Here is a 125,979-nt window from a genome sequence, read left to right on the forward strand (position 1 = left end):
TGATTTATCCAAGTAAAATATTCATCTCAAATTACGACATTACAATCCATATCATTAAGTAACGATGGACAATGGACATGCGAATGCCCTAATTTTTCTTTTCCTTTTTAAAATCAGATGGATAAAAATATGGACATATTGACTCGTCATTTTAAAAAAATCCAACTTATCATGTAATAATCTACGTTATCAAATATGTCTGATTTGTCACGTTTCTCAATAGTTTAGAGGCAATTTTCAAAAAATTAAAAATTTTATAGATCAAATTATATATTATTCAAAGTTAAGGGACAATTTATGTCGTTATAATTTTTTTTTTTTTTGTAATGGCCTAGGGCCATGGGAGCTGAGGTCCAATCACCTAAAGGTCCATAAAACATGCGGCATGCCCCAGGCCTTTGATCCATTTAAGTGATTTCGATTTAGAGCAGTTTGCACACCATTTGCAGGATTTAGATAGGCATGTCCATCGATATTAGATTGCTCACAATTTGGAGTAAAGCACTATGTTCACTCAGGAACAATCATTTTGTTAGAATGACACGCTGCATGAAATGTATGCGACTAATAAATTATAATCTTCAGGCTATATTTGCTTCGAGAAAATAAATGATTTGAAGCATATTTTCCTAAAACTATTGCTTGAAACATAAGTCGTGCATATATACTCTAAAGTTTAGTCTCGTGTGAGAATTATACACGATCTACAAAATACCAATAGGATAGCTTTAATTTCAAAATTCCAATGTATAATGTTATAGCCAGGATTGAACCGCCTATTTTTTCTTTCGATCGAAAGAGTACTTCCATTCATACTTATATCAAATTTGTATGTTTTGTACTTCTATTGTCACTAGGCATGTGGCCCTAATAGTAAAAGGATTGGAGGATAGAGACGCTAATATTATAGGTGCGGGATTCGACATAAGCAAAACTAAAGTCAGAGAGAAGAGAATTAGAAATAGAACGGATAAAAAATAGTACTTTTGTCATCCTTCGGCCAAAAACAAAAAAAGTACTTCTCTTAAACAACATTCACGTGAAGTGATTCCCATATAAATTAAAAACAAAGCTGGTGTCAATATAGCTATGATAAGCAAAACTATCATTAATCTCTCATCCAAAACAAAATGTGAGATTAATCAGTTGCGCACTTAATTTGACAAAAATAAGAAGAAACAACGCCATGTTGATTAAAATTAACAGAAAAAAACCGAGAAAAGAGGACAAAAACATCTCATGTCACCTTCTAATACGCTGCATGAATGCCAAATAAACGTAGCTCGTCCAATGAATAGATCTGGTACAATACAAGTACGCAAAATTCATCACTCCCTATTTTTCACCTTCCAAAATTTGGCTCAACTAATACAACACATGTTCCGAGGCCAGCATACAAGATATAATTGAACAAGAAATAACAAGCCCCACACGAGAATGCGAGACTTACAAATGTGAGGGCTCAAAAGGGTGCAATCTGAATACCGAACCCTTTCGGACGATAATACGCTGTCTAAGTATCTTTTTCACTAAGTTTTTTGTCGGAGCCTCTCGCGTTGAGATTAAACCATTTCTTTTTGGAGGGTTTATCTTTCCCATCAGCGGTTCCGTCTTGCCCTGGACTTCCAGCCTTCGAGTCTTCGCTCGAAACCTTCTCGGCGGTGCTTCCGTTATTCATGTGACCAGCACTCCCGCTACTACTAGCTGACCCCCTCAATATGGTGAAAGAAGAATGGACGCAATCTCGCTGCTTCAACAGCTCATCTACCTGCAATGATTAATCAAATTGACCGGGCCGGTCAGAGACACCAGTCATAAATCCTTTTAATGTTCACTATCAAAACTCGAAGGAAAAAGAAAGGATTAGAAAAGCAGCATCACAGGTGCACCGAGCCCACTGATCTTACTATAAAGGAGGGTTTTAAAGTTCCGATTTCTTGATACGATCAAGTTTGGTAGGGTAAAAGGTTGATTTATTTATTTCTCTTCTTTTCCTTTCCTCTCCCTTTATTTAATAAAAATATTTCTGTTCTCTCTAAAAAACATACTGCACAATCGTCCCGGCATAATGCCCTTTTGTGCCTTGAATCACTTGACAAACCTCACTAATTAGAGAAAATTTCATGATTTATGTTTTCATAAAATTTGGTATTCTATCTACTATGAAAAGGCATGAAGCAAAATTGTTTTGTTAAGTAACTGGTCTTAATTTAATCATTAGTACGTGTCATTTACCTTCTTCAAAAATCAATTTAGCATCCTAAGAGTATTGGATAAAGGAAAAGATTTATCTTCTTGATATAGTTCAAAAGCAATTCTCATACTTGGTTTAATATAATTTGCTCGTATCGAAACAATAAGTCTTCTTAACATCAATAGTCAAGTGAAAATTAATAATGAATAAGGCAAGTTGATCTGTTGCTCTTAAAACGATACCACCATGAAGTTCACTAGTTTTTTAAACTAACACAATGGAAAGATGAATCACGGTGACTGACGGTAGATCTCTTGACCAGTGAATAAACAAAAACTTGAGTTAGAGAGTTGGACCAGTATGCGCAGACAAGCCCAGGCCCATGACCTGAATGATCCTCCTCTCACACTATATGTAAGGAGGACCACATTGCATAAATGAATGCGAGAAACCAGTTTCAAAGTGCTGCATGAGCTTAATTGCACAATGATGCAAATTGAGCCCCATGCGGCCAACCATAGACATGAAAAAATTTGATCATGGTGAGACAAAGATGTCTCAAGACTCCAAACGGGAATCAAGGAGTACGACTGTATAATGGGCTAAAGGAGCTTACAGACTGCTTCTCTTGACTGTATCTGTTGGTCACTTCTTGGTAGCGTGCCAATGCCTACAAAAGCATGGTCTCAGTAAAAGACAAGATCTTTATAGCCAAGCTCCTAAGACAAGAGTGGAGATAAAGGCAACAAGTGATACCGCTCTGTATTCAGTCTCAAATTGTCGTAACTCACTTCTTTTCCGCAAAATTTGAGACTCAACTTCCTTGAGCTTCTGCGTGGTATCCTCGTATGTCTTGGCACAAAGAGCCTCAATTGTATAGGCAGCTGTCTTAAAGAAATTGTCTCCTGGAAAATTCAGGGTGGGTCAGTAAGATAGGTCCACAAAAAATTGCTTTATAATGTTTTCCCCTTAGAGAGAGAGATAGATAATGGGATAAATCCGTGAATTACTGAAGTCATTGAAACAAAGGAAAAACTAAAATTAATCTGACCATAAACAGCAAATATATGGGTTCCAGCTTTGAGTTGTGAAATTTCACAAGGTTGAAGTCCTTCCAACCTTTTAAAGAAAGCAGCTTCAGGGTCCTTTGCCATTGCCAACTGCACAATGATATTGATAACGATTTATTCAGCGATGACAGAAAGACAAGTGTATGTTCAAAACAAAAAGAAGAGGACAGGTAAAGGTAACAAAGCTAACATACCGCATTCACAGTCGAATCCATTCGGTACACTTGAAAATGTAAGAAATACATTCCTGCAGATGTGACCTTGCCCGTTTTCTCAGAGTCTTCCTATATTTGAAGAAACAAGCGTGTTACTAGAACCATCAGTAACCTTATGAATCATGTAGAGCTGACAAGGTACAAAGGAGTGATAATCCTTACTACAGTTTTCTACACGGACCCGTGGTGATGTAATCTATATCTCTCTTTAACGATTTTCATGTAGTCTAATTTCAAGGACGTAATTCCATTTTAAGATTGCTGAAGACTGCAACAAATATTGTGCCAAAATGCTAGGGGCAGTTCTCTATGTAATGACAGCAGCAGATTTGACAAGAGGCACATCAAGGATTAAGTTACCTGTAAGGCCAACCCATAACCACCAGTGGCATCTTGTTCAAAGTAAAGTAGCTGGATATATACAGAAGAATGCGGCATTAATTTTTCCCCCAACTATACAGGAAAGGAAGACGTTTGCAATGGTTAATGAAAATCTAGGACATCCTTGGAGACATTTTAAGTACCTTAAATTTGCTCTGAGCTGTGGATGTAACTCTGACCACTAATCCTGCCTCAGCCTGTTGCTCATTGATTGTTACACCAAAAAAGTGGGCACACTGCTTTTCAACCTGAAAATAGAGAATACATTTGTTTTTGTGTTTTGAGTCGACGACTATGCAATTGACATATGAGAAAGTTTTCCCATGGGGACAGGACAAGCACCTTTCCACTAACTGATGTCCCAATTGGAAGGGGTCGAACTGTCACTGTACCATTCATAGCTTCTTCAAGAACAGTGGCGGAGATCGATGTTTTGATGGGCACGCCAAGCTTGCTATAAAATAATAGTGAGACAGGAGATATTACTTAACTGAAGAAGTAACGTTCAAGTGAAACTTTACCTGAATAATGCTGCAAACACTGTATTGACAGTTCCCAGGTTAGACAAGTCGATTTCCACATCCAAAGCATCCGTATCAAGTGCCTGATGCAATTATTTGGAAAAAGCAACAAAGTCATACCGATGCATTGTAGCACTAAAACAGCAAAATCAGAACAAGAGTGATGAAGGACCTGACACAAGCAAGTCCATTGATAAAAATGATATCAGATGAAAATGTGAAAATTAGAGAGAAGATATTTTAGATATCTTAACATTGACATGCATCAGCAAGATAAAAACTCTTAAATTCCAACTGACAGATGGTCATCCATAAGGATGCAGTGCGGTTTCATCAAACAATTGAACGGGCAAAGTTGTCCTCGACAGTTCCAGTATCAGATTCAGGTGATCACCTGTCAGAGCTGGATTGTATCCAGTACACCACATAATAAAGAAAATAAGACCTGAAGTTTCTAAAGTGCCTCTAAAGCTAGATTTGCAGCATTGAAGGGATCAGCCAACAGTAACTAACATGTTTGAATCAATCTTTGACCACACCAACACAAATTAACAAATTTATTTCCATTTCACTCTCAAACATACAAGTAAAAGATCTCACTCCCCAAAAGTCATACATTTCATCCACATGATATTACTTTGGCATTATATTATACATGCACAGGCAGAGTTCTAAATCTCACGATAAGGCATATAGTAAGTTAGAAGAACACACCTCAAATCCTGCACTGTCGTATTGCCTTCTTTTCTCTGGATCAGACAAGATACTATAAGAATATGCAACCTCCTTAAAAAGCTCCGCAGCTTCAGGATTATTGGTGTTCTTGTCAGGATGATACCTGCCCATAAGAAATTGTAATCACTAACACTGCATTGAGATCACTCACGGCTACCATAATAACACAATCAACACGACAACCAAGAATGTGCACATTTATATGTTGAAATCCTACTCGTCATAGGGAATTACTTCAAACAACCGTGAACCAGGACGACTCCATCACCACTAATTCACTGGAATAATATCTGTGGCAGGTCAAATACTTCAAAGCAAGATCGACAGAAAATCATTCGTTGCCAGACCTTACTAGAAAGATAGTTTCTCTCACAAGTGCACAGAGCTTCCTCATAAACTCCAAAAAACAATAAGAGCAGCATCCACTTTCAAAGATCCCATACCCGACGCAATCACGATACCCATTCAGCATTCACACGCCTAATCTTGCTCAACAAGCCCTAAAATACTTGCTGAACTCAAATGGACATGATAGATTTCAAGAACCAGATACGCACATTAACCGAGCAACATAGCAGATTGCAAGCAGAAATTAAAGTTCTTGCAGACACCCACAAACGTTCAACGACAAAGCTTATAAATTTGGCAGGAAAATTTAAGAGGGGAAAAAAAAAGAGAAGAAGGAAAAGCAAGGAAGCGACATACTTGAGGGCAAGCTTTCTATAAGCAGATTTGATCTCTTGGTCAGTGGAATCTCTCGATACGCACAAGACCTCGTATGGGTCTCGCCTGATTGCGGGTGCAGATGCACCTTCGACCTTCGACCCCATCTCTGTGTCTGTGTCTGTGTCTGTCTAGAAGGACGATGTCCACAACGCCTATATGAATCTGCAGTTTCTTGGGATAATTCAACGATCCCTAATCTTCAAGTCGAGCTATTCAGGGTCAACAAACTCCCCACCACAAAATAAAATGAGAAATTAGTGCCTTCCCGGAACGAAGTATGACAAAGGCCGAGAAAACAAGAACCGTTCTTTTCTAATGAAAGGCATGAAATTGACGGCGAAATGCGCCAAATCAGCGAAAACGGATGAAGACTTTTCTCGTGCGGGGTGGAAATCAATAGTTTTGTCAGTTGAGGATTGCAAGTGGAAAAGAAAAAAAAGATAAAAGAGTGTTTATTTCGGTTTTGGCTTTCTTACCGTGCGGATGAGAAATGCGACAATCACTTTGGTACGAGATTGAAGTCTTTCCTTCTTTCGGCCAAGGATATTGAAGCCTTTCTTTTTCTTTGGGCCAAGGATAGTCCTTTACAAGCATTTTCATTCTGCCTTTTTCTATTGGAAAATTATGGTCAATATGATTTATATTTTTTTTCTATTATTTTTATATTGTCAATGATACTAACCACCCCATAATTGCAGGGCCTTTCCGAAATTAATTGTCCAAGTCTAATGAGAGCTATAAACGAAGAGAGTTTGTTAGGGTCGGATATTTCCATTATGACATTTTGTACGCCAATATAAGAGGAAAATAAGTGGTATGACACAAGTTAAGTCTTCAGATTCCTAAGGAGATTTTGGTTACACCATAGATAATGACTTGATTGAAAGTAAAATCACAGTTGGTTGATCTATACGTTAATATTAAAAGTGGAAGGGCCAATATGAAAGGAAATTAAAGGTTGAGTAGCCACAGGTGTGATTTTCCCTGCTTTTTTTCTTCATAATGGAGTTGCTTAGGTGTAATTTGATCCATTAATATTCAAGATTCTCATTAGTGAATTTTCATTTTCGGAGACCTCTTAAAGATTCGAAAAGTGCAATGGAGCATGACAATTTGTGGAGCACAAATTTGTTTGGTAACGCAACTTCATTTTTCTACTTCTAGAGCAAAGTAGTTTTGGAACCACTTGAAAAAGTAAAAAATATTTACTTCTCTTTAGGAGTAGAAAAATCAATTTCTACTTAGAAACATAAGTAAAAAATCAGCTTCTTGCTAGAAGTTAACTTTTAGAGTAGAAATGTTGCCATGGATGAGACGGGAGAGAAGCTTGCGAAATTATTTTCTTGTATACAGTTTCTTGACTTTCGGATGGCTAACCCTAGTTGATGGATGAGATCCTTCATAACCATCCTGGAGAAGCTTCCTTGACAAACACTTCATCTGCTTGGATTGACTAGAAGTCAAGTAGAAATTCTGATCTGGGGCCGTGATCCAGCGAAGAATATAGGCTCGAACAATGTTTCAAATAAGCCAAAGCTTGACTCGACTCAAATCGATGCACTTCATTTTTTACGGTAAGTTTCTCAGTCTAAGCAAGAGTTAAAATGCCTCAAGTGGCTCGGAGTAGCCTAACTCTCTCCTATTCTTATTCGATCATGCCTCAAGTAGTAGATCCGGAGATGAATTCATATCCTAGATGAACTCATACTTTATTAAGGAGAGTAATCAATCGTCTAATGTCTCCGAATCTTACGCAGTAAGAGCGAATCACCGAGTAGTTCCATCTTCTTAAGGCGAGGGCCGCGGCAGGGTCCCTCAATATTTCTCAGAACCAAACACAGAGAATGTCCTTTTCTTGAGGTTTCTGGTGTGGCTCATACAAACCTCACTTTCTTCTCTGCAACTTCCTTCAATCCTTCCTTTTCTATCCTATGTTGACGCCTATATTCGCATTTGAGTATTAAGGTTGATGCTATCATATGCCATTTTCAAATGTGCTTTGGCAGAGAGATAAATCACTCTGTTGATCAGCTACATTTCTTGACTATCCAGTGTGAGGGGTACAATGCTAGCGTCTGCATCTGTGGAGGAACTTCCAGGCTCGACCTGTGCGCGAGGAGGAGAAAAGAACTGCGGCTTCGGAGGCATTGGAATGCTTGTCGAGCTACCCATCAACATTTCCAGCACTTGCGTCATCGAGGGTCGATCCTTCGGATTTATCTGAATACACCACAAACCTACCATAACCATCTTTCTTGACACGGCAACTTCTTCTTCTTCCACGAGATCGCCGAATTCCTGTGCTCTTTCTTCACTAATTTCGTCGTAAATCCGGCCCGGAAAATACGATTCACTCGATGCGGTTCCCTTCATGTCTTCATGTTTCCTCCCGCCAACCATCTCGAGCAACAGCATTCCAAAGCTGTAGACATCGGACTTATGAGAAGGATTTCCCAGATTTCTCATGAATATTTCAGGAGCAATGAATCCAATCGTCCCCCTAGCACCTGTCATGGTTATGAAACTTTTATTCCTGGAGTACATTTTCGCCAACCCAAAATCAGAGATTTTCGGGTTGAGGTTCTGGTCGAGCAAAACATTATGGGGCTTTATGTCGAGATGCAATATCCGCGAGCTACAACCCTTGTGCAAGTACTCAATTCCAAGGGCAACGCCTATAGCAATTTCGAGCAGCTTTTCTGTCGCCAAAGAGAGGTTCGGCCCTTCTTTATGCAGCAAATCTCCTAGAGACCCGTTGGGCATGTACTCATAGATTAGACCTCGTTTTGAACCTTCTAAACAGAAACCGAGCAAACGGATGATATTAACATGGTGAATCGTGCCTATGGTTGCAACTTCGTTGATGAACTCCTGGCTGTTGTTGCTGGACTTGTCGAGCATTTTGACGGCGATGGGTCGCCCGTCCGGCAGCCTCCCTTTGTAGACAGTACCATATCCACCTTCACCCAATCGCTCCTTCAAGGCGTTAGTCATCTTCTTTATGTCCTTGTATGAGTACTTGGTCAATAAGGTTGACTGATAATTTCTTATGAATTGATCTGCATTTGCCCTCTCTTCTGCAGTTTCATCTTTGCCAAAACAGGATGTCTCCTGGACTGACGGAATTCTTTTCTTAAAAACGTATAGTAAGGTCATAAGGAGGACAAGAGAAGCGCTTCCCAATGCACAACCTGCAAATCATGCACTGAACAGGTTAGCTTACTGGACAACCAGTAATCTTTTTGCAAAGTAATAAAGACGATTAATTTACAGAAGAAATTCAGCAATTTCGGGTTCTTACAAGCGGACAATTAAGACAGAATTCAGTGCCAGTGCTCTTTGAGAACCCCTATGAACAAGCATGGTCTCTACCTTTTCAACAGGCACAGCCGAAACCAAACCACCCAACATAAATAGTAAAACATCAGAATTCAATGCAATTGCTGATATACAAGTCCAGCTTCCAAAATCTCCTTTTATCATCGACTTTGTATAGTCTGCCAGTGAAAACTGAAAAGAACAAAGAAAAATCATGCATTCTAATACGAAATACCTCAAGCAACAACATGGTTATTAGAGATCATATCGATTATTAAGTTAATGCTCCTTCCATGTCCGACTTGACTCTAGAGTGTATACTTCAGGAGCGATGCATACCGATAATGAGGTTGGTCTTGTCTGGCTTCCTGCAAAGGTTAGGTAAAGAAAATGAGCACCACAGAAGATTTCATTAGGAGAGAAGTGATAAAATTCAACTCCCACTAGCATATTAAGAAGCGGTAGCAATGGCTATCATGTCGTGGGTGAGCGGTTCAAGATTCCTTCGTCTGTCGGAATCGGTTTCTCAGTTTTTGGAATCTGAAATCTACCATACATACCCTAAAATCCACCCCGTCACAGGTTTCATGGTCAATTCCAGGATTTATCCAGGTTCCACCTGTATTCTTAATTGAGCTATTGCAGTAAATTATCAAGTCAAATGACCACCATTTGCTATTACAATCTTCTAACCATAACTCATATTTAAACACCCCAAGAATATAAAACATTAACAAACTAAAAGTTTTAGTCATAAATACCACCGGAAATGGAAACTCGGACTAACGGTTCCCGATTACACATTCATCATCGGACACCATGGAATATCGCAAAATCACGCAAAGACATAAAACAAGAAATACACGAAGGCTGTTTCCAGGTTGGTGGAATTTGAAATCTACCTATCGAAACCGGTTTCTCAATTTTTGACACCTGAAACCGTACCTGCATACTCTAGACATGGAGCCTACCCTGTTTCCACTGGCTCGATCCTCCAGTTCCTGATTTTACCTAGAACCATGCTCACCCCAATATCCTGTGTCATGAGTCGAAGGTTTTCAATGAGTTGAAAAGGTGGCCAAGATGACCCAACAAGCCTTGAAGCGAGTGCAGGGTTTTCATGGATACTCTAGAATACCTATGAGAATTTTGGAAATGCTTGTATTGTAGAGGATTCATGTAACTAATAAGGTAATTGGTAGATAGAAAATTGAATTTTCATAGTTAGATCCAGAGAAGCTCTTTGATAGTATTCGAAGGGGCTTATACATAGGGATCTCCTTTCTCTCTATTGTATCATAGCAAAAGTCAACACAAGAAACCCAAGAAAAGACCAAGACTTAGTGACAATAGATCTAAGCTTAAGTGACTCTAGTAAAAGGTGAAAGGGAATTTAAATGTCAGCCGCAATATACAAATAATAGCTTGTACCGTTCCAAATAATTAACCAATGAAAAATATTTTTATCTTCAATAATAATTTATATTTAAATATGTTTTTGTAGAAGATAAAAATATTTTTTATTCATTCATTTTCTGTAGGAGATAAAAGCAGCTATTTTAGAAAAAAAAAATTCACGTCATTTATTTACTGCGAGATAAACGGACAACCGCTGCTATTGGATCATTAAAAACACGTCAGACCACCTTATTCAAAATGTTAATGTGTGATTATGATAATTTTCCGGATCTTGAATTCTTATTTTCATTTTTTAATTTCTGGGAAAGTTTTCACTGTCAAAATTTGGGAAACTTGTATTTGTTCCAACTACGTTAATCAAGTGATGAACTTACTTACAGCCGCCGCCGCAAAAGCAGACGACTTTTCCCGAACCGGCGGCGTCGAATCCGCACCGACCGCCTCTCAGTTCGCAGCCGTCGCAATCCGGGATCGCGGACCACACCAGAGGAAATCCTTCCCTCATCAGATCCAGAACGTCGCTCCACCTAGCGTCATTGCTTTTGTTCATAAATCCACTGCTCCGTAAACCGAGGACATCGGACACAGGCACCTCCACGAGCCTACACCCAAGGGGCGTCTTTCCAGCGTACGAGTAATCGGAATCGATCGACGGATCGCTCGATCGGTTCATCCACAGATAAAGCTCCGAGGCTTCGCAGCTCGACTTCACCACCGTCCAGTCGGCGAGCTCGCGGGAGAGCGCGATGCCCGAGGCGCACACGAAGAAGGTGAGGTAGAAGCGCCACTGAGGGGGGAGGCTGAGGTTGGCGATCTTGACTCCGGAGCTCGGGACGGTCAGGTTCTGGAGCGAATCGCAGGAGCTGGCGTTCAGGTCCTTGATGAGCTGGGTGTTGACGACGGTGAGGGCGCGCTCATCGTGGCCCGGGTAGAGAGTTCGTACCTGGTAGCGAGTGCCGGGGAGGTCGAGGACGGGGTGGCCGGAGGAGTCGCAGGAGACTTGGAAGTGGGGGAGGCCGCAGTCGAGGCGGCCGGTGCCGAAGGTTTCGGCGTCCGAGAAGGGGAACGAGAAGTTGATGCCTCCGCAGGCGAAGGGCCGGCATCGGTCGTAGTACGACGCGTCGTCGTCTTTGGGTTGGGCGGCGACGACGACGGTGACGAGGCAGATGAGCGTGGAGAAAAGCGGGGGAGCCATGTTTGATTGGCCTAATTTTAGAGAGAAAAACAAATAATGTGCTGCGTGGATGATTTTTGACCGGCAGTGGTGCAATCTCCTCGTCAACTCAAAGTCGCAAGATATTTGTTGCTGCTTTTTTTTTTGGGGTCAGAATATCTGTTGCTATTTTTTTTTTTTTTTGGAAAATTTCAAATAAAAATTTAAAATGATCTCATTTTCTCAATTAAAGATTGAAAGTGCCCTCATTCTTTCAAATAAGGGTCTCACCGATGATATTTTAGTCATTTTACGCTTTTCGTGTTTTTTATTTTATTCTTTCCATTTTTTCTTGCTATTCTTTTTTCTCCGTTGGGCCCGACGACTTGCCGGTAGCTGGGCCGCGGGAGAGGCTTGCGATGGCCTCAATCGCTAGAGGCAAAGTCGATCCTTGAAGATGATGCACGAATCATGAGGGTGGGTCCTCGAGCTCCTTCGCTCTCTCCTTCACGCGATGCTCGAAACTCGCCATCATTGTGCTCCTTGTGTGAGACCCCAAAGAAAAATTTGGAGATGGAGACACCTAGTGAAATCCCTAGCCATCAAGGGTCGGCCTAGCCTCTAGTGGGCCAGCCACATTTGGGCTAGACGAGTCCTCACCGGGTGCAGGTGAGGCCACCCTCTCCGGATCTAGGTGAGGGTCGCCGAGGCCCTTGCCGGCCCCAACAGAGGAAAAAAAAGAAATAGCAAAAATGAAAAGCAAAAAATCCAAAAAAATTAAAATGACGAAAATATTCCTGGTGAGAAGATCATTCTTTGAAATAATGAATACACTTCAGGCTATTCTTTGAAATAAGATTCACTTTAAGTCTTTATTTGGTATACTTACTTTTATGTCAGCTTAACTTGGTATACTCATTCCCTTAAACAACAATGTATTTATTTTAGCTTTTAGAAGCTCGTGTGGTCATGTCGAGTCCCTATTTGCCATGCCATTTGATGAATTTTAAATGGTTTTTGGTTACTATACAACTCGTAAAATTAAAGTTTTCCGTGCTCTTTTTTCTTTAAGCCGAATGTTAAACTCATTTTCCTACGCTTTTTTAAGCAATTTTTTGTTTTCCGGTCAAAATTTTTAAAACATAAGATTTTAAGTTATAAATGAGTCTCAAATTTCCAAAAACTAAAAATGACCTAAAAGGCCAAAAATAGATTAATCAATTGTCACTGTCGACGGTGCCAACATATTCATTTAATTGATAGAAAACTCCCTCTGTAGTTCTTTTTAACGGAGGTAAAAAAAAAAATTTCACAGATTTACCGTAAAAATCACATGCTTGTTTGAAGTTAGTTTTGTAATTGAATTCTTCTCATGTCAACAACCACACGATGAACGTCTAAATTATTTCTTACACCCGCAATGGACCTAATAAATATCCGTTGAGTGATTTCTAAACTCGATCTATCGAATAAAGTCAACTAAAATTAATATATTGCGAAATCTATGTCGTGTCCTAACTAGAAAACCAGAATTCCTTAAGATTGTAATTTGCTTTATCCATCTTGTCCAACTTAACATTCTTCACGAGATTGAGAAATCATTTCGCGAAACAATAATAAAGCCTAAACACTCAGAGTTATTGAATGAAATTGGGAGCGGCAAACGTCAAAAGTGTTTTGAGTGGAATCTCATACCGTTCCATGTGTGGAATAGTCGCATCGATTGAATCGCGTGGACTCGATGTCTGATTTATTTACGCGTCTTATTTATTTTATTGAAATGTAATGTGATAATGGTTAATTGTTGCGATTATATCAGGATCGTTAGTTATTAAAAAAAAAAAGGAAAGAAAGAGAAAAAAATCTTCGCCGCCGACGCTCTGCGCCGTTGGGAAGGCGGAGGAAAGAGACGAGTCAAAAGGACAATTTTTGGCGGGGGTTGGGGTTGGGTTAGGTACAACCGAACTTACATTTAATACATTCAATTCTTCGCCTGTCGAAACAGTGGACGCGTCACTATATAGCCAATCCAACCGCTGCTGCTGCTTCCCAAATTCGCTCTCACTCACTCTCTCCTCCTCCTCCTCCTCCTCGAATGGCCACCCACACCCTCGCGGTGGTCCTCCGGAGCTCGACCGCCGGCCCCCAATTCCTCCTCGCGAAGCAGCGCCGGCCTCCGAAGTTCGGCGACGAGGAGTACGATGCCTACGTCGATTCCGATCTCTGGGACTTGCCCTCTGCTCCGCTGCGCCCCCTCGCGGGACGGCCGGGCGAGCTCCATGCTCGCATCGGAGACGCGGCTGCGTGCTCTGAGAAGGTCGATTTGGGACGATTCGATGTGGATTCTGCCATCGTGGAGGTACTTGGCGAACTGGTAACACTCGGGCTGGAATTATTATTGTTATTTTGGTAATGTGGAGCTGAATTGCTGCGCTTTGTGGTCGGATAGGGTCTGGGGTTTGTTGGGCTGGAGGTTTCTGATGTGGGTGAGTGGAGGTTCTTCAAGTATGTCGAAGAAGCAGAGTTCGGACCGGGATTACCTGTTAATACGGTCTTCATTGAGGGCAAATTGATCTCCGGGGACTGTAATTTACCAGGTTTTGGTACCACTTACTTTGCGTTTTTTCTGCAACTTCTGGAGCATTTTGAGGTGTGTATGCATGGGTGTTGTCTGTAAATGACAGGAATATTTATGTACTGTGTGCTAGTGATGAGGTCGCATTGCATCTTTTCGTAATTCTGACCATTTGAAAGTTGCAAGGATGAGCATAAGCACGTGGATTTCATTGCTATTGTTTTGTCCCATTGGATGTGAATAACGCGTTAGGATTACATTTGCAGAGTCATGTAAATGGATGTCCGTTGGAAGTTGCCTAGGCTGGCTTGTGGACGTGAAACCAAGTAGTGACCGTGTTGGACCTTTAACGGTTCTCGGTCTAATTAATGACTCTATGCCCCAGTCCAAATTTAAGGTCCCGTCAACCTTAATTTATCAGGTTTGTTCTTCCTTCAGTCAACTTCTCTGTTTAATGAATGTGATAATGAGCGGAATACTTCAAACCATTCCATTAATAGCAAGACTTTTTTTGTTGGGCACATGCCAATAGCTAGACTTCACGAAGCACTTTTTTGGCTGGCTTTCATGCCTGTCCTTATAATAGAATTCCACATTGGTGGGTGACATGAGATACTTGAGCCAAATCTCTGAAAACTTTAACAAAAAGAAACTGAATCTCCAATCGCGTCTTCTTACTCCAGGAGTATCCTCCAGGTGTTGTAATTGTTCCTATGGGAAGTAGGACAGCAAAGCCTTTTCGCACCACCAATTTAGTGGTGTTTGCACCTGCGAGTGGTTCAGATGAATGTGGGGAAGGTAGTTTTATTATGTCAGGAGATGCGCTCATAGTTGATCCAGGATGCCGATCCCAACACCATGAAGAGGTAAGATGTGAGTTCGGTTTGTTTAATGCATGCATAAGTTAGACACTTTGATCCATCAAGTGCATCCTAAGCCTCTAAATTTTATAGACACGATGAATAGAAGCCCCTAATTCCTAAATGTTGGGTCAGTCCATGAGCTCCAAGTGATCTTAACAGATTTGGTCATTCTTTAGAGTTCCTACACATTGTTAACTCACTCTTATGACGACCCTCTTCTCTGAAGGCATGTCTTCGCACTTTGAGTCAAAATTTTCACTTGCCTAAACCAATTATAAAGGAGTTTCTTTCATCTTCGTCTTGAATGGTTGTAAAACCCTCTCCCATGTCATTCATTTCTCATTTTACTTGTTCATTCAGTCAATCATCATAGCATAAAATCTTGGCTAGACTCATTATCTTCCCATTCTGAACTTAGCTGTCTATATTCATGCCAGGATGCGTAATTGGCATAGTTTCAGTCCAGTAGATTTTCCATTGAACTAAGTGGCATTCGGCAGTTGCACATATTCATGAAACAAGGATGTTATAGCTCCCTCAGTCTAAAATATGTGTGAATGACATGATAGTGCATGGGAAGCTTAATAAAGCAAAGAAATTTCCATCAAAAAAAGGAAAAAGAAAGTGGGTCAAAAAGTCGTTCTCGTCCAACAATTCTATGAGTACACATTCCAAATTTTAGGTATTTTTACTTGTTGACAGATTACATGTTATTAAATGTTGCAAGTCAATAACTGTCCATGTAGCCAATCTAGATTTGCATCTCCCTTTGTTTTTGTTTACAAATTTTTTTGCAAGTTTGTTGATTTCTATTCTCCTATTTACTAGCTTGAGAAAATTGTTGCTGCCTTGCCAAGAAAGTTGATTGTGTTTGTCACCCATCATCACCATGATCACATTGAAGGTGAGTTCTCACCCAAAGCTTCAATACAGTACTGAAAGCTACTTCATTTCCGAAGGGTCTCTAAGACTAAAATTCAGTCAGTCAAAACTGTACCGACATTTATGTATAGAGAATCGTTGGTCTTGTCATTTTTTATTCCCACTAAAATGAACATTTGCAACTTGGATTGCGAATTGGAAGGGAAAGAACTCCTAATCTATAGAAAGGCCTTCTCTTGCCTAGACTCAGTCCTCCATGCATCCAATGGTCTTATCTTGGGTTCCACAAGGGGCCCACACGTGTGTTGACTGAGATAACTCTCCACAGGGAGAATTTCACCTGAAGAATAGTCATCTGTATTGGTGAAGAAATCTTGGTTTGGAGAATGTTGATTTTCCCTGAGAGCCTCATGCTCCTTAATTTCCTGGTCTAACGGCGCATCCATTTCCTTGTGACCCTAAATTTTGAGTGGAGGTTCATGTTTAAAATATTAGGACCACTGCCTCAACTTCTCTTATGTCATTTGATAGTTCATAAGGATGAATATAGAACTACAGTTGGGGAGCATGAGATGGACTGGTCAGTTGGTCAATGCATGAGCTGCTATTGACTTTAGAGTCTTACAATTCTGGTTATAGCAGAAAATGTACTCTCTCTCTCTCTCTCTCTCTCTCTCTCTCTCTCATGTGTGGATGCACACATCAACAAAATCGCATAATGTCGCATGCAGCCTTGTGCTTTATGGCACGGATGTGCCTTCTTGCATTCTCCAAATACAGATGTGAACACCATGGACAGATTTAGAAACATCCCCCCCAAAAGAAAAAAAACTTTTTGGAAATTTTTTCTAACTCCAAAACCTGAGGATCAATATTATTAACTTTTGTGTCAAAAAATTCTCAAGTTGGGATTAATAGCTTTGAATAATGATCCTTGTCATAAATATGAGGTGATATTAAGTATTTATTTATAGTTTGAGAAATGACATAAACTGGTATTGGATCTATTACTACTTGGATGATACTTTTTGCCGACATACTCTGGTAAAACAATTGCTATAAAAGCTTTCATTTTGATCTTAAGGAGACACTTAAAGGAAGGTGTTGGAGTGTGTTTATAGTCTTAACTTGGTTGATACAATTCTAGAAAGCATCTTTGTAACATGTTCTACTATTTTTAGACCCAAATATTTATTTGGGTCTAAAAGAGTTATTAATTTTATAAAAGAATTCTCCATCATACATCCACTGTAACAAAAGTTTTTAATCATTAATGAATTGATTGCTATGGCACTGCATGGCTTATGATATTTTGCACTAAATTTTTTTCAGGTCTCTCAGTCATTCAGAGATGCAACAGTGATGCCACCTTATTAGCTCATAAAAATACCATCTCTCGCATTCAGAAAGGTGATGATAATGCCTACTTTTTCCCCGATTGATGCTTTTCTGAATTTGTCTGTCCTCTGTAATTATTCCACCTCATATCAGTAATTACACGCATCATATCTGAGGACAGATATGAGACTACATATAAGCAAACCCATAAATTCATTTATATGCACATAAATGTATATGCAATCATGCAAGTGCACCTGGGTGTTGAAAGCATAGCTGATTTACTTTTTGGGCAGATGTTTGGTCTCTTGGTTCTACTCCGGTTTCGGGAGCAGAAGACATTTGGATTGGGGGTGAGAGGTTAACTATAATTTTTGCACCGGTAACTTTCCTTTATATGAACAACTTTTCTTAGTATGGTTTATGGATCATAAATTGAAATTAAGTTCAAAAGGTCATTGCCAACGAGACAAAAGAGACTTTTATTGTATGCAAGATGCGTTAAGAATTCCCATTCTCATTTACTAATTTGGTGAAGTACTCATGACTTCTCAGTCTTCTCTAAATATGCCAAATGGAATGCTAGAGCTGAGCTTTTCTTCAGATTTCTTCATGGTCAAGTTTTAGGAAAAATCTATGGTCCAGTGGCTGTTTTGTTGGACTGGTACCATATAGAATATGGGCAATTGGATGTAAAGCCAACAAATCTTGTTCATCGGATCAATTTCAACAAATGTAATGGTTCGCTATTAAAGCGGTAAGTTACTGATATTTATGGAATTTTACTGAAGTAAAATTATAAACTGTACAGTTAATGAAGGAAACTTGCGACAATCAATGACATTACTTACAGATAGGCTGCATTGATCTTCAAACTTGAAAGAAATGTCACGATCATTTCGGTGAGTTTACTAAGAATAGGGAAAGAGAAAGTTACAATAATTTTAGGTTGCTTACTATTTCCCAAGAGAACTTACAATCATTAAAGACTTTCAAGCTTACGAGAACTTAATTTACTATCTCTAAAGGTAAATTACTGACCATCATTTACATAGACTTATGGGTAATTTACGATTATTTAGGCCTATTACTAAAAGTTCGGTCTCCTACAACAATTTGGGATACATTATTATGCTATTGATTAATTACTAAGTTATACGATATGAAATCTATAGCTAAATTACTATGTGAAAAGGTAAAGCATTGCCTACATGTCCAAGCGAGATTACAAGGATTTTTAGGCCAATTACAATCATTGGAGGTATGATTATTAAGAACGGGAACTATAAATTATGACCGATTGAGGAAAGTTACAATATGGTAGGATAATCACTAAGTGATTCTATTGTTGAGTTCCGACATATAAAGGGTAGTTGAATTAGTAACCACAATGATCTACCAATTACTAATATTTGAGGGAAATTGTGATATTTATTGGATAATTACTAGTGACAACGTCCTCTAGGTACGAGGTGAAATGATGGATGTTGCAAGGTCTAGAGATTTCAAATCATCTTATTTGCTTGTATTTGTGTTCATTTTGATTTTTAGGTCTTCACATAGTCGTATGTTTACTAAGGTAGTAAATTACTTCTAGATCTAATGATATATGTAAGTTATATTTTGTGTTTGTAAGATAAGATTTAGCAGCGTAAATGTTAACGCAAAAAGTTTCTCAGATGTCATAAATTATCTTTCGGGTTCATAAATCAACTCTAGCCAGTCATTTTTGCATATGGGATGGGGTCCCGTTTTCCTCATACGGGACCCTAGAAGCTCCTCGAGTTTTAAGATTGCCGAGAACTTCTGTTATAGTTATGTCCACCAAGTCTAAAAATGTGCACAAGTTTGGGTTGGATAGCTCTGAATATGGTTGGAACCTCCATTTGGTTTGAAACTTCCAGTTTCCTCAAACTATGTCATATAACTTGGTAAGCTACTTGTTCAGCTGCTTCTCAAGGTAGTTACCATGGATAGCAGTTTAGGTGCAACCATGTTTAATTCAATATGTTTTGCTCCGGTCATGGTATGATTGGGGAGATGGACTGGACCAGAAAACTATGTACATAGTGTGCAGGTGTTGGCTTACTTTTTTCTTCTCAGGTCACTAGTAGTGATTGCCTTGAAAGATTGAGTTTTTTTGGCATCAGCAATGTACTATACTTTTTCGGATTTTGCTGAAATGTATTTGGATCTTAAACCCTCAGCTGAGACTCTGGGCTTAAAATACTGCATGCACATAAATTACAGCAGAAGACTATTAGTAGTGAAATGTACATATAAGAATTTACCCTTTTGTTCTTTATTAGTCTGCTCCTTTATTTGTTTTGTTATGATTTTGGTTGGTGAAAGTAAATAATGAAGTCTTGTTCGTTTCTGCACGATACATGTCACCACATATCTACTTGTGCTTCAATCCGTCTAGAGATCATACCCAAAAGTACTATCTATTGTAGTTTGTTTCACTGTAGATGTTTAGTAGACAAACAAAGCTGCCAGGTCAGATGCTTTGAACAAAATTTGTTTTGGCATATCAACACAGTTGATTAATTTCTCTCTGTTTTTACCTGTCTAACTAGTGGTAGGAGGTTTAAGAAATAGTATGTCCATCTATTTGTTTTTTATTTTTTGTTTATGGAGGATTATTTTGACTCAGGGGCATACAGATGGACATATGGCACTATTGCACAGCAGTACTCACTCACTTATAGTAGGTGATCATTGTTTGGGGTAAGTTTCTTGGGAGACTCTAGCTTATCGACAGGTCATTTTAAAATTGGATAAGGATGTAAGCTTATAGAATTTGAGGTCCTAAATTCGGGGGAATATTCGTATTTGTGGCAGTCAGCTTTCATGGAGAGCCTACTCGAATTATAAATGGTCTATATGGAGTACTCTGTTTTATATATACGATGAAGTAAGTAATTTTGTGCAATCTGACAGAGAATGACATGGTGTCATCACTTGAGTAGCGAAGTTATGCAAAAGTAGGTTGATCAGGGACTGTACTTGTATATATTGGTATTTTTTACCTTGGATGGAAATTGTAAAGGTCATGGAGATATAAAGCGTGGCTACTTTAGAATAGTCTAATGTTTTGGAGTTTATCTGGTAAAACAACAGATAGGTAAAGTGTAGCTTTTCTATCTCATGTTTTTTTTTATTCTGGCTCTATGAGGTATGAGCATGTACCCTTGAGTTCGAATCATTTGCAAAAATGATCCACAATCTGGGCATGGGAATCGATATATCAATTATATGAAGATAAGGGAGAAAATAGCAGCAGAGATGATTTCAATTGACGTGTCAAATGCAGATAAATTGTCCTATTTCTCTCTCGTCATTTTATTCATGAACTGCTTACCCCTAATCTTTGGTTTGTCACCCCTGAGTGGGGGCCTTGATGTATCAAATGATCTCTTCAGCCAAGGAAGTTCGATACTGGATGTTGATTCTGGTGGAAATATAATTGTAAGTCAATGACAAATTCTCATCATGCTTTACTTTGTTATTTTAGCATGTATTGATTGCACCAGTTTCTCTATAATCTTTACCAATGATCACAATTGGAAATCCTATGAGAGAATCCAATTTCAACTCTTGGGAGAATAAGCGTGCTCTATCCAAGCATCATAAGTGTGAAGTGTTATTATGTGAAGGAAGTAAAAATGAAAATTTGACTCAACCAATATTAAGTTTGCCAGAAAGAGGAAAATTTTCATTTCACATTTTCTGGCTTGGGTACACTCAGTCAGTCAATCCCAATTTTCTGTCTCAGATGTTCATGTGCACATTTTTGAGAAAGGAAAAGTTCAACTATAGAGCACTTAAAGGTGTGAACCCGTATACAAAAAGAGCCCAAAAAACTAAAGCCATATAGAAACAGCTCTCAAAATTAAAAGGGAGCTCAAATACAGGATAAATCATCGACTATATCAACCAAGGCAATTACATTCATAGGCAAGTTTTCAGTATACCAAAAGTTTATAACTTCAAGCCAGTTTTCAATAACAATAGAAATGAAAGATTCCTCTCGTTCAAAAGCTCTCTTGTTCCGCTCCTTCTTAATCAACCCAAAAACGGAGAGAGGAATTGACGTAATCCTCCTGTTCTTGCTGCGGTGGTAACAAATGCCCTACCAAGCCCAAAGTTCTTGCTTGAGGTACCTCCAATAACCCAAGGTAAAACCATAGGAAAACTGTCCGAACCATTGGAAAACTGTCCGAACCATTTTTCTCCAAGAACAAGGATGGAAGATCTGCTAAATCTGCCTCTTTTTTGCAGAGGAGACACCTAGTACAAGTACTTGGCCTTTTAGTTGTAGGTTATCTAAAGTAAGGATTCATCACCAAGTTGCTTCCCCATTAAAAAAGAAACTCTAGTCGGAACCCTTACTTGCCAAATTGCTTTAAAGACAAATTGTCTCCCCCTTGATACCCTTTGATGATTACTTCCCGCACTCAGTATTTGACTCTTTTTCATAAAAAGGTCATTTTCATTTGCCGTTTTCTGGCTCGGGCACACTCAGTCAGTCATTCCCCTTCTTTTGTCTCAGATGTTCATCTGCACATTTCTTTGTCTGAGAAAAGAATCGTCTCCCCCTTGATAACTTTCATGATAACTTCCCACTCTCATTGACTTAGGGTTTCCTAGTTTCTTCCTAATTCAGATTATCTATGAATGGTGTTCACTCATGCTTATGAGATCATTCCATATAATGTATGTATGTATGTACGTATAAATTTAAGGAATTAAGAATACTTGGCTATATAGGCAAGATTCAAACAAAATCAAACTAAGTTAAGTATACGTATTCATATATGTGATGACGTATAAATACTGGACCTCTGAAAGTCGAGGAAAATGAACGAGAGAGAGAAATTGAGATTTAATGGTTGGGATTTTCTTTGTACACCTAATGAATTTACAATAGACACTGTATGACTATTTACTAGTATACCATTGGAACCACTGAACAATTGTTCCTCAAACTCCGCCTCAATTTGGAACATATTATTACATGTCCCTGACTTGTTACAAATGTAACTCAAACGAGGACCTCTAAGAGATTTTGTAAACAAATTAATAAGTTGATCAAGTGATTTTACAAAGGCTGTTGCAAATTCACCATAATTCAGTTTCTTCTTGACAAAGGGGCAGACAATCTCAATGCGTATAATACTTTCATGAGACAATAAATTGAAAGCTATGTGTAGTGCAACCTGATTTTTGAAGGATTAGAAATGAAAGAAATTTTGACTGAATAATCGGGGTATACTGTAGTCCCCTTATCTTTTTGTAATAGGCATTGTACGGTTTTGCACATAAATAAACTTCTAAGCACTTATAGTTAGAAACAAAATAATTCCTTAACAGTGCCACGCCACAAGTGGCACCTGTACCCTATACTGCATTGTTCAGTGAGCTCTTCATAGTTATATGTATCTCATTTTGATCTGAGCTTTTCCAGGCATTTTACTTTCTAGATTAAGCTCCAGTGATGAGTTGAGTACTGGGAATTCCATGGATTTAACTGTTTATCTGCTTTGTTGTGGTGTCTTTGTTCAAACTTGAACGTGATTATACATTGATGGACTCAAACTTCAAAAGTTCATTTAGACTCTTACAATTGTTATCTTGATGTCAATTGATGGTTCTTCTCAATTCTTATCAGTTAAAAACTTTTTTCTTTATTTTGTCAAATGTGGGGCTTTTATTCGATATTAACCGGGACAGAACTGTATTTTACCCATTAAGAACATGGCACTTCTCTTATCTAATGCTGCCAAAAGATTCTAGTGTTAAATGTGAATGAACAAATGTGCATTAATTTGGGAACTTTAACAAATGACAGTGCTCCTATGCTTTGGAAACGATTCTTGATGACTCTTTTGCTTGCACAGGATTACTTCCAATCAACATACAAATTCATGGAGCTTTCTCCACATGCACTCATCCCCATGCACGGGAGAGTCAACCTGTGGCCAAAGCACATGCTTTGTGGATATCTGAAGTATGCAATCAGCTTTGCTCCCTAGACTTCTATCTTATCATGCTAAAACCTACATCCGAAATTACAAGTCCACCTTTGCAACTTTATTTGTTACCTGGAGGTTTCTTTTTATTATTTTCCAAGAAAAAAATTTGGTGGTTTTTGGATCGCTGTCAGAGATTGCGTGGGATGATTTGATGGCTTTGGCAGGGTAAACATCTTCAACTGTTCAAGGACAAATACTTGGTTTTTCAGCTAATGCAAAGTACAAACATAGACGTTAATTTTGGCTTCTCACAGCTTGTATGAATGGTGACATGTGGTCTCAGATGTGCATTTGCTTTACTTTCCCTAACCCTGATCTTTTTAGGTTACAAAGCTACATTGAAATTTAACTGGGATGGGTAGCCAGTTCTCACTGTCACTTCTATATTCAGGAATCGTAGGAAGAGAGAGGAATCCATATTGAAAGCTATAGAAGGTGGAGCGCATACATTATTTGACATTATTGCAAATGTCTATTCTGGGGTTGATCGCAGTTTTTGGCTTATTGCTTCGCATAATGTGAGGGTTCACGTGGATCATTTGTCCCAACAAGAAAAGTTGCCAAAGGTTTGTCCTAAAATTCAACATTCAACCTGCATTTACAATTGAATGCTACATACTTGTGTAGGTTGGTTAATCGGGCACTGTCGATTAATGTCTTTCTCTGCCTGTGTGCCTACTAATTTTTGTGCAGAAAGTTAAAAATAATTAATGTTTTGGGGAGGAGTATTCCTTATATTTAGATCATACAGGTTAAATAATAGAGATATTTCTTACTTCCACTGGAAATTCTAGAACTGAATGGAATTAATTGAAATGACCCTACTGACCTTTTTCTCTTAATAAAATAAGCATAAAGGATTTTCCATTTTACACCTCGAATATTGTTTCTTCTCAAGCATTCTCACGTACAGTCATTGGTTGTCCTGGATGTGAACAAAAGCAAGCCTCGTATTCTTTGCAAGGTTACTGTTATAGCATTTCCTGTCACAGCTTTGGAAATCATGTGTTGCTTAATAGCTCCTCAAGAATTAGGAATTATATGGAAATACTAGGAATTATATGATATACATAGTAAGTCCTTCATTCTAGGGTGCTTTTCATGTCAATTCTGATGGCGTTCTCCTGGAGCTTCTAACTGTGAAGTGTATATGATATCACGTTTTGCTATCAAAGATGTTTCTCAATGTAACTCCAGTTATTACAGAAGATGCATAACAATAGTGTCACTCTCGTAGTAAGTTAAGCCTTGAAATTGAAGTTTGGTCAAATTGCCTTTTTAGATTTTTTCTGGGAAGATTGTGTTCAAGCAATGGCTAGCCTCTAGCAAGGGAGGAAAGCTATTCCATTTGTGATAAATTATTGCGACTCTTTCTAGGTTGATTTGATCAATATCAGCCTCCAAGAAGCTATCTTTTCTGTATACTGGTTATCAAGTGATATGCGATGTTGAAGTCGATCTCATTAGATAGTGAAACTAAAATGAAACTAGGATGAACCAACTAGTGAGAAGAATATACCAAAACTGGGTTTTCTCTCATTTAATAATATGGGGTCACTGAGTTGATATAGGATGCCAGAATCCAGATTTGGTAATCAAATGGAAATTATGCAAAGCTTTTATGGTGGTTCTTATCCCTTCAAGGTCTAGGACTCATCCCCTTGCACAGGCAGCCGACACAAGTCATGCTATATTAACTTCTGTTTTTCTTTCGCATACAGTCCCTGAACAATTTGGTTGGAGTTAAAAGTGAATGAACGTTAAGAGTTTGCAGGACTTTTCAATGGACACATTCAGTCACAGTTTGGTTGCATTTGCTGACAACTTGGATAAAAATGTGGCCAAATAAGGAGAGCTGCTCTCTGGCCTGCCTCGACCTGCTCTAAATTAGATTGTGCCTTGCATTAAGGTCTGAAAGTTCTTACCTGCAATTTTTAAGTTGATCGACTCAGTAAATCATTAGACATGAGAATGCAAAAGTGTTGTTCACTGCAATTGCAGCAGATTTTTTCTTAGTGGAAATTAATCTTGCGCTGGTAACTAAGTCTTGAAATTTTGACAGACTGATCACAGCTTATTGCCTTGATGCAGGACTTTTCAATTCAAAAGTTCCAAAGAAGCTGTAAGCTGCAATTCTTCATTCGTTGGCTCTGGACCTACTTTATATATCTGTTGTTGGTGAGGTGCCGCAAGCTAAGCAAGTCGACATTTATAGTGTCTGGCCTGATAGCTGGCTTCGCCTCAATTTACTTATTCAAAAGAAGCTCATTGTCGAATAGTTAAGGAGAGGAACTTGCAATCCTAGTACTCAGAACAGAGTTATAAAGTTATGTTGTTCAAACATGAAGTTCGTGTATTGGTGATCATATGAAATTGAAATCACTGAGTTTATCCGCCAGGGGAGGGTCTGAACTAGTTTATTGCTGTAGTACTCCAGACATGGATGCACATGGGAAACTTACATTCATTCCCTTTTCTCACTGCAGGATGGTAGTATGGCGGATCTTTTTATGTCTCTATCCTATCTTTAATTTCGGGTGTTCCAAATTTTGATCTATCCATGTGCTGCAATTCATTATATTAGTTTAGGGTAAATTTGTCACAGGTGTACCAGTTTGGGGATTTTAGTGGTCAAAAAACTAGTTTGGGGTAACTTTATTACATGTGTACCAGTTTAGGGTTTTTTTGTGGCATTAATATCCAAATTGGTAAACCTGTGACAAACGAAGAGTAAAAACCATAAATTGATAGACCTTTCAACTACCACATGTCATCTAATTCAGCAATTTAACGGTAAAATTTAACAGAAACTAATGGAGGATAAATTTGTCACATGTCTACCAGTTTGGGATAAATTTGTCACAAGTGTACCAGTTTAGAGTTTTTTGTGGTAAAAAAATTAGTTTGGAGTAAATCAGTCCACAGGTGTACCGATTTGGGATTTTTGGTGGTTACAAAAAAAGTTTGGCGTAAATTTATCATACCGGTTTGGAGTTTTTCATGGCATTAATATACAGACTGCAATACATATCTTTCTTCCACGTTAGAACCGAAGTAGATTCAGTGCATGTACAAGTCTGGTTACCATATGATGGATTTGAAAGTTGAATCAGTTCCTTCATTGGTCCCAAGCACGAGGACAAAGTGAGTGCTTAAATCATTGAAAATCCAATACTCTGTAACTTCGGTTGGAGTTTGAACCTCTGGAAAAAGTCGCCAATGCCTAAAATAACTAGAGTAATGCACTTTTCCATATGTAAAGAATTGCAGTAAATTTTTTTCTTTTTTTTCGTTTTGGGGGGGGTGGGGTCAGAGAATTGCAATAGTCGCCTACTCCACTTCTTATAAATATTCTGCACTTGCTTATGTCTACTTGATGACGCTGCCCATTAGTAAGAGAATGTGAGAGTAGCCCCACTAGTTGCCTAGACTATTGATACTCAACCTGTCTCTCGTTTCTTTTCTGCCTTGAAACGTGAACCTCGCACTTCAAATCATGCCACACAACAGTTTGCTCCGGGATGCTTGAACTTGCAATCATTCACGAGAAATTGCTCCTCTTTCTTGTTTCAAAGCCTACTCAAAGGCCAACAATGCCTGGCACTTACCATGTGCTCACGTCTCCTTAAAAACGCGCTCATCCATAATCTCATTCCCAAGTGTTTGCCTTATAAGCTGTCCCGGTACCATCATCTCTTGTACTAATACAACAGAGATGAAGAGTTCTAAGATTACCGTGTGTGTTAAAGAACTCACAGTGCGCATCGGAAGAGACAGGAGCTTTCACGTCACCACTACCATAATTTTCTGTCTGTCTATGGCGTTTGTTGCAATTGGTCTTGGGATGTACATTCATGATCACATAAAAAGGGTCATTATTTCAGATGAATTCTATTCTACTCAACTGAGTCCACTTCTTGCATTGGCACCAACGTCAGCGTTTTCTAACTCTTCATTGGCCGCTTCTTCACCGATCCCATTTGAACGTGCAATTGGTCGGGCGGGTCCTGATACGTCATGGCATTCAATGAGTGATGAGGAACTTGCATGGCGAGCCTCCATGGTGCCCCGAATCCTAGAGTACCCGTACAATCGGACGCCGAAGGTGGCGTTCATGTTCTTGAGCAGAGGGAGACTGCCTCTAGCTCCTCTGTGGGAGAGATTCTTCAAGGGACACCAGAATCTCTATTCAATCTACCTGCACATGTCGGTGGACCTCAGCAATGATGAGATGCCGGAGACATCGGTGTTTTACAGGCGCAGGATACCAAGCAAGGTTCAAGTCATCTACTCCCTTTATCCTGATCTTGTTCTTTCCCTGTGTGGCAGGGCCGTGACAAATGAGTTGATGAAAGTTCATGTGTCTTCATCTGTCGTCGGCGTCAGTGTTGTTTCAATTACAGTGACCAAGTACCACATTGCATGTTAGTTATAGGAAGCTGCTAAGGATGCAAGTCATGACTTGATTGTGGAAACCTTTTTTGCAGCCAGCTCAATGGGGGCGGGCAAGCATGATGGACGCCGAGAGGCGCCTCCTGGCTAATGCCCTGCTCGACTTCTCCAACGAGAGATTTGTGTTACTCTCGGAAACGTGCATTCCTCTTTTCAACTTCACCATGGTTTACAGCTATCTCATCAACTCCAATCAGAGCTTCCTCGGCTCGTTCGACGACCCTAGGCCCATGGGAAGAGGCCGATACAACAAACGGATGTGGCCCACAGTGTTGTTGTCCGAGTGGCGTAAAGGCTCTCAATGGTTCGAAGTCCATCGTAGGGTCGCTGTCGACATAGTGTCTGACGTCACGTACTACCCTGTGTTCAGGGACCATTGCAAACCTCCTTGTTACATGGACGAACATTACTTGCCGACCCTCGTCACTAAAGTTTGCCCGGGTGCAAACTCGAACAGGAGCATCACTTGGGTCGATTGGTCCAGAGGCGGTTCACATCCCACGACATTTACGAGGACGGACATGTCTCAGGTGTTCTTGGAAAGGATAAGACATGGATTTAATTGTACTTACAATGGCATCGTGACCTCGATTTGCTTCCTTTTCACTCGAAAGTTCCATCCAAACACTCTTCAGCCTCTCCTCAAGATAGCTCCCCCATTGCTTGGCTTTGTCCCATAGAACAGGATAGTAAAGCAGTGTCAAATGGAAGACTTGACATGACTCGTGAGCAGCAAGTATGCTTCCTATGACTCTCACTGACCAGCTGAACCGTCCTCTATGGAGTAACCAACAGTAGTGATTACAAACTTGATAAGAGAAATGATTACATGAGGGTTCAACATCATATACATAAGACTGAACTCTGGTTTGATAGCAACAATATATCTGTGAGTTGGTGACCTTAATTATGGTTCTTTGATGTCCTCCTTAGACATTTCAGTAATAAATGGCAAAATGCAGCGGATGACATGAGTATTCCGTTCGTACAACATTGCCATCTAAAGTTTCAAAGGAAATGCAGCTTTTAAGCTGAGGAAAATTAAGCCGTGACTTAGAAAGCCAAAGATTGCTGAAAAGGAAATGGAGCATCAGGTGAGGGTTTTGCATGAAAATAACCAAAAAGCAACTAGAGAATATAAGAGAGTATTAGAAGGGACTAGTTAGTCAGTAGTCACGAGCAAGAATAAGTGGACAGTGAATGGAATTGAGGAAGAACCACAGCAGAGAGAGAGAGAGGGAGAGGAGCTACTGCACTGGCAACTCACAAATGAACTCTCAATTAAATGCTACTCTAAGGTTGATATTATTTTGGTGACATCACATATACATTAGAGTCAATACCACTTTAAGATTCAAACAATGGCCCGGACTACGAAAAATGGTGAATTTAGGACAAAAAGAATGGAGTGGGGAAAAGAATAGACGAACAAAATAATGCAAGCTACAAAATCTAGGCCACTTTAACTCCGCTCGGACGCTTTCCTTCCATCGCGTCCTTCTTATTTCGGCAATCGCCGCAAAGGAAAGGCCCTTGCCAGGGTTTTGTGCTGGTCGAGAATATAGAACCAGCATGAACAGAGATGCCCTCGCTAGGTGCAAGGTCGACTTGGCACACCGCGCATACAAAGAGACCGGATGTGGATTTCCCCACGGATTCATCAGTCCCTAATCTGCATAACATTAAAGTTGGAGCAAATATATAAATAAAAGAAAAAGTAGACTTTATCAGATTACTAGAGCGCATATGAAAATATGTCCAGAAATTGATGCCACAAATCACAGCTCGCGAACATGTGTCAGTTTCCACGTTATGACAATCAAGTGCTCAAAATGCCAAAGCAATGTGGGTGGATCATCATAGAACAAGCCATGAGTACACAGGATTATTGTACACAGATTTTGATGCAGTAGACATTATGAAAAGAAGGATACTTTCGAGACAATTCAACTAAAGAGCGCATTCGACAAACTACTGTATTAAGGCTCCGTTGAGATAAATCTCATGAATGAGCTTTCGCTCAGATAATGTGGCAGGTGCACGTCCATGTACATGATGGAAACAGGCAGGTAGTGTTAATCGTATGCTAATGGAAAGGGGCAGCCTTCTGTGAAGGAAGATGGACAGAGTTCTCGAAATTGCTCTCTGAAATAAGTGACAAAGATGCAGACTATGCAGATCCATGCCATGCAAAGAGAACCATTGAAAAAGCTCCTAGAGAAGTTTGTATGTTCCACAACCAACCCAAGATATAATCAAAAGTATACTGAACGGTACACTTGATAGATTCTATGATACATCGTAGCCTCACATCAGTCTAGATTCTGTGATCGTGCGATTCAAAGACTGAGGAGTAATTCATGTGAACTTGCTACTTTTCCTAGATAACATAGAATATCCAAAATGTATGCTCAGGCAACCATTGTTCAAAAGAAAAACCATACAAGATGGACATCTCAAAGAAAAATGACAGAAAATCATCACGTTTAATGTACCAAACCTTTGATTTACTAAAAGAAGTGCAAACCTTTCTGCAAGCATCGCTGAGCCTTCTTCAAAAAGTTCTTCAACTATGCCAACAGCCGACAGCTTCTTCGACAGCTTACTACCAGAACCCTTGGACTTGCTCCTAAATAAAAGTGCTCTCAGTTTGTTCTGCTTTTTGGGAGGAGGTGCAAGCTGTATGGAATTATCAGGTGGAATTATGTCAACGACAATGCATGTCGTGTCATCCTTCAGCCCTCTTGTCCTCAATGCTTCCTTCAAAATTCAAACATCACTCAGTTTATATACATTCCCATACTTGACAACTCTTTATGATAAGGATGTTCAAGAAAGTTCAACACGACCACAAGGCAATTAAGAATGAATCAAGTATTAGTCATCAACTCACCTTCACCACTTGTCTAGCAGCGAGTTCTGCAGGCACACCACGACAAGATTTTGCAGCCATATCGGAGGAAAGGGCGTCCCAAATACCATCTGAAGCAATTATGAGTCTCCCACCTACATTTGATAACTGTTCACGAAAACGTGGTTATTAGGTTTAAATTTCATGATAAGCAGACATTACCATTTTCATCTATCCGTACTCTATTGAAATTCTACGTGTTCTACTAAGATCAAATAAGCTCAACAGAAACTACACGAAGGATATAAATGCAAAGCTTAACTTCTTCATTCGCTGTAATCACAAACTTCAAAACAATATACATAAGCTACAGCAAACGCATAGTTTGTTTCTTTTTTTGGTCGGAGTAGTTTGGGTAGAAATCCATCAGCTTTATTGATTAGGTTCCCATGGAAAAGTGAAGTATAAATTTTCTGAGATCAGGCAAAGCAGCACATGGACACATACTATTCAATCTCCTGGCCACAAAGTATAAATTACCTTCACTTGCTTAACATGGGGTACTGGAACTATAAATTCTCCTACATCCATGTCTCCTATTGACCTTGAAAGGCATAATCCACCTGGCCAACAGCGGAGGGGACCAATCTGTAATGGTTAAGAACACATTTTAGCAAGCAAAGTACAGTAACCCCAAAAAACAAGTAATCTCCACTGATTTCTGATCATATAGGACAATATACATAAACAAGAGATTCAAGTGAGAGTTTACTGCTGAAGGCACAATTACGTTGGTGAAACTTGAAGAAATCCCAAGTCAAAAACACCATTAGTTAGATTATAATTACTTCCATATTACATATATTGAATTCCCCAGAGGAGACAGATCTGTTAGCTTAGGTTTCATCATCACACGTCCTTTATTGTGGTCTTTAAATTTGTGACAAAGCTCAACTCCTCAAAGCTGGATTTAGCCAATAAAATTGAAGTCAACTTATGGGTTAAAGTCTTGCTATTATTACTCGCTAGTTGCTAAGATTCGGCATTCACCTCCATGCCTTCTCTTGCCAAATCTCTGCTCACTGCTTCTGCTCCTGTTTAATGTTTCCTCAAATTCTAATCACAGTCAACCCTTCTTTTAACCAGAAACATATCTCCACTCCATCTATTACAACCATTCTTATCCAACCTGACATCATCATGGCCATCCTGATCACTATGAAGAGAATGTCAAGAGGAAACAAGTCCAGGAGTCAAAAGCGCCTTACCTCAGCACCACCAAAGATGCTTAGTCTGCCAACTTCACCTCCACTTGCAGTGACCCGCTCCCTCCTGCAAATAAAGCATAAATAACAAATAAGCCATCTGGAAAAAGCAGCAAAAGGCACAAGCCTTATAACACACTTACTCCTCCACATTATCTTCAAGTCTATGATCGACAGTTAGATTAGAAACAGCACCCCCCTGAGCATCCAAAATGCAACGAGAATCTCCAACACATGCAACGGTCACAGTCCATCCATCGACAATTACAAATGTAGCTGTTGTTCCAGAGGTTTCTCCTGCATAAACCATTAGGTGGGATGGATGGTTCATTTCCAAATTATTTTGTCAAAGTCTCTCTTTATACAATGTGAACTGTTGACCCAAAGAACGATATCCATACCTCTCCTCTGAAATTCCTTATCTGTCTTCACAAATCCAGCAACTAACGCCCTAGGGAGAGCTTGGAGCCAATCCTCACGTCCAAGACCACGAGGCATGGCGCTGATAATATGATTTAATAAATGCTCCCTCGAATAAATGGCGGCAGCATTTCCATTATGACCATCAAAGACCTAATGATTAGAAGAAGCAGGTGAGAGGTTGAAAACTAAATGATTCATCAATGACATGCGTGCACCAATCTCCTTTGTTTGATGAGTATGTAGTCAAGGAAATGAAATGATTATGTTTCTGATAGTAACTATAAGACTTGGGCAGAATTTACTGTAAGCAATTGATTGGTGCCGTGTGTGAATCAGTAAGTTTTTTTAGAGCAGTCCTTAGTCCCAAATCCCAATGAACTGCTTATGCAACTCCAAGCTTCTAAAATAACAAAGGTTCACTCCTTTACAAATGGTGATAGAGCGTATAACAAAGCAGATCCAGGTTTAGCTTTATGTGTTGAATCTGAACAAACAATAACCAGTTCTGAAACTTGAGAAGTACATAACAATCCCAACATCAATCAGGACACTGACTTCAATTTGAATCCCTCAAAAGTCCCACAAAGTTAAATGCAGAACTCGAATAGATAATTCACTTAGCCCTCTCTGATGCTGAGGTTATAGAGGTACCATAAACAGAAGAACAAGAAAAGGCCTAAAAAAAGGGCACTTACTGCGAAAACAGAATATGCTGATGAAGGATTTCCGGGGACCCGCTGACAGTCCGTCTTTATCAGAAAGAAATCCTCTCCCTTCTTAGATTGGGAAGCACAGCCATACCTCACAGTGGGCTTCTCCAATTTCTCATTCTTCATTTCTCTGCTGATCAGCGCAGCAAGAGGCACTAGATCGTGACTATGGCGCCTCCCTTCTGCAGAGGCCATGTTCACTTCCCTAATAACTTCAACCCCTCTCCCTCAGGCTCGCAATTTTAGTTAACCCTTCCTCTAAATTACATTACCCTGAACAACCTTAGCATACAATAACCAGGCTAAGGTCAACAAGACCCAGAAAGCTCAATAGCACAGCTCCTCGCCAATTAAGGTTGTGGCAAAGTTCCACTCCAGAACAAGACTCTGTTTTGCTCCTGCGATCAGTAAAGAAGTTGCTGAACTTGATCTGCAATAGAACATCCAGAAGATCTATTAGAACACCCACTAAGAACACAAAATTCAGCGCTCAGCCTAACACGGACCACCAAACATTAGCCAAGAAAATCAATCCTTGCAGCACTTCAAACCAGATTTGGGCTGGATCGACCCGATTTAACTAAAAAAGACTCGATTTAATGATGCAGGATCTGCTCAAGTTAGCTGTTTTAACGCCCACCAGACATGGAAGAAACTCGAACAAGGCTTAACTGTGAACTACCCGAGAGAATGTCTGCATGTACGACCAAGCACAGACCCAAATGCAGATCCGATGGCGACACTAAGCAACAGCACCACGTTGAGGAGACAATGGTGATGGTGAGAAAAAAGAAAGCAACAGATATCAACACGCAAAAGAAACGCGTATTGATGAGGAGATATGAACTGGAAGAACCCACTAATCGATTACCCAAAAGATCCCCTTTTTTAAAAGGAAACGAACAAAAAAGAAAAAAGGAAAAACAAGCATCGGGACTCGGTTTCGGGAGAGAACCAGGTCAGCTTTCGCTGCTTTCTTTCACACTCCCATTCTCTTCCGCAGACAACCTTAAACAAAGGATAGGATAAAGGAACTACCGAGAAAATGCGGTTGCTTGGCGAGACGAAGCTTTTCCTTTTTAGTATCGAATAGCTCGTCGTCGTCGGAGGAGGAGGAGGAGAGAGAAAATTAGCTTCGCCGACACCCGGAAAGCAATCTGTCTACAAGCCCCCGCATTTTTTTATCCCGCCGAATGACTGATTCCATAAAAGATTCCATTTTTATTTTCCGGCAAAGTCCTCGCTTTTTCCCGGGAAAAAAGAAGTCTTTCCCCGTAGTGGTGAGAAAGATGCGGAAAACTAGCAGGAATCAAGAAACTCTGAAATAGAAAATGGATATATAAATACAATATTTTATGGACTCATAACCAGCGAGAGTGAAAAACGAACAACTTATGTTTCCTATCATATGAAAAGGGTAGCTCTTGTTTTTTTGTTTTTGTTTAGGATGTACGTCATAATTTTCATCACTCTTAGATTATGTTTGATTGCCTGAATAAAATTCGGGATAAGATGAAAGAAGATAAGATAGGATAAGAAATGTCGATTTATTTGTTATATCATATCCGATATCTAATAAAAACACCCGATATCATCACAAAGATAGTAATGAAAATAGGAAAAGTTTCAAATAAGGATATGAAGTTGGCTCGTTCTCTCAAATAAAAGTCCGAAATGACCATGTCGGTTTCATAAAAGGGCTTGACACCGCTAGGCGGCCAAATGCATTTTTGTCCTTTACTTTTTATTTTTTTTATTTTTGTTTTTAAACTCAAAAAGGGTATAAAAAAGAAAGACAAAACTTAAAAGGATAAACACAAAAAAAAAGGCCCTCCGTGTGGGTTGTTTTTCTTTTTCAAAAAATTTAGTTTTTTAGATTTAATTAATCTATCTAAACTTTAGGTTAAAAAATTATCTTTGGACAAAAATGCCCTTGATCGGCCACAATATTTGGCAAGCCGACGAGGTCAAGCCCTTCTTTGAAATAATCATGACTACTTCAAGCCTTTATTTTAAACAAGATCTATTTCATGTCCTTATTTGATAAAATGAGGATACTCAAGCCCTTATTTTAAATTTTTTCATAAAATATAATAATTAGAAAAGTTAAAAAAAATTGTGGAGAGAGTTGTGCAGTCACAAGTGATTGACCACGACCATCGCAAGCCACCTTCGTCGCAGTGGTCAATTAGTGGTGGTGGTCGCCTAAGACCATTACAACATAGTTAGGACTTCATATCTTGACTTAAATCTCAACCTTCAAGTGCACAATGGCTATTGTAACCTTGTTATCATTTATCGTAACGATGAACCAACATCACAACTATACGGGACGAATGACGAAATCATATGGGAAGGGAGAAATCTCAAGTGTCCACTACAACGATCGTCATTTCTATAGATCAAAGCAGTGCGATCATTCCGTAGTGATTGCCGGTGGTGCAAGCGGTGGTACCGTTCTTGCCATTGCCTAAGCCTTTCGCATTTTTCTTTTGATTTTCCGCTTGTATAACTTACCCTTATTGCTCCAATAAGTTATTCGAGATTTTACCCGGTCTTATCCAAATATGTCATTAAGTGCCTGTAATATGTTCTTATAAATGAGGATATCAATACCACGGCAGCATTTTGTCTTTCAACCCCACGGTAATGACTTAAATATCTTCATTCATAAGAACAGAAAAAATAAATAAATAAAAGGCTAGAAAACCTTAGCCTCAAACCATCCATACACACCCAATCTGCCCCATCTCGGCATCTCCCCTCATCGCCACCATGCTGCCGTTGCTCGATGCTGCTCACGGAGCTTCTTGTGGTGGCCCTTCATGGCGGCAGCAGCGGTGCAACGATTAAGGCGGTAAGGAGGCGAAATTGTATTTTCAAAAGTGGAGGGTGATAAATAATCGGGTACAAGCTCGTACCTCGATCCAACTTCTTATTCTATGACTATTGTTCGATTGATTGGCAATGGGGGGTTGCGGGGGGTGGTCATCGAACGCCGTTCCACCAACCTCTCTCCCATCCCAATTCAAGGAGGACTTGGGAGCAAGAGAAACTTCCCTGGATCGATGCACTTACTTTTAGATTTCTTCTCACACTTGCGAGGAAACTTCTTGGAAACCGTCATGCCATGAAACAGACTGGACCTTGAATTGAGGGTGTACTTCCTTTTGGCCTGATTAAAAGGGGGACAATCAACTACTTCTCGCCAACCACAAATTTGGTTCGGCCATTCTTGTTTATGGTTGGTGGGCGCCATTTACCGACACACCACTTTCTTCCCCTTCTTGTTAGGGACGTGGACACGGCGCTTTGGATAGACTCTCGATAATCTTTTCGGCTCGATAGATATGCGAGTCACCCGCGTTGAATAGAGGGAATTTACGGTTGATTGTGATTATCCCGCTATGGTATGATCTTATGATGACGCGATGAATAAGAATTACACTTGAGGTCTCGCTCTTTCTGAGAGATGGATCCATCTTCAGCGCTCTTTGGCTAACCGCTACGCTTGGATTGCGAAATCTCCGCTCTACCAACCTCCATGAGACACCGACTAGACCTTGTTGGCAAACGAGACATTTGACCAACTTGACTTACCATTACATCGTAGCAACTTTCTTGATGTAATGACATGTATAAATCTAACTTAAGAGCCAGCTCTATCGTTTTCTTTAACTGGGTGTAATGTTTACTTGTATATACAGAGCCTAGACACCTCTTGATAAAAGTGCTATTATTCACCGTCACATCTTAAGTGATTTTGTCAAAAATAATTCGACATAACACATGAATCAAAAAATCAGATAGTCGTATTATATGTTAGTTTTAAAGACCTCATTCCCTAAAAATTCCTTAACTTTAGATCCAATCACAATTCTGTCCGAAATTTTTTTGTTTTAAAGAAATCACAAAATTCACTTAGTGTCCCCACTAAATGTTCTCGAGTTTCATCCTATTACTATATGATAACCATGGTGTACTACGCTACATAAAATATCATCAAGATACGATGCACATAGATGGACAAAATTCGTCTAGATATTAGTCGAGCGGAAGTTCGCACGGGAAAAATTACCAAAAATGTCCGAAACTTATTGTAATTGTGCTAATTCGGTTTATTTGGGCGGCCGGTGCTGACGTGACAAATTTTCAATAATTTTCTTATATATTTTTAATTATTTTTATGTATTTTTCTTTTCTTTTATTTTCTTTTCTTTTTGGTTTGGCCCGGAAGACTTGCCGGTCGTTGGGCGAGGGGTGCCAACCGCCAGCCCAAACCAAAAAAAAAAAAAGACAAAAAATTATTAAAAAACTGAAAAAATAATTAAAATATTATTAAAAATTTATCATATTAGCACCGGCGGTGCCACGTTAGCATCATTTGGTCCAATGGACTGAATTGGCATAATTGCAAAAAGTTTATAACTCAATTAGCTAAAAAAAAAAAAATCTAGGACTACGTTGGTACAATTGCAATAGATTTAGAATGTTTTTGGTAATTCTACCGTTCGCATATACACCATGTTATCCTATAAGAAATGAAATAATAAGTGAATCAAAAAGTTTAGAACTGTATTTACACAATTGTTATAGATTTAGTATACGCGATACGTGTCCGACACCAATACGATGGCTCCGAGAACACATGTCGGTGCTTTGTAGACGATACCACATAAAATAGCATCAAGATACGGTGCACATAGATGGACAAAATTCGTCTCGATATTAGTCGAGTGGAAGTTCGTGCATACGCCATGTTATCCTATAAGAAATGAAATAATAGGTGAATCAAAAAGTGACCGTTCCCACTCATCTTTTCCTCTGTTTTCGTGGTTTTTGCAAAGGGATGATAGCCTTGGAAAGTAAATAGGCACAGCTTTATTCGAGACATTATCGCTTGCATCGATCCCGGATGGTTTCAGGACTAGCGCAAGAGTTCATCGTAATTTGTCGTGGTTTAGTCTTTTCGCCTTTCGCAGATTAAAATGTCATCAGCACACATAAAAGATGCCGGAAGAAAACGAGGCTCAACCCAAGACTTTGGAATGGAGGACAACATAAGAGACCCATGCTGTCTTTAATACCTCGAATGGAGAAACTTTTTCAATACAGTGAAATACTCGAGCGACATCTGTCGCCAGAAACGGTGCTTGTTCGTTGCGTACTTTCCTAATCTTTAAAACTCGGTCCATCGTTCTCCTTCACTTGCGTGGCCGTCCTAATCCTCTGTCGACAAAGGATTAAATGCCAAGGGCCCAAGGCAGATGAAAGAAGGAGACAACATAGATCGCCAACCAGATTTGGTTCATTTCGTCAGTAGTTTAGCGCTTCGAGGAAAGTGACAGATGTGTCAAGTTTGGGCAAAGCAGCTCAACTAGAATTCACTCCCGGGTTCGGATTCCCGCGCTTATCGGAGGGTGTACTTTCCCTGGACGGTCCATACAAGGAATAGGATCTTTCTGTCACTAGAAGGTTTGACTTTGCACGGCCTTGATAGACAGTAGTTGACACGAGTAATTGGCTTGGTCGATCGTGCTGATTCCTCATAAAAAAGAAATTATTCCGCTGCTTAATGAACATGGAAGGACATCAAATGGAAAAATTGCAGATTTTTTTTAAATGTATTACACTTGTGCCAATTCATCTTTGAATCTTTTAATTTGACCAATATAGTCATAAACCCTTTGAAAAATTATCAATATAGTTCAACCGATCAATTTTGACGGGAAATTACTTATGTGGACGATGGTCGTCCTGACATGGATAATTTTTATAATAAATATTTTTAAATATTACATTTTATGTTTCTTTTCTTTTCAATATATGATGAAGCTTAAATAGAAAATCAAACAGGGCGGCCATACAAAACAAGTGCATGGAATACAATCAAAACACCCAATTGGTAGGCACGCCTATAAAGACAGGGGTATGACCTTAATAGGTTCACTACTTGTATCACATGCAATAATAACAAAACACTTGTTGGACAAACATCTACTTTTATTTGTGTACATACCTTAACCATTTCTTTACAAAACTTCAAGAACTCTGGGGAGCACAACAAGTTACAATAACTGTTCCCGGCCTAACGTCACCATCGGTGGGCTTCATCTTCATCACCGACATCCATGGGTTGCTCCGTGCCGCCAACATCACCGATTAGTTAAGCTAATCTGAAAAATAGTTAATCCACGAGGGGTTAGCTCAATCGCTTCGCAAATGAACGTCTAACCCAATAAAACGTAAGCATTGAAATCGGAACATAAAATCAATAATCACGGTTTCAATGCACGAGTAAGATGATATATGCATAAGATTCTCTCAATCTCACTAATATCATATTCAACTACGACTCACAAGGAGACCGTCCTCTCCGAATCACACTGCGGAGGCCCTCGTCGTACGCATCCCATGGCATTTCTTCGCCTTAGGCATCTCAAATCACACAGCAGGGGCATCCTTGAATCACACGGTGGAAGCATCCCGATTCCATACCGGCTCCACGGGGGTATCATCAACAGAAGTTCTGTCTCGACGGCATTACCTAGAGACATGGTCGATAGAAGCATCTGCCTTGACGAAATCGTTTTTCACAATGAAATTCCTTGACGTACATATGCAATGCAATCTTACCTTTGTCGACATTCATTTCAGAAATACATTCTGAGCATGACGATATGCAAATGAATGGATTACCATACAGGCCAAGAGGATTTCAAGAATATGAATCATTCAGAAATACATTCTGAGCATGACGATATGCAAATGAATGGATTACCATACGAGCCAAGTAGGATTTCAAGAATATGAATCAAGTATAATCTCAAGAATACGAGTGTATTCTTAAGTCATTTAAGACGTATGATTCTAAGTTAATCTAAACAAACTATAAAAGTTAGAAATCCACTCGCATCTTTTAAGGATAACCGCTTCTACCTCACGCGATTCGGTGACGATGGACGAACGGTGACGAGATAAATGTTCTGATTAATGGCGTGCTCTGACGATCATGTGATGAAATGAATTGACGTCAGAGGTTTATATGGGGGAAGTAGGTGAAGACTCGTCAACTTTGGCGAGTTGGCACCTAAAGAACCATGCCTTGACACGTGTCCCTAGCGGATTGACACATGTCCGCGGCGTCGCCCACATCGTGACATGTGTTGACACACTCCGACGCGTGTCCGACACGCCGACACGTGTCCCACATGCTCCGACACATATCCGACATGTTCGGACACATGTCCACCGACTTGCCACGTGTCCGTCCTCTTGTCATTGTCTGATCCTAATTTCTCATGTATTTGACATGATAGGAGCCTAATTAAATACATAGCGTCCTTAAAAATATTATCGGACTAATAATAATTCTTCTAAACTTGTCTAATAATCTAAACCTGTTAATACTAATTCACCTTTTACTCAAGCAAGTGAAATTTTGGGTCATCACAAGCCCTCGCTAGATCGGCCAAGGGTGACCCTTGCCTTACCCTCTCCAGCCATCGTTTGAGAGCGGCTACCAAAGAAATGGAAGAATTAAACAGGAGAAGGGAAAAAAATATAAAAAATTATTCAATTCAGCATTGGTCACACCACATTGAATGGTTGGCACTGGTTGGATCATCATACCGGCATTTTCTAGTCAAAATTAATTAAAAAGACTATATTAGCAAATCGTCAAAAACTTTATGATTGAATTAGCACAATCGAAATATTTAGGACTGAATTATCATAAGTGTAATATGTTTTCAGTTATTTTTTATTTTTTATAATTCTCCCCAAGTCAAACTCAAAGGCATTGAATGCATCGATACATGCTTGCTTAAGTTGTCGTCTTTTCTTCCTTGTAACGGCTTAAGCATCACGTACGGTAAGAAGGAAGCTCCTTCGTAATGATTCTGCAAACGCAAATCCTTTTCAGACACAAGAGAATAAAATGCTGATGCTCGTTTTTTTGTCATTATGGACCAATTCAAGAATTTGGGTGAAAGACGGCCGATTATGATTCCGAGAAGAATTTTAACAATGGAATGCTCAATAATATGTGTAGGCTCTCACTAGATCACGCCATTCATCCACCCAACTAATTAGTGAATACGAAATATTGTGGAAGATGCTTTTATTTGAGTCAAAATAATGAATTTGGTGGTACTTGGTTCGATGCCATTGGTTGATCGAGAGCAATGCGACGCTCCACTAATGCCTAGAAATCTCTCATATTAAGGAAGGATCGGGTTAGCCTACTTGTACGCGATGACATCGTTTTGACCATGGTTATGAGTGGGATCTCGTGTATCTTTTGTTACACACCGACTTCAAGGTCAATTTGGGCACGCACGCATAGATGGTAGCATCTTAATCTTTGTGACGTGCCTTTTTATTTTAACCCGATGCGACTATAGAGTATTTGACTTGAGTTACGACTGACATAATAACAAAATCTCTTCGACCATGCTCCAAAAGAGTTTTTTTTTTTTTTAAAAAGGCTACCTTTCTTCTGCCATACTTAAATGGCGACCTTATAAGATGGAGATATTTGATGAAACGATGTGGTAATTGTAGCATGCACTTGTTAAAAATTGCATTAAACACCAAAGGGTGGAAAAAACGATAGCTCTCGTTAGCCCCCCAAATCCATCCGTGGACACCGTTTTTAGCTGGATCCTCGCACAAACAATAGTTGCATGAGCACATAATGCACTTTTATTGGGAAATTTGCCAAAAAAGTTCTAAATTTATTGTTGTTGTCTTAATTTAGTTCTTTTTTTTTTTTTGTCAATTGAGTCCTAAATTTTTTGCATTTGTGACGGTTCAGTCTATCCAGATTAGCCATCGGCCAGAGGTGAGGGTTGGCGAGGTCGACCGAGCTCTTGCCATGGCCGAGTGAGGCCGATCTCGACGCCACCGGGCTAGCTCTCGTTGGCCCTCACCTCAGGCTAGTCCGACAACCGGTTAGAGGAGGAAGAGGAAGAGGAAGAGGAAGAAGAAGAAAGAAAAAAGAATAAATAAATAAATAAAATGAAAAATATTAAAATTAAATTTCAATGTCGGCGCCGGCCGGCGTCCGTGTCGGCCTCGGTAGGCCAAAGTTGGTTAAATTGACTAAATTGACACAAATACAAAAGATTTATAACTTAATTGGGAAAAATGAAATGTTTAAAATTGTTTTTTTGTCGAAATTTAGGATTGAATTGGTATGATTGCAATAAGTTTACTTTTTTTTTTTGTTGTAATTTTCCCCACTTTCATTGCATATATTTTTGTTGCGTTTGCAACCCGTTTGTTTATGCTTTTGCTATATTGAATGCCAATTAATCATATCATAAGATAAAAAGAACATCCTTATTCATGCATCTCATATCATACGACAACATGGACCTTAGTTGATGAAAGCAAATTCGATAGTGGGTATTCCCCAAAGCGTCGGACACTCTATTTTGTCGGAGAAAATTATCCAATCAGTCATAAACTTAATATATAAATTCCTTTTCAACATTTTTAATTTTGCAAATTTAGTCCTAAACCTTAGCGCGAAATTCGAATGTAGTAAATTTTGTTAGGATTCGGCGCACAATCACAACAAAACTCAAAAAACGAAAAAGAAAAATTGAGAGACGAGATTTTATCATGATTTACCCTTAAACTAGATCTACATCCAGCAGAGATTCTACTATAATTAGTGCCTCGTACCTCTCAAGGGAAAAAAAGTATATATAACAGTAACTATTTATGAGTCTAAGCCTAAATTACTAATGAAAAATTATGAGCTTAAATCATAAAAGCCTTTTGGTGTCAGGCGGATCCACATGCTTTCCTGTCGTTGGGAGTATGAACCACACCCCAACAAATTTAGCCAATTTGCGTCGAAAGTAGTTAATGTGGAATGTCCGTATAGTTGATTTAGGACCAACTGGATAATTTCTTTCTGTTGTGTCATTTTTTTTTTTTAACATAAGTTAAGATAGGTTGCTGAGACCATGCTCGTGCAAATATCAGCCATAAGCACCGCAAAAATACAAGCTTTATTCTACCATTCTAATCTCTTAGAGCTTAATCTTCCCGCTTTCTTAGGCAAGCAGATAATATCTAGGCAATGATCACCTTTCCAGAGTAAAACCACAATCTTCGGCTCAATATTCTTGATGACGTTCATTGGAAGAATGGAGACATTGCACCAACAATTGGCGATGCTTTGAATAGCAGTACTATTAAGCTGGAGCCGAGCAGCACACGATGGGATTCTAGGAGTCCACAGGTTGAATTTGCCAGAGATCTTATCAATAAAGGCTGACAATCATGAACTGAAGCTTTCCTGACACTAAAAGCCCCGCAAAGTACCTCACGGAAGAACAACCGCCCTCAAAATGAGCTGTAATTAATCAGAGATAACAGCAGTGAAGATGACAGTTTTATCTGGACTTTAACTTCAACCCCAGCGAGAATGTTAAACCTGTCAAATATTAGCCTCCAAAGAATGCTTATCGCCACTCAGAAAAAAGAAGCAAATCAGCAAGTCCTGAATTTGTAAGGTGGGTATTCTTACGTAATGGATGAAGCTTGACGCCCCCTCCGTCTGCAGCAGCATGTTACAGTTTAGAAAGGATTTCAGTGGCCAAACAAAGAGATAAGGTGGCATAAGATCACCTTTCCTTTTTGCCAAAAGTTTAACCTGCCAATTTCCCATTAACGTTGATGGCAAAGCGCGGATCAGTAACACATGCTTGAATAAACTGAGGAGGAGCATCAATAGCCTTGGAAATATTGTTCAAGAAGCTCCAGTTTACTGAATTAAAGGCCTAGTTATGGTTACGGACAAGTTCACAGGCCAATAAAACATTGTCCAGAATTCTGCTACCACTTGTGAAAGCTGTTTGCTTTAGACTGTTACAATGATGGAATAACCCTTTCAACCTCTTCGCCAGGATGGTGGTGACACGTTTTTACATGACATTGCAACAACAAATGGGTCTAAAGTCACCCATTCTAGAGAGATTAGTACCTTTTGGAACCAGGGTAACAACAGTAGAATTCACAGCACCAAGCAACACTGATGAACTGAGAAAAATCAGAAACAGCAGAAATGACACCTTGACCGATGATGTGCCAGGCTTCCTTAAAATAATACAATAATTCAAACGATATTTTTCTTGATAATAATAACTTATAAGGAAAAAGTCACAAAAAACTCTAAACTATGCCCTCTATGACACTTTTACCTTAAACTTATTTTTGCAATAGCAAAAATCCAAATTTATACCCATAGGACACATTCGCTCCAAGCTTTTTTTTGAAATAAAAAACCTCAAACTTATAACCGCTTGACATATTTACCTCTAATTATATTTTTGTGGTACCAAAAACTTTAAACTTATAGGCATGTGACATATTCATCCTAATTTTTGAGATAAATATGTTACACGATACAAGTTTGAGATTTTTTATGTCACAATAAAAAGTTTGGGGTAAATATGTCACATTGGTACAAATTTAGCGTAAATGTGTCACATGAATACAAGTTTGGGTTATTAGTGCTACAAAAAAAAGTTTGCGATAAATGTGTCACAATAGAGCCTAGTACCTTAACAAATCTCTAATTATGCCTATTGTCTCTAAAAAATCTCAAACTTTATGTGTAGTCTCAATTCTATCCTAATTTTTTTTTATCTCATAAAAAATCCACAACTTTAGATCGTATTTCAATTCTATCACAAACTTATTTTTGTCGTGTGAAAAACTCCCAACTTTATGTATTGTCCCGATTTTACGGCTTACTCCCAAATTAACCTTAAAATTTTTATAGTCTCATAAAGAATCAAACTTTTACTTGAGTCATAAATTTTCCCCCACTAGCTCTCCATCCAAACTTTCTCATTGAAAATCAATAAATGAAAAACTCCCAAGCATGAGCTGTTCGAGCATCCCGAGCGTGACTCTTCGACTTCAAGAGACGGAACATTCCCAAGTATGAGAGATCGGGCAAGATCACTAAGGGTGATTTTGACGGCGGGGTAATGGAGGCAGAGTTAAGACCTAAGTAAAAGTTGATTATCTTTTATGAGATAAAAAAAATTAGAGAAAAATTGAAACTAGACTTAAAGCTCGGATTTTTATGAGACAAAAAAAAAAGTTTAGGATAGAATCGGTATTGAACCTAAAGTTGAGGTTTTTTTATGAGACAAAAAAAGTTAGGATAGAATTGGGATTGAACCTAAAGTTGGGGTTTTTTATGGGACAAAAACAATTTAGGGTAGAATTGGGATTGCACTTAAAGTTGGATATTTTTTATGAGGGAAAAGGTAAAATTGGGACAATAGCTATAGTTGGAGGTTTTTTAGGGTATTAGGCTGTGGGCATAGTTTAGGATTTTTGATTTTTACCCCCCTAATTTATGTACCATATCAATGAGTTAAACAACCTTTTCACTTTATAAACACGGACATAAACAGAAGCGAAGGAGAGCCATTTTTGCATAATTTCTCAATCGGGACTCCTCTCTTAGTCTTAATCCCACGAGCAATGTAGGCAACTCCTGAGGGAGAAACAGATCAATCCGCAAAACTCTCCTAAAAATCTCCTTTTTAACCGCGAATAATTGCAGTAAGAATTACAAAATTCGCGTCACAGATATATCTCCTCGGACCACAGATATCCAAAATCCGAACGCCCTTTGCTTTTCATCTCCTTCCATCCACAAGTATTCGAACATCAAATTCAAACCTTAGTTAATCTCCAATATTAGCATCCCATTCAAATCTAAGTAAACACATCCCCTCTTACTTCCGTAATAGTCATCCAGATAATCCCCTTCTAATCAACATAGCCAAAAAAAAAAAAAAGATCTTCACCACACGACTTGATCACTAACACTCAAATCCCTTAAACTAAGACATCAAAAAATTCAAAAAAAAAAAAAAAAAAAAGGCACACGTCCTCAAGTTTTCTTCACTCAGTCGACAAAATATCTAGTGACTTATAAGAGATAAATATCTTCATTACTATTCAAATAATTCACCAAATACATGGAAAACTCAACTGAATTCTGAACGACTCTCAAATTTTTACAGGTCAATTTATCCGATACTCAATGAAACCGAAAGAGACAGAGACCCCAACAATCATAAAGCAAGACCTGCGATAATCAACCATCGAGACGATATAAGATGAAACGACGCGCAACATTGAAAATCGAGTCGATGATAATGCCGTGCGATGCGAATAACCACAACCGAATTAGAGTGAGTTTTACTTCAAAACTTTGACGCTGGTGACTTTATTCAAAGAACAAGGCTCCAATTTCTGTGCTTATCTTAGAAAAGAACGGGGAGCGAAATTGGCTGGTCATTGCTGGTCAGAAAACGAGATAAACGCGAAAGCTCTGTTAACCTTTTGCTTAGATTCTCCTGGACTGCAACGTCTCAATAAATACAGAGTCACGCCACCCCCAAAAATTCTTCCTTTTTCCGCACCGATCCTCATCGATTCCTTCTTCCTCTTCTACTTCTTCGTAGTTGCCGAAACGCGACGCGTCCTTCGTCAATCGAATTCTCGTTTTCCTCTCTCCGTTCAAAAGGGAGTCTTGCCATTCTCTGCCATAAGACCGAATCAAACCTGACAAACCCTTCAAACAAGTTTTCCCCCAAAATTTCCCTCTATCTTTCCCCGTCTCTCTGTGCGTGCTTCTTGTTATATATGTGGAGTAATCGAACCCTTACGGCCAAGCTTGTAGGCAGATCTGCGATGCAATTTGGCTTCAAGTTCTTGAAATCGTCTGGATTCTTCTGAAGGCGGAGCTTGAGGATGACCGGCGCTTCGCGCGCCGCCGATGCCCGTTCCACTCGAGATTTCCTCTGCCACGCTGGTGCCGGGGCAGCTGCAGGTAAGATTGTCGGCTCCGGATATATATATGGTTTCGTTGTTTCGGCAGTGACGGTCTTGCGATGCTACTGGCAATCTTCATTTCTGGTGATGTGGATGCTGCAAGGAAGATTGGGGCATTTTAGTCGAATGGCTTGATTTTTGCGTGCTTGTTGATTGATGATTTGTTTGGGAGCTCGTGGTTCTGTTTTTGTAGCTGGTTTGTGAATTGGTTGTTAATTTGACTTGCAGGAGCTATTGCGGCCACCTTTGTTTGTCCCTTGGATGTTATCAAGACGAGACTACAGGTCCATGGCATTCCGTCTGGTCATAAAGGTACGATTTTCTTGGAATATGTAGTTGCTTCTTGATGAGAATGAACTTTTTTCGCGCTTTGGTGATGAAGATTGAGGTGGGGTTTGTTTGAGCTTGTGAAGGGAAGATGCTCTTTTTTTTTTTTTTTTTTGGGGAGGGCGGGGGGTTTGAAATGTGGTATAGTTCACGCTTGAACATCAACCTCTTGGTAAGGAAGGCTATGCTCTGCCATTAGGCTATTTCCTGCATCTACTGGGGGAGGGAATGCAGCCATAGTATGGAAATTAAAAGCTGCCGTCCAAATTTTAAACTATTGATAGCTTTATGAGTTTTGTTTCTCTAGGTGTAAATTTTTGCAATTTGTTGTATAGTGTACATGATATACAAATTCATTAATTAAGCTCCAGTATGGACATTTAACGCTTAAATATGTCGCATGTTAAAGAGTTAGTTAATGAATGCGTGGTCAGATGATTGTTTTGCCTGCATTCAGTACTTCAATTTATTACATAGATCTCTCAGGGAAATTCTGTTCATTCTGTGCTTAATTACATCAGTGGTAATTGTGGGCCAGTGCTTCGGCCAGAGTATACCTATTGAAGAATCTTACCCTGTATTAGGAATTTGAAATATTTTTAGCAAACAGCTCACTGGGCTCTCTCAAGTCTACAAATACATTTCAATACAGTCTCAACTTTTCTGGTGTAGTTGAGTAGCACCACTGGGTGGTTACATGGTTAAGGTGGTGTCACCTATCAAACAAAAAAATACAAGTGGAATGTGCCTAAAGAGTTCAAGTAGAGCCAACTAGCAATCAAATTGTACCAAAGCTCTTTCTAATCCATTTTGTTACAGTCCCTTTGCGTATGTATGTGCACCTTGCCTATGTCAAGAACCTAGGGTCAGCCCTCTGTTTGCTAAATTCTGATGATGTGCTTTGAAATGATGAGATACAATTCTGTCTTTAACAGAATCAAGCCTAGGGCTGACGGTTTTCTTCTAGGTGCTTTGTTTGTTGAATATTGGGTTAGAGTCTTCCCTATTATCCTTTTTTCAATGGTTGTTTGTGAACTTCTCCTATTGCCAACCCAATCAACAAAGAATAGGCTCTATGCAGGACTATTCTTTAGAAATTTTGTTCAGATCTTTCATTGAGGACAGCAGAGTCTGAGAAGAATTTAGAATTTTTGTTAAGCTCTTTCACCTAGGATCAAGAGTGCTATATTTGCTAGGACAGTCTACTTCTAATTGGATTATGAACCCTTGATGTAGTGTATAAGTATTTTCCTTAATTTATCATTTTTTATGGCAGTGAAGTTTTCTCAACAACTAGTTGATTCAAAGTCTCTGGTTGCCCGATTGAAATATTTTGTAACTGATTGCAAGATAATGATCACATCAATTAGTGGCTCGCCTGTTTGAATGAATTGCAAGATAATGATCACATCCAATTGTTCGATTTGAATTATCTGGAGGATGCCTTATAAATATTAATATTTATATCGAACCAAAAAGATGGACATCAAACCCATTTATCGATTCAATAGAAGCTAAAAGAGTTGAATAGGATCCCAAATAAGGAGAGATATTTAAAAAGCGGGTCCGATTATGCCTATTCCTAATCCTAAATGGATTGTCTTCAAATAGTGAAATTAGAATGGCCCTGACTTTGGATGATGTGTAGAAATAGTTACAGCCAGGCCTTTTTCCACTGGGTGGAATCAGCTACTTGAATTCTTTGATGGAGTTGCTCTAGGATTAGTATCACACATTCAGTAAGTTTTAGTGGATTTGAAAGATGCGAGAGAAAGAAGAGGTGGCAATTCATTTCATTTTACTTTCCTGTAAAGTTTAGTATCTGTTTCATAGGTAGATTTCTCCAACCTTGTGAGGTGTGAATTTGTTGGGTTTTAAACCTGACGGGTGTGATGTGTAAAAAGTAACATTTTTCAAGTTCCCTGATAGGCAAAAGGACAATAACTATTACTTATCGGAGGAACTAAGTGAAATAGTAGATTTCAGTGGTTAAAGATGGTAACTGTTCGGAAAGCATGAGCTGGTAAATGGAAAAGGAAAGAGATTGTCATACTAATACTAGAGTATGGTCAACCTAGTATTATGCAACTAATTGAATGAATGGCATCTGAAAATTTCCAGGCTCGTCTTTTCTTCCAACTTAATAAGCACATGTCCTTCTACCATTGATCTTCAACTGTTTATCTTGTGTATTCTTGCAACATATTGGCCTTGAGAACGCCTCAAAATTCTTATGGTTATATTTTGTACATCTCTTGATTGCTTGCTTTCTGGAACTAGTCCTTATGATTACTCAGAAAAGCAATCAGTGCTCCTGAAACAGTTTTTGGGTTTACCTATCTCTTCAAGTTTTTAGTGGTTCTGTCTAATATTGTATGTTGCTGTTCCATCTCTTTCCCATTTACACGCAGGAAGCATTATAATCACAAGCCTACAGAACATAGTAAAGCAGGAAGGTGTGAAGGGACTGTACCGCGGTCTCTCACCAACAATTCTGGCTCTTCTTCCGAACTGGGCTGTGAGTGTCACTACTTTTTCTTCTATTGACTAGACTTGTCAATTTTAGTCTGCGAAAGATATTAGATTGGATCAGATGAAAGAGGAAATATTTGTTGTTCTGATTTTCTAGCTAATAGCTGCCAACCTCGTTATCATCTGATTAGGCAACCACGTATCTCATCATCTGTTGGTGGAGATAAGGTGGCAGTGCTGGTCAGTGACCAGTGACCACCTCTTGTTAGCTTTTACACCGCTGCTGTTAACTAATACCGTTCTTCACCTTTTACTTATATGGACATCTAGTAAGCACCAAAAGAAAAGGGTGCTCTGTAAAAGTTCTTGCAGTTAATGCTTCATAATCAATTTCATGGTGGAAGTAAGCTGGGACATGGTCTCTAAACAACAGCATATGTGGAGTGAGGAAACTATTCGTTCCTTGCGTGAATTAAAGCTATTGGTGGCTGGGGAATATATCTACAGTGCTAATTTCTTAGCTGCTAGATAAGGAACTTTTTTTGGATTCTACATATCTTATATGTGCATGTTGTACACACAATTTAGTGAATAAAACTGAATTCAGCAGATAAGGAACTTTACAGTTCAGGAATACTGAATTGCCATGTAAGAAAATTCTGCTGCGGTCAATTTTACATCTCATTAGTTAATCTGAGATGTTCCTTCTATCATCTTAGATAATGCTGGATCTTTGCAAGTGGCTGATTGTTACAAGTTAAAATGATTTTGTCACACATTGCGCGATGCATGCGAGATATCATGTGTTTGCTTTATATGCTTTTTTAAATGACAGAATGCTCATCTATATGTAGGTCTACTTCACAGTTTACGAGAAACTTAAGGGGCTAGTCCATTCACATGGTTAGTATTCACAGAATCATTTACTGAACAGCAGATCTTCTAGATCTAAGCTTTTCATTGGATATATTTTGTCAGCATTTGGGGATTATATATGTTGTAATGAACTTGATTGATGTATACTTTGTCCTTCGATCTTATACAGCATTTGATGTCTTTGGATGCAGATGATAATGGCAATCAAGTAAGCACGGGTGCCAACATGATAGCTGCTGCGGGTGCTGGAGTTGCCACAGCAATCACTACAAATCCTTTGTGGGTTGTAAAAACCAGACTCCAAGTAAGTTGGTCAGTGGTTATACTGCCTTTGTGAGTTTCCTCTATGATGAGAGTTTCAGACTACAAAAGAATTGCACCACACCAAGCTTCAGTTATTCTTGATATCTCAGATTCGACGTGGTCGCTTGGCTTGGGTTACTTCAGAAACTAGCCCCAGAAGTCGTGATATAATTTATCCAAATGAATTCATCTGTGTTGCTTATGTTTGGTAAAAGTTGCAAAAAAATAAAATAAATTCAATTAGAAAGATTAGATGTTACTGGGAGTACTGACTTCATATTTTTGTTCTCCATCTAAAGTCCCACAGCTTATTTGGAATGGGCATAAATCCTCTGTGATCCTTGCATTTAAAATTCTAGCTTCACAAGATAAATTCTATTCTCTTTTAATTTTAGCTGCAGGTCACTGCTAGCAAAGTAAAAGTGTTAAGGATTATCCTTTTAGACTTCACTTGCGACATTAGTTGCCTTTCTTATTGTAGACACAGGGTATGAGGCCAGACGTGGTTCCATACGGAAGCGTACCTTCTGCTTTAAGGCGGATTGCACTTGAGGAAGGTCTCCGTGGTTTGTATAGGTCAGTTTTTCCTACTGATTGGAATAGTCTAGACATTCTATGAGGAATATTTCATTTACTATTGGTGTTTCCCCCCTTCTTCGTTTGGTACAGTGGCATTCTCCCATCATTAGTAGGAATAAGCCATGTTGCAATTCAGTTTCCAGCATACGAGAAGATCAAATGTTACATAGCGAAGAGAGGTATCTGCTTGTTCTAAGTGGGTGCGTGTGAATTTTGTTTTTGTATTTTTGTTATTTTGATACAGTTATGGCTTTTTGTCTGTAATTTGTTTCCAGATAATACGACTGTCGATCGACTTAGTCCTGGAAGTGTAGCAATTGCCTCCTCAATATCTAAGCTCTCTGCCTCCGTCATGACTTATCCACATGAGGTATTTTTCTTTTCTGGACCGGAGAGTTATTGTTTCATAGTTCTTGAGTGAAAGCATCGCGTGTAACTTTCACCTATTTGCTTATGTTTGTGTGCACAAGGAACTGATTGGAACTTTGTCTATTCAGGTGATACGTTCCCGGTTGCAAGAGCAGGGACATGGAGCTAAGGTTCGGTACGCAGGAGTTGTTGATTGTGTAAAGAAAGTGTTTCGGAAGGAGGGTATTCCAGGGTTTTATCGAGGCTGTGCTACAAATTTACTGAGGACTACTCCGTCCGCTGTCATTACATTTACCAGTTACGAGATGATACATAGATTTTTGGAACAAGTATTACCTCCAGACCAAAAACATTCGCAGTGCCATAGCCAACCAAAAACCCAAGGAACTAAAGAGGGCATAAATAGTGGAGTCTCTCAACAATCGCAGGCCCACTCACGTAACCCAGCCCACATAGTTCCATAGGGAAAGAAAGAGCAGCTAACAGCATAAGTCAATTAGATTTTCTGATGTATTCCATTTTCTGATTTTGATAAAAAAAAAAATTTATGTTTACAAAGACGTGTAGTGCTTAATTTAAATGCGGAGGTGAATAAAGTAATGATCGTTTGTTTGTTTTATTTATCACCCATTGTTGGGCTGGGGCTGTCTTTTGATTTTTGTATTTGTTTTAGGATTTTTGAACATGACCGAGATGTCTATTTGTAGGCACTACTGATTTACTGTGGAGCAGCTCCACTCTTCATATTTTTGTGCCTTCATCGATTGCTGCATGCGTGGGGCAACAACATGAGCAAGAAACGTATTGGGTGATTTTAATAGAGATTGACAAAAGTCATTCATGGTTGTGTAGTGTACAATCCTTAGGATTTTAACCCCGCAACAAAACCTGGCGGTTGCACATCCCGTCACAGCCATGAGCTTCGACCGGAGGGTGAAGCACTTCACGGACGAAGTAGTGATCCTTACCCGCTTGCACCACAGAAGCCTCATCTGCCTTTGCGGTTGCACATCCGGTCAATCACAGCCATGAACTTCCTACTCGTCTCTGAGTATGTCTCCAATGGCACTGTGGCTGATCATATCCACAGCATAATAAAAGCAAACCTCACTTTGGTCCCCGGGCTGCCCATGTGAGCACCGCCAGAGACCACCACCGCATTCGCGTAACTCCAATGCTTCTGACGTTATCCACCGCGATATGACAAATAATAACCCTATTATCAACAAGCATTTTGGTGTCAAAGTTGCAGACTTTGGGCTTTCCAGGGTATTCCTAATAATGTCAGTCATATCTCGACAGGTCCTTCGAACTAAAGTTGTTGAGAAGACCGATTACTACCGGGAAAATCCGCTCATGGCTTCCACACACTAAAGTTGTCCATCTAAACTTCTTGTGAATTCCTATTATTTGTCTTAACTTGTCTTTCTGTCTGTTTTAGGTCATGCAGTCAAATCTAAATCTTCATACATGGATTTAGTAAAAGAATTTGCATATGCACTATGCAGCAAATTGAAAGAAATTGCACCTACAGAAACAAAACTCGCAAAACCATCGATAGCTCAAAATTTGAACGGAAGCTTCCAATTTCCATACAATAGCCGTACTCCCTCCCCCCGATTAGCAGGAGGAAATTGCTTAATGGTAGGGCAATGCCCTCCTTGCCAAGAGGTTGAGGTTCCAGTGTGAACTCTACAACTACATTTCACAAAGAAAACAGCATCTGCCCTTGTACAATAGTGGCAGTGGGAACGCCAGGGACCTGTAGTCTCGTCTTGATAACATCCATTGGAAAACAAAGATGGATGCAATAGCACCTGCGAATCATATTAACAACCGCTCCCAACCCCAGCTACGAAAACCAGAACCACTGGTTACCATCGAAAAGGGCCATCAACAAGTATGCAGAAATAGCCATTTGAAACTGATAAGCGAACCTGCAGCTACCCCGGCACCGGCATGGCAGAAGAAATCTCCGAGTGCTACCGCCATCAGTGCTGTGCGAAGCTTCGGTCATCCTCAGAAGAATCCGGACGATTTCAAGGAAGTTGAAGCGAAAATGCATCGCAGATGTACCCGATAAACGTGGCTGTACGGATTTGACTATTCCACATGTGTCATAAACGCACTCAGGAAGACAGAATGAGAGGGAAAATTCGGAGAAGACTTGCTTGAAGGGTTTAGCGCGTGAGGAAAAGTCTAAGTCCTCCCGCCAACTAACTAACATTTTTTAATGCGAGATGATATATAAACAGGTTTATTAGTTGACGCATCGGAGGACTTTTCCATTCCGCAGATACCCCATCTCTATATTCTTACTATATGTACGGACTAATCGAATTCGTTCAGCCAAGTTCACAGGCAGATCTGCATTGCGATTCGATCTGAGTTCCTTGAAACTGTCGGGATTCTTCTGAAAAGGCGGAGCCTGAGGATGAGCGGAGCTTCACAGGTCGCCGCCAGCGGCGGCAGCGCTCGAGATGTCTTCTGCAATAGTGTTGCTGGTGCGGCTGCAGGTGCGCTTATCAAACTTCGAAATTTCTTAGCTTCATTGGTTCCGCAGCAATGGTGCTATGGACGCTGCAAGCAAAGACTGTGAGTGGTTGTCGATATGAGTTGCAGGTGTTTTTGTGGCCCCCTTTGTTCATCCCTTGGATGTTGTCAGGACGAGGCTACAGGTCGATGGGGTTCCCTCTGGTCACAAAGGTATGATCTTTCTTGGAAGATGTACGGACATTGTGATTCTAGTATGTACAAAAAGGTTTCTCCAAGATTCGATCTTTTGGATTCTTTTATTTGGATGAATCAAATCATAACTTGATGGGAATTTTTTTTTGGTCATCTTCTTCATGCCAGCCTCTCAACAACTGGTTGACTTCGCGATTGCACAATTGAAAATAGTTTATGACTGATAATTGTCTTCCATAGTGAAATTAGAATGGCCGTGACTTTGGCTTTGGGAAAATTGTCCCAAAAAATCCTAATTGCCTGATTTAGTCCCAAACTCTTCAATTCTGCCAATTGAATCTATCTGGCTAATTTAGCAAAATCACTTACGTGGATTTTGATGGTGTCACGTCAGACGGTCAACGATGACATGAACGATTTTTTATAATTTTTTTTAAAATTATCTTTTCAATGTCTTTTTCTTTTTCTTTCTTTCCTTTTTTTTTTCCTACCAAGTCTGGTGAGGGCAACAATCCTCGCTCTTGACCGGCGAGGGCCGAGATAAAAAAAAAACAAAAAAAAAAAAAAAAAAAAAAAATCATTTAAAAAAAGTTTATAAAAAAATTATTCACATGAGCATCGACCGTGCCACGTAAGATGGTCTGCATCCACTTCAGCGATTTTCAGCTAAAACTAGCCGAATGGACTTAATTGAAAAAATACAAAAAATATTTAGGACTGAATTGGCAAAAATGAAATGTTTATGATTAAATTGGCCCAAGTGCAATAGATTTAGAACTTTTTGGATAATTTTTTCCTATGGTTGATGTATAGAAAGAGAGATTAACGACCAGGCCTTTTTTTCCACTGGTGGAATCAGCTGCTTGAATCCTTTGATGGAATTGCTCCAGTATGAGCTTCACACATTCAGGAAGATTTAGTTATTTTGAATGATGTGAGAAGAAATAAGAGGTGCCGTTTTCTGAGTAATCACAAGTAATAGTACCAGGAAAAGAGGGAGAAAAGACGTCCAAGATTTACTCATGAAAGTACTGAGGCATTCTCAAGGTCGACATGTTGCAAGAATTGGCATCTGAAAATTTTCAAGTTGGTCTTTTCGGTCAACCTAATAAGCACATATCCTTCCGCCATCGATCTTCAACTGTTTATCTGGGTATTCTTGCAACATGTAGACCTTGAGAATGCCTCAATACTCTCACAGGTAACGGTTTTTCGGTTTACCTATCTCTACAACGTTTTTAGTAGTTCTGTCTAATATCATATGTTGCTGTTCGGTCATTTTCGATTTACACGCAGGAAGCGTTATAATCACAAGCCTACAGACCATAATAAAGAAGGAAGGCCTGAAGGGACTGTACCGTGGTCTCTCCCCAACAATTCTGGCTCTTATTCCGAACTGGGCTGTGAGTATTACTACTTTTTTCTTCTATTGATTGGAATTTTCAGTTTCAGTCTGTGAAAGAAAATTAGATTGCATCTGATGCTATTGTCGATAAGAACTTTGTTATGCTTATTTTCTCGCCAGCAGCTCCCAACCTGGTTATCATCTGATTATAATTTCAAACTTTCATCTATCAAATGCTGATTAGGCAGCCAAAGGAATCACGTTTGGATTCTGGATATCGTATATGCGTATGTTAACAGAATGCTCATTTGTATGCAGGTCTACTTCATGGTTTACGAGAGACTTAAGGGTCTAGTCCATTCCCATGGTTGGTTATCACAGTATCATTTACGGAACAACAGATCTAGATATAAGCTTTTGTTTGACTACATTCATCAGCATTTTGAGGATTATATATGTTGGAAACCAAATCGATTCATGTATACTTGGTCCTTTGATCTTATAAAGCGCTTAATGTCTTTGGATGCAGTTGATAATGGCGATCAAGTAAGCACCGGTACCAACATGATAGCTGCTGTGGGTGCTGGAGCTGCCCAAGCAATCACTACGAATCCTTTATGGGTTGTAAGAACCAGACTCCAAGTAAGTTCAGCAACTTGTTAGGAGTAGGTTTTGGCTTGCCCCTTTCCACTTATTACGGGGATAGGTTTGGAACCCTATACAAGGTGCTCTAGGGTAGAGTCCCTATCTCTAAAGGTGCTTATGCACTCCACTCATTACCACTAAACGACAAAGTCAGGAGCGGAAGGAGGGACTTGAACCCTCAACCTCAGCCTTGGCAAGGCTATGCTCTACCATTAAGCTATTTCCACCAGCTATGGTAGCGGCGAAGCACTACGGAGCAATTCACGTATCACTTGATATGGACGACTCCTGTTTTTTCGCCAGACCACACTTTTGACCTCCGATCGAGCTAGGAGCACGAATAGGTAGGCATGGAGATAGGGGCTGCTCAATCAATCTCCGGCTGCTCAGTGCCGCTATTGGTGCGAGTTGTAAGGAGTCTTGGTCTCGAGTCGAACTCACTGCCTCACACCACTGGCACTGAAGAATGGCCTTAAGTCTTAGGTTAGGTCAATCAGTTCCTTGGAAGGAATTTCTCGGGATCAATACTCCTCTAATAAAGCGTCGAAGGGGCTAATTTGGTGAATTAGAAGCAGTAGCATAGGACCAAGCATTGAGAAGGGGAGACTAGTAGGAATCTTTCTCAATTCAATAGAGTCCGGAGCTTTGCTTTATACCGATTCACACGAGGATTGATAAAGGGCCTAGATAAGAAAGAAGAAAGGTGAGTTTAGACTTTATCTCACATAATCGGGACTTTTTCTAAGAATCTTTTGTTGGCCTTTGACGTCAGTGGTTATTCTGCCTTTGCCAGCTTCCTCGATGATGAGATTTTCAGACGTCAACAGAATTGCACCACAGCAAGACTTCACTTATGACATTTAGTTGCCCTTTTTATTGCAGACACAGGGTATTAGGCCAGAAGTGGTTCCATATGGAAGCGTACCTTCTGCTTTAATCAGGATCGCACGTGAGGAGGGTCTCCGTGGTTTGTATAGGTCAGTTTTTGCTACTGCTTGGAAATAGTCCAGACATTCTACGAGGAATGTTTCATTTAACTATTGGCATTTTCCTCCCTACTTCCTTGGAACAGAGGCACTCTCCCGTCATTGGTAGGAGTAAGCCATGTTGCAATTCAGATTCCAGCATATGAGATGATCAAATGTTACATAGCGAGAAAAGATGATGAAGCTGTCGATCAACCTGGTCCGGTAAACGTAATATTTGCCACCATAGTATCTAAGCTCGCTGCCTCCATCGTGACGTATCCACATGAGGTATTTTCTCTTTTCTGGACAGGAGAGTTGTAACTTTCACATATTTGCTTGTGCTTGTGTGCACAAGCAACTGACTAGAACTTTGTCTTTTCAGGTGGTACGCTCCAAGTTGCAAGAGCAGGGACAAGGAGGTAGGGATCGGTATGCGGGAGTCATTGATTGTGTCAAGAAAGTGTATCGGCACGAGGGTGTACCTGGGTTTTATCGAGGCTTTTTTACAAGTTTACTGAGGACTATTCCATCCGCCGTTATTACATTTGCTAGTTACGAGGGTGTTCGTGGATTTTTGCTACGAGCATTACTTCCAGATGAAAAGCTTTTGCAGTCCCATCTCGCTCTAGAAACCCCCAAGGAACTAAAGAGGGAGTAAGCCAACCCGCATAGTTCCATAGGGAAACCATCTTTTTGTTGTTTTATTTATCACCCATTCTTGGATTGGGGCTGTCTTTTGATTTTTGTACTTGTTATATGGTTCTTGAATATGGTCGAATTGTCTGATTGTAAGTTGGAGAACCCCAAAGTCACAATGCATCATGGGGATGTTGACTTTGCGTTCATGTTTTCCTCTCTTGTTGACCACAACTACATTGAGAAACTGACCTACATAGGTTGTCTCTCCTGACAGTTCTTACTTATCTTATCAAAGAGAGAGTATATGTTGAATCCCTGATTCTAAGGAGTACAGAAGCGAATAAAGCAATGTCATTTTATATAATGTGCAAACGAGATTGACAAAAGTCCTTCATGGTTGTGTACAATACTTAGGATTTTAACCCAGCAACACAACCGGGCAGTTGCACATCCCGTCACAGCCATAAACTTAATTTAAATGCGGAGTTTAACAAGCCAATGATCTTTTTGGCTTTTTCAGTGAGCTCCTTTTTTATCTCCCATTGTTGGGTTGGGGGTGTCTGTTGGGGGTGTCTTTGATATTTGTACACGTTACATGGTTTTTGTACATGACCGCGATGTCCAATCGTAAGCACTAATAATTTACCATAGAGCAACTCCACTCTCAGTGTTTTTGAGCCTTCATAAATTGGTGAATGCCTGGTGCAACAGCATGAGCAAAGCCATATTGACTGGTTTTCAGATGGCAGTTAGTTTCAGCTGGAGAACCAAAAAAACTACAATGCATAATGGAGATGTTGACATTGCATCCATGTTTTCGTCTCTTATAGACAACACCTCGCTGTTCTATCTTATCAAGTAGGAAGTATCTTGAATTCTTGATTTTTAAGGAGTACAGAAGCAAATGGATGAGGTGGATAACACTATATATGTCATTCCATTTCATTTGCAAACGAGATGGACAAAAGTGCTTCCTAGTTATGTACATTCCTTCGGATTTTAACCCAGCCATAAAACCCGGTAACTCAGATGCAGTATACATAACTACTCGCTTACATCCAAAATATCTACTGGCAGTTCATGAGAAGTTCAAATTAAACTTGAACGCTGGGAGCCGAACAAGTGCTGCTGCTATCCCATTTTTGAGTCACCGAAACAGGAGAGCATGTCAGCTGCATATTCTTCAATAGCTGGACATCATCATAATCCAGGGGAGATGTTAGAACAGCTTCATCCTAGGCCACATCAACAAATTCATTTGCAGCTTTCTCACCGCTCGCAATTGCCTTCAGTTCCTCTAAAACCTCATCCATCGAAGGCCTAATCTCCTTGTCATGTTGCAAGCACCGGAACGCCAGTTCGGCCACTGATGTTGTCAACCTATAAATTTTGCCATCTGACTCAGATCCTAGATTGGGGTCGATCAGTTCACTGAATGCGCATTTCTGAATCTTGTTGACAGCCAACTTGGCCAGGTTAATCTCTTGCCTTGCTCTGCTTATGTCTACGGCTGTCTTGGATGATATAAGCTCAATCAGCACTACTCCAAAGCTATAAACATCGCTTTTCTCTGTAAGTTGGTAGCATTGATAATACTCAGGGTCTACATAACCTGGAGTTCCTTGGGGAGCTGTTGAGATATGACTGACATCATTAGGGAATAGCCCGGAAAGCCCGAAATCTGCAACTTTGACACTAAAATTCTCGTTGAGAAGGATGTTATTAGTCGTCACATCATGGTGAATAATGTCAGAAGCATGGAGGTAAGCCAATTCGGTGGCGGTCTCTATAGCGATGCTCATACGGGCATGCCAAGGCAACAAAGTGAGTTTTGCTTTTCTGCTGTGGATATGATCAGCCACGGTGCCATTGGAGCCGTACTCATAGACGAGAAGAAGTTCATGGCTGTGACGGATGTGCAACCATAAAGCAAGACGAGGTTTTTGTGGCACAAGCGGGTGAGTATCTCTGCTTCGTTCATGAACTGCTTCACCCTCAGGTGGCTGTGCTCATTTAGGCGCTTGACTGCGACTTCCCGTCCGTCTTGGATTTTTCCTGTTACAAAATCGAAGAAAATTCGTTCAATATAATTCTTCCTCCTTTCACCAGAGGGAAAATGAACACGCCTTACCATAGTATACAGTCCCAAAGCCGCCGTCTCCAAGTTCATTGGAAGCAGAGAAGTTATTCGTGGCTTCTTCCAGTTCGGAACTAGTGAAAATGGCGACCTCAACGTAGACACTTCTCTCCCATGTCCGAATTTGAGTAAGGACAACAAGTGGTGTTTCTCGAATGGAACTTGTGAGAAGGCAGTTGCCTTTTCAAGTGGATTACATAGGACAAAAGGCCAATGACCAAGCTTCCAATTCCAATACCTGACAGACATATAAGGAGATGTCAAAACTTGCTCTGTAGGCAGCTAGGCGGGTAACTTAAAAATCTTCTATAAATTCTCCGGGAACAAGAGAGAAGAAGCTGAATAGGCTTATGTAATAACTGGTTTGCAGTTCCCAGGACTTCATAATTTTATTTGCTACACGCATAACTCGGTAGTCAAGATCTTGAGAACGAAGGAGAAGATTTGGGACAACTGAAAGGCCAATACAACCTAGGAAGCCGCATGTTGGATTTTGTTTTGCACGTTCTTGCTTAGGCATTAGATAATTGACTCTATCGTGGAAATGGATGCAATAAGGTAACACTGTTTTTGTTGTTTTATCATGTCAAGTAGCGAGCAGATTATCCTTATGGTAATTTGCTTTGTTCGGGTCGACCAAGGGCATGCAGTTAGACAAGCTACTTGAGAAAATTTACCGAGTCCTATCTTCAACCGCAAGCCTCTTTTTCCTGCGTCAAAGACGAAAGGCAGATTGGTCAATGAGGGAAAGGATTTGAAGTTATGTATCCATAGAGTATATAAATTAGGTCTGCAGAATCGGAGAAATATAGAGTATGCTATCAAGAAAAGCCGGTTATGTCAGGAAAGACAATTATTTAGGACATAGATGAAAGAATTATCAATTCCTAGTCTGAAAAACCTTACCGCTGTCGCTGCTATTGCAGTCCTTGTGGTGGCGGGTTCCATTGGGGCAATAACACCAGAAATGTCTCCCGTCCGACAATCTACATCGGCTGTTACTTTGTCGACAACTATTACAACTCTTTTCGGGCAATAAATCCCATTCTAAGATGAACCCTTCCTTCAGCAACTCCTTGTAGTCAACATCACCTATTGTTTGGTTCGACAACCGTTCCTTCAGTTCTACTGGTACCGCCGCAAACGACTGGCAGGCTTCACCTTCATGATAGAAGGGGTCATTTGGATGTACTAGTGCAACAAAGGAGTTATATATGGGTAGACGCACAATTTACTGGGATTGTTGGGTAGTGAACAGAAAAGGAACCTGTGCAGTTATAGAAGAACCAGAGTCTTGGATGAAAGGATAACTCTGTCCTAAAATCGGGTTTATGGGATCGAAAGTGGAGGGACGAGGAGTGAAGCAGGGAGCATCCATAATGTACTGATCCACCGATTGAGTGGATTGTTCTTCATAGGAAATCCATTTGACCGAGTAGTGGCCATACATAGTTTTTCTTCCTTGACAGATGATCTCAAATCCAGGGTAACCGCATAGGTCTCTTTCTTTTCCAGGAATGTAAAAGGGATACCTTATTTTGGGGCCGCTGCCCTCACCACATTTCACGTGTTCACAAAGTTGATACTGTGACGAGTTCATTGGCTCAGCTAACGTGGCAATGAACAAGATGTGCAACCCAATGTGAACCAGCACTCACGCATGAGCACAGTATAGACCCATGACCATCCTGAGACTTTACACACCTGGTTTCCAGGCTTCAAATGAGAGGGGGAGATTTTCAGTCTTACAATGATGCTCTACAATGTGGCAGCTTTGAACTAGAAGGGAAGGCCTTCTTAATGGCAATTCAGGCAAATTGCTTACTCTGCTCTTCATCTGCATGAACACGTTAGTTGACTTGGAAAAGAGGACATGGAAGTCAAGAGACTTTGAAAAGATAAAGGTAGGGACACCCAGATGAAGATTATCATGTTTTGGGTCTCTCATATGTAATTGAAAACCTCCAATCAGTCAGCTTCCCCCATATCTTGCTCCCATTGACTAGTAATTGAAAGATTTTCTGAGCACTCCATTTCTTTCCAAGCGATTACAGGTGACCCTCACAGAGTAAAGCAGATAAGCAAGACAAGGAACCAAAAAAAAAAAAAAACCTTGGGCCTGACTACAGTTGAATCCATAAGAAGGGGGAGATCCACAAAGAAAGATGAGTCGTGGAAGGGAACAAATAATTATAAAGGTCAGGGGAAAGAAAGCAAATGATTATAAAACAAGTTCATCAGTTGCAATAGGCATTGCTCAGTCAAATCAGAGGCTGATTGGCTTATAAGCGGCTCTTATATCCATTTGGCAAGTCTCTTGAGAGGATGTAAGAACTACTCTCTGAACAGTTACAGTAGTGTTAGTGGTGAGGAGGCAGTGTTTGAGCCAGTGATCGTGTCATTGAATCTATATCCACCTAGGCCAACGTCTTATCCCTGTGCCCCGTGGATGGATGTTTTAGAATTCAAGTTTTGCCAAGGGCAGTTCAAGAGACAGTCAAAAGTTTTGTTCCATTTTGGATTAGGACTCGTACTCAGAATGTTGTTTATGCCTAGACCTGTCCTCCTATCCAAGCTTGCCCTACCAATAGAGAACCAACATTGTATGCGTCCTCTCTCGGCTGCACATGAGTTTATGCCGGTCTATCCGGATGGATCACAGGACGACAATCGATAGAAGAGAACACGGAAAATTTTTGAAGTTGTCTCGTTGAGGATATTGGTAAGGGAAGGCTGCGGCTAGTGGGATTTTGTACTATTGATCCCGTCAAAGCTATTAGCAATGGGAATCCTCCCTTCTCGGTTTACTGAGTTCTTGAGATTAATACCAAAATGATATGGTCAAGTTAAAATTGAGATTATCAATGAGAACAATACAGTCGGACTCACACCTTGCTATATTATCCAGTTTTTATACACTTCAGCGAGAGAATATACGTAAAGAGAGTGTGAACTCCACGAGAAGAAGAGGACGTGCTCCACGAGACAACTCCAAAGCAATGATCTCAGTGAGCTGGTAGCTCTGATGGTACCGGGTGTCCACATAACCTGGAGTCCCTTGACGAGCTGTCCAGATAAGAACACGCCTTTAGCAAGGTTAGAATATCTCTCGACTTTGAAGCCTTGTACAGCACCCGTCTCGAGATAAAACTTCTGGGGCAACCAAATGTGGCGTGCTTAATTAGGAAAGAAGCCTTCTTCTCTCTTTCATGTTGAATTAGAGTGAGGACCCGAGGTGCTGTTTCGTAAATGGGAATTGAAATAAGCCTTCTTCCTTTTCAGGGGGATCGTATCGGACAACGGGACAATGTCCAAGCTTCCTATTCCAAATACCTGGGGAACAAAGAGATAATGAACCCTGTTCCATGAAATATTAGATCTCTGGTACAGCAATAAGTGCGCTCACTTATCTAACAATTTTTTGTTGATTGTGGTAATGATGATGATGATGATGTTGAGAAAGCCGCTACTGGATCCGCATATTCTGTCTTCTTACACATCTTAAAGTGAAAAGAAGGCCCTTGGTATTGCCACTACTTGTCTCGTGCTATCAACTGCTTAAACACGGCAGGTTGACTCGGAAAGAGGGACAGGAAGACTTGAATAAGAGACTCTAACAAAAGCAAGGTGAAGACACTCAAGTGAGCAATAAGTTAAAGCCATCCATGACTTCCCCCCCATTTTAATGAACTTCCACAAATCTTGCCCCCATGGATCAGGCAACTATAAAAAGTTAATAAGAATTGACTCCTCCAATTTGGATCCCTCAAGTTTAACCCCTTCCAGGGAAAATTTATATCCCCTCCTATGCTCACAAAAATTAAACAAGATAAGCAAGATTAGGAAAAAGGAAGTATGAAGAAGAACAAGATCAGTGGGCCTTTCACAATACTAGGCATCTCTGATGGGAAAACAAACTCCAAGCAGCAGCAGAAGGAGGTCTATGAAACAGTGTGAAATCACAGAAAAGATTGTTCTTGGCATGTCCAAGAAAATTTCTTGCTGAGGGTATAGTGACAAAATGGCTTACTAGAGAAGTCGAAGAAGGGTTAGAGGATCAAAAGCAGCATAGATGAACTATTTTGAATCCATATGTTGAATCTGCTCATATACCTGTGTTTCCAACAGTAAACCCGCATATATGGTCCAACATGGTCCAATATGATGTTCACGCTAGTGTGAGAAAAGCACTTTATTACCATGTACATTCCTTCATTTTCAGACCAAGCAATGAAATTGGTAACTTCTCAACTTGTGTCCTAATGAGTGCATAATATCTTACAAACAGCTATAAGGAAAATTTAAACATCAGCAACGGCAGCAGAAGAACTGCTACCACTGCTAGCCCATTTTTAAGTTACCGAAACAGGAGAATGAGTCAGCTGCATGTTCTTCAATAGCTGTACATTGTCATTATCGATCGGAGATGGAGCAATGGCATCTTCACCCTCATCTGCATCAAGAGATGTGTTTGCAGCATTCTCATCACGCGCAATTGCCTTCAGTTCTTCCAAAACCTCGTCCATTGAAGGTCTCATTTCATTGTCCTACTGCAAGCACCGGAAAGCGAGCTCTGCCACTGAAGTTGTCATCCTATGAATTTCACTATCTGACTCAAATCCTAGCCTCTGGTCGATCAACTCGCCAAATGATCATGTCTGAATCTTGTTAATGGCAAAATTGGCCAAACTAATCTCGTGCCTCTCTCTACTTATGTCTACAGCTGGCATGGATGATATAAGCTCGATTAGAACAACTCCAAAGCTATAAACATCGCTCTTCTCAGTGAGCTGGTAGCATTGATAGTACTCGGGGTCCACATAACCTGGAGTCCCTTGAGGAGCCGTCGAGATATGAGAGACATCATTTGGGAATAGCCTTGAAAGCCCGAAATCTGCAACTTTAACACTAAAATTCTTGTCGAGAAGGATATTATTAGTTTTCACATCACGGTGGATAATCTTGGAAGCGTGGAGGTAAGTAAGAGCAGTGGCAGTCTCTATGGCGATGTTCATACGGATTCGCCAAGGCAATGTAGCAGGTGAGTTTGCTCGCTAACCATGGATATGATCAGCGACGGTGCCATTCGAGATGTACTCATAGGCAAGTAGAAGTTCACGGTTGTGGCAAGAAGTGCAACCGTACAGAGACACGAGGTTTTTGTGCCATAAACGGGTTAGGATTTGTACTTCATTCATAAATTGCTTTACCCTACGGTAGCTGTGCTCATAGAGGCGCTTCACTGCTACTTCCCTCCCGTCCCGAAGTTTTCCTGTCAAAAGAAATGTAAGGATGCGAGTTTTAGGATACTCTTTTGTCCCTTAACTGGGAAAAACGTGGAGGAACCTTCTCTTACCATAGTAAACAGTTCCAAAACCTCCATCTGCAAGTTCATGGGAAGAAGCAAAATGATTTGTGGCTTCTTTGAGTTCGTTACTGGTGAAAATGGGGACCTCAAAATATACACTGTTTTCCTCCATGTCTGGACCAGGGGAAGGACAAGGAGTGATGTTCTTCAGATGGAACTTAAGAGAAGCATACTTCCTTCTCAAGTAGATCATATAGATGAGGAGGCAAAGGAATATGACCGAGCATCCAATTCCAACACCTGATATGCAACGAAATTTCAATCTCCGCTCCATGGGCAACCATGGATGGAGTTATTCTAAGGGAAGTTGCACGTAAAAGTGGACATGTTGAAAAAGCAGTTTCCAATCTATTAGATTACCTGCAACTGGATTATGCAGTTTACCAGGACTTTGGATAACACCCAATGAGCATGCATCTTATTAGAAGAAAAAGGAAACATTTTTCTGACACGTTTGAAGGCAACATTTGAGTAAACTGCCCAAGCAGTCTGTTGAAGTTTTTTTCCCACATCGCTTGATAATGGAGCTGATATGCTCTTTATATTTATGAGGTCTCCCTTCACCTACAAACTTAAGCTTTTGGGTTGGACTTTCTAACATGGTATCAGAGCTAGTATTATCTCTTTTGCGATTGTGCATCCACTCCTCATTAGTCAAATTCCACATAGTATCAATTGAAAGCCAGCCTGATTTACTTTATACACATTTTGCATGGGAAAGCAGTCAGAAATTTAAACTACGTAACTGTCATTTTGCACATTATTCTAAGTGGCAAGAGGATTAGCTCAAATTCACCAAATAGTGAATTTAATGCATGAACAGGTTAAATATTTGTATCTACCTGCTCTTATGTTCAGCCACAAACCTCTGTTTCCTGCACAGAAGTTGTCGGTCAGTTCGAAGAAAATTTTCGCATATCCAAAGTTGACATAGTCGGGTTCACAGACTGGGATAGCTACCAGAATCTTTGATGAATCTCATTAAAGAGATTGATTCTTTTACCAGTAAGATAACTATCTTTTTTAGACTTTTTTGTTTCACAGCAATGCCATAGGAGGCATCAAAATTGCAATATTAACCTAGGAGAAAATATTCTTTTCTCACGATCTTAGTTATCCTGGCTTGCAATATAATAGTACCTTCATCAGAAAACAAGTCAACCATACAATTACAGTCAGTGTTAGACAGAATGAGCCTCCCTATGCTTGGAGCCACAAGACCAAAAACTTTGTGGCTAAAACAAGAAAAGCATAGGAGTAAACGATCCAAAATTTTTGTGTTCTTTCTCTGGTTGTGTTCCCTTTTCAGTTTACATTTTAACAATATTAGGAGCAGTGGGTTTCATAGCTTTGGGTTGGGTTTAGGGCTCTCTTATCCACCGTCAGATCATTCTGTGTAGCATGGAAATCCACTGTCAGATCATTCTGCATAGCATAAAAATCTCGCAGATGATGGACATAGACAACTCATGAGGGAATCTAAGTGAAAGGAACTTGGTCATTCGCTGTTATTAACGAAAGGAAGACATTGAATGGCTAAGCTTAGGTTATTTACAATCTCCCCTATAATGTGCACTTTGAAAGGCTTTAAAATTACTCTTTCAGGATGAAAACCAGTTGCAGCCGAAAATTTATGTTCTTTCGTTTGTTCAATGGCTAGTAATATTATGTCCAAACGAGAAAAGTTGCCAGTAATATCTTCTAAGAGCTGCTGCCACCGTTGAAACATGACTCTCTTAGACCGGCCTCTAGTATCTTCTAATGGCTAAATAAAAACTCGAGAAAGAAAAGATTTGCTTGTTGCAGCATTTCCTGGTAAAACTTACCACATCTTTCATGATAGGATCCATCAGAGCAATAGCAAACAAAGTCTTTCACACTTGATCGGCCACATCGGCCTCCACTGTGTATGCACTTGGCACAACTCCCATTGGTCAACAACGTCCAATGCATTGTGAACCCATCCTTCAGCAGCATCCTATAGTTAACACTTGCCAAGGTTGGGTTCGGGGTTCCGACTTTCAATTCAACTGGTATTGTACTGCTCGAATTGCAGGATCCATTCTTCTGTACTGGCCAATCTTCCTTACGTGTCAGCGCAATAAACGTGTAATTTAAATGATCAGAAGTGCAATTTAGCCGACACTGAGTGACGCGTGTAGAAAATGTACTAGTGCAGCCATAGAAGAACCACAGGTAATAGTGGAAACTGGAGCTCTAGAAGAGCTTCTCATGATAGTAGGTGAAGGGATGGGAAATGAAGCATCCGGGGGCATTCATATATCGACTCGTTAACTCAAAGGACTGCGGCTGGTAAGAGATGCTTCGGATGGAGAAGTTGCCATACATAGGATCCCCTCCTTCGCAGCTAACCTCAAAGCCAGGGTAGCCACAAAGTTCCTTCCCACTTCTAGAAACATAAAAGGGATAGCTTATGTTCAGACTACTCTTGCCACAAGTAGTGGCCTCACAATCCTTATACTTCACCGGATGAATTGCCTCTACTAAGATGGATATGAAGAGAGTGCAAGCTAACGTTCCCGCGATATCATAACGCTCCATACCCATCATTTGAATTTGAAACCAAAATCTGGTTTTCAAGCAAGGAAAAGAAAAAGGAGTCGATCAGCACGTACCAAAGCACGCTCCGCCGGCGAATAGAATCAACATAAGCAAAGACGAGGATAGATTTTATTGCTTGGACGTTTAAAGAAGGCCTCCTCATTGGCAAGTCCTTCCTGCATAATTCAGTTCTACGAACCTGCTGATACGCTCTGGTTGACTTGAGAAGTGGACACGGAAGACTTGAAGGGTTGACTTGAAGAAGAGACCAAGTAAGTCTACCCTGTCACTTCCTGTTGATGGTGATCAGTTGGAGCCATTGCTCAACAGGAATATCATACTAGAACCCGCACCTCTTGTCATTCCAGGATTATGAACCACTGGAGACGAAACAGAGAAGAAGACTCATTGCTTATGAATCTTTCTTGGTTTCACACAGATGCGGTTGAAGAGGCACATTTGGCAAATTTTAAGAGGCACACTATGTGTTGGGATATAGTACATACTCCCTAACAACAAGAAAGCACGTGGTCCCTCTCCACGCTGAGTAGACGGGAGTATGGGGGAGCCACTCTGGCGGGGTCTCTCAAGGGGGCAACGTCCCCTAGACACCAACGAACCTTTATAGTTTAAGGTAATATTTTTTTCATTGGTAGTTGGGACTCGCACCCGAATAAGCTCTTGTTATATATATTATTTTTCGCTTGTAATTGAGTGATGTAACAAGAGGTACAAAGTGCTAATTATAGTAAAATTCTTTGTTGGATGTAGCCCTAGTTTAAGAGTAAATCGGGATAAAATTTCATGTCTCGATTTCTCTTTCTCATTTTACGCTTTACTTGTGATTATAGGTGGAATCCAGGATAGTTTGAGCAATGTAGAAAAACACAATCATGTTTGGTTGGAAGGAAATAGACGAAAGGAAATTATTGGGAAGGATTATAAGAGATTAATATTTCGTTTGTTTCACAAAAAATAAATTATTTTGAAAATATTTTCTTAAAAATAATCTCGTGTATCACCCGAAATGATTAGTCTTGTTGTTCATTCATTTTTATAAACGATATAAGCAATCATTTTTAAGAAAATATTTTCGATAATGTTTATTTTTCACGAAATAAACAGAGCTTGGTGATTGGTTCGGTCAATTTTTTACGTGTACCTTAAATAAACTTATTTTTTTTTTCATCTTGTATACTTTTATTTTGCATTTATTTATAAACACCTAAAAGATATTAATGAATAACAATTCCTTTTACTTTTCTCGATAGCATCTAAATAAAATAACAATTTACTTCCTTTAAATCTTTTGCTTGCTTTTTCCATCATAAGTTTGCAGATCCTCTCATTTCTTTCCTAATCACTCCATCCAAATTAAGCAATTAATTTACTTACGTTACAAATTCAGCATATTTACTGCAGTTTTTCTTTCCTTTTTTCCTGGGAATAGAACACAGCATGATGCGAAAAGAAAAGGAAAAAGAGGAAATCCCAACTAACGTTGTAATATGAATCCTTTAAATCTTTTTTTATTTACTTTTATCCTCATAATTATTCAGATTATCTTATTTCCTTCCTAATCACTCCACCCAAATTGAGTTATCAATCTTTCTTACGTTACAAAATTCAGAATCTTCATCATAGTTTTACTTTCCTATTTTGTGGGATTTACGGTACCTAGTAACTAGGGGTATTAGATGGACAAGTCGGTTACTAGTCACTGTGGAAGCACATAGCCATCTAGCAAAAAGTCGAAGCTTCCCTTTCGCGACTCCAGGTGCGAGAGGTTATTACACCTGTCTACCCATAATCTCCAATCAAAGCTAACGATGTGTCTACCTTTGTATGTTGAAGGCACCTTAAGTTTCCTCCGAATCTTTTTCTTTGAGTTCCTTTTAAGGATTTGCTCACGTCCTTGAACGCAAATAATATCGCCGGACAAGAAAAGACAAAACCTCAAAACTAAGCAAGTGATGGGCCGACGAGACCCGTACAACTCCAGGTGACCCATCCGGGTGGATCGGCGCCTCCAGAATCGAACGGCGCTCCAGCTGTCGGTTCAGACCTAGTGTCGTGTTTGTCAAAAAGCAGTCCAAAAAGGGGGGTCCCACCAACATAGGACACCGGACAAAACCCTTTTGGCCATTACCCGGATCCCCCTCCCTCTCCGAGTCTCCATCTCGGTCACAATCTTTTCCAGTTCCCCGAGGTACGCAACATCAACGGCTCAGATCGCAGATGCGCGATGGACCTGTCGAAGTAGGCAATCATTACTTCTCTCTTCTTCCACTTTCTTTCTCGCTTTTCCATCCCGCTCTCTCTCTCTCTCGCGCGCCTCCCCGAAAGAAAATACGTTCGACTGCGACTCACGCGCGGCGAACAGTGAGAAAGCTAAGGTCGGAAAAGGATATTTTGCAGGGAGCGAGTCAGTGAGTCCACTCGCTCTCCTCGTAAACCCTCCTCGGTGCTGGTAAAAATGGCCGTCTCTGTTCCTGTTCTCGCCGTCATCGTCGCTCTCCACCTCATCGCTTTCGTATTCGCCGTCGGCGCCGAACGCCGCCGCAGCACTGTAACTCTCTCTCTCTCTCTCTCTCACATCGAAGTGTTGGTAGAAAATGATGTTCCTTGGGCGGGTGTGCTTCTGCATTGCGTTTGCTAATTTCAGTTCCCTTTTGCGTTTCGTAGGCGACGGTGAAGCCCGACGAGTACGACGAGCACACGTACTGCGTGTACGACTCCGATGCGTCCACGGTTTACGGCCTGTCGGCGTTCGGACTGTTGCTGGTCAGCCAAGTGGTGGTCAATGGCGTCACCAAGTGCCTCTGCTTCGGTAGGGGCCTTCTCACCGGGACCTCCGTAACCACTTGCGCCATCTTCTGCTTCATCTTTTCCTGGTAATCTCGACTAGCTCGAAACTGCTGTTTGCTTCGTACTGAGTTGTCTGATCCAAATTGCCTGGCTGGACGAGTATTACGTTTCTCGAATTGGCAACTCGTTGTATTAATCACCGACAAATTCAGCGATGTCGGTGAAAATTTAGTTGTGAAAGATTTTGGATGATGCAGGCTATTTTTGGTGCGGCAGTGAGTGCACTCTGTTCAATTTCGGATGCTCCGTGCTATGGCTAGTAGCTTCAAATTGTTCTGGGCAACGTTCTCTTTCTTGAGAGTCATGGTCTGGGTTGGGATGTGATAAAATCAATTTCGAGGCTCTTAGATGGCGTTTGTATGTTCTCCTGTATGATAGCATTCTCTCTTTGAGTAAGCAGCTGTTAAAGGTCTTTCTCTTTAGCTTTTTACATGGCCTTCCTTGAACATGAAGAAGAGATTGGGTTTCCCAATTTCCATTTCCATGAAACTGAAATGAACGATGGAAAAGGGATTTGTCTCTTACTGCGTAAAATGGATTTGTTGGGCTAACAGTTGTAACGATTAGGATGGATTGTGTTTCAACCTCCTGAATGTTCTAACCTTTCCTGTCTTAGTCAGGGCATTGTAAAATCTACCGATATGTTAATAACCCCCGGTAACCTTTGTGTCCATTCTTTTTCCCCTATTACAAAAGCTAATATAATGGAGTCTAATTAGAGGAAGCCGAAGGAACCATGTTGAAGACTTTCAGTGTTGTTCAGGCAAAGGATGAAGTTTGTTTGCATCTCTAATCCTCTTCAGTCAACCTCCAAAGTTTTCATCTCCATCAAAGCTGCACCTCCTCAATGGCTTTGTTAGAAATCCTAATTATTATGTTTTAACCATTTAATGCATCCTAGAATAGAAAAAGCATCTGACATTCTCATTTTAACTAATTCGAATATGGATCATAGCCGTTTCAAGTTATGGAGAATTCTTCAACAATTGGGTTTTTGTCTATTTTGCCAACAGAAGGGCATTAATTCTTTCATTGTTGTCCAGTTGCTCGTGAGTACTGACTGACTGCTTGTAAGAATCCATAGTAATAAGTGGACCTTGAGCTATCAATCAGTGTTGGTTTTGAAGAATAATGTGATTTCAGTTTGGTTTTTTGTTGCTGGTGAGGCCTGAATGAGCAGGATAACGGCAACCTCGAGCGTGTTGCTTGATTGAATCTGTTCATATAGAAAGCTAGTGGTTGATCTTTCAGAACCCAAATCTATGTCATATGCAAAACAGTATGTGACAGCTGTTGGGAACTTGTTGTCTGAATCATTTCAAGTTTTGAGCTCAATATAACAATGGTGATGATGGTTTAGTTTACTTTGGACCATGATCGTAGTTTGTTGATTGCTCTGTCTGATTTGACATTAACCATGAATAAGAGTTACATTAAGGTCAAATCAAGGATTGAAACCCGAGTGTCAATGGAGAGTCAAGTTTGAGCCTCAAATGATTCGTTTTATTGCCCTATTGGAGCACAGATCTACAATGTTTGTTCTGTCAACATAACAAAACTTTGATCAGCAGGATCACATGACATTGCCATTGCCCCGAGCTACCATCTAATGTTTGTTCATTCTGCTGACATGATGATACATAGACCATGTGTTCTCCCACTAAAAAGGTTCATCATAAGAGTATAGAAACTGCTTGATAGTTTCAGTAGAATCTACTGTCTTGTTGGAGTTCACACCTTAAACTTATGTTATCTTTTTATTTCTCTTTTCTTCCCAAAGACAGAAGGGTGTAAAAAGCTTCTGCAATTAATTCCCAGGAAAAAAACTAGTCTTAATTTCCTTGAACGGCAACCTTTTGGCAGTTTCATTTCTAATACTGACTAACTTTGAGAGTATAGGGTGACCTTTTTGGGAGCTGAAGCTTGCTTACTGGCTGGGTCAGCAAGAAATGCGTACCACACAAAGTACCGAGGAATATTTGGTGGAGACGAATTATCTTGTGCCACTCTTCGCAAAGGTGTATTTGCAGCTGGTGCTGCTCTGACATTGTTGTCATTAGTTGGTTCGGTAGCTTACTATTGGGCTCACTCGAGAGCTGATACGGGAGGATGGGAGAAGCATCAGAATGAAGGCCTTGGCTTGGCTACATCCAATTATACTGAGCAACAGCAACATCATCAGAATACTGGTGGATTTGAGAAAGCGTAATGCTAGTCTGATGATGATGTAAGGGGGCATAATTTCGGTCTCTTGGTCTGAGAACTAATGCCTGTAATAGTCAGTGGTAGATTTCCGAGTATGTCAGAGTCGCCTCTTCATTCTCTCTTTATATAAATACACACTATATATGCATATGTTCGTGTTGTGATTTGGGACATACTCCATTTACTGAATTAAGAATGTACATGCTTAGTTTTCATTTGATTCCTCAAATCTCAAATCTCACGGTTAGCTACCTGGTCCTGCTGGCTTGAGGTCCAAGGCGAATCGCATGATCTTTCACCCAAGAGTCATATACCGTGTCTTCTGAAGTTTTCAAAGGATAATCGCCTCATTTTTGTTTGCAAAGCCAGTGCAGTTCCCTTCGAGATGTGTAGTGGAAATTGGAATTGCGTGATTGTAGTTGTATAATCGTTTCCAGGCTTTTAGCTGTTGTGAGGCAAGTCGACGCTTGGTACAGGGAAAGCTTATGGGCATGGCAATTTGATTAGTGGGGATGAATCTTCCTGAATGATCAGAATCAGTATCTGTTTAGTGACTTCATATGTTTTCTTAGAGAAATTGTATCCAATTCAACGGATGCTGATGGTTGTCCTTTTTCTTTTCTGTCTTCCATAGGAAATAAAAATATGATGATTGTCCCCTCTTCTTGGCTGATTTTTTTTGCAATTTCAACGGAGTAGTTGCAACTACTGTTTGGGAATCATTGACCAAGTGGGTCTCTACAATCTCGGGTTGATACGTTCGAACGATGCGCTCACGCATTGCATCAAGCTCACGTTCTCGTTGTAGTGTTGTGTACGGACTCTCATCTGGGTGAGCAATAATGGCTCAGTCCCGAGACTAATGCACGTGGGTGTGGTCATGTGTCGGGACAGAGTACACATTGCACTTCTAGATTACTGTTCCGAAAATGGGCAACACGGGAGATACGAAAGCCTTTATTTAGTCACGAGTTCAATGATGATACTAACCACGAAGTTACACGACTACCGGGTAATCAGCAGGTCGTGCCGCCGCTATTTCGAGCACAACATTCAACCACACTCCAGGAAAACACACAGAAAGCAACCACTACTAGAGGGTCCGCCACTAGAGAGATCAACAAGAGGGAAATGGAGAGCCACACTGGATTGCCACCTTCCTGGAATTAGGAGAGTTGATGAGCTTCTGGAGGTTGGGGTTCTTCATGTACTGGCAAAGGCAAGGCTTTTGCTCCTTGAGCTTGGCACAGCACATGGCCGATGGCGGGCTCGAGGAGCTTATCGCACTAGCGCATGAACTCAGCTGCATTGGGTCACAAGTGACCGCAGTCGACGGCTCCGGTTTCACAAGCAAAAACATCAGGACGATGCACAAGACGTATTTGGACATGTTCTCAAGTTTCTCAACCTCTCTAAGCGAAGGAGAAAGAAGGAAGAAGGTGCATTTGGGTGGCAATCCAACCCCCCCAATTTATACCAAGTGCTCCTTTGGATTCACTTCTGTTTCTCCACTTTTGAATATTGTCTTTTGTTCTTTTTAACCAGAAGGGAGATTCGAAGTTAATGTGCGTTATTATTGTGGTCATGATGATAAAGTCGTGGGGGTGAGATTCGTGAGTGGGAAAAAGGGGTTTACGGCGATAAGAGGGGTGGTATTATTGCGCCTGGAAATGGAGCAAAGATGGGTTACTTTTGTGGAGGAAATGGTGATTACCGGGGCCCAAGACTATCATTACCCGTTGCATTAGGAATTCAAAGGCTTTTTTGACTAGGCATGGGCAATTCACTCATTTGTGTTGATGCTCTATGATATCTCAGGCGGTCGAATCTGGAGTTATTAACGGAACAAAAGACGCTTCCTTTGAAGTCACGTCACAAGAGTGAACAAAGCTTTCTAACACTACCGACGCTCTTCACCGGTAGGTCGATTCAAGCCGCACTTCGAATGATTTACTCAAGCGTGAAATCGGTTGTTTTAATGATTTAGATTGTCAAAAATACGACCGAGGTTTGCTTTAAGCATGAGAACCCAATGCATGAAGGTAAACGGAGTTGTCTAAACAATCTGTTTTTCTCCCGTGTCATTGTTGAATCTATAAGTGTTAATAACCCGAGCTCTGATATCAGCATTGAGTAGTTTTGGGCCTTCGGGACGTATTGGTAACCCGAACTCTGATACTAATGTTAGGTGATTTTGGGCCTCTCTCGTCTAAAAAGCTAGCTCAAAGGACGAGATTTTTCTCACACTTATAAATCGACCGCTAGCCCTTTTCACAACTTATGTGGAATAATCCCAACAATTTCTCAATCACACATCGGACCTTAGGTTGGAGCCACAACGATTCATAGCTCTCCCATGTAATCGTTGGGTTCAAACTTGTTGTAGGTAACTTGAACTCTGATACCGGTGTTGGGTGATTTTAGGCCTCTCTCATCTCAAAAGTTAGCTCAAAGGATGAGGCTTTCCCTCATACTTATAAACCGACCACCAGCTCCTTTCACAACCGATGTAGGAAATACCGCAACACATCCTTCGATGCTTTCTTTCACACACACTTATAATTAACAATCGATGTGGGAAAACACAACAACACGGTGTTGGGTGGTCTTAGGTCTCTCTTATCCCAAAAGCCGCCTTAAATGATCAGGCTTTCCCTTACACTTATAAATCGACCACTAGCCCCTTTCACGACCGATATGGGATAATCCCAACAATCTCCCAATCACATATCGGGTTCCGGATCGGAGCCGCAACAACCCTATTGACACAAAAAATCGGCTTGGGCCTTGGTTGGGCATGGAGCCCACGAAAAGTCACAAGGCCTACCAAGATATGCGCGTTGGTAGCCGACATACGGCAAACCGACTCTCGGTTAGGAATAAATGTCGAGCAGATAAAAGCTCGGTTAAAGAGAAACGTTGATGACATTATTATGCCAATACATGACGCCAATAGTTTTGTAAAGCAATTAGATACATGTTTAAACAGTCTTAAGGATAACAAGAGCAATTATCGAGGCGGATCGTAAAGTTTCGGGATAATGTGCACATGAAGAAAGTTTCAGGATAATGTGCACGTGAAGAAACCGTTGGGAACAATTTTATCTTGCACTCGCCTATAAATAGTTGGAGACGGCTCTTTGTAATGGACTAATCAATCAGCAATTAAACACTTATCTTTTGTTCTGCGATTTATCTTATCAAGCATTTATCTTTATTGCACTTTACTTACTATCTTATTTATCGCTTTTTTCCATTTACTTACTTCCTCTCTGGAATCGCTACAAGGGTCCGTTTAAAACAATAAATTCGAAAGCTCCACGCTTGTCGGTGAAAGGTTTTTTATCGCAGACCATTTTCAACAAAACAAAACCGTATCTCTCCCGTTTGATTGTTGGATTCAAAAGTTAGCTTAAAGGATGAGGCTTTGACCACTATCAACATCGCAATACGGTGTTGGTGGTCAAAATTTTCCCTCACACTTAAAAAACAATCACCAGCCCCTTCCACAATTGATGTGGGATAACTAGGCCTTGGGTCGAAGACGTAAGCGCAACAACCTATATCTCTCCCGTGTGATTATTGGGTCCAAACGTGTTGGTAATCCGAGCTTTGATATCGGTGTTGGGTGGTTTTGAACATCTTTCATCTAAAAGCTAATTTAAAGAATGAGACTTTTTCTCATATTTATAAATCAACCACCAGCCCTTTCATAATCAATGTGGGACAACTCCAACAAAACACATTGGAATTTAGTCGACGACGCCAATTTAGACATGACAACAACAATGCAGGAATTGAAAGATAACATGTTTGTTTGTTTGTGCATGTGGGGAGATCTCCAATAATGAAACATTGGTATTTGTACTGTTTACGACATAACTGCGTATGAGCAGTTCTCCTGCAGTTTTAGCTATGCTTCCAAGTCTCTAAGAATCTTGGTTTCATATTGTCACGTCGGCACGATCTCACCCCAGGTGGTTGTATTTTTAAAAAACGGTGCCTTAATCTCTTGCACTTTGTCCCTGAGCTACCTCCATTCCTTCTCCCACGATTCGCAGGACTTCATTGCGTTATCCACCGGTGATTTTAAATTTTGAATGCAGTAACTAAGTTTCGGCGCCTTTTAGTTAATCTTTCGATCTCCCTTTAATCGGCACCCTTATCGAACGACCTCATCAACCATGCTGTAGTCGACAGCGTAGTCCACATGGCCATCAATACTAACTCAATTTCTGATATTGATAACTTCTAGCCACGTGCTTATTCATGTCAACGACATGGTTAATACTGAGTCAGTGACCTCCATCCGAGGTCCCCGCTGCAACCTCGATTTCAACTCTCCTTAGCCTTTAGCGACCCACGAGGTCGTTGACGTCTGCGGCCTCGATTCAAGGTCACAATGCCATGGGCGACCTCGGATCGAGGCCTCCACGACCGACTTGGAGTCCACACTCAAGACAGAGACAATTGGGCAGGAGATGGAGCTACAAAGACGAAACTAGATCGGGCGACTTCATTGTGATGCTTGCTTGAGGGGGGCTAGGTGACCGGCTGGAGACCGCAGTGGCGGGCGGGGGCGGTGGGGCTGTGGTGGTTGGAGGTGGGTCGTTGGCAATGTCGACATGTTCAATTTTTAATAATATTTTAACACTTTTTCGTATAATTTTATTTATTTATTTTCCTTTTCTCTATTTTTCTTTTTTCCCTTTCCTTTTTTCTTCCCCTTTTTTTTCCCTTCCCTCACCCAGCCTCAACTTTTGCCGGCCTCAGACAACGGCCGCCATCGCCGGATCTGGCAAGGGCAACTCTCGCCAGGGGCGGCCCTTCTCGCCCGGGCGATCCGTGGAGCCATCCATTCGCCAAGGCCAATAATATAAGGAGATAAATGCTTAAAATGAATCCTCGAGAAGAGTCGGGCATGGGTTGAAAATTTCGCATTCCACATAAATAGTACATTTTGGGTCGGGTCAATAATGATTCAATCTAAACTCGATCCAACTCATCCATTTGGCGGGCTAACTTTAGTGAACTAGGACAATGGCACGAGGAAGAACAAAAAAGGACAAAACGAGGGCATGAGCTGGAACAAACCCAGCTCTTTCCTCGCCCCCAATCTTGGAAACTATTCTCCCTTGTTAACAAATTTCTCTCTTTCAGATGTTGACATCATCACCAGGCCATTATCCTGTCACCTGCACGGCCACAAGTCACAACTAATTCTCAAGCCATCCACCACATTTATTTCCACAAGCCAAAGCAGGAAAAAAAAAACCATCAAACTTAGGAAAATCAATTGAAACGAGAGAAGGAGACATTTTCTTACTTAATTCAGTTTTTCGCCTGTCCAAAATTGGGAGTATTCGACTATTACATCAACGTTGTCTCTCGCCGAAGAAGGCAGTATGGTCCAGCGTACCAGGACTTGCATCGAGAGCATCGTGCGCCTGCAAGAAATATGGTTTAATTATCCGTAGGTCGGTATGCACTCATATTCCTGTATTCATATTTCTGCACGTTTCGCATATTCAAAAACATTTTTAGTTCGTGATTTAATTATAATGGAACACCTGCTGTCTTACTATCTCCGAGTCATAGTGGACAATTGAAATCGAGGACTACTAGGGCCGACCTAAGACGGCAAACTGGAGTTCAGTGCCACTTTTTTTTCTTAAATTGTTCGGGAATTTGTCGCCATAATTACTATGTAAACACTCTTCCTATCCTTAATTTCAGCTAGAAACCATTGAAGATGTGCGTTTTATCACCGCCACTAACGACCCAACCAGCTCTAAAAGAAGTAATCAGTGATAATCACCAAGAGATGATTCTTTAGTTATCAATGACATATGAATATGGTTATTACTCACAATTCAAGTATTGGTCGTCCTTGTCAATTTCGGATCATATGGTAGTAAGTGATCCATCCCTATTCAATGTGTGATTCGGTTCGATTCGTTCCTATGCCTTTTCTTAATTGTTGAAGTCTATGACAACAAAATGAAGAGACTCGAGGTAATATAGAATATAACCTGGCTCGACATGGGCAATACTTGGGGGCCGGTGGTTGACGGTGTTGGATTCGAGTTCCAATGGCTAGATTCCCCTTTGTCCGGTGCCGAATAGTTGAACCGAGGAAAGAAACTGGCGTCAATGGCGCTCGAAGCTGCTGGGGACAACTGCTGGGGTCTCGGGTTGAAAATTGGGAACGACACAGCTTTGCCCGGCGAAGGAGAAGCGTGAACCGCTGGCGAGTGATGGAATGGCATGACTGGAAGCCCGGTCATGGTATTGCTGAAGCCGTACGACGGTCCCATGAACATGATTGGCCTCGGAGTTTGCAAGAACAAGCATTGATTCATGTTATCAATCCCAGTCGCCGATTCCGCCGGTGATACGTATGGATTGAGGGTCGAAGCTCCTCCCACGCCGCCCATCGCTAGCATCTGACACAAAATTGGAGACGTCATGCATCAAAATAGAACGAAAGAAGCAGCAGAAAAATCCCAACCTGAGTCTACTAGACTAACTATACACTAGTCATACGCCCATGAGATAGGGAATTAGGATTCACTTTATATGATTAGTTGAAGCCATTTTGAAAGAATGGGAACCTATAGTTCCGACCAAGAACCGCATGCATAAATCATATAGCTCGAATTATGTGACCTCTCAACTTATTGCAAAATATAAAACACGAGATCAAAGAACGGTAAAATAACTAAATTCTTACAACAACATCTAATTGGGCATGTTCATGTGTTCTTAGAAAATCTTTATAACATCATAATAATTGGTACATAACTTCCAAACAAAGACGTGCACAAGCGAGAAATACTTACTTCGACTTGGAGCTTCAATCTTTTAAGGTATTTAACGGCATCGTCTAGCACCGAAGCTCTGTCGGCCTGGGGGAAAGCGAAAAGAAAAGGAAAAACACACATCAATCGAATGTTTAATGAGTAATCAACCCTAGCTAACATAGCACCAAAATCTAGTTATTTTCGTTTTTCTGCGGTACAATTACTTGAGAGGAAAACATCAAAACACAATTCGATCCCCCCTCCTAAAAACTTCCCTAGAAATGCAAAGCCACAACATTCGTCAATGACTTTTCCGCCGCATGATCAGCCAATTCCTTCCTCATCACGTGATGAGGGAAGATGGTCGATGCTCACGAGTAGCAGACAGATGAAGGGGCACGTGATTTCGCGGAAGAGACAAAGATGGTGAAGATTACCTTGTTGCAGTTGGGTATGAGTTGCTGAAGCGTCTCGATCTTCTCCCTGAATCGGCCCCTTCGTTTCTACATGTGTTTATGTTTTTTCAACGTAAACTACAGTTAAAAAAAGAGCTTCGAATGAAGCTAAGTGCAAATAAATTCGAGATAAAGACAACCCTCGTGACAAGCTGGAGGATATCTAACCCTCTCGGACATGTTGTGCAGGTTCGCAGAACGAGTCCTTCTAACCCTTTGATCCTCCAATTCTTCACGCGCCCCATGATCAGCGTCCTACAGTGATAGCAGGTAAAAGTAACATGGTTTAGCAGCAGCAGCAAAGATGGAACCTTCATTAGTGTGTTGCTAATTTTTCAACGGGGATGATGTCCGAATTCAGACCCGTTTGCTGTGTTCGGCGCTTACGCATCGCCGCAGGTTGTCCATTTCGAAATCGCTCTTTCTTTTGCTTCCGCTTCCGCTCACTTCCGCTCGGTTCGGGTTGCATAAACTATCACAAGAAAGTGGTGGAGTATGTCCCGGCAGAGCCTCGGCTTCCACTCTTGCTGCGTCGACGAGTTGAGAGCTTTGGAAGGCATTAAAAATGCCGTGAAAGCCGTCTACTTGATCGGTTGTGCTGACCCCGAAAGGGGTCGGAGAAGCTGTCTGAAGCCAATAACTGTTGTGCTCAAGAGCACCGGCTTCGGAAAGAGTGGGGACATTCTCGGTGGTATTCATGGAGATGCTCCTGAGATCGCCCTCTTCCCCGGGGGAGGCGGCGTTCCAATCTGGCTCATGGTCGTCCATGGCTCAAAGGTGTAACGTCCCTCGCCTTCCGAGGGTAATGAAAAGGAGGAAAAATGAACTGACGAGAATAATCGATTCGATCTGCCTATAGCCTTGCGTACACTGTGTGGCATACATATATTGAAACATATTTATAGGCGCAGATATTTGTAATTAAAAGGATATTTGATTTTTTTTTTGTGTTTAATTAAACTGTGCCGATGCACACAAACCTTCTCGTTCACGTATATCTATAGGGTTAATACCATGGAAAACCCCAAACCGGTACACTTGTGACAAATTTACCCCAAATTATTTTTTTGACCACAAAAAACCCCAAACTAGTACACCCGTGACAAATTTACCCTAAACCGGTACACATGTGACAAATTTACCCTCCGTTAATTTTCATTATATTTAACTATCAAATTGTTGATTTAGTGACATGTGATAGTTAACGGGTATACCAATATGGGGTTTTAACCCTCTATTTGTTACGGGTTCATCAATTTGAGATAGGTGATCTTGGGATCCGATGCGTACGGTCTCGTGGAAGGCAAAAGCATTAGAGACGAGGTCTTCGAGCCATCGCCTTTCTTTGTAAGATCGAAGACTTGCTTTCCGTATCATTGTTACCAGGTTATCCCCATGGTCTCCTTGGTCGGGATCTTCGCCGCTGGCTGCCCCTAAGGCTTACCTATTTATGTCAAATCGTGAACCTCCTTCCTTCGGTAGTCTCTTCTTGTACGATGACACCATCCATAGCGCACGGATGGGTGGAGCACCAAGGGTTGTGTCCTCCCATACCGTAGCGGACCAAAAGCCAAAACAAAGTGACGATTTAATGGGGGTGAATTTGTCACATGTGTACCGGTTTAGGGTATTTCGTGGTCAAAATAATTAGTTTAGGGTAAATTTGTCACAAATATACCGGTTTATGGTTTTTGATGGTAAAAAAAATAGTTTGAGGTAAATTTGTCACATATGTACCAGTTTGGGGTTTTTCGTGGTCAAAAAAATAGTTTGGGGTAAATTTGTCACAGGTGTACCGGTTTAGGGTTTTTCATGGTATTAACCCATATCTATAAGACTATATATAGAACAGTGGCCATGGCTCTCAAGATTAATTATTTTAAGTGGGAGAAGTTGTGACTTGCGTTGGACAAAACTCCTTAATTGATTTTGAAGCCGACAAAGCAATCAATATTCTCTAATATCTGAGTTAATGCAATGAAATACTATGTTACGGATTGTCCTAATTACATTCAAAAGCCGAGGAATGATTTTACAGGATTTGATCTTGTAATTCAAACTCGGACCGCGTGACGCAGGAAGAGCTCGGACTCTAAGGAAGTATTTCAGATGCGACATTCAGATTATTTTGATATGAAATCTAAGACGTTATTTTAGAGATATTAAATTATCACAAGAGATAGTAAATCGAGTTATTACCAAAAGAAGAATTCCGTCTTTGAAAACTCAAATCTTGATTATATGGGCGATCGGATCAACGGGGATTCTAATCTTGTTTCTCAACGGTTACGAAATCATTGTATTGGAGAGTTATCCTCTCAAGGCCTTGCAATGGATAGTTTGAAGCTGGAGGAGTATAAAACGAGACTTCAAGGTTGAAGAGAGTATAAGAACACAAAATCTGAAATTCCAAAGTTCAAGAAAGTTTTAACGTTCTATATTCGTTATTGATCCAAACATTGTGAATCTTAGAGGTTTTCATTTGGAGTAACTGAGTGTTAGACAGAGCAGTCTATTGACTCAAGGATCATCATCAAATTGTAACATATGAGTTATTCATTAGTGGAATCCAGCCGATTGGCTATTAGCATGAAGAAATGGACGTAGGCTTGCTGTAAGTCGAACTACTATAAACTTTATGTGCAAATTATGTATTCCTTAAACCCTCCTCATACTTTTCTTGATAGTTGATCTGTGCACAAACATACTCTGATGTAATCTCGGATCATATTCTCTCGATGAGACTCTGAGCTAAGATCCGAACTTGTATGTTTTGATTTAGCATAAACAAGTTTGAAGACCAAGCCAACTCGACAAAGAAAAAAAAGGTCAAAGTAACTACATCTCCTTTGGACCCTGAAGTAAACGGCCACTTTTTAGAGTGTTATAGCCAACAATATTACCTATTTGCCCCTCTAGGTAATAATGCTAGCTACAAAAATTTCGACATATATAATAAGACTATATATCAAAACTATAACATTCTAACTCAAATACAAATGCTTACACAGCCCATATGCTACGACTAGACTCTTCAAACAGATGAATCAAGTTATACATGATCGGACTCAAATAGACTCATTTAACTAGTTTTATGACCTATTTATTGCAATGCAAATCTAGTGACACATGCCAGTCCCGACACATATCCAATCCGCCCATATCACTAAATCACTTATATATTTAATCAAATCTTGGAGAATTCATACATAAAGTGAGGTGAGACTACGGAGTGAGCGAGCGGGAAATCGAGTGAGGGCGAGAGAGAAGGAAAAGAGAGTCATAGAGATTATGAGTTGAGTTTAAGTAAATTGTAAACTCATTTACAATCCATTTGTAACATATTTAACGGTTATACTATGTTTAAATCAATTGATTGAAATATAACTAACCCATTTAATAACTTAATTCATCATATATGAATTAAAATATGAATTTTTGACTTATTTTAACAGGTCTAGCCACGACTTAGTCCCGTATAGAATCCATAGCTAAAATAGTTTTTTTGAATAACTTGTGATTTCTTTCTTTGTTTTCCAAGGTCGAAGCTCTTTAGTCAGAGCCGCATCAGTTTTGGCACCGTTCACTACGCGTCCCACGAAACCTTCGATGGTGGGATTGGTTGTGTTTGGATGGATCTGGGGTGTACTTGTTGATGACGGGGCAACACACGTAGCCATGCATCGGCAACTCGTGTCGACTGCCCCACTGCGTCGTCCCCTTCATGGCGAGTTGCTGGTTCGGAAGGGACCAAACAGGTGTGTTCGAATATGACCAACTTGTCGTATATTCGTAGGCATATTTGGAGTACGAGGATAATGCATTCTTTTCAAACGAGTAGTTATTAATGGGCTGACCAAATAATGATGCCATATGAGGGTCGGTCGGTCGGGATATTTCTCGTTCAATGAACTGGGGCTTCAGCGTCGAGATCGGCGCGGCTGTATATGCCGACCTATGACTTTGGAAATATCTGAAACTCATTGGATGGATAAGAACTCATATCAGCATACCGACAAGGCGAAGATTTGTAGAATTTGAAAGCTTCATTCGGGTCGAGATGCATGCGAATCCGTGGAACGTGGTTGGCAAAACTTTCACCCATCGCAAACCATGAAATTGCAATTGCGAGCATCAATCAATAGCGACAACTGCTGGCCGGAAAAGAGAATTCAATTCAACAGGGACAGTCTGGTGGGGAAGATGGAGAAAGGAGACAAATCTGGCCTTTTTTCGAAACCTAAAGATAGATCTCTTCGCATAACCAGTTGGCGTCCAACATTTATTCCGGCAACGTCGTTCCAAGGAGTAGAGTATACATTGGCGTACGTTTCCACGTACGCGGACTGATTTGACTCTGACATAATATAAACGAGACAATGTATATTATCTCAATTATAGAGAGAGATATAATCATATCGGCTTCCAAATGCTTCTTCGATTCTTTATCGTCATCTCTCTTTTTTCCTTTCTTTCTTTTCCTTATTATTTTTGCGGGTCAAGTGGTGTCGGGCCAACTTTCGCACGCTTCAACTAATCCATGTGATCGAACAATCTTAAGGGCATATTTCCCCTAAGGATTTTACTCACGAGGCCGCAAGAAATGAAGCATAGTTCTTCAATATATTAGCCAACACGTCATTGGAGTAACTCTTTTTCCTTTTCTGTTTCTTTGGTTTTCTTTTGATTTGTTACTATCGGCACTGCCCACTGTGATTTTGCTGGTCAAATCGTTAGCCAAAAGTTAGAAGCCTTTAATCTATGTATGAGACCACCGTTTAATCTGTAATCCTTGTGGAGTCTACTGTCTAATGACTTTATCTGCTTTGATCTTGAGTCGTGAATTCTCGTGTAAGAATCAGGCTCTTCTCAAATATGTCTAGCCCTCAAAAGAAATACTAAGGGCCCGTTTGTTTAAAAGAAAATTATTTTCGAGAATTATTATCCGAAGTCCCGGTATTCCGATGATGGAAAACTAATCGATCTACGAAAAATGTTTTTCATAGACTGTAAACAACAAGCTTAGATTTTGAGAAAACAGCTTCTCCCATAAGAAAACCTTTTTCCCTAAACCATCAAACAAATGAAAACTAACCATCTTCATTTATCACAAAATGTTCATTGAAAAAACTCACCCCAACAGTGATCACGTAAGGAAGCAACTATTTGAGAATAAGGATACGTTTATTTCACTAAAAATTTCCTGATAAAGGAAAAGATTTTCTACGGAAATCATTTTCAAGGAAAACAGTTAGTTTCTATTTATTAGGTGGTTTAGAGAAAGTAATTTCCTTCTTATCAGAAAGGGAAGTCGTTTTCCTCAAATATGAACTTATTGTTTAAAGTTCATGAAAAACGTTTTTCATAAATTGATTAATTTTCCATCGTCAAAACATGGGCTAGTCGGGAGACAATTTCTCGCAAACAGTTTTTCTTCAAACGGACGGACTCCGAGTCCAATTTATGAATTACTTAAGAAGTGGTTTGGTCCATTCCCACCGTTTTGTTGTCGTGAAAGCCTACCAATAACTGAACTTCGTCTGAGTCATCTCGCCTCAGCTATCACTCTACGCCTACTACTTCACAACCCGTCGCCTATCACGCGGTGGTGACGCCACCACAATGCAAGGGCCAGCCACGAAATGTTCCATGGCGCCACCACTGCCCGGCAGGTAAGGGGCTGCGAGCACTTATCAACCCCTTACAAGAGTCGAAAGCACTTGCCTACATCTCGGCGAGGGTCTACCCTTCAGCCACCTCTAGGAGAGTTTCTATTTTTAAATTTTTTGGCTTTTTGGCCTTTTTTCTTTTTAATCAAATTTTAATTTCGATTAGGAGGAAAACGGCATAGTTGTGGTCATTAATCATTATACGTGCTCTTCATTTACATAATGACAACTTAGGAAAGAGGAAGTAATAAGAACAAAAGTTATGCTAATATTTTTCCCTCACTTAGTTTAGATAGAGCTAACATTTGTCAAAGAGAAGTTTTATTAATTTCTCAAAAGGGCTTAAATATAGGAGCCCACAAAGTGGGGTTTTAACAACATAGTAATTCTCATAGGGCTTGAGGGGATGAGTTACCCAATTCGGTTAAAGGGTATTTGTTCTTCGGGCTTCAGTTACCCAGTCCGCCGCAACAAAGATACTCAATTGCAACAAACTGGACAAATTTGGATTTGATTGTATCTTCGTGACAATTTTCAGTGCCTCGATTGGACGTATCCCCAAATATTATAAGTTTAACTGTTGTAGACGAGTAAATGCTAGAACAACCAACTTCGGCCATCATCGTACTCGGACACATATTGCCTAATGCAGCAAACAAACGTCGTCATGCATACATTATCTGTAGTCATTATTACGAACGATAATGTCCTGTTCGGAGCAAGATTGTCTAGTGTACACGACTAACCTAAACATTGTTCTCTTCATCCATTCCCTATGAAACCCTCATGATATATACAAATGAGGGACACTGTTATCGAGTCCACTTATCGAGGGAATTAATATTAAAGAAGCTGACCAAAAGCCGCGTATGCAGTAATTGAAGTATTAACCCAGCTTGGGGAAATTACTATCGCCTTCATAACTTGTGTCTAGTATATAATCCTAATTATTGAAATATCTCATATCGATTGGTAAGGCGGTGTGTGTGTATAAGTTGGTTTCACTTCACCTATCAATTGAAGCTTTTGGGTTAGATTATCTTACGGGATATCAAAGCCAGGTTTTGCTTCTTTTACGTGTTTATCCACCACCATGTGGTTGAAACAGTATGGTTGCGTTTGGTCGTCGGGATTTCTAATCGGGATAGGATTGGATATGATAGGATAAGAAATCTAGGGATTTGGCCATATTCTATCCATCGCTTGGTGAACTACGGATTTAAAGTCGGATATTCTCATATCCTATCATATCCCGCATTTGATAGAAACCGTATATTAATATAAAGGACATATATGCCCCTACGTGATACTCATGAAATATTCCGATCTTATTACTATAAAAATAACGTTCTCATACACAAAAAAAAAATTGAAAATATACACATTTTATTAGATTTTCAAACCTCTTTGCAAAAAAAAAAATGAAAATAGAAACAAATGAGATAAGAAAGTTGTCATCATTCTAAAAGTTAACTTTTATATGACGGATAAAAGAAATCCAATCCAACCTTATCCTACCCCCTCCTCTCGGATTTTTTTATCCGGGTTATATCCCCTCTATATCCAACATTATACTATCCGGGACACCTACCAAACACGAGATAGGATAAAACATATCCTATCTCATGTTTTATACGGACGATCAAACGCAGCCTATATGTTCTTCACATGGTTTAAACTTTTGAGATTGGACTTTCCAACACTAATCAAAAAGAGGAAGAGCAATGGATGATATTGTAGCCTGTCGATGGTGTGGATAACAAGGAATGCCAAAACTAGTATGGTTGGCAAGCTTTGAGCATCCTATGAAAGGGAGAAGAAGAGTATAAGTGCCAAAAGTTATGTACATCTCTCACTTTAGTGTCAAAAGTTTCATTTGAGTCATTTGAATGCCAATTTTTTAAAAAGATCATTTGAGAGCCAACTCCGATGTGTGTTATCGGAAATCCAACATGGCATTTTTTTTTATTAATATTTGAAGTTGACATAGCTCCCTAGAGGTCCAACAAGCAATAAAAAAAAGGCTAAAAATTGAAAAAAAAACTATATTAAAAAATAAAAAATACAAACTTAATTAGTTTAAAAAAAGCTAAAAATTGAAAAAAAGAATTAAAACTAAAGAAATAAATTTTTTATTTAAAATAAATTGAAACATAAGAGTAAAAATTTTAACAGAAAAGGGTAAAAATTGAAAAAACAAATTAAAAAATACATATACAAATTTAATTAGCTTAAAAAATAAAAAGCTAAAACAAAAAGAAGCTAAAAACTCAAAAAAATGATAACAATTGAAAAAAAATAAAAAAAATAACATATAATTTTTTTTTGGGGTAAGGAAACATATAATTTTTTTACATAAAATAAATTGAAAAATAAACTTAAAAATTATTAAAAAAAAAAGTATAAAAATATTTTAAAAAAATAAATTAATTACTCTAAAAAATTTTAAAAAAATTCCAAAAATAAAAAAATATTAAAAATAAAATTGAAAAATAACCTTAATAATTTAAAAAAAATTTAAATTTTTTTTTTAAAAAAACTGCGATACATAACAAGGTAGTAAGGGCTTTGCAAGTCTTACCACTTGGTTTTGCATCTTTTTTAAAAAAATTTAGTTTTTTAGTTAAATTATTAAGCTAATTTTTTAATTTATTTTAAGTAAAATATGTATTTTAATTTTTTTTGTTATTTTTATTTTAGGGAGTTGTTTTTTTTAAAAATATTTTTGGGTGTAATTTTAAGCTAATTTTTCAATTTATTTTAAAAATATTTTGTTAATTTGGGTACTATTATTATATTTTTAATCTTTTAAGTTTGGCTAGGTTTTTTTTTATTTTTATCTTTTTGTTAAATTTTAAGCTAATTTTTCAGTTTATTTTAAATAAAATTTGTATTTTAAATTTTTTTGTTAATCTTTCATTTTTTGAATATAATTTAATATTTTAAATTTTTTTTAGTTTAACCAGGTTTTTTATTTTTATCTTTTTTTTAATTTTAAGCCATTTTTTCAATTTATTTTAAATAAAATTTGAATTTTAATGTTTTATTTTTTTAATTTTGCATTTTTTAAATCTAATATTTAAATTTTTTTTAAGTTTAGAAGTCCACATGGACTTTATTTTTTTAAAATAATACCACTTAATATTAAAAATTTAATTCAAAATGCCACGTATTAATTTTGGCAGAAATTTCTCGTCGAAGGCACTAAAGTGATAGTTTTGTCTTCGATTTGGCACTTCAGTGATCCGACAGAGACTTTTGGCACCAAAATGAGCGATGTACACAACTTTTGACACCGATACAATTCTTCTCCCCGTATCAAGAAATATATACAATCGATCTGCTCATACCAAAGTTAACGGTGACATATTTACAAGCAAGTAGCTCTTTGTCGATCGGCCCGTCAATAGTATGTTAAGGTTTGGCGCAGTTGATTAAGATATCGATATATTTCTCGTTCAAATAGCAGGGCTCTCACGTGTCAGAATTGGCGTAAGTTTTCTATACTCATGTCACATAGATACATATGGCACGACTCTTGAAACGTATAATGTCATATCGGATAGAAAAGAAAGCATATATTTCAAATACATATTTATTTTTTTTGGACAAAATTCCAATTACCTTTGACAAGGCCAAGATTGGTAGAATTTAAAAGCTTCATGCAGGCAGAGATGCATGGGAATCCGTGCGATGTCGCCGGGAAACTTTCGGCCACCGCGAACTGCAAACATTCGCCTCGCCCATCATCGATCGATAACGACGATTGCTGGCCCTAAAAAAAGATTCAACAGCGACAAGACTAAGGGCCGACACCAACGACAATATTGTCGACTATGATCATGGCTTACTCGTCCTTGATGAGCTCACAACGGGCCGAGCTTTTTTTATCTCACACGATACATGTACTAGTCCAACAACCAAGATGAAGGTAGTGCAGGATCAAAGATGTGTCTTCTTCCCGATTTTTTTATGATGAGGATATGTATTAGAGATCAGCGTAATAGAAAACTTGAAACTAAATGTGAAAGTGCAACTGAGTCGTAAAGTTTTGAAAAAGTACAATGAGTCCAAAAACTTATTGAATCGGTGCAATCAATTCATTTTGTTAGCTTTGTCTAATTTAGCTAGCAAAACATACTGACGTTGCATTATTTAGTTTTTTTTAATACGTGCAGCGCCTAAATGCCACATTAGTGAAAGATTGAAAAAAGAAAGAAAGATCGAGATTATTGGAATGAGTTGGTGGGGTGAAAGTGCCACCCCCAACTTCGCTAGCAACTAGCAAGAGTTGCGAGCCCGCGCCCAAATTTAGGTGTGGGTTAATAGCCCCTCGCCCGTCGCATGGTGATGGCGCCACTAAGATCCTTTCATGGCCGGTCCCTGTGCAGTGGTGGCGCCACCATCGTGCATAGGCGAGGGGCGTCCCCAACTCTCAGCGAGGGTCTTCAAGCCTTAACGGTCTAACCCCTTCTAGTGAATTTTCTTTTATGTTTTCTGGTCTTTTTTTTTTCTCTCTTTAATCAGGTTTTGATTGCTTATAGTAGGAAAACCGTGTCGTTTTTATCATTGTTGCACCCGTATTCAACAAAATGGCAATGATGGAAGGAAAGATAAGTCGGTATTTCCCATCACTGAAATTAGATGGAAAAAATTCAATTAAAGATCTAAAGTGACCTCATTTTCTTAAATAAGAACCTAAAGTGAAACTTCTTTAAAAAAAGGGCCTAAACTAGAAGTGTCCTCATTATTTCAAAGAAAAACCATTTATTTTTTAAAATCTTTTATTTTATTTATTTATTTTTTTTTTACTTTTTCTGTTTTTCTTTTACTTTTCTTTTTTTTCCTTCCCCTCCTTCGGCCATCGCTGGGCCACTGGAGGAGGTCGCCGGCGCCGGGCGAGGGTAGCCTGCCTAGCCCAGGCGAAGGCGAGGGTTGTCATTGAATCTTTCCTTGCAGGTTCCTCTGAGCAGTCACCAATCAATTATGTCGCTGCTTGCACCTCTGTTTCAACAACCTCATGTAGATTCCTGGATGCGCCTCCACCCGACGTTTCCCTGTGCTTATTTGGCGACCACAACCAGTCCCAACCTCGCCGACCTCACGGCTACACCTGGAACAACGTTAAGCTTCTGGCCAAATAAAGCATTTTGTTTCCCATCTTCATTCTCCGAATCCCGACACTCGCCTGCCTAGGTCGGCGTCGGGCCGAGGGTCGCCCCGCCTGGGCTAGGTAGGCGACCCTCGCCCGACGCCGACAACCTCCGCCCATGGCCTGGCCATGGTCAGGGAAGGGGAGGGGAGAGGATAAAAAGAAAAAAAGAATAAGAAAAGGAACAAATGGAAAAAAATTCGAAAAGGTAAATGACGAAAATGCTCTTCGGTCAATCCCTTCTTTGAAATAATGAGTGCACTTCATGCCCTTATCTGAGAAAATGAGAGCCTTTAGGCCCTTATTTGAATTTTTCCCAATTTAGACGGAACTAATCGAAATACTTGATTGCACAAATTGAACAAGTTCTAGGACTCGATTTCACATATTGAAAGTTTTAGAATTCAATCCTATTTTTGTAACAAGTTATAGGACTTCAATCATGCTTAAACGAGGGTGGATGATCTTGTTAAGTGTGAAAAATTGTATCACATGTATTTTAGTTGAAATTGTTCCTAAAAATTCCCAAGAATCCGCATGAGTGGAGCTTTCCAGCCGATAGAGCAAATCGGTCCATAGACATAACGTTGTCTAGAGTACACGACTGACGTAAACATCGTCTCCTTCGTCCATTCTCTGTAAAACCGTCATGGTATATACAGATGAGCGACACTACCATGGAATCCACTCATCGAGGGAACTAATGTAATTGCTAAGAAGCTGAATAAAAGGTGCATATACATCAATCTCAGGGGAAAATTGTCTAAAAAATTTTAAATATATTTTAGTTTTTTCAATTCAGTCATAAACTATTTAATTCTACCAATTAAGTCCTAAACCATATTATGTTTTGCCAATTTAGTCTATCCAATTAATTTTGATCAGAAATCACTTACATAGACGTCTACTGTTCTACATAGTACAATGAGCATTGGCGTGGATAATTTTGCTAGAAGCGAGGGAAGCAAGAAAGAAAAAAAAAAGAAAAAGAAAATAGAAGCAAAGAAAACAAAGGAGAAAAAATAATTTAAGTAAATAAAAAATTTGAAAACAAAAATAATAATATTAAAATATAATTAAAAATTATCCACCTCAGCGCTGATAATGCCATATAGGATGGCGAGCATTCATATCGGAGATTTTACGCCAAAATTAGCCGGATAGACTCAATTGGCAAAACGTGAAAAGATATATGACTCAATTAGCAAAATTACAAGGTTTAAAACTGAATTGACAAAACTACAATAGGTTTAGAATTTTTTCGAATAATTTCCCAACGACCCCAGTTAGAAGAGAAAGAGCAAGGGATAACTATTGTAGCCTAACTCTTGGAGATTTTGGTGTGTGTCCATTATTAAAGACCGATTCAATGATCGGCCGCCCATTTTGATTTGAAGAAGTCGTAGATCTATTTTTTGAGCATGTGATCCCCAACCTTATTTTGATAATTCATCTCGTTACCTGAAATTATTTTGTTTTGTAGTTTTCTGGGATTTGTTTTGTTTGCGGTGCACCGTTTCTTTTATGTATTTATGTGGGAATGAATGAAATAATACTTTGATTTAAAAAAAAAAACACTTGTAATGACTCTGATTTTTTGGTGAAAAAGAGATGATTAAAACTTTGGGTTAATACCATGAAAAACTCTAAACCGGTACACCTATGACAAATTTACCACAAACTATTTTTTTTATCACAAAAAACTCTAAACTAATAATCTTGTCATAAATTTATCTCAAACTAATTGTTCGACCATCAAAAATTCAAAACTCGATACACATGCGGCAAATTTACCCGTTAGTTCCCTTTTAAATTGGACTAATACCATGAAAATCTCAAATTGATACAATAGAGGGTAAACGCCCCAAACATGTACATCCGGCAATTGTCACGGTTATCCAACTCAACAATTTGACGATAAAATTTAAAGAAAACTAACGGAGGGTAAATTTGTTACTGGTGTGTACCAGTTTTGGATAAATTCATCAAAGATGTACCATTTTAAGATTTTTTGTTGTCAAAAAAATAATTTATGGTAAATTTGTCATAGGTGTACCAATTTGAGGTTTTTCGCGGTATTAACCCTTAAGCTTTTGAAGGCCTTCGACCAAAAAAAAAAAAAAAAGACTTTTGAAGGCCAATGCTTGAGGAGAAAAAGGGAATGTGTTAGCTAAATTTGGAAACAGGAGATTTTTTTTTTTTTTTTTTGACCTGGGAAACAGGCGAGTTTGGAAAAATATATCAGTCGAGGCATAATGGAGAAATTGTTATTCTTTAACTTCGCTTGTAAATGGAAAGATGAGAGGTAGCGTTGATCATGGGCATAAGTTCGGTTGGCTCGGAAGAGCGAAACGAGCAAGTCTGAACAAGTAATTTCCTTCTCGAGCCCTCGAAATGGTACAGAAAAATTCAACATCGTTTTCAATCATGGGCAAGTTTGGATAGGACCCTTTGCCAAATTATTAGGCCCGGCCCGTTTAGGCACGCCTATCGAATCACGTCTAATGAGTTTGTCTCCTGTACTCGACTCAGGAGAGAGGAGATCCATGGGCAAAACAACTACTGAGCAATCACAGTAATTTCGAAAGGTCTACTTGATACACCTTTGGCTTTAACTTTAAGGAACATGGACTTCATTTCACAGCTCGGTCGAGTCTTTGCTCTCGAAACCACAATCAAGCTGCTCGTTCGTCACCTGATGCCTTTCCGGGATCATTGGGAGATATGCCTCGCTCTTTCTCATGATCCGCATACGCTTGACGCGTCCGATGAACTCCCTGTTAAATCGATTGACACAGATGTTACAAAGTTCTGATACATATTCCCAGCAATTTCCAACAACTGGAGAATTTGACAGAGTAAGAGCTGAGGAGAGTGTATTAGCACACGAGATAAGATGGCTCACATCCATGGAACATCACCCACAATCCTCCAATTCTCTTCCCTATCCTTATAGTGCAAGGAATACTCGGACTCGGGTTCAGACAATCTCAACCCGCATGCGCATTGTCCACCTGAAACGGAAAGATTATATGCTCCAATTAGTCTCTGAGATTGTGCTGAAACAACAAAAATCTGGGAAGCTGCTAAAAAGTTTCATTGTGGCCAACCAAACATGTCTTCCAATTGAAGTGCCAAACTGCAGTAACTGCTGTAATCAAGCATGCACAGTTTTCTACCGATGACCACTCCATCCATGGTGACTTTGACATATATCGATCGCTCTTCGCTCTGAACACCCTCTGCCTCCTCATTGTAGAAGTTGTCCTGGAGAAATTTTGAGCCCGGGTTGTTTGAGTTTGAGTACTCCAAGTGGTTCAGTTGCTGCCAGTCGATTAGCTCGCCGCACCCTGTAAGGCCTCCCCCTATAGATAACCAAAAAAAAAAAAAGCGTATGTGTGATCATTGCTGCTAAGCAGAAATTATTTGGTATAAGCACATGAAAATGGGTTCAAGACGATGCCTCGGCTCAATCCAGGCCGACCTCTAAGCCCTGTTCACCAACTTGAAGATTTTAAACGTGGATCCGCTAGGATTTTCCCAAGTTCGACATTCATGCCAATTCTGTCTGATCATAAACTTGTTGCAAATGCGAGAATTTCGTAAAGTAGGCAGAAAATTTCTTCCTCTTGATTAAGATAAAATGCCAGAAATGAACTAAATCAATGCATTGTAATCAAGTTCGCTTTTGATTATATCCTACCACTTAACACATGGAAAAGCAGTAGCAACTACAACCGTCTCAGAATTAATTTCCTCGGTTAAAGATTAAACTATACATGATGCAGCTTCTGATGATTGCATTGCTTTAATTTGTACTTAAATCTTCTAGTTGTCTTCTCCCTTTGTTTTCATCTTCTATTGTAACAAAACTACAGTCCCCGGACAACTTCTAACCTGTGGGCTAAAACCCCAAACGGTGCGGAAGTGTTACTATGACACCAAAAGTTTTGGTTTACACTGCGAGAAAAACTAATGAGCTAAGAAAATCATAAAACTACAGAAGCGATTGACGACTAACGAGGTGAAACATACACTTGCCAGATGCATCATCGCGTGTATCAGACTGCAGAGTTCCCAGGCTAAGACCCAGATCGATCATGCGGTTACCCTTCCTGTCTCGATAATACATCGAGGGAGAACCTGAGGGGTTGAAAACAAAACCAGCGGGTGCATTTTGATCCATGATCACTACGCAACCCACAAGAACTGCTCACATTTCAGTGCATCGGCACCGAATCCTATTTATATGGTCCAGTTCCACATCTGGGAGTGGCTCAGCCTCAAAGGGTGCAGAGACTCATAAAAATGGAGTTTAGGAACACAGGGAAGGCAAGAAAAAGTTGACCCACGACGTATCATTGAATGGTGCTTTGTCGTCTCCCGCCACTCCCCAGTTACATGCCAAATGAACAGGAGAGAGGAAGAAAAGGCCAAGGAAGAACAAGGAGTGGCAAAATTGATTCTGAGTAAAAGCCGGTTCGGATACTGCAACCTCTTAGGGGGACAACCACTCCGTTCTCTTCAGGTTGAAATGTAATTTGCTAGTGAGGAAATGGAAACTGGCCCTTCAGGATGGAGGGGTTCGAATTACTCGACAAGATATCATCAGTTCGAGTCGCATCCAAGTAAGGTATTTTCCACGTCATTCTTTTGCCGGAGGAGAATATCATCTGCTCCAAAACTCCACCCAAATTCACAAAGCCAATTTCAGGTCAAGTTCATAACTTCATTCGAATTTTTAACAGACCAGTACAGGAGATTGGCTCCGAAAGTTCATGGCCATGCCATATATCCCGGACTTTATCCTGTACATAGTCATCTACCCGTCCCATACTCTTGGTCCGTTGTTTATGCTACAGAAAATTAGAAACTCCGAGGCAAAATAACTTTTACAATTTAGATGTGTTAAATCTGCCATTGATCCAGCAGATGGCACGGATCCAATGACCTGTAGGTCCAGAATCTATCATTGATATGAACCAATCAACCTTAGCTCCTCAAAGAATATTGCATTGTGCTAAACGTATCATCGGCACTCATGAACCTTCGGTCTGATCGTTCAAAGATACAAAAATAACTTCTCATTGATGTGACAGAGTAAAAAATGCCCAGAAGAACCACCCATATGGACAAAGAGCATTTAAAGTTAATTGCTCAGACTAACGCAGTGGTGACAGCTTGGAGCGATATTGGATTAACCATCTGAAATTTTTTAAACCACCCAAAAATCCAATGGCAATCTAATAAATCCAACAGTAATCTCGCATAGCACATGAGATTTATCAGTCTGATGCAATAGAGGCCACAAGGTCACTTGAGAATCAGAGAAGAGGTACATATTCATACTTAAATGGTGTCATGCACTGATTAAACATTATTCTGCGTTTACATGACAAGAGCCAACCACAGTAGAAAACTTAGCATACCAAAATCTATGTGTAGACAGATGTCTCTCCAAGCAAACCAACCAACAATCGAACAACAGAGATTTGGCCATGAAGAAGCTTGTTATTTCTAACTTTTGCATTCAAATTACAGTCTGCATAAAAATTGTTGCGTGTATGAAAGAGACTCTTATATATTAAGGCATCGTTTTGAATGGAGAAATCAGATTAAACGTATCCGCAACTGAGTCATCAATCTATAAGAGACAATAAAATTTTAGCGAAATCAATTGAGGCTTTAAAACAGTTGCATTATTTCCTTTCAGCACAATCGCAACTATCTGGCTGCAAAAAAGCGCAATTGCACCTAGGAATGGACAATGCAGATTATGACGAGCATATTATGTTCATGGTATGACAAAGGATGCATGAAGGCAGGACTCACAAACCACAAGCTTTTATCTGGAAAGAAATGACGATACCAAGTTTGTGAAAAAGAAACATGCTACTTCCTGGCAGAAGATAATCAATCACTGCTTATTTGATCATAGAGCCAGTCACTTTTACCCAGAAGACAAAAACACACGCACACACATGGAAATTAACTTTGTTCTGTAGTATACACAGAAAAATGAATACCAATTGACAATCGGCAAGATGCATTAAGAATCGATTATTAGTTCTTAAAAAACATTAAAGGACAGCTTGCTGACATGCTCTCCTCGGCTCAACAAAACAAATTTTTTTTTTTGCATCTCTCTCTTACTGTCTGCAACCAAATGAAGTTATTTATTAAGGCTTGGCTCCTGTTCCAATCTTCACAGTCCTTGGGCACAGTTGCTGTCGATAGACAATTATATCCATCTCCAGCCAAATATGATAACACCAAAGATCATGGGGATGATGTATATGCATTGTGTTATAAGAGATGAAAATTATCGGAACATGATTATAATGCCATGAACTTTAATGCTAAGCTATCTCAGTTTAAAGGAGATCCACACGAAACATTATTACTTTTAAAGATAGAGACTATGAAGTTGTGATAGACAACATGCACACATATTTACATATACAATGACTATACAAATAAACTGTAAACCCCCACATATTACAACTCAAATTTTTGCAGTTTGCACAATATACTCTTCGACCAGCTTCATTACTCATGATGGTATCAGACTTCACGACATATAAAGGACACAGAAGTATTCATCTCGTCAACACCAATATCAAAAACATAAAAAAGACAACCAAGGGGCAGAGAGTAGAGCAGATCGTTCAAGAATACACCACAAACCCATTCCACCAAGGCAAGTGGACTAGAATGGCTTTGACCCTTGCATCTGCTGCCTGATCTTGTCACCAGAGAGCTGAGTTGAACCTTCTGAAAAAAATAAATTGTTGGACGCCACAGATGGTTGATAATGAGAATACAACATCGGTACCATGGGTTGGCCACCGTATTTCCACGCATGGGCGGGATCCATGTGCTCAGAACCATAAGTGGCGGGAGCCACAAATGACCGAGACTGGTGATGAACTTGAGAGTAACCAGCAAACTGTTGGTGAGGTGTCGCAACGGGAGAATCTCTTACAAGGTTAGGAGGCATTTGTGGTTGGCTAGAAGGTACGGCTGCAGAAGCGGAAGCTTCACTTATATTAGGTTGTTGCATAGCCAAATCATGTGCTGCTCTGACATAGTACACTGGAAACTGCTGATTGTGCTGAGGGTGATAATATTGGTGATTTTGATGTGAAGGAGGATATCGAGAGTAATAGGCCGTTAATTGAGCTCCTCCAGTGGGTTGAAGGGGAATAAAATGCGAAGTAGCTTGTACAAATTGCTGCTGTGGTAGTGGTGGATGGTGCTCAGGCTGCTGTTGATCAGATTGAGAGGGAAACAAGTGATTGGCATCAGGAGTTTGTTGTCTAAAATGAACCTGACTGATCAGATCTGATGCATTAACCTTTTCATCATCCTGATTAGAAGGGGTCCTTTTGGTTGCAGGAGGCAATTGTGCAAGTAACTCTTGATAATTTACGGGATTTGGGTAAAACGCCGCGTTTGTCCAAATACTCTCACTGCAAAGTTAATCCAAGCAAGAATAAAGCAAGTGAAATTCAAGAAACAAACTGAAAGTGCAGCCAATTAAACATGATCCTACAAGACAAGGCTCCACTCTGCAGCAAATTCTCAAAAGAAATGCAATAATCCAACTTTACTGCTTCTACTTATCCAATATGCAGATTCTAATGTATTTCCAAGACAGTAAACGATTCAAATTCACTGGAGTTCAGCCTAGCTTTTATTCCACATGTATTCCTAGTCATTGAATAATTATTTTTCTCCAAAATCCACTAGCAAGCGTACAGAGATGTTAGCCAAATGCAGCAATAAAAAACTAAGAAGCAATACATTAAGCGATTTTCTCAGTACCTAGATAGCGAATCAGCCGAATGTGAATTTAGTCCACTACTTTGCTGCGACTTTAGATGCACATTCTGCGGAAGCGACTGCAGCTGAGGCTGCTGTCTCCCCAACTGCTGAGAATTCACTGGCACACCCTGGTACGATCTCTCGTCGCCAGAGAAAACCCGGTGCACGCACTCAGCGGAAGTTGCAGTCATTAGAGGAGGCGCTGAACTTGCTACAGAACCATCGTCTTGCTTTTGGCCAACACCAATTCCAACACCCATAAGTGCAAATTGCTCCTCAATCCCCAACTTCTCATCCCGTGCGGCCTCCAACTCTGACTGTACTCGAATCGAAGGCGAATTGACCACAGAATGCGACGATGCAGTGGAAGTGGAACCAAAAGACGATGACGTCGCTAGCATGGGCGAATCGGGAACAGATTGCACCTCCTGCGGTTGCTTCGCGGTCTTCTCCAATCCGGACTCACCATTGATAATTTCCGCGTCTTCAAGCCCTAACAAGCAATTAACCGAAGCGGAATCCGAAGACCCCTTGTCCGCTCCAACGGTACTGGCACCATTCAAAGCGTCCAAGAACCAGTCCTCCCAATTTCCGGAAGCCTCGAGAATGCGGCCGATCGACCGCGACGACTCCGGCGGCGCCGGCTGGGCCGGGAAGAGGAAGAGCCTGATGCGGGGATGCTTGAGAGAAGAGCTCACCGACTCCTCGATCATGTTCTCGAGGTCTTCGTCGGTGGACACGGTGACGAGAGCGTCGAGGTCCTCGCTGGGAAGCTGGTACTTGAGGACGAAGGGGCGGTCGTCGAGCAGAGTCTTGGCGAGGTGGGAGCAGAGGGCGGAGATCGAGAAGAGCTGGCGGTCCTCCACGACGACGATGCGGGTGTCGCCGCCGACGTAGCAGAGGGACTTGTCGTGCGGGCGGGGGACGATGTGGCCGCCGTAGCTGCACATGAGCCTCAGCTTCGGAGTGAGGGGGGACGCCCGAGCCGCCGCCGCCGCCGCCGATGGCGACTCCATCTCGTCGTGCGGCGTTTCCGAGATGGTCGAAACTGGAGACAGAGAGAGAGAGAGAGAGAGAGTTTTGTAATGATCTTATGGCTTCGCCATAGCTTTCAGGTTCGAGATTTTCTGTTCTTTTTTGCATATTTTATTCCATTATTCCGCATTAACAAAAAAAATCATTGTAAAATTTGCTGAAATGTTAGTAATCATTTTAATTTGTTAGGGGCAAAATCGAGATTAAAGTTTTGACTCTGGCTTGGGCTCGGGGTGGGGGCGGGGCTTGGCAGTTAAATTCAACGGGGAATGAAGAAAACGGTTGGCGGTCAAACAGCTTTCGACAGTTGACAGCTTGTCCACTGATTGGCTCCAGTTGGCGCGCTTTCCCCAGGTGGGGACCACTTCATTTGCGGGATTTCCTTCTTTCCTTTTTTGTCCCCCCCTCACTTACTATGATAAGGGAGGTAATGGAATTAATTTGACGTGGGGATGACGATAATATTAATTGATGCACATCCCGTTGTACGGAAATCGCGCAATTATCAACATAACAAAAGTAGCTACGACCCGCGCCTTTCTTTGACATGATTTCACGGCATATTCACTGTTCAAGATCACGATAGCGCTCCGGCACGAGGCTTTTCTAACACAATCAACACGTGCATCACAATCAATACAAACGTCAAATGCACATTGATACGTAGATTCGAAACGCGCTTTTGAGCCGTTCGTATTTTTTACTTGCCGATACAGATGATATGTGACCAATTTTCTTTTCATAACTACCACGTGCAGTCACATGATTGAATATGTAACAAACATTTAGCTAGAGTCAATGGTAGGGGGCACATTGCCACCGATTTTAAATATTCATCGTCGCAAGGCAACTTACCACAACCCCCGAAAAACGGGGAAGCGAAATTCTACATTCGCCATTGTGGCTCCATGTTGTTGCAACTTGTCCCCTCCGCCATTCTCGTCTACACCAAGACCTTGGTTCTACTCAATGTGCATATTTACCGCTACTTCGCACGTGGTCCCTCTGCAACTCCATGCACTACTCTCACGATACAATGGGTCTTGCCAAATTTACTTTGGATGCATTTGTCTCGCAAAAAATTAAATGATTTGGAAAACACTTCTCTAGAAATGATCACTTATATCCTTATAAAAACGAATGGATCAAAAATATTTTCGTCATTCGCAAAAATGTTGTGACATAAATGGTTATTAACAATGAAGACAAATTGCATTAGGAAGTTATGTCGATATCAAATTTTTAAGAACATATTCTTTAAATTATTCATTTTTCAAGAAACAAACAAAGTATTGAAGTGTGTTCGTTTCATGAAAAACTCAAGTTTGAACAATATTTTTCGAAAAATAATTGGTTGTATCATTTATAAAAATGAATAAAACGAAAATATTTCCATCACCCATGAAAATAGTTAAATATAAGTTATTGTTAAAAATGAAAATATTTTATATGGATAAATTTATTTAAGCGATATAATCAATTATCTTTTGAATGTTTTCTTTTAAATTTTAAATTTTTCTTAAAGCAAAGACATGCTTAATTTGGATCGAGTGTGCAAATCCACGGCCGATGAAGAAAACGGTGACGCATGTACTGACGTCATCATCAAGCTTCCCGGTTTTTTTTTTTTCGGAAGCTTCCTAGAGTTTACGGGCCAAGGTTTTAGAGGATGTCAGGCTCCATTTGCATCACAAAAAATAAATAATTTGAAAAATATTTCTCTAAAAAAAAAATCGCATGTGTCGCTTGAAATTATTAGTCAACAAAAAGAACTATCATTACCGACAATATTTTGTATTTAAACATTGGCGTAAACGATAAAAAAAAAAATTTCATTCATTCATTTTTACAAGTGATATAAACGATCGCTCTTCGAAAAATATTTTTTCAAATCACTCATTTTTTTTTTTCACGAGGCAAACGGAGCCTTGGAGGATTGCAATTCTTCCTTTTCGGCAATTTTGATTTTTTACGGTCACGAAGATTTGTCTCAATTATTTCTAAAATTAAAGAATGCAAAATGGTAATTTTTAAAGCTAAAGTGGGCCTATGCATTGTTCCCTAATTTTGTATATGCTTGGTGGAAAAAAAGAAAGGAAACCTACGACTACTAAACGTCCGTAGCACTTTGGTGGAGTCCAAAAACTTTAGCTAACCTATACAACCACTACACATTCATTGGGAACAGGGACAAAACCCATGTCACTACTGCCGCTGCCGGCAAACTTGTCCACATCACCTCGGAGGCACCACCCCTCCCCCACCAACTAAGCTGGCCAACTCACATGCAATTTATCTCATTTCCTATTGGAAAGAAAATTTTCATTTCGTTAAAAAAAAAGCAGTACGTTATTTTCAAGATAATAATATAAATCGCACAAAGTAAGTAAATCTGAAAAGTAAATTAACTCGGTACATCTTGTAGGGATTCATCATAGTATTAAAGCGCAATCGACAAGCGATCATCGAAATTCGAATCATCATTGAACGAATTTTACTCGTCGAAATGGCGGCGTTTGTAGATATCACGAGAGTATTTGAATCAAACCCAAGGTATCGCTTGGCTTATTAAAGAAGCAACCAATGCGATAAACCTCCTCGGTACCTAATCTTACTCGCTGGCCTTAGAATTGCTGTGCTCAAGGTGACCGGGAGCGTAGCCAACTCCAAGTCCTGTGAGACGGGGTCCGATCCTCCCTACCCGGAAACGAATTGCTCGGGACGGCCCTAAGTAACACGGTCCAAACCCGACCGAACGCCCGAGCGACGATATTTTTCCAATGTACGAGCTTGACAACTCTCAATTATGGAGGGTGCAACTAGTCGAGAGAGGGAGAGGGACGCAACCTAATCTACTCCGAAAAGCGACCGCTGATGATGCCGCCCCCGTAGGGAGTCTGAAGGCATTATTGGAGTAGGAAAAGCTTTTCTGCTCGTTTGTCCTCTACCCATTGGGCCTGAAGACATGACGCGCACCAGCGGGAACCAGATCTTGACCGAAATGGTCCTTCCAGATTCTGCTGACGAGGACGCGGCTCGTCCCGATGCGCGCCGTCCAATTAATTAAGGTGACGACCGAAAGAAGTCTCCCGTCTTCGTTCTCTTTCGGCCAGGTTCTTCTCGCGACGGGGATGCGTTGGGTGGGGCTAATTGCGAGCTTGAATTGAACCGTACGTTAAAGATCGAACCGTGGGGATATGGACGGGAAGCGTTGAGCCTGATTAGGCCACTGTTTAGGTTGCGTTCGAATCGTAGGGTCGTGGAAACTTCGACTCGGTTCGCTGGTTGTATAAAAATTCATCGTTACGGACCTGCAATAGTTGCGCTTTGCCTGGCAGATTTCGGGAGGAAATTAAAAGCTTTGGGGCTGAAGGGTAAGTTGCTCGGAAGTACAAGGACCACCGATGAAAACTGTCCGGGGATCGAGCTTAGGCTTCATTTATTTTGACAGCTAAATCTTACAGAAACCGAATGATCTCCCCTGCTCTTGGTGGGGCGGCTCTGACTGACTCATCACGGTGTAAACGCTCCAATTAGAGATTGCCATTGGTTTCGACAAGAGAGCGATGTCTAGGACCATTCTATCCGTATTGGGGATTCTTGTGGTTATTCGGAAGAGTTAGTGGACCGGGGAGAAAAAAATCACCCCGTCGAGATGACTGGGCGATGAGTCACGCTCTTCTCAAGTTTTGCCAAACTTCCTGAAAATTGAGATACAACAAAGAGGCGTGTTCTGATGGCTTTCTTCTCTCGATTTTCTTGTAATTTTTTATATTCCACGAGATTCCTCTCGGAAAATTATTCGGAATCAAAATAAAGATTGCCCGGAAAAAGATGCAGGAGCGATGGGTTATGCTCTCCCGAAAGTCGATATGCATAACTTAAGGGTGCATTTAATTCGGCTTTTGAGGAAAGTCCGTGGGAAAATGCAAAAGCTTTTAGATTAAAGGGGTAAGGCGTAATTTTTTTAAAGTGCATTGAAAAACAATTATGGCTTAAATGGTATGTGGAAAAATTACACGTTAGAAAGCATTTTTGCTTTTTTTTGTAAATTTAAAAAATAAAACCGGCAAGGACTAGTGGCCAGTGAAACTCCGATGAAGCTAAATCTAGCTAGTAGCGAGCCAGATCCGGCGTTGGCGGCCTATCCTAGGGTTGCTTGGGTTCACGCGATCCAGGCCGTGTTGCCTAAAGTCGCTGGACCTCGGGCGAGGTATCCAAGTCATCGACAGCTACATTCGGCCTTGCTTGAGTCTCATCGAATGCTTGTTGGTCACTCGCAAATGGCCTAAATTCTCGCTAGTGATGTCACGTCAAGTAGGGACATTTTTGAAATTATGAAAGTTTGGCCAAGGCAAAGTTGGAAGAAAACAAATGTATTTGCATTTTAGAAAACGCTCAAAGCACCTCTAGACTTGTCTTGAGTTAAAGGCCTTTAGAAGCCTTTGGAGATACAATTGTATCTCCCCAAAATTCTCTCGAAAATTTGCCAAATACCATTTGCATTTGCTCAAAGGATTTTGGCAAAATCGAACCAAACGCACCCTTAAACTAGAAAAATTGATGGGCCTGGTGGCTTGGACCAACTCTAACTACTTCAAGGCCCATTGGACCCGTCTAGGCTTGTTCTTCTCTTCAAGTTCACTTACGCTTAGCACATGCATACATAATGAAGCATGTATGCATGTATGTTCATCTCTTTATTTTTTCCGACAAACTTACACAATTGCTTGAAAGACACAAATCATGGCAATAAGATCGGTGTGAATCTAGATAGGTGAAATTTTATATTGAAGTGGCATGGTAACACCTCGAGAGATTGGCTAGTTAAGCGCTTTATTTCGGATTCCAAAAATGTTATGTTAAAATACACATATCTCATTTAGAGTAACTTTTATGGATATGCATGTCACTAGTTCATATACATTTTCACGTCGTGCCCTAATCTATGTATCACTAACATGTATAACACGTATTAAACTATGTCGATTGATGGTGCCAATCGCTTACGTCCTTTCATGGTTCTCGTAATTCTTTTAATTTGAAAACCCGGACAAGTTGGGTTTATCAACTTTGTTGACACCTAAATTTTGATTTTTCTTATCATGCATAAAAAAAAGGGTAGTTTTAGTTCCCACAAAAAAAAAAAAGTCAATAAAGAGAGAAAGAATCATGGTCTGGGCGTGGGGAAATCAAGCAGAATATATTCATATATCAGCTGAAGGAGCAAAAAGAAATAAAAATCAAGAAGATATTCGTGAATATTTACAAAAAGGAAAGACCATCTCTCAAGATGCACATTTTTTCTAATATAAAAGGGGGTCTTCCACGTTATTTGAAGGGGAGAGGGGATTCTTCACACACAAAAAAAAAAGAGAGAGATACACGAGAGAAAGAATAGTCGTTTGTCCTTATTTCAGCCATTGATGCACTGAAAGACAAGCAATTGCTGCACCGAAGGACCAATTGCTACACTAGAGACCAAGTTGCCGCACCAATTGACCGAGATACTCACACCTGTTGTCCCGACGCGGCCGCTGGTTCTGTTTTGCTCGTGTAAAGCCCTGTTTGGATCGCTGCCCAAGGGAATTTCGGTCGCTGTTTGAGGCGTTGGGAGTCTCTCTTGGAGATCTTTTCACCCTATTTTGAGTGCAGGATTTTGTTCGTCGTTCTGAACCATTTTACTGTGGTTTTAGCGCAAATTCAGTGCTGTCCTAAGAGCTTCGTGTGCGCTTCTTAGGCTGAGAGTCAGGCTTATTACTCCATCCGCATATCAAGTAAACCTTGGAGTTTTAATTTGACAACCTTGTCAAATTAGGTAACGAATACCTTAAACCCATTATATTTAGAATTCGTTATCGATGTGAATTTAAATTTCAGATTTCATTATGCTCTTGGTGGATGATGATTACTTCTACGTTTAGCATGTTTATTTTTGCATCTTGTTTGCTATTATATGTTCTTTTTTTTTTATAAAGTTTGAACTTTAGTAAACAATATTACCCATAACACATGCCCCCTATTTGTGCCTTGTCCCTCGGAAAACGTACATTAAAGGCAACATATGACTTCGATCTCGAAGTACGATCGTGCCCGTACGTGTGAATTAGATATCAAATCCTCGATCTCGAGGAGCGGATCGCTAATTCCTAAATAGAATTTCAAGGTTTGCCCTATGTATATAGGGACGACGGTAATTCTATAATATATTCACTTGCTAACCCTAATCTCGGGGGATGTTGTGAATAAAAATCGGAATTTCGGATTTAAAAGTGTTTTATTGGCAATATTGTTTATTTTTGTTCAAATTTCACTGTTTTCATGGTTTAAATAATTTCCTAAAAAATCCCAAAAAAGATGTCACGTTTTCTTAAGCTAAATCACATTTCTCTTCACTTCTTGCATGAAAATAATGTCTAATAAAATTAGGACTTTGAGAAATCAATTTCTTAAGTTAAATTAGATGTTACTTCACGTTAGAGTAGTTTTTACCTTTATTTTTTCATGAATCCGAAAATACACAAAAATATACCAAAAAATACCATCCACGTTGCATAGCATTATAGTTTAGTTTGCATTATTATATTTTCTTTGTCATGCATATTTGCCACGTCATTATGCCATGTCACGTATTTTTGCCATGTCATTACATCTCACATGTCATATAGGTAGATTGCATTAGCATTGCATTTAATAAAAGAAAACCCAAAAAAAAATTAATTCAAATCATCAAACTAAGGTTTTTTCATGAAAATCGGGTACCGAAAGGGCATTGATTGAAAAGTTAATGTAACCAAGTCCCCGAATCCATTTAATCTCTGGTTCGTATGAAATAAAGTATTTTCTCCCGAATACTTTATTTAGGTTTCTAATCTACCTACCATAAAAGATTAGTGGCGGCTCCAATTTAAAATCTTGGCGTGTAATTGAACCTAAGTTGCGATTCGGTAGGACTTGGGAGAGTCCGAATTAGGTTAGTTAATCTAATTAGCCTAATAATCCGTTAACCCAAAAAGAAACTAATTTTTAGGTCGCGACAGCTTGGCGACTCCACTGGGGAACGTAATTTTTTTTTTTTTTTTTGGAAAAAATTCTGGTGGACTTAAGCCTAAGTGATTTTCATATTGATTCTCCTTGATTGATGATTTGGATTTGTAATTTGTTCATTTTTTTTTTGGGTGTTAATTGTTATATTGATTTTTCGACTATCCGACCTTTGTTTTGAATGATTGATAGATGTGTCATATTGTAATTTAATATCTTTGGAATCATAAACTCTTGTGCATGAATTTTTATTTGTTTGAACTACACAATTTTCAAAACCTTAGTAAAATTTAGGATGGTATCAAGATTGAGAATCTCCTTAGCCTCGATCACGAGGAATGGGTGACCCCATCTTTGATCCCGAGCTTTGGTACGGAGGATCACCCAACCTGGCTATAATCTCATAGCATGGAATGGACCCTCGACCTAAATGAAATTCTTAAAGGCTGAGCATTGACCAATCTAATTTGGTACGGTTTGTCTTTAAGATTTCGAACTTTTTCAAAAAAAAAATCATAAAAAGGGCACACACTTGACACCCGTCACGCGCATGTCCGTGTAATGTCATAATGTTGGTGGGTAAGCTTTCTGATCCTTTTCGTGCAAATTACTTATCCTCGTGTACTATTTGGGTCGGTCCATGATCTAGGTTAATTTATTCAATATTTTTATGGATCATTGGAGTATTCTTGATACTGTTTACATTATTGGTCTTCCTTAAAAAATTCTATCATTCGAATTGGCCCACAAAGTCTTCATGAAAAACATTTCCAAGATTCTAATCTATCACCCCAAAAAAAAAAAATTGAATCAGTGCATTTTTTATGAGAACAAATCAATCTCGATTTCAGCAATTTTGGACGAAACTAAGAGTTTTCTGAAATGGAGCATTGGTGTCGTGTTTACACTTTCACCTTGCTCACCTGTTGCACTCAAATGGAAAGAGTCTAGGCACATGTCATGGATTGACCTACTATTCTCATCAAGTGTACTTATTCATGTGTTTACCATTTCAAGGGATTAAGGTTGTTACGGATCGTCCACGAGAACCCTACGGCACACGGTCTAGGACAAGGAAGATGGCCGACAAAGCTGAAATTGCGGCGCTTGTTGAAGAAAAGGTGAAGGAACAAATGAAAGGACTAACCGAACAAATGTCCTTACCGATGGACATGTTCAAAGCCCAACAAGAAGCAACAATCCAGGTTCAAGTTCCCAACCGGAGATGGTTCCGCCGGTGCGTCAAGGCCTTCGTTCTGATAAAGCTGTGGAAGTGGACGCCAACGAGACGTTACCCTTCGAGAATTTTATCATGACTGGAACTAATGCCATTGCACGTAATGTGACCACACCCCCTATGATCAATACTTCCCAGATTCCCGTGGCTGAACCATCAAATGATGAAAGTGCAAAGCTATTGGCCAAGCTTGATCGGAGGCTTCGCGAGGTAGAGGGCTCGCACCACCCGCCTCCCATTGACTTCTCCATTTATGCTAAGGTGCAAGTGCGAGGAAAAGTTCAAAATGCCGATTTTGAGAAGTATGAGGGTACCTCCAACCCTATCCAAGCATATTCGGATGTACCAGTCATTGATGTATAAGTACATATCCAATGGCCCCTTCATGGTCCAAACTTTTCAAGCCAGTCTCAAGGATGCAAGCAATGAGATGGTACATTGACTTTAAAATTAACCGGATGGAGAACCGGGAAGAGGCGGCCAATGCTTTTGTCAAGCATTTCGATTCAACCTGGATATTATCATGTTTCCGGGGAAGACCTCGAGCAAGCCGAGATGAAAAAGGGAGAGAATCTCAAGCAGTATGCCACTAGATGGACGAATATCGCATCTCAACTAAGGCCCGAGCCTCCGGAGCGTGAGCTAATGAGGCTATTTGTGTCTACTCTTCCCCAAGCTATGAGATCACGATTGGTAGGAACCGCAGCCCAATCTTTCGATCAACTCGTTATAATGGGTGAAGATATTGAGATTGCTATGAAGAAGGGATGGCTCGGTGATACTAGTTCAGCAAGCAAGCGTCATCCGGGAAAGAAAGAACCGACAGCTGAGGTGAACATGGTCTATGCCCAAAAAGCTGCGGCTCAAAATCCTGGAAAGCGGTTTGCCGCTCAACAGCAAGCCGGCTCCGGTCAACAAAATCAGCGGACTTATCAACGTAAGCCTCGGCAATATACTCCTCTTCCCTGGAACAAGTATCACGGGTTTTTCTTTGTATTACAAAAGAAGGGGTTGTTGACATCAGAACCACAACGACCCAATCATGCATCCTTCCGCAACTATGACCCATCTAAGAAGTGTGACTACCATAGGGGAGAACCCGGTCATTCAACCGATGAGTGCGGGGTGCTCAAAAATCGAATCCAAGATCTGTTAGATACGGGGGCATTTGCACTCCAGCCGACCGAACAGCCAAACGTTCAGAGTAATCCGCTACCCGATCACGGGGGCAATTAGTCTTGTTTTTGGGGAAGTGGGCAAAGACCTGAAGCAAGAACTTATTTATTTTTATGCAATCCCCTGCGTGGGATATTTCTTGCTTTTTAGGTGTTTAGGTTGCATTTTCATTTCCTAGGTTGATTGTCAGAGTCAAATTCCTCACCGTCGAGGAGTTTTTTGCATTTTGAATTCAATAAGATGTAATTTGTTGAGTTATCAATAAAATTATAGATGTTTTTCATTATATTTTGAATCTTGTCGAAGTATCTCAAACTAACCCGATGACGATAACCAACGATAAAAAATATGTCATCTATGGTAAACACCGAGGGTTAGGCTTCTCCAAGATATCTCGTCCCGAGGTTTTCTAAAATCAAAATGTTTTGTAAAATTTTCAAAATAATGCCGTGTGTTTAACCCTGTTTATCTATTTGACTCATTTATTAGATGTTTCAGAAATTTCCAAGGGGCAAAAAGCAAACCATGTATCGTGCCATTAAACGGTCAAAGCTTAATCATTGGACCATGTCCCGACATGCATCCTAATCTTTAGAGGAACGTATCTCTCACCAAGTTTGATCATTCCTAAAAAATAATGTCCCATTTTCCTCCTCGCAAGATCAACGGAAGAAGCAGTTATCATGAACTCCCAACTTGAGGCACATTCGGGGGCACTTCCAATCGCCCTTCATGGCAATGCCACGATCATTGGACATGATCCATTTCGATAGAAAATGGGGCAAATCGACAGCAAACTCCGACTTGGGAAGGGAAGTATCTCTTTCTCTATCTTATGTTATTCTCAATGTGACACTCTTTTTCCTCTTTGCGGGAGCACATGATAAACATATGGTCATCTCCGGACAGTTAGAGCATCTCAAGTCCTCGATTGACCGATCTCATGCGCATTTCTGTCTCCCCATTCCTTGAGATTTCTTTCACATCTGAATATACTTATTTGCACTCTTTTTTTGATTGTGAATAATTTAAATCAAATTGAATTTCATGAATTTCATTTTATCGAATTTGTCTGTATTGCAAATCTTCATTGGGAGATAATTTAAATCAAGCAATCTTTGTGGTCCAAATGATCATACCGAATGAGAAAATCTCGGGATGACGAAAGGCAAGCCATTTCCATACACGTCCCGCATTTCTAATCCCCAAGTGAGCGAGTGAGAATTTCCATGCTCACAAGGTAAAGGGTTATCTCGCGAAAAGTATGACGATCAAGATGATATGAGGCATTCATTTCCTCGATCCAAACACTACAGGTTGTCATTTGCTAAGCACCTTTGAATGGTGGTTTCATTTCATACCCCCGTCAGGAATAACCCTACATTGGGGCAATTCATGAAAAGTTCAGAGAATGACTAGAATTTTCTTGCTTTCACTTGCATCAATCTTCAAGTGTATTTATTACATGAGAATTCTATGTTAGTTCAAGTGCCTTAGATATGACAAAGAGCATTTCCTTCATGTACCATACACACTTAATCCATTGCTTAACCCAATTTGAGCGGCGAATTCATTTCTTATAACCCGATCATCCGACAAATGAGCAAAGTGCCTTGGGGCAAAGTGAAACTCAAAAAGATCTATCGGCAAAATATGCAGAAGATTCGGATGAGACCCCCCCTTTCTTTAAAAAAAAAAAAAGCCCAGAAGAAAACGGGAGTAGGGGGAAGAAAAGCAAGGGCTCACCATGTAGAAAATTTGGGGCATCCAAAAAATTCTGTGCACCCAAAAGAAGGGAAAAACAAGTGTAGCCTGAAAGAAAAGGCCCGCTCCCATAAAAAAAAAAGTGAATCTTTGGATGGAAGGAGGTCTCAACTGGATTGGCTCACAATATGTTCCTCATGGATAGTCATTTTTTATGCGTAACGAGAGAAATTGCTCGCTCGTAGCGACATCCACGCTTAAAAGCGACAAGGATGGATGATCACAGATCTCATCTTCATACACCTCTTTTGTTATAAATAAGCCTTTCATTTTCAAGCCTACCCCGAACCTACGTTACAATCCTTATCGAAGTCTCTTCAGATTAGGGCACTTGAGCTAACGTAGGATTTCAAATGCTTATAAATGTCACTCGAAGAAGTGCAAGCAAGATCATTTTATCTCATTTTGCAAGGTTCCCGACTTGTAAACCCGATGTAGCTAATGAAGATCTCATTTCATTTCTATGCCTTATGACTCTTATGAGTCTCTTTTGATCAACCTTTCACCAAGCCTAAATTACGGTCCTTGCAAAAGACCGCATGGATTGGTCCAATCATACTAATTGCGAGAATACCTAGACCCTTGTCGAGTGTGATGATGACAGTTTTGAGTGTTTCACATGCCCGCATTGATGGTCGGGATTTCAAAAGCCTTTTCATGAGAGTGAGTGAAAAGTCCTTTCTGATCGAAGGTTCCTCATTCAACTTAATCAAATTTATCGGAAGGATCGGATAGATTTCCTCACTAATAAATTCTCCAGTGGAAGCTTGGTAACGCGAACAAGTTTTGACTTTGGATGTTGCATTTTTGTTATGAACACAATTATTTGTAGCTTTATTTTAAGTGAATGAATAGGTATGATGCAATCGGCCTAGCCATTCCTTAACCATTGCTCAGAAAATCCAGGTAAGTTTTTCGAAACCTTTTCCAAATTGACCTTGGTTGTCATTTTAATCCCTATGTATGTTCGTGCTGATAAGGTCCGTGCGACATACCTATGTTATGTCTACTCCGATAAGGTACGCGTGACATATTCATTTTGTGTGCATACTAATAAGGTTTGTATCACACTCTTTTTGTGAATCGTGCTGGCAAGTTTCGGGCGTCACATCATCTCTTGCATTCATACGGAGAGACCTACTAAAACGGAGAAGGTCGCAAGAGACATTTTACCGACTCACGGTGACCCATTAAAACGGAGGTGGTCCCGAGAGACATTTTATCACTCGTAGTGGCTCATTAAAACGGAGGAGTCACAAGAGACAATTTTACCGACTCATGATGACCCGCTAAAACGGAGGTGGTCTCAAGAGAGATTTTCAGCTGATACGTGACCCGCTAAAACGGAGGAGGTCGCGAGAAGCATTTTACCAACTCATGGTGGCTCACTAAAATGATGGCAGCCCCAAGAGAAAAGATGGTGCAGCTTGAACCATAACTCAAGCACATTTCTTCATTACGGATCTCGCGTCGTCTCGCATCGGGAAGAAGTTTCTGATAACATATGGGCCCAGTACCTTAAGATCATCGCATTATAAGCTTGGAAATTAAGGGAATTGTCAGCTTATGAGGTATTTGGTAAAACATGTATTCTCGTATGCGATCCATGTGCAAGCTTCTCTAATATGGAAAAAAGAGAAGCTCTGGCGCATGTTATTTATAGTCTTGCACATCATGCATCATTTCCTTTGCATTAAAAAATGGGATTAAAACTCTTGCCAAAAAATCATATTTCATTACTTGAATTTGCAAAATTTAGGTTTCAATTGTTGTCTTTGAGTGAAACCTCTACGAGCTTCCATTCAAAGAGGGGCAGTTGTTGACACCTAAATTTTGATTTTTCTTATCATGCATAAAAAAAAGGGTAGTTTTAGTTCCCCAAAAAAAAAAAAAGTCAATAAAGAGAGAAAGAATCATGGTCTCGGGCGTGGGAAATCAAGCGGAATATATTCATATATCAGCTGAAGGAGCAAAAAGAAATAAAAATCAAGAAGATATGCGTGAATATTTACAAAAAGGAAAGACCATCTCTCAAGATGCACATTTTTTCTAATATAAAAGGGGGTCTTCCACGTTATTTGAAGGGGAGAGGGGATTCTTCACACACAAAAAAAAAAGAGAGAGATACACGAGAGAAAGAATAGTCGTTTGTCCTTATTTCAGCCATTGATGCACTGAAAGACAAGCAATTGCTGCACCGAAGGACCAATTGCTACACTAGAGACCAAGTTGCCGCACCAATTGACTGAGATACTCACACCTGTTGTCCCGACGCGGCCGCTGGTTCTGTTTTGCTCGTGTAAAGCCCTGTTTGGATCGCTGCCCAAGGGAATTTCGGTCGCTGTTTGAGGCGTTGGGAGTCTCTCTTGGAGATCTTTTCACCCTATTTTGAGTGCAGGATTTTGTTCGTCGTTCTGAACCATTTTACTGTGGTTTTAGCGCAAATTCAGTGCTGTCCTAAGAGCTTCGTGTGCGCTTCTTAGGCTGAGAGTCGGGCTTATTACTCCATCCGCATATCAAGTAAACCTTGGAGTTTTAATTTGACAACCTTGTCAAATTAGGTAACGAATACCTTAAACCCATTATATTTAGAATTCGTTATCGATGTGAATTTAAATTTCAGATTTCATTATGCTCTTGGTGGATGATGATTACTTCTACGTTTAGCATGTTTATTTTTGCATCTTGTTTGCTATTATATGTTCTTTTTTTTTTATAAAGTTTGAACTTTAGTAAACAATATTACCCATAACACATGCCCCCTATTTGTGCCTTGTCCCTCGGAAAACGTACATTAAAGGCAACATATGACTTCGATCTCGAAGTACGATCGTGCCCGTACGTGTGAATTAGATATCAAATCCTCGATCTCGAGGAGCGGATCGCTAATTCCTAAATAGAATTTCAAGGTTTGCCCTATGTATATAGGGACGACGGTAATTCTATAATATATTCACTTGCTAACCCTAATCTCGGGGGATGTTGTGAATAAAAATCGGAATTTCGGATTTAAAAGTGTTTTATTGGCAATATTGTTTATTTTTGTTCAAATTTCACTGTTTTCATGGTTTAAATAATTTCCTAAAAAATCCCAAAAAAGATGTCACGTTTTCTTAAGCTAAATCACATTTCTCTTCACTTCTTGCATGAAAATAATGTCTAATAAAATTAGGACTTTGAGAAATCAATTTCTTAAGTTAAATTAGATGTTACTTCACGTTAGAGTAGTTTTTACCTTTATTTTTTCATGAATCCGAAAATACACAAAAATATACCAAAAAATACCATCCACGTTGCATAGCATTATAGTTTAGTTTGCATTATTATATTTTCTTTGTCATGCATATTTGCCACGTCATTATGCCATGTCACGTATTTTTGCCATGTCATTACATCTCACATGTCATATAGGTAGATTGCATTAGCATTGCATTTAATAAAAGAAAACCCAAAAAAAAATTAATTCAAATCATCAAACTAAGGTTTTTTCATGAAAATCGGGTACCGAAAGGGCATTGATTGAAAAGTTAATGTAACCAAGTCCCCGAATCCATTTAATCTCTGGTTCGTATGAAATAAAGTATTTTCTCCCGAATACTTTATTTAGGTTTCTAATCTACCTACCATAAAAGATTAGTGGCGGCTCCAATTTAAAATCTTGGCGTGTAATTGAACCTAAGTTGCGATTCGGTAGGACTTGGGAGAGTCCGAATTAGGTTAGTTAATCTAATTAGCCTAATAATCCGTTAACCCAAAAAGAAACTAATTTTTAGGTCGCGACAAACTTATATGTACAGCCTTTTCTTTCCTCCTAACTTTCCAGTCAGCTTCATTCACTCTCCTCGATTCTAATAGAGGCTCGCAACATCAAAAGGTTGAAAACACCGGCGAAACCCATGACTTCTCGAATTCTACTAATAATCCGATCTTCAGCTTTCCCATAATTTCAGCGGGGCCCGTACTTTCCTGTTTCACTTACAAAACGGGTCCTTTTGTTTTTTTTTTTTTTTTTTTTTTGATAAAGAAAGCACACTTCTGTCACCAAAGTGAGAAGTGATAAATGCCAAACAGACAATTGTTTAGCTTTAGCATGGATGTCAACCAATCAACACTGATTGCGTAAGAGATTATCATTCCGTCCATCAATCGAAAAGGCCGGTTCCACCGACACCGTCATCGAATTCAATATTCTTGCATAAACAGAACACGATCCAACCCACCCATCATCTTTCCTAAGATAGTCCTCTCGATAGAATAAGGTAAGGCTTAAAGAGACAGGGAGGTCCATGATGCGAAGGAGACGAAGTTGGTCTACCCACTCTCGTCTCTCTCTCTCGCCATCTGTCGCCTTCTCCTTTTCCGGTCGCATGTTGTCCGAGTGTAAGGAAAGACATGGCCGGCAGGAGCGGCAAAGAATCTCTCCCGCAAAAGTTAATGCAACAAGCAAACAATGGTTCACTAATTTAAATGTCCATTTACGATCCTAACACATCACACGGTACGTTGATTTTTCGTGCCTATCCCTTATGTGGATACTTATCGTTTCTGTCGAGATGCATGTGTGAGTTGCCCACATTTGAAAATTGATGTGATGTTGATCGGTTAATATATTCTAATTGACCCATAACTTATTAGCTTAAACTTTTGAGTAAATGTGAGTCTAACTGGATATGTTGTCGGACTTGGACTTTGGCTTCCTCTTGGTGATCTCCCCGATCACTGTACTTTAGGTTACCTTATTCTGCAATAAAAAGTTAAGACTTCAAACAATGTCACCATCACTTTTTTCAAGACAGGATGCGCCCTTCACTTTCATGTGGCCGAGTTAGCTCTCTTAGTTGGGAAAGCTAAGGGAAGATAACAACATAGATAGTATCATACTTTTGGTGCATGTTTAATTTGGTCAATGAACTATATAAAAATTTAGGGACTACATTACATATTGAGTTAAAAATTCAGAAATAAAATTGAACAAATTAAAAATTCAGGCGTTATATTATATATTAGATCAAAATTTAAGGATATTTTATGTCACTATCCCTAAAGCTAATCTCTATCTCGGGACATGCATGAGTGCGCTTCTTATTAATTAGCTACTTCTTGATTTGACGCAATGCTGTGATTTTGACTCTGATATTTATCGTTGTCCATTCAGAAGCACCCGCAAACATCTTAGAAAACGTGCATTGCGATCGCCCGTGGTATTTATATTACTTCCATCCCATGCACGATTTCACAGAAAATTAAATTCTAAGTGATAATACAAAATGTAAAAATAAATTGCCTGCAATCATGTATTTATAAGCTGGATTATAATCACGTGTTGAAATTTAAAAACCTGGAAATTGGAAAAAGAGAAATGAAAAATGAAAAAGAAAATGTTAAAAATAAATGCGCCATATATTAATCTAAATTCCTTTTGATTTTTTTTTTTGAAAAAAACATTTTCCTCGTTCTACGAGGTTTGAATTGTTCAAGAAAATTAGTTAACAAATTTTTCTTCCTAATCAACAAAAAATCTATGCTTAAATTATTTTCAATGCGGGTTCTAAGTCCTTGGCAGTGAGCCCGATTCCATTGGAATCAGTTTTGAGTGCAAAGAGGTCAAGGCTAGGATCTCGATGCTCGTGCTTGGCTCCTTGAAGCTCAGGCTTGAGTCTACGAGGGCTGGGTTGAAGAACCCCGACGCCCGGGCACGGATCCATGGAGGTCGAGCTTAGGACCCACGTGCCCTACCTTGATGGATGCGGGCCCAGGCACCAAGGAAGTCGGCACTAGTTTCGGGGTCTTGGGCCTAACCTTGATGGACCCCGAGCTCAAGCACAAGGTTATGGGGCTTGGCCTTTTTGGATCGGGAGCGGTGTCGGTGCTCAGCTCCCTAGCACTTGGGCCTGGGTCCATCGAGGCTGGGTCCGGTGTAGGTGCCCGGTTCCCTAGCACTTGGCTGCTAATATCCAAGTCGCTGGCGTCCAAAGGTTTCCAACCTCTAGCTTTTATGAAAAGAACTTTACAAGCATCCTATCTGCTGCTAAAAAGAACAACAATTGTGAAAATAGACATAAAAATCAAAGTAATAAAGACATTTCTCACGAAGACTGAATCTGTGCTTAAATGATCCATTACCTGTACTCATTAAATTCACTTCCAACAATCATTCCTAGGAAATCGCATGCGCACGCAACTTTTGAAAGAACTCAATAACTTTACTCCTCCTCATCTTTTGTTGGTGGGGATGCATGTCGCTCCGCGTTTTTCGTGGGTGTTAATGAGAATCTTTGGAGATCGGATGATCGACCCTCGACCAAAGTCACATCGAAAGAAGATTAAATCTCGCCCGTTGATCGGACGACATTTTTATGGGGAGGTATAGGGAGTTACGATTCGAGCATCCGTCGGCCGGGGATGACAGCACCGGCACGGAGGAACAATTTCTGTCCGAGAGCCAAAAAACTTGCCCGCCTTGATACGATTTGCAGCTTTAAATGGACAGAATATCTCGGACAATTATGGCCCTGCTTTTCATTTCTACTTTCCCTTTTCCGAATAAAACCACCACCGAAACCACCGAACCCAGAGAAATACTTTTTGAATTCGTATCTGCTTCATATAGTGAAAACTGCGAGAAAAGCAGCCTGCTTGACATTCTGTGTAGTGCCCTTTTTGTCTTCTCTTTCAATGGGGGGCTTCCCTTTTTGAAAGATGATGCCTTGGTGCGAGAACCACGCATTTCTGAGTTGTTTCTCTCAGGGATCTCCGGCGAGCTCTTCCGAATCCCAAGCTCTCGCTCTTCGTCTTCTCCTCCTCCGCCGCCTCTGAGGAGTTCACGAACTCGTTCTGCTTCACTCGCGTCCTCCTTCAGGTTTTGTCTGTTTTCAAAACGGCGCGCTTTTTGTTGGTAACGGCTCTTGTCCTTTCTGGGGGTTTGAATTTGAATGTGAATCCGTCGTTACCGAGCATTTCGCTACAGTATGTGTTACGTTTCCGTTCGACTGAAATTTTGTGCTCGTGGCTCTCATTCTCGCGTTCCATTTGCGGGGATAAGGATGTCGGAGTGTTAACGTGAGGAGAGGATATTGTGGGGTTGCTCGGTTTAGTGGAGTTCGAGTGTAGCGTGTGGTATTGTCTCGTTGAAATTGGAGTGGAGGAGGAGTAAGTGAAGTAATTTTTTTTCCAGCGGATGAAGATAATGTTTTTAAATTTTTTTTTTTTTCAGTGAAAGATTGCGTAGTTGGCTTTTGGTTAGATTTGAGAAGATACAAAACTGTTAGGAATCGATGCGTCTGCTTGATGACTGTAAAATGTGTATCCTATCAATGCATTTTTCTTTAGATTGCTCTACTTTGCTCGAGATTGGTACCTCCATGTGCGTCTTTTTGTCTGCGCTGATGCAAAATTTCCCCGTAGTTGTGGATATACATTTTATGAGTGCAGCTCTCTATGTTCACCCTGGAAAAGGGCCCCTAGTCATTCTTTTCAGAATCCGAAGTCAAATCTTTATGGGTTCGATCTAGTTTCGACGAGTGAAGTCAAGGCTCTACAAGACCCTGGTGCTGCCAGGCTGTAGAGATTGGTTGCTTTGTCTATTTGTTCTTCGCTTATGCAGATTATAGGCGAAAGAAGGATAAATCTACCATTTTGTATGATCTGATCCGGTCTGAGTGTATATGCTCGACCTGCTGTAATCTTCTTTTAGGGCTAATATGTGAAATTACAAGCATTATTTTAAGCATCGTGATACGAGGCTGGTAGCAGTGCTCTCATTTAGATTTTTACTTTATATTCAAAGTTATGATGAATTCTCTTGCCAATTATATTTTCTGGTAATATTAGTAAAGCGGCTGAACTAGCTGGAGAAGTTTCTAAACCGATTGCCAAAATCACTGCTATTTTCTTCTTTGAAGACGTGTCTGGTCTTGCTTTTGTCTTCCGGAAGAAGTTGAAATTGACATGTTCTTTGCCAGTTGCCTGTGTGTTTAGCCTAGTGCTTTGGGAAACATCACCGTTGGTGTTATGTCTGGTATGCATGATGTTGGGTTTGGTCCAGGTGTATTAGATGTATAGAGCCTTGCTTGATCCTATTCAATAATTGAGTCCTCCTTGCTTTCTTGTGCATCTGATTTTGGGTTAGTCTGCAAATTATGGCTTAGTCTTAATGCTTTTTGTTTTTTTGACTTTAGTCCTTACTCCTTTGCCATAGTGGATGGGAATGATTGGATAGATTTTCCTCCCGTAATATGTGTTATACAAGTATAGTTTTTCCTTCTAGATTCGTTTTCAGGTTTGGTTCGTCTGTTATGGTTTGAGCTTATGCTTTTCATGTGTGCTTACTGATTTGATCTGGAATTGCCATTGTATCGCTGTTTCATTGAAGGCATGTACTCTTTTGAGCTTCTGTCATTCTTCAAGATGGTTCGCATGGACAGATGGGATTTGAAACTTAAGTCCTCATCCTTTTACAAAACCTTGATCTACACGAATCTTCAACTTCAACTCAATAAATCCAAGTTTTCTAATCTTGGTGATAGAGGAGGTTGTACATTAAAAAGAAGGAAGGTTGTGTAATAATTTAGGGATTTCTTTGTCACATTGGTGTGATGTCTGTGTAATCTCACTATGTATTGATACGACATATCACTTTCAACATCTTTTTTTTTTTAAACTTTAGGATCCGGACTTTTATAGATGCTTTGCTTATTTTTTTCCACTACTTTATGGTATTTTCATCAATTCATTTGGATACTGAATTGCCATGTGGTTATTACTGGTCACTATTGCTGATTTTGCTGCTCTCTTGTGTAAACTCCTTTCTTTTCTACTGAGCATTTGCATGTAAATCCCTTTGATAGGCTCTCATAGTTCCTTTTCTTTTATATTTATTGTCAGCGATAATCGTTTTCGACTTAGAGTTGAAGATGCCAGAGATCCAATTGGGTTGTCACACAGTCAGGTCCCATGGAATCAAAGTGGCAAGAATACACATGCATGACTGGTTGATCCTCTTTCTCCTCGTGGTAATAGAGATTATATTGAACGTCATAGGACCATTTCATCGTTTTGTCGGGGAGGAGATGATGACAGACCTGAAGTACCCTCTGCAGGATAACACTGTTCCCTTCTGGGCTGTTCCGGTATGACAATAGTCAAAGCATGTGTCCAACAAAGTTTACATGCAGTAAAAGTTATTTATTTATATTTTGAGTTGAGCTATGACATTTTATCACAGATTATCGCGATATTGCTTCCGTTTGCTGTAATTCTCATCTACTATTTCATCAGAAGGGATGTTTATGACCTGCACCATGCCTTATTGGGTAAATCCTCTTAGTCTATGTGACTTTGTGCTAATGCATATGTATTAATATCATGTCCAAAGGTAACTGTTCTAAGTGAACTTGTCCAGGTCTTCTATATTCTGTGCTAATAACTGGAGTTATAACTGATGCAATCAAAGATGCTGTTGGCCGACCTCGACCAGATTTTTTCTGGCGTTGTTTTCCTGATGGTAAAGGGGTAGGACCTAAAGAAAAGCTCACACTTATGAATTTTTCACCTTCCCTTTGCGAATGATGTCTCAATTTGTCTGTCGTGTTGTCAATTCTGGATAGTGCCAGGCTCTTTGAACATACAAAGAGTGAAAAATGATCTGTGCCACGCGCAGGTGTTTGATACTGTCACGCGGGATGTAATTTGTACTGGAGACAAGGCTGTCATCAAAGAAGGATACAAAAGTTTTCCAAGTGGGCATACCTCATGTAAGCATCTAAAAGAAAAGTTTGTTTTTGAATATATTGTTTGTTCACTGAAGCTTACAGAAGGCCAAAAAACTTTGGATTTGTCTATATGCAGTATGGCATGGATTGGCATAGGTTGATTTTATACTCCCAAAGAATCTGATTCCAAACAATGTGAAACCTAACAAGATCTTAAATCAGATTATGGATGACAGAAACTTAAGAAGATAGAATGACAATGGAAGAGTACATACCTTGCCTCTCTTTTTTTTATATAGTTTTTCCCAACTCTAGGTCCAGGGTTTATGGAGACAATTGCTTCTTCAGTGACTCTGGTAAAGGGTGCAATTACTGCTAATTGAGTTGGTTCAATTCTCTTTTATTGTGTTATTCAATGCTGAATCCAAGTTATGCCAAGTTTGATATCAGCTAAGCATGCCCACGAATAATCAAAAGGTCTTGTTAATAGGGGCACTTGTTAAATATGCTTAATGTACAAATATTCAATTTTCAGAGCATCGATTGTGCATATCACGAGTGCAGACAGTGCATTGGAAATTGCAATATATGCTCATTTGATTGCTTAAGAAGTGCTCCGGGGTCAATTTTTAACAAAATCTGAATGAGATAGTCAAATTGTGATTGTTTTGTTCATTCGGGTTTTTGTTAAAAAATTTATAATGCTTCGAAGTTTGTAAGTAAAAGTTACATGCAAATAGAGGCTCTAAGCAAGAGTTCTCAAGGCGATCCATGCCGTTGGCCGTGAATTGGCTAAAAAGATGTCCGGTAGGTTTCTATTCTCCTGCTGCCGGTTAATCTAAGCCATTCCATATTTTAATGGATAGTCATGATGAAGACAAGGACAACGTATAAGAGTCAAGTTTCTGAATAGTTTCACCCTTACATTTGATCCGTTGGTGCCATCGTTGCATGTCAAGAAAAAGTTTACTTGATACATGAGGTTGACCTTCTTTTCTAGGACCAGGATTCTTTTTGAATCACCAGTGCTCTAACATTGAATAGCAATGATAGGGAACTGGATACATCTTTCAGCTAGTCTATGTGCTCATCCAGAGAAAGTCAAAATCTAGAAGCACCAGTAAACTATATAATGACCTTACTAATTATGCTGACCAGGTTTCAAAATTATTTAATATTCAAATACTCAAGAACTACCAGCTACCGACTTTAACAGGGAAATTTGGAAAAAGAAATAAATGAATACTCTTTGCCTACATGTTGATTAATTGACTTTGAACGTACTTGATGTGTCATTAAAGTATAATACGCTATAAGGTAAATAAATGACATGTACGCAAATTAAATTATGTTAACATCATTACTAATTCAATTTTGCGAATGATTTTATCGCCCTTTTGTGACACAATATTCATTTTGAGAGAGCTCTGGATGGCAGGGTGCTTTGCTGGACTGGGTTTTCTTGCGTGGTATTTGTCAGGGAAAGTCAGGGCGTTTGATCGTAGAGGCCATGTTGCAAAGCTTTGTATTGTTTTCCTCCCGTTGCTTTCGGCAGCTCTTGTAGGAGTTTCTCGAGTTGACGACTATTGGCATCATTGGCAAGATGTATTTGCTGGGGCTCTCCTAGGTTTCTTTTCAACTTTGATTGATTTTTTTTTTTTAAAAGTTATTGCAGTACCAGTCATCTCCCTAAAGAAGTGACCATTCTTTCTAATCCAAACAGGGACAATCCTTGCTTCATTTTGTTACTTGCAGTTCTTTCCTCCGCCGTATGATGTAGATGGTACTCTCTTTACTCTTTTCTGAAATAGTCTAATGTTTTCCAAATAACCGTTTCTTTCATGAAAATAGCCACAGGAAAACACACAGAAGCCTACAGGAATGTACTCTTCTTTTTGTAAGCTACAAGTGCTGTTTGCTTATGCTAATGAAAATGAAAGGCACATGACATGAAGATTTCAGTAGATATTGTTAAAAGTGGTAGCTTATTTTATCTATTTCTAAGTATTTCTGTCCACAAAGGGAAGGGAAAAAACAAAAGAAGGGCCATTTATGAACATTCAATGTCCAATGAAATTCATTTTCTTGGTTGGCCTCTATTTCGAACTCTCTGGAACCTTTTTAGAATTCGATGTTTATGTCCATTCAATGCTTATGATTTTGGACTTTTCTTGCAATCAGAGTGTCAGGGATTGCTCTAGATTTATGTTGTTATCAGATTATAAGGTTACACGGTTACTGTAGAGAGACATCTGCTTATGTTCATGATTGTCTGTGTTTAAACGCAGGTTGGGGGCCTCATGCTTACTTCGAGATGTTGGCAGAATCTCGGAATGGCCTTCCGTCGTCGACAAGCACTAACCATCTCAGAGTACAGCACTCAGAGCTCGAGAGCGTGTACATCGATTCTCATCGTGGAATGGAAACGTCAAGTGGCAACGTCAGGGATCCAAGGCCCATACTAGACGGGGTGGAGGGCAATTGGAGACACTGACTTTGGGCTTTGACTTCGAGTATGGCGCAGAATCTTCAGTTTTTTTCATCAGATACACATGAAAAAGTACAAAACAGAAAGGAAATGGGGGTTCCTCTTATGCCTTTTGGATGTTTGGTTCATAGTGCAATTTTCAGCTGCTAGGTTCCGTTTGTCTTCTAATCTGGTATCTTCTGGATCAATTGTTTTTTGTACATAGGGCATCATCTTGGGGTCAACGTGTGTTGCCCAGTTGTGGGAACGCAAATGAGGGAGGCGAATGCCAAAACTTGGCAGTAGTATAAAGTACATGGTCAAGGAGCCAAGATAAGTGCAAAATGAAGCAGTCAAATGCAAATTTTCATAGCTTGGTAGCCAGCAGTCAAAGCATTTACACCCTATAAAGGATACAATTGTAGTATGGTGTGTCCATTCGACCAAAAAAAAAAAACTATGGTGTGTTTAAGTCAACGCGAAACTACTAGTGAAATTTTAATTTGGCTATTGATGGTGAGGATTTAGGAAGAATCAACAGTAATTTGTTAGGTTTAGGAGATGAACCGGATATGGTCAAAATACTGAGTGCCAAGTGAGACAGTTCAATGTCCAAAGATAAGAGAGAGGGCATCTGGTATTTCGCACGATCAAAGGTTACCGCTTAATCTAAAAAAGAAAACTCAAGCTGTTAGGAATTAGGCCGGCCAACCTCTCACGGGGACGCGAAGCGGGAATTTAACCGAACGATGCCCCGGGAAACGAGCTTTGGACACTTGGAAAGGGGACAATCTCGACATGCTCTGGTAACAAGATACGATGCCGACCTGAGAATAATGTCGAGCGGATATTAATCGAGGCTAGAAGAGGATCACCTTGTGGCATGAGACGGGCTTTCCATCTTGATGTGTCATGTGTGCAATTAAAACATATACCCATGATCCCGTTCAAGCACGGTCTTGCGCTTCCAGAACACGACCCGAGACTTTTTTCTTCTGCCTCCCACGGCACGGGGGGGAAAGGTCCCGTCCGTACTAAAAAGTAGGAGGAACTTCGAGAAATTCATTGGGACTCGCCGGTGAAGTGTGCACAGTAAGTTGACCGTATTGGTGGGGAATGTTTTGTTTAGGTTGACGAAGTTCGCTCGGGTGTACTATAGCCACAGTTAGCCTCCATTGATGAATTTGAAGAAAATTGAGACCGGACTTGGTCATTCTCATCCCATCTACGCATACCCTTTTGCCCGCGCGTCGCCCGTACGCAATTTCGAAGAATGGACTGAAAAGTGCGACCCAAAAAAAGGGGACCCCATAAAGTCAAAATTAGACGCAAATACATTATCAAGAAGACCAAGAATAGTGTGGTCCTCCTAATAATTAATCACTAATGCTGTTGTTTTTCTTTGCTATCGACTGTTGTGATCAGGTTTGTTCAAATATCTCACTGTCTCTTTTTGTTTTCGGGAGTTATATGCTCTTTACATAAATGCGATTTAGACATCCGAAAGCAAACCGAGTAGTTATCTAGACACATGGGGTGAGCTTGTTTCGTGAAAAAAAAAACAAGTGGTTTGGAAAACGTTTCCCTAAAAATGGTCGCCTTGTATCGTTTACAAAAATGAACGGAAAAAATGAATTTTTATTGTTTTGTGAAAATGTCTAGGCATGAATTGTTGTTGAACCTTTTTTCATTGATTAAGGCAATCATTTTTAAGAAAATATTTAACATGTCGTCCATTTTCCCGCGAAACAAACGGAATCGATTAATGTACTCGAAGACATATACCCTCCAACGATTGCATAAGGTCATTGAACTCAAGTTTTAAGTAAAAAAAATAGGGACGGTCACAAAAAAACTCCAAACTATGCTCATCGTAACTTTTATATATGAGGTTTTTTTGTGGCATAAAAAATTTCAAGTTATGCCCATTTTGAAACATTTGCCATAAACTTTTTCTTGCGACATAAAAAACTCCAAATTTATACATATGTAACGCATGTACCCTCCGTTAAGGTTTTGTCAAATGATTTTCAGACAATAATATAGTTTTCATTTTACTTAAGCCACGTGGACGCAGTGTCAACACCATTTGGCTTCCAGCGTTAGTATAGACAGATTTTTGATGGCGCTCGCAGACGGAACCTCGATGACGGAGAGTAAATGTGACGCACATGTATAATTTTGGGATTTTTGATGCCACGGAAAAAAAAAAGTTTAAGAATATGATTTGATATTTTTGGTAACTTTTGCCCAAAAAAAAGGAAAATAAAATGGACACG

At 40.0% G+C, this 125,979-nt stretch overlaps 12 protein-coding genes, 1 non-coding gene and 2 pseudogenes across 26 annotated transcripts; 5 read left to right on the forward strand and 10 right to left on the reverse strand.

The window, feature by feature from the left end:
- Positions 1-1,224: 1,224 nt before the first annotated feature.
- Positions 1,225-6,259, reverse strand: LOC115728500 (chaperone protein dnaJ 15). The gene is made up of 11 exons (XM_030658826.2): positions 5,822-6,259; positions 5,096-5,219; positions 4,382-4,464; positions 4,203-4,314; positions 4,004-4,108; positions 3,840-3,890; positions 3,459-3,548; positions 3,246-3,354; positions 2,951-3,099; positions 2,811-2,864; positions 1,225-1,768 (listed from the first exon to the last, which is right to left on the reverse strand). Exons 1-11 carry the CDS (start codon positions 5,944-5,946, stop codon positions 1,514-1,516), a joined length of 1,257 nt encoding a protein of 418 aa, XP_030514686.1. The 5' UTR covers positions 5,947-6,259; the 3' UTR covers positions 1,225-1,513.
- A 1,279-nt stretch (positions 6,260-7,538) lies between these two features.
- Positions 7,539-11,814, reverse strand: LOC115728452 (rust resistance kinase Lr10-like). Of its 3 annotated transcripts, XR_004013844.2 has the most exons (5): positions 10,954-11,814; positions 9,500-9,528; positions 7,827-9,033; positions 7,772-7,792; positions 7,539-7,715 (listed from the first exon to the last, which is right to left on the reverse strand). XR_004013844.2 is itself a non-coding variant. In XM_030658792.2 (4 exons), the coding sequence occupies exons 1-3, from the start codon at positions 11,772-11,774 to the stop codon at positions 7,874-7,876; spliced, it is 2,010 nt and encodes a 669-aa protein (XP_030514652.1). In that variant the 5' UTR covers positions 11,775-11,814; the 3' UTR covers positions 7,539-7,790; positions 7,825-7,873. The 3 variants fall into 3 exon arrangements, 2 of the variants coding, with proteins under 2 accessions (XP_030514652.1, XP_030514645.1); XM_030658792.2 differs by having other exon boundaries at positions 7,539-7,790; positions 7,825-9,033; XM_030658785.2 differs by having other exon boundaries at positions 7,539-9,033; positions 10,954-11,813.
- A 1,943-nt stretch (positions 11,815-13,757) lies between these two features.
- Positions 13,758-25,826, forward strand: LOC115728478. 4 transcript variants are annotated; one of them, XM_048281579.1, is made up of 13 exons: positions 13,759-14,106; positions 14,182-14,329; positions 14,574-14,728; positions 14,991-15,173; positions 15,999-16,074; positions 17,385-17,462; positions 17,687-17,772; positions 20,047-20,120; positions 20,816-20,861; positions 23,294-23,403; positions 23,820-23,994; positions 25,203-25,345; positions 25,520-25,637. In XM_048281579.1, the coding sequence occupies exons 1-12, from the start codon at positions 13,828-13,830 to the stop codon at positions 25,275-25,277; spliced, it is 1,485 nt and encodes a 494-aa protein (XP_048137536.1). In that variant the 5' UTR covers positions 13,759-13,827; the 3' UTR covers positions 25,278-25,345; positions 25,520-25,637. The 4 variants fall into 4 exon arrangements, with proteins under 4 accessions (XP_048137535.1, XP_048137536.1, XP_048137537.1 ...); XM_048281580.1 differs by having other exon boundaries at positions 25,203-25,333; positions 25,509-25,631; XM_048281578.1 differs by lacking the exon at positions 25,203-25,345 and having other exon boundaries at positions 13,758-14,106; positions 25,520-25,826.
- Positions 25,827-26,757: 931 nt separating this feature from the next.
- On the forward strand, positions 26,758-29,306 carry LOC115727322 (glycosyltransferase BC10). The gene is made up of 2 exons (XM_030657513.2): positions 26,758-27,704; positions 27,916-29,306. The coding sequence occupies exons 1-2, from the start codon at positions 27,144-27,146 to the stop codon at positions 28,558-28,560; spliced, it is 1,206 nt and encodes a 401-aa protein (XP_030513373.2). The 5' UTR covers positions 26,758-27,143; the 3' UTR covers positions 28,561-29,306.
- On the reverse strand, positions 29,144-34,322 carry LOC115725900 (probable protein phosphatase 2C 15). 2 transcript variants are annotated; one of them, XM_030655564.2, is made up of 9 exons: positions 34,168-34,322; positions 33,115-33,559; positions 32,398-32,569; positions 32,140-32,293; positions 32,000-32,063; positions 31,272-31,379; positions 30,774-30,899; positions 30,408-30,640; positions 29,144-29,552 (listed from the first exon to the last, which is right to left on the reverse strand). In XM_030655564.2, the coding sequence occupies exons 2-9, from the start codon at positions 33,322-33,324 to the stop codon at positions 29,333-29,335; spliced, it is 1,287 nt and encodes a 428-aa protein (XP_030511424.1). In that variant the 5' UTR covers positions 33,325-33,559; positions 34,168-34,322; the 3' UTR covers positions 29,144-29,332. The 2 variants fall into 2 exon arrangements, with proteins under 2 accessions (XP_030511424.1, XP_030511432.1); XM_030655572.2 differs by lacking the exon at positions 34,168-34,322 and adding an exon at positions 33,812-34,125.
- Positions 34,323-46,449: 12,127 nt separating this feature from the next.
- On the forward strand, positions 46,450-58,421 carry LOC115726409 (nicotinamide adenine dinucleotide transporter 1, chloroplastic-like). 3 transcript variants are annotated; one of them, XM_030656267.2, is made up of 9 exons: positions 46,450-47,008; positions 47,239-47,322; positions 49,749-49,855; positions 50,664-50,712; positions 50,877-50,989; positions 51,470-51,564; positions 51,658-51,746; positions 51,843-51,937; positions 52,065-52,646. In XM_030656267.2, exons 1-9 carry the CDS (start codon positions 46,930-46,932, stop codon positions 52,398-52,400), a joined length of 1,047 nt encoding a protein of 348 aa, XP_030512127.1. In that variant the 5' UTR covers positions 46,450-46,929; the 3' UTR covers positions 52,401-52,646. The 3 variants fall into 3 exon arrangements, with proteins under 3 accessions (XP_030512127.1, XP_030512110.1, XP_030512104.1); XM_030656250.2 differs by lacking the exons at positions 46,450-47,008; positions 47,239-47,322; positions 49,749-49,855; ... (4 more) ...; positions 51,843-51,937; positions 52,065-52,646 and adding exons at positions 53,965-54,452; positions 54,559-54,642; positions 55,921-56,027; ... (3 more) ...; positions 57,687-57,870; positions 57,965-58,421; XM_030656244.2 differs by lacking the exons at positions 46,450-47,008; positions 47,239-47,322; positions 49,749-49,855; ... (4 more) ...; positions 51,843-51,937; positions 52,065-52,646 and adding exons at positions 53,965-54,452; positions 54,559-54,642; positions 55,921-56,027; ... (2 more) ...; positions 57,687-57,870; positions 57,965-58,421.
- Positions 56,770-56,841, reverse strand: TRNAG-GCC. Its single transcript has one exon. It is a non-coding gene; the product is annotated as a tRNA-Gly (tRNA).
- Positions 58,422-58,958: 537 nt separating the features above from the next.
- On the reverse strand, positions 58,959-62,279 carry LOC115756078 (annotated as a pseudogene).
- Positions 62,280-64,427: 2,148 nt separating this feature from the next.
- Positions 64,428-68,627, reverse strand: LOC115756863 (annotated as a pseudogene).
- On the reverse strand, positions 65,598-74,815 carry LOC115756881 (non-specific lipid-transfer protein 2-like). The gene is made up of 4 exons (XM_030696856.2): positions 74,413-74,815; positions 70,513-70,514; positions 68,032-68,036; positions 65,598-65,611 (listed from the first exon to the last, which is right to left on the reverse strand). Exon 1 carries the CDS (start codon positions 74,749-74,751, stop codon positions 74,479-74,481), a length of 273 nt encoding a protein of 90 aa, XP_030552716.1. The 5' UTR covers positions 74,752-74,815; the 3' UTR covers positions 65,598-65,611; positions 68,032-68,036; positions 70,513-70,514; positions 74,413-74,478.
- Positions 70,605-73,581, forward strand: LOC115756870. Its single transcript, XM_030696845.2, has 3 exons — positions 70,605-70,857; positions 70,974-71,182; positions 73,056-73,581. Exons 1-3 carry the CDS (start codon positions 70,765-70,767, stop codon positions 73,363-73,365), a joined length of 612 nt encoding a protein of 203 aa, XP_030552705.1. The 5' UTR covers positions 70,605-70,764; the 3' UTR covers positions 73,366-73,581.
- Positions 74,816-78,349: 3,534 nt separating the features above from the next.
- Positions 78,350-81,387, reverse strand: LOC125315549 (transcription factor PHYTOCHROME INTERACTING FACTOR-LIKE 15-like). The gene is made up of 7 exons (XM_048280754.1): positions 80,983-81,387; positions 80,788-80,874; positions 80,602-80,667; positions 80,204-80,269; positions 79,394-79,807; positions 78,688-78,808; positions 78,350-78,556 (listed from the first exon to the last, which is right to left on the reverse strand). The coding sequence occupies exons 1-6, from the start codon at positions 81,385-81,387 to the stop codon at positions 78,737-78,739; spliced, it is 1,110 nt and encodes a 369-aa protein (XP_048136711.1). The 3' UTR covers positions 78,350-78,556; positions 78,688-78,736.
- A 12,631-nt stretch (positions 81,388-94,018) lies between these two features.
- On the reverse strand, positions 94,019-97,712 carry LOC115756960 (auxin-responsive protein IAA32-like). The gene is made up of 4 exons (XM_030696972.2): positions 95,476-97,712; positions 94,551-94,805; positions 94,346-94,454; positions 94,019-94,217 (listed from the first exon to the last, which is right to left on the reverse strand). The coding sequence occupies exons 1-4, from the start codon at positions 95,624-95,626 to the stop codon at positions 94,079-94,081; spliced, it is 654 nt and encodes a 217-aa protein (XP_030552832.1). The 5' UTR covers positions 95,627-97,712; the 3' UTR covers positions 94,019-94,078.
- A 130-nt stretch (positions 97,713-97,842) lies between these two features.
- On the reverse strand, positions 97,843-100,364 carry LOC115756950. Its single transcript, XM_030696952.2, has 2 exons — positions 99,268-100,364; positions 97,843-98,912 (listed from the first exon to the last, which is right to left on the reverse strand). The coding sequence occupies exons 1-2, from the start codon at positions 100,281-100,283 to the stop codon at positions 98,150-98,152; spliced, it is 1,779 nt and encodes a 592-aa protein (XP_030552812.1). The 5' UTR covers positions 100,284-100,364; the 3' UTR covers positions 97,843-98,149.
- Positions 100,365-118,212: 17,848 nt separating this feature from the next.
- LOC115757016 (lipid phosphate phosphatase 2-like) lies at positions 118,213-124,012 on the forward strand. Of its 6 annotated transcripts, none has more exons than XM_048279993.1 (8): positions 118,213-118,298; positions 120,402-120,651; positions 120,747-120,834; positions 120,924-121,033; positions 121,182-121,275; positions 122,672-122,860; positions 122,957-123,016; positions 123,522-124,012. In XM_048279993.1, exons 2-8 carry the CDS (start codon positions 120,436-120,438, stop codon positions 123,725-123,727), a joined length of 963 nt encoding a protein of 320 aa, XP_048135950.1. In that variant the 5' UTR covers positions 118,213-118,298; positions 120,402-120,435; the 3' UTR covers positions 123,728-124,012. The 6 variants fall into 6 exon arrangements, with proteins under 6 accessions (XP_048135950.1, XP_030552960.1, XP_030552966.1 ...); XM_030697100.1 differs by having other exon boundaries at positions 118,247-118,382; positions 120,407-120,651; XM_030697106.2 differs by having other exon boundaries at positions 118,263-118,382; positions 120,370-120,651.
- The last annotated feature ends 1,967 nt before the right edge of the window (positions 124,013-125,979 follow it).

Source organism: Rhodamnia argentea, chromosome 6, assembly GCF_020921035.1.
Source record: "Rhodamnia argentea isolate NSW1041297 chromosome 6, ASM2092103v1, whole genome shotgun sequence".
In the NCBI taxonomy this organism is placed as follows: Eukaryota; Viridiplantae; Streptophyta; class Magnoliopsida; order Myrtales; family Myrtaceae; genus Rhodamnia; species Rhodamnia argentea.

Excerpts from the sequence above, each read along its gene's own strand:
- LOC115756870 (XM_030696845.2), top strand. The coding sequence starts at position 70,765 with ATGGCCGTCTCTGTTCCTGTTCTCGCCGTCATCGTCGCTCTCCACCTC. Across the intron at positions 70,858-70,973 it reads CCGAACGCCGCCGCAGCACT|GCGACGGTGAAGCCCGACGA; the intron begins GTAACTCTCTCT and ends TGCGTTTCGTAG. Across the intron at positions 71,183-73,055 it reads TTCTGCTTCATCTTTTCCTG|GGTGACCTTTTTGGGAGCTG; the intron begins GTAATCTCGACT and ends TTGAGAGTATAG.
- LOC115756960 (XM_030696972.2), bottom strand. The coding sequence starts at position 95,626 with ATGGATCAAAATGCACCCGCTGGTTTTGTTTTCAACCCCTCAGGTTCT. Across the intron at positions 94,806-95,475 it reads CGATGATGCATCTGGCAAGT|GGGGAGGCCTTACAGGGTGC; the intron begins GTATGTTTCACC and ends GGTTATCTATAG. Across the intron at positions 94,218-94,345 it reads GTGGGTGATGTTCCATGGAT|GGAGTTCATCGGACGCGTCA; the intron begins GTGAGCCATCTT and ends TCGATTTAACAG.
- LOC115756881 (XM_030696856.2), bottom strand. The coding sequence starts at position 74,751 with ATGTCCAAATACGTCTTGTGCATCGTCCTGATGTTTTTGCTTGTGAAA.
- LOC115727322 (XM_030657513.2), top strand. The coding sequence starts at position 27,144 with ATGAAGAGTTCTAAGATTACCGTGTGTGTTAAAGAACTCACAGTGCGC. Across the intron at positions 27,705-27,915 it reads GGCGCAGGATACCAAGCAAG|CCAGCTCAATGGGGGCGGGC; the intron begins GTTCAAGTCATC and ends CCTTTTTTGCAG.
- LOC115725900 (XM_030655564.2), bottom strand. The coding sequence starts at position 33,324 with ATGGCCTCTGCAGAAGGGAGGCGCCATAGTCACGATCTAGTGCCTCTT. Across the intron at positions 31,380-31,999 it reads GCATCTTTGGTGGTGCTGAG|ATTGGTCCCCTCCGCTGTTG; the intron begins GTAAGGCGCTTT and ends TAACCATTACAG. Across the intron at positions 30,641-30,773 it reads CTGCTAGACAAGTGGTGAAG|GAAGCATTGAGGACAAGAGG; the intron begins GTGAGTTGATGA and ends TGAATTTTGAAG.
- LOC115728452 (XM_030658792.2), bottom strand. The coding sequence starts at position 11,774 with ATGGCTCCCCCGCTTTTCTCCACGCTCATCTGCCTCGTCACCGTCGTC. Across the intron at positions 9,529-10,953 it reads TTTTGCGGCGGCGGCTGTAA|GAAGCCAGACAAGACCAACC; the intron begins GTAAGTTCATCA and ends TAACCTTTGCAG. Across the intron at positions 9,034-9,499 it reads CAAGACCAACCTCATTATCG|GTTGTGCATTGGGAAGCGCT; the intron begins GTATGCATCGCT and ends CATGATTTGCAG.
- LOC115728500 (XM_030658826.2), bottom strand. The coding sequence starts at position 5,946 with ATGGGGTCGAAGGTCGAAGGTGCATCTGCACCCGCAATCAGGCGAGAC. Across the intron at positions 3,355-3,458 it reads TGGATTCGACTGTGAATGCG|TTGGCAATGGCAAAGGACCC; the intron begins GTATGTTAGCTT and ends ATCATTGTGCAG. Across the intron at positions 2,865-2,950 it reads TTGAGACTGAATACAGAGCG|GCATTGGCACGCTACCAAGA; the intron begins GTATCACTTGTT and ends ATGCTTTTGTAG.
- LOC115756950 (XM_030696952.2), bottom strand. The coding sequence starts at position 100,283 with ATGGAGTCGCCATCGGCGGCGGCGGCGGCGGCTCGGGCGTCCCCCCTC. Across the intron at positions 98,913-99,267 it reads TCGGCTGATTCGCTATCTAG|TGAGAGTATTTGGACAAACG; the intron begins GTACTGAGAAAA and ends TTAACTTTGCAG.
- LOC115726409 (XM_030656244.2), top strand. The coding sequence starts at position 54,371 with ATGAGCGGAGCTTCACAGGTCGCCGCCAGCGGCGGCAGCGCTCGAGAT. Across the intron at positions 54,453-54,558 it reads TGTTGCTGGTGCGGCTGCAG|GTGTTTTTGTGGCCCCCTTT; the intron begins GTGCGCTTATCA and ends TATGAGTTGCAG. Across the intron at positions 56,028-56,287 it reads CTCTTATTCCGAACTGGGCT|GTCTACTTCATGGTTTACGA; the intron begins GTGAGTATTACT and ends ATTTGTATGCAG.
- LOC115757016 (XM_048279993.1), top strand. The coding sequence starts at position 120,436 with ATGCCAGAGATCCAATTGGGTTGTCACACAGTCAGGTCCCATGGAATC. Across the intron at positions 121,034-121,181 it reads GTTTTCCTGATGGTAAAGGG|GTGTTTGATACTGTCACGCG; the intron begins GTAGGACCTAAA and ends TGCCACGCGCAG. Across the intron at positions 122,861-122,956 it reads ATTTGCTGGGGCTCTCCTAG|GGACAATCCTTGCTTCATTT; the intron begins GTTTCTTTTCAA and ends TAATCCAAACAG.
- LOC115728478 (XM_048281578.1), top strand. The coding sequence starts at position 13,828 with ATGGCCACCCACACCCTCGCGGTGGTCCTCCGGAGCTCGACCGCCGGC. Across the intron at positions 14,107-14,181 it reads TGGAGGTACTTGGCGAACTG|GGTCTGGGGTTTGTTGGGCT; the intron begins GTAACACTCGGG and ends GTGGTCGGATAG. Across the intron at positions 23,995-25,519 it reads AACAAGAAAAGTTGCCAAAG|GACTTTTCAATTCAAAAGTT; the intron begins GTTTGTCCTAAA and ends GCCTTGATGCAG.
- LOC125315549 (XM_048280754.1), bottom strand. The coding sequence starts at position 81,387 with ATGGACGACCATGAGCCAGATTGGAACGCCGCCTCCCCCGGGGAAGAG. Across the intron at positions 80,875-80,982 it reads GCGCCGAACACAGCAAACGG|GACGCTGATCATGGGGCGCG; the intron begins GTCTGAATTCGG and ends CTATCACTGTAG. Across the intron at positions 79,808-80,203 it reads GATTGAAGCTCCAAGTCGAA|ATGCTAGCGATGGGCGGCGT; the intron begins GTAAGTATTTCT and ends ATTTTGTGTCAG.